At 38.3% G+C, this 144,179-nt stretch overlaps 2 protein-coding genes across 3 annotated transcripts; both read left to right on the top strand.

Moving 5' to 3' along the window:
* Positions 1 to 8,561: 8,561 nt before the first annotated feature.
* On the top strand, positions 8,562 to 9,625 carry LOC117242689. The gene is made up of 3 exons (XM_033509583.1): positions 8,562 to 8,880; positions 9,474 to 9,518; positions 9,585 to 9,625. Exons 1-3 carry the CDS (start codon positions 8,664 to 8,666, stop codon positions 9,623 to 9,625), a joined length of 303 nt encoding a protein of 100 aa, XP_033365474.1. The 5' UTR covers positions 8,562 to 8,663.
* A 15,226-nt stretch (positions 9,626 to 24,851) lies between these two features.
* Positions 24,852 to 124,322, top strand: LOC117242660 (brain tumor protein). 2 transcript variants are annotated; one of them, XM_033509523.1, is made up of 2 exons: positions 24,852 to 25,120; positions 120,782 to 124,322. In XM_033509523.1, the coding sequence occupies exon 2, from the start codon at positions 120,801 to 120,803 to the stop codon at positions 123,195 to 123,197; it is 2,397 nt and encodes a 798-aa protein (XP_033365414.1). In that variant the 5' UTR covers positions 24,852 to 25,120; positions 120,782 to 120,800; the 3' UTR covers positions 123,198 to 124,322. The 2 variants fall into 2 exon arrangements, with proteins under 2 accessions (XP_033365414.1, XP_033365413.1); XM_033509522.1 differs by lacking the exon at positions 24,852 to 25,120 and adding an exon at positions 40,438 to 41,707.
* Positions 124,323 to 144,179: the final 19,857 nt, after the last annotated feature.

Genomic DNA, 144,179 nt, shown 5'->3' with positions numbered 1-144,179 from the left:
TAAATATTATACAATGCACATTTGAATAGTTAACTGTGCCTTGCTATGATACTTTATATAAATTATTATAACCATCGTTATCGAATAAATTTTCATTGAAATAATTCTTTGAATAGAGAATCATTTATTATTGCGAGTTCAAATAAAAAACAGAAATAAATTACGTTATTTACGAGTAAAGAATTATTTTGTATTTACTATTTTTATTTATTTTTATTTGTCATTTGTCGAGCGTTGAGCAAATTTATTTTTTCCAACTTTTAGTAATATCTGTCAGCCACGAAGAATACGCGAAAGTCAAATAGACTTTCGGACAAGTTGTCCGAGAAACGAATAGTTTTAAAATTAAAAATGTGATTTGTCTATTGGAAAATAAACGTATTAAGTTAACGATCTTTTCATTGTACAAAATAAAATTTGCTTGCCAACTAAATCCAAATAAAAGAATAAAATTTCATTTGCAAATATGAAATAACAAATAAGTTATCGTTAACATCGTTTAGGCGACTTTTATTCAAGAAATTTCATTCTTACTCGCAACTAGGATATTATCTTAATTTCTTATCAATTATTTAACAGGTAAAGAAAATGTTATCCAATGCTCGTTGACGTAGCCAACACAGACAAGAACAGCATACGAAAGCAAGGTAGATAAACGCCGTTTAGAATGGAATGTATATGTCGTAGACGGCGTGCAAACATGCCGCCAAGTGTGACGCAGGTGTGTGCCATAGTTGTTACACGTGCATCAAGATGATGTCATTACTAGTACTTATTTTTCCACTAATATTTCCATGTTTGGCATTCTGTAACGACGTATGTACGATTGAAATTCATTCCTCTGCTCTCGCAATCTCTATACATATTTTCAACAGTCGTTGAAAGAGAGATAAAACTAACTTGATATATATGTCCGGGTCTTTGAAATCTTATACTTTCGTCAAAGGATGCTTTTTGTTCTAGTCTAGATACCGTTGATAAAAAATTTAGTCTAATCTTGTTTAAATGGAGGAGACAGATGCGTTACGTCAAAAATATACTGTCAAAAATAAAGCTAGCATTATAACGTAAATTTCATATTTCGCATAATTTTTAACGCGATATTTCAGTTCGCTTGTTCAGGACAGATCTGAAACTGAAGCGAAAACCGAAGAAAAAATTACTGAAAATTCTCAATGCGAGAATTGATTGTAAATTTTAGTAAATAAAAAAACAATATAGTATGCAGTATGCGTATAGAACTTAGTTTGGACTTTTGGGAAAAGTTTGATTTATTATCTTGCTTCCACGTGGCTTAAACCGGAGGTACCGAACCGGAGGTATCCTTGAAAACTCGACACCCAACGTTGTCCCTTGCACGTCCGAATTATACACCCAAGCCAACAGCCAGAATACCTTCCACGCCTCTTCAGATTCCAACCTAAACAATCGGCCACCCTCGTTGAGGACGGAATGGTTCGTACCGTTTGGGACTTGGACCGGAGGATTTTGTCCGGATAAGAATTTCCTTCCAAGAACCATTTCTCGGAAGATCTCTTGAAAAGGGATTTCCTCGTAACGGCTGTCAGAGATACCGCGTTAAGGGCACATCGTGCTACTAGTGGTAGCAATCGTTTCGAACTTCACTCGCACGCATTTCTCTCCGATGTATCCAGATTCTGGACTACAATTAGTAGCACAAGACGCTTTAGTAAGAAATCTTTCTCCATCTTTTACAGTTAATAACGTACACGGTCAATGTCGCATAGGATATTGGCGAGGGACAAAGGAGTTTCTGCGAGAATGAGAATAACCACCTCGCGCAACTGCCAATGTTTTAAACATTAAAAGATACAAACACACGTAGATACCGGCCGTATGCATATCTATACGTTTAAAATTCATTTTTTACCAGTTACAATAATACGATGATAAAATTTAACGACGATAAATATTCCACCTTTATTGAAAAATCGTCGACAACCTTGAAACAAGTCGAAAATCCAAATTAAGCATAGAAAATAAATTAGGAATATACAAAACGATCAGAAAACCAATCTGGACCAATATGAGTCATATAAAATAGAAAATAGAGACAATAGAGACGATACAAGCTGAAATTTTTAGAGCAATAGTAAACGCCCCATGGTACGTTAGAAACGAGGATATATGGAAGGATCTGGCAATACCAACGGTCAAAGAGAGAATTAGCAGACTCGCAGGAAAATATAAAGAAAGAATAGGAACACACCCAAACCGACTAGCTGCGGAAACGATCAAAACCTCAAACATGGATAGAAGACTGAAAAGGAAACACCCAGCAAACCTCGCAAAGGACACAGCCTAACAAACACGAAGATGGTATCCCACTGGGGGTAACCACCCACATGAGAATCTAACAGTTAAAAAATTCTACCAAATGTCCAAACTGGACAAATTGCGAATGTAATCGATAAAATAAAAACCTTGAAACGCTCGAAAAAATGACCTTGAAGGGAAAGCACGAACCGCGATATTCGCAGTTGTAAACAAAACGACCTTTTCCTCCTACCTTCTTTTGTATCTGCGAAAATAACGGAAATTTTCGAGTGGACAAGATAGACGAAACACCAGGGTGTATACAGATATGATTGTTCCTCGGTATCCGGAAGTACGCTTCGAATTTACAGCGATACCATCTTTAGTGGTTGAAAAGTTACGACGAAAAGAAAATGCTATTCGTTACGTTACATTTACTCCGACATAAGAAGTTAAAAATGAAACTGCGTGTATATTTGTATAGGATTGCGACCCTAACGAAGATAGGGCATAGTTAAGTTAGGTTGGGTTAGATCTTTTTCCATGGAATTTTGAACTACGATCCTCCCACGCCTCGGACAAAGTCCACGTTACTCGGGGTGCTCGCCTCTACGATGTATCTCAAGATCAAGAACACTGGAGACGAGGTCCTCTTTTGTGCACAATTAACAGATTTCTCTTTTACAACCTCTGACAATCTACAATTTATTTGATATACGAACATTTTTTTTTCTTTTTTTAATATTTATTAAAATTACGCGTTTATTAAAATTCTCGCGTTGAGAATAATACGAACATTTGACAAGCGTTTTTAACACTTTGGTAAGTTACGTTCTACTGGACAAATTGTAAAATTTAAATAATAATAAAAAAAAATCTTTGGTAAGTTAATAGGATGATACTCCTTGCATCGGAGAGTATCTGAGATTAATAACGTTAACGCGGACGTTTAAAACTCAATTTATACCGCGCGTCCCCCGGTAACAGTTCTCATCAAAGTTATAGCACCAGAAACAATGGCTGACTGAAATTGTGGAAAGGTAGACAATAACTTTTACTGCGTACGAAATCTTACATGGGGCGCCCTTGAATACAAACCGTTTTTACTTGAATGGAACCATGCTGATAGGGGAAGCACACATAAATCGTTCGTTGATCAGTGGCAAGAGTAGTTGGCATTCCGTTGCGTAACTTTTGGATCATTCGCAATTCCGAAGCTTTCACTTGTTAGAGAAAGCAAATAAATTAAGGCAACGGCAGTAGTAAAACTTTCTGAAAGGCACAGTTACGAACGAAGGAAAGTAGGTGCGCGAGATCCCGAAAATGTCGAGGGAAGCCGATGTTTGGATCGGGTCGGGTCGGGTCGGGTCCCGAAAGTATTTCCAGACTCGAGAATATCGGGCTTCCCGACAATGTCGAGAACGCCAGGTCGCATGAAATAACAAAAAATATGTACATTTGAGGATAACACGACAGCCAAATTTTGTTTCCTTTTTTTTATTTACAAGTACTTTACAATCAATTCTCGCATTGAGAATTTTGAGAATGACATGGCTAATTATTTATAATAAGTTAATACACTTATTAACTCATTATAAGTAAGCATATTTTATAAATAAGTATGAGACAGCCAAATAGCAAATGGAGCGTTACAAAACCGCGTTTCAAAGACATAAACGCGGCTTGCAAATAAGACGATAAAGACAAACGCAATTTCATAATTCTTACACTACGAAAACACGACATTGCGCGTATAAAGCTAAACGATACGAAAAATCGACATATCGTATGGAAAATATGAAAAAGTAGCAAAATGTAACGGCTAACCACACAAGTCCAAAGTGAGTCTAGAAAATAAAGAGCGAATGAACCGAGTAATAACGAAATCTATTTGGACCTACGAAGTACAATTACGGAGCACGCCAGCAAAAACCTATACAGCCAAGATGGAAACATTCCGAGTAAAATTCACGATAGGATGCACCATGGTATCTCGGAAATGAGGATATACGAAAAGCTTTAAAAATATCATGCGTGTCCGAAGGAATAGTAAAGTACACTAAAAGATACCGAAAAAGACCCTTTTTTAAAAATAGAGAAACACCCCAAACGGCTAACGGCAAAAGTTGATGACAAATTAAACAGAAGACGGCTAAAGAAACAACATCCTTTGGGCGTAACCGCGTCATAAAACATTTGCAGGAAAGAAAAATCTCAAATGTCATTCGAGCGAGGATCGGGAAAAAAATTTCATTTCGAAACTGGCTTTATTGATACGACGATGTTATGAAATGGATAGACATTGCAGAACAAGCAGAGGTAGGTAAAGACAGGAATTTTTCATTTTATACACGCCACATGTGCCTTAAATGTAGTTCGTGTCGTAAATCGTAAATGTCATAAATAATAACGTGCTTCTATCCTATAAAACGGGCTTTAAATTTAATTTATTAACGTCGGTTTATCAATATTGTAATTCTGATCGAAAAAGGATTAAATTAAATCAAGCTACGTGGATGAAAAATTTAAAGAAATATGGAATAATAGGAATACAGTTTGACACATATAACGTGATCTCGAAAACAACATGTAATACATACTTTTACGACCTATCGTAAGTGTATTTACGATATCGTGTAAAATACGTTCTCACGTCTGACAGCTAACTCTGATAGAAAGAAGACTAAAAACAAAACAGCCCACTGACCTCACTAAAGAAATAAAATAGTCAAACTCGAAGATGGTATCCCGCTGGGGGTAGCCATCGACACGTTATTTGGCAATTAAGTTAGAAAAATTTACCAAATGTCCAGCTGGATAAATTGTAAAGTACAAGTTAAATGATAAAAAAAGAAAGACTTGTGACAGCTAACCCCGAAATGCGATTCAGTTTCCCGAAGTTTTCGAGAATCCGGATACCGTCGAGTCCCGAAATACTTTTGGGAATCGATCGGATGTGAAAAAAAATTCTCCACCAGACTCGATATTTTCGGCTTCTCGGGCGCCTCTAGAAGAAAATATAAGATTGCAACTTACGAGTATTAGTGACTTTGTATTACATACTTCGTTATTATCGTATTATTCGTAGCTGTATAACGATCATGTATTTGTGGATATACGCGACGTACGAAAGTGGTCACCTCCGTTTCGTGACATTTTTGAAATTTGAAAATACGACGAGTATATTTGATAGCTTATGTATCACGTCTATTAATTGGTCTTGTTAAATAGAATTGCGTTTTCTAAAAATACGGTAAAATTATACTAGAATGGAATCTTTCAAACTCTCTTTCGTCCGTCACCGTGTATTTTAGAAAGAAAATTGGTTCGTCAACCCACTTTTCGACTATAACGATCGATTTTTATGGCCGTCTCGATAAAGGCGGGCAAGAGAAAAGAAGAGAAAAGGGTATGAAAGACACTTGGTATGAAATGGAAACGCGAGCGGTACTCGAGTAAAAAGCAGTAATGGAACGGTTCTAATTGTTCGGTTAGTTTCACAGTTTGTAGAGCAGCGTCCGTGGCGCGTACACCTGTTCAAAACGGAAACGAAGGGAAGAATCTCGAAAAAGCCTTCGGGACATGGTTTACTGTTGGCGCGGACCTCGACAGTCGGCTGGCAGACTGTCGCGGCCAGGGTCAACCACTTGTAGGATCCTGGCAACTGCAGCAGACTACAACCGCAAAACGCCTAGCTTGGAATACCAGCCGCGCGTGCACACTACTGCACACGCAAGAAGATGCGGAGACGCGGCCACATGCATCTCGCGCTGACACACGCGGATACAGCGGAGATGATCTCGAATCGAAATTCCTTGAGCGTCGTGCCAAAATTCCGGACGAACGTTGTCCTTTGTTTCACCGTCGATGATCGCGTGACCTCTCGTCTCGTTCATCTACTACGACGCTTACACGCCTCTTAACTACGCTTCGATCGCGAATGAAAAACGCTTTCGTTCGTCTAACTCTGCTAGGGTCCTCGATCCAACTACGCGCTTCAGGTTTTTCGGACGGAAGCGACCCTTGTTTCCTGAAATTCACGTTTTAATCTTATTTTCTAACTGAAGGATCGAGGAAATGTAACGATACGTTGCTATATCTTTCGCGATGCCTTTCGTGCCAAAGACGCTGATACGTCCTATCAAAATTATTTATTTATAGCAAGTTGTACATACGTGGTAATAGCTTTCGACACACAGATTCTTGCCACTCGTGTCTTTTTCCCAATCTCTTAGTTTAATACATATGCGCATCTGTCCCTTTTTTGCGAACTGTTGCATCTTCAACCGACGCACGTTGAAGGTTTTGACGTATTTATAACACTCCACCATACTCTTGCAGCTTTCATCCGCGCTCGATATTCTTCGTCGTGTAATATAATTTTGTATCAACGCGTTCCCTAAATTTTCTACGAACGCGCGTCTATTCCTCGAAGATGCCCGTTTCCTCGTGACTTTCGCTTTAGAACGTACAATGTACGCATCCGATGCTGGTACCTGCAGCACGTTGGAAAAACTATTACCTGCCAAGTATTATGATTTCAGACAAGAACGAAGCTATCGTAGTGTCGTTTCAATATAATATATATCGATATAACGATCAGCCAACATTTCGAAACGTTTCACTCTCATAATTGATTTCCACCGTTAACTTGTGTTTTGATACTTATCTACCGCTCCAAACGAATCTACCATTTTTATACGATTAAACGTTATTATTAGGAAGAAATTGTTTACATATTTTCAGGCTACGATAACCGTTTTTTATCCCTCTTATTAAATGTTGCCAATTGTCGAGTACGATCAATTATATGTCGGAGTAAGGTTGGCATTTTGGGGCGTCCGATGAACTTTTACTTACTTTACCGTTGCGGATGTGGCTAATATTTATCGGTACAAATGTGAGCATTACAAGAGGCTATGAGTAATGGCGAGAGGATGGTCGAGATGATGGTGACAACGAATTCAGGTTCGATAACGAATCCACGGTCCACGGGAGGACAAGTATCAACGTAATACTCGATTCGGGCAACTTCTCGATAACTCGATCAGCAATTCGTCCAACCACTAACTAACTAATAAATCAACTGACCCGTAATTCAAAAGAAGCTGACCGTGGCTACGTCTAGTGACCCGCTATGTCACTTCGAGCCCGAACCCATCGTCATGAAGTCAGATGGGAACATTAAAACTATTTCTTATTTTTATTACTTAAACGTAAAAGTCTTGACTATGGTATTGGGGGTTTTCCCAGCATTCTCGACGGAAAATTCCGCTGTCCTTCCATCTCCGACATATATTTCTTTAAAGGGATTAAAAGGAATCGCGTGCAATCCGATTCAGTTATCGGCAATCGCTGGAATCTTCTATGTGTTCTATGCGCCGTTGTATGTGTACATGTGTAATGTGTCAGCGTGTGAGCACGAGTAAACAAAAGGAGCGGTAAGAAGCCTCTTACCAAGATGCCTCTTGGTAAGTTTGTGTAACAGTTTTTAGCAAGTACGTCTGTTTATTCTACCTAGGTATGCTCTGGCGTATCTTGTAATTTTTTCTTCAACTGTGGCAACTTTTAACGTTTTCTTTAAACCACGACGCGTTTAGGATCGTAAGACGAGCCTTTCGATGTTTTCTATTTCCTTTTTCCTGCGTCTGATTTGGCCGCGGTGCCTCGAATTCCCAATACATTCATTTAAGTTAATAAACTTTAATAGCGGTTTAATAATAATTTAACTATGGTTTAATAACGTACAGATGTAGATTTAATAATGATTTTATACGTATATTAATAATTTGATGTTTCTGCGCCATTTCGAACGTCTCGTTTCAAACCGGTACATTGAGTTTATAGTAATTTCTGTTTGTTTCGTTCTCTCTGGGACGTTTTCGTCCCAGTTTAATTCGTTATCTGAACAAAGATCCGAGATATCTAACAGGATTTGTTTATGCGACTGGAAATTTGTAAAGTCCGACTTTAGACCGACTTTTGCTTTTAGCTACTATAGTTGGTTTATATTTTTACAGAAGAAACAACGCGATATGTAGAATCACTTCGAAATCAGACGACGATAGATTTTGGCTCCATCCCGTCTCGTGCAGACTGACAAGTACGCGCATAGTACTATGTTTGAAGACCGATGTGAATGACTGTGTGTACATTTGTATTCGACTTAGGCGCGATTAGCGGCTGTAAATGAGCATCGTATTTCAAGGTCATTGGGTATTTCCAGTCCGGAGAAATAAATATGTCCTCGACTAGATAACCTTTAGAAACACGTGAGACATCGCCGTGCGTGTAATCGGCGTACAAGAGAAAGCTGTTTTCGAGGCCGTACAAGACAAGAGTTAGGTCGTCGCATTGCGGAAATTTCAGGAGCGCATAAATTACTAATGTTAATCCAATTTCCACGCGTGTACACCGTATCATGTAAGAAATCGCAATCCATCGTAATTTGTACAGGCACGTACTCACGGAAGCATACTCTTTTGCCACGGAAATACGTACGTAAAGGTTACGTGATCGCAATATCGCAACGCCTTCGCAACGATTGTTCCCGCGAGTACTTTACCAGCAATTATGAAACGATGATTCCTGAGCGTGAGCGAAGTAAGTAAATGTACAAAGTGCTGCACGTAACGCGACTCCGCTATTTTTCTGTCATTTGCAGCCATTCGGCGAAATATCTTGTTGGAAATTGTGGATCTTTGAAGCCGAAATAATGTTATAGGAACGCTAAATTTATACTGAGGATTAATATTAAAATAATGAAATATTTATTTCATGAACGATTCCTTATATATTCATCGATACACGCTTGCACGCGTCTCAGCACTTTCTTCCATACCCGATTGTTAACCGACTGAACAGTTTACATTCCTTTGTTTTCGAGACGCTGCACACACACATACTTCCACACACTGATATTGACATACAAGTATCTCTACTACGCATTTAACCCAGTCCAGCACAGAAAATTATACATATCTCAACATATCTTTTGAACGGTACTTTAAATGTGTTAACGAGAAGACAATTACGAACTAACCATAAACTTCGATATATATTTGAAATTTCATCGATACGATGAATTTCATACCAACGCTGTTATTCTTTGCTAGGGCTAAATAAAGTCTAAGATATCAAAAGTTACGACTTTGTAATTATTTCAAATTATTTCTTTTCGTTTCTTAACTAATCAGGAGACCGAAATTCTACCTATTTGTTATTATACGTCGCGTTTGACGGTAAGCGTATTTTAATGAGATATCGAACTGCGTTGCAAAAATGTACTTTTTATTTATCGTTGATAGAAATAGAGAGAACAAGTTCCGCCGACCTAAGTAAGGGATAGAAATATCATAAAAAGAAAAGCGGGTTGGGAGGAGGAAAAGGAGGATATCTTCCTAATGGATAATCCTGAGTTAACGACGAGCCCTCGATAAGAAAGGATAAACTCAATGGGATTTTTCCTCAAAGAAACAAAGTGGACATAAAATTTTACGATAATAGTTAAAACAAATTTTACGCGTTAATATTGCTAACCTTATATCGATTCAGCTAGCGTATCAATGAAACTATTTTTATCGATAAATATCATCGAGTTTCCATTGATCCATTCCTTTAACCAGTTGTTATATTTATCTTTCTTAGTATTACATGCGCAATTTTTATGCAAATTTTATAATTAAGAAATACGTGTTATAAAAACTGATGACTGTGTATCTACAAGAATTCTATCTCTTAAACAAATGCGTAAAATCAAGGACGCATTAAAGTTCCATCACCATCTGCTAATGTTAAAATACGAATATCAAATGATTCATAAATTGTTGCTTTGAAAGCTAATATTTTTTATTTTCCCATATTATACGATTTCTTGAACTTTGTTTTCATTTCGTTCCGGTAAGAAATTCTCTACGACGCAATTCCTAACTACGATCGATAACGATATTCTTATTGTTATCATTTATCAACTTCCAATACTCGTTTTTTAAACGTTATTACTAGTCCGATAAGGCAAGATATCCGTAGTTACAAAGTAAGCTATAAAAATCATACGAATAAAAGCACAGATTCGAATAGCAACGCGATAAATACATACATAAATATGAGATGCATTCATTGACCGAGAACATGACCAAATACAGTAGCCATGATTGTCTAATACATGTACCACGTACATATATTTGTAAATTGTGCGGGTAATTAACTGCATTACAAACTTGCAATCCTAAATGAATTCTGTCAATATTCCTTTGTGGTTATCGAATGTGTTTATCTCGATAATTAACGCAACGACGAAGCGCTAAATAGCCATCGGATCACGAAAACAAAAATCTACTTAAAAATTACATTTTTAATATACGAAAGACGAATAATAACTAAAATGTCACACAGTGGGATTCCGTTTATCCGAACTACATTTATTGGAACGAAATTTTAATCGATTAAATGATTCGCTCGATTAACTGAATTTTTGCTGGTTGAATTCTCTTGTCCAAACGCGCGCACCTATTACGTGAGCGAAAAACAATAAGTAACGAGTAAAATCGTCGAGTTGCTATTATACGAATTTCGATTATAAACTGTTCGCATCTGGACAAATTCGCGTAAATACAATTCCACCGCAAAGGTAAATGTTAAAACATGAAAATGGAATACGTAACTTTTTATGAGTTTACGTTCCACTCTAATCTGAATGAAGAATTAGTCTTCGTGAAAATATGTATTTACCTTCTACGCGAGAGATTACTGCGTTCCCTCGTTACTCCAAGTTATTCGTTTCATTCGTCCGTGTAATTTATTTCGACGATATCGAGAGGCTTTGAAGATTTCGTAAAGCAACGAAAATCAAAAGTAATCAGAAAAATTCGCATTATACGCATGGAATGTATATAGCGGTGGAAAATCATATTATTATTATTATTATTATTATTGTTTAGTCCGCGCCGTTCGGCTTTCGGTTTTACATCTCCTACGTCTATTTCTCTTCTTACATGTCTACCTCCCCTCTTTTCCACTCTATTCCATTGCACTACCTTGCTTATTCTACCTCTAAAATCTAAAAAATAGGAACTATAAATTATCAACTAATGACTAAAAAACTATTGCCACTCTTTGTTGTGCCTCCTCCTTGTCGTTTGCCCTTCTCTTCTCTATTATTGCTTTCGGTTCTGCTAAACCTTCTCCAGTCTCGTTCAGCGTTTTTCCTATATCCTTTGATCCTCCCGTTATTTCACATTCTTCTATTACACGTCTTCCTCTTTCCTTCTGCATAGTCTGCATCTTTTTCCCCCTCTTCTTTCCAGTATTCCCTTGCTTTGGTCTCGTTTCCGCATCTGAATCTTGCCAGTATTCTTCTGTCCTTCCACTTCATCCTCCCTTCTAGGTACTTGGGTAATTTCTCTTTGGCTATGTTTCTGTAGCGTATGTTGTACTTGGATTCCCTTGTCCTTTCCCCCTTCTCTTCTGCTTCTCTCTTTCTCCTTTCTTCTATAAGTTGGTCCGCTGTCATCCTTTCTTGCTCCTCTTCTGTTTCTATCTGCGTCCCTCCTTTTCTCACCTCTTCTAGTCCCTTCTTTCTCTTTCTTGCTCTTTTCCCTTCCTGACCATTCCCCTGTTCTCTCTCTCTCTTTCCTTTATGCGCTCCTTTACTAATTTCTTTTGTGATTCTACGGCTTTCTCTTCGTACCTTGCTGCACTTTTTAATTCTTTTTCTTTCATTTCTATTAATTTGCATTCCTCTATCGGTATATAATTTGGTATTGTCATATCTAAGCCCAATATCCATTTCACATATCTCCTTTGAACTCTGCCCAGTCCTTCTTCCATGTTCCAGCCCCATACCTCTGCTCCAAACAGAGCCACGCTCTCTACCAGTGCTCCGAACATCTTCATTCTCCTTTTGTAGTCCTGTTTGAATATTCTTTCTCCCACGCTCCATGTTTTCTTCGTTTCAATTGATGCTCTCTTTTCCCTATCTTGTATGTGCTTCTCGTCACTTCCGTTTTTCTGTAGTATATACCCTAGGTATCTTATCTCGTCCACCTCTTCTAATTCTTGTTCTCCCCACTTCCATTTTCTTTACCTCCTTTGGTTCCTTCTTTTTTCAAAGACTACTATTTTGGTCTTTTCCGTGCTCGGCTCTAATTCGGCTTCCCTCAAAAATTGTTTGAGTCTCTTCGACATTTCCTTTAGTTCCTCTTCTCTATCCGCCATCAGCACGATATCGTCTGCTTATGTCAATAACCATACCTTTCTTTTTACCTACCACTATGCCCCCGGCTTGTCCTTTCCTTAATTCTTCTTCCAGTTCTGCCACGTAGATGTTGAATAACGTCGGGCTCGATGGGTATCCTTGTCCGTCTCCCCTCACAGTCCAAAATTCTCTTGTGTCGTGTTTCTTGACTCTCACTATATTCCTTGTTTCTTCGTATATTTCTCTAATCCTTCGGATTAGTTTTTCGCTAACCCCCATTTTCCTCATTTTCTCCTCCGGTTTCTTTCTATTTAGCCCGTCGAACGCCGCCCTTAAGTTCGACGCATAAGCAGGCATATGATTTTCTTCTTTCTTTGCCTAGCTGATTGTCTATGATGTGGTTTATCACGTAAACCGCATCGATCACTTCTTTTCCTTTTCTGAATCCAAATTGGCTCTCTTCCAATTTGTCTTCAATTTCTGCCTTCAGACGTTCATTCAATATCCCTGCGTAGATCTTATGGAAAATTATACTATTTGCTCTAATTAATGTAGAATAATAAATATATCATTCGTTGCGAGTCTGGCTGTTTCATGCGCCAAGCGAAGCTCGTATTACACGGAAATCCGAAACCAAGAACTTTCAACCTGACGCTGGACGTCTGTTCCATTGACGAAGCTATGGCTCGCTCAGAGGTGGACAAACGAAGAAAAGAGAAAGATAGAACCGGAAAATGCGTGTACGCGTGGTTAAACGCGGTCTACAGCTGACGTTCTCGATATCTTCCAAATTCGAAAATCCTCCATTTATATTTTCATCACGCAGTCTCTGTTCTTTTTACATCCTTCGTTTAAATGTTCCAATTTGCAGAGTGGAAGTAGAGTGTGAAAACCAAAGTTTTATGGATAACGATGCAAACGAAACTAATTCATTGTACTATACTAATACAGTAAAGTAAAGTACTAGTACTAGTACAATATTTTTATTTTAATATTCCAACCTGTTAATTAACGGTAAAAAGAATTTTACACTTTGAAGAAGAACGTAACGCGGACGATGATAATGTAGTTCGTTAATCTATTACGTAGTTTCCTTGAAAGGCTGTAAATGCCAGGACAGATTTTCTTACTTGGTGGAATAATTAAAGCAGATTTATCCACGCACATGTTCAAACACGGGGATGGAGGCTCCGCTGACATACGATCAGTACAACATAGATCCTACATCGAATGTACGAATTGTTGAAAACTGAATGAATTGAACCGTTTATTTTAAAAGTCCGTTTTTAAAAACCGTTTATTTTTCAAGGTAAAGTGCGTAGAGGTATGAAACATGTAACACGCAGTCTAGCACATGGAGTAACCACAAGTATAAACAACCAAAATAAATTACACGTCTTGAGTTTATAAAAAATTTCGTTTTACGTAATTCTGATAAGCAATAAAGCATTCGGTTTGACCGATAAAGTCTATAAATTTAGTTACGACGTGACGCGCGATCAATCTTTATCGAGGTAGACATTCGAGCTGGAAAATAAACGGTTATAAAATCGCTTGTCCCATTACACGCTTACGTATCACCTGATTAACATGTGATTACAGAATTACACGTGAACAGCCGCGATAAGACACGGGTAATGTCAGTTGCGGGTACGTGTGAATCTTAATTACGGCGTATGTGGAATGAGAAAATAAAATGAAACGCGTGTTGCCTCCGACTACGATCGATTAAATACATCTATAAAATCGAAAACAGATAATGATGTTTTTCAAACGTTTCGATTTTTGCTTCGACGTATATGCAACACGAAACTAAAATAAAGTACGTATATCTCTACTTATCTGATTGATTCATTAAATAAAACACTCGAAAACACACATGTAGTTGTATCTTTCAAATTGTATCTACGGTAATATTCTATGCATTTTATCTTATAAGCAATTTTATATATTTATATAATTTATCGTATATTACATTCTTATATATTTATATCTACGTGTCGTTCGCTTGGTGGAACAACGATATAACTGAAAATTTGTATTTTTTGTGTTATTGGTATGAAAGAAACGGTTGCTTTTTGTATCTTTTATGGGCAAAGTCCCATAAGCGAACTTTGAAAATTCATCACACGGGAGCAGTTGTGCTACTGCATCGTCACGAAACTATAGCAGTTCGAAGCATCGAAGCTCGTTTTCCTTAAAATCGAGATTTTTTACTTGTGTCATCGTTGCGACAAATGTACGATATACAGGTAGTTTGGTTTTAATCGACCCGCGCAAACACCTCTAAACTATACATCACTCGAAAAATTGTTTCAAATAGAACCTACTTTGTTTCGAGGGGAACGTCCAGATGGGCGAGACTTCGAGATTTCAGGGTGACCTGGTTTTTTTAATGGAAACATACATCTTTCATAGCGTTTTTAAAATACCATTCGATACATTTTCTAATTCTCTACAAAAGAGTATTAAAGTGCTCGAGTCGAAGAACGACGAGTCGAAGAAAGTATTTTAACTTTAATCTCGTGAAACTTATCGTGTGAAAAACAAGGAAAGATAAGCTTTTATATTTACGTTTCCCTTGTCTTTCATATACTCGTTACGATTTGATAAAATTAACATTGAAATATCTTTGGAACCGAGCATTTTCGTATACAAATACCTCGATACTGTTTCGTAGAGAACTTTCGTAGAAAACGATGCATGCTTCCATTTAAAGAAACGAAGGTCACCTTGGTATCTCGAGAACGCCCGCGCCTAGACAAATCTGATGGTCATCGTAAGACGTCGCCCTTGAGACAGAACAAGTTTTATTTGACATACTTCTTCCAACAGTGTATTTGGGAAATATTTACGTGGATCGATGAAAATCGGGCACCCTGTATATATGTGTATATGTATATATAGTCCATTTCCATTATCACGTGTTTTTATATCGAACATACTCTACGAACGAATATGAAATGCGAGCATATCCGGACGATTATTGTCCTCCGAACCTCTTTCGCCGCTCTATTTTTTCCTCTCTCGTATTCTGTTTCTTTCTTTCTCTTTACCTTCGGTCTTGTCTCTCTCTCTCTCTCTCGCTCGTAAGAAGCAAGGCCCTGCACCTCGGTCTTCGCATTCTTCACCAAACCACAGGTACATAATGATATAGAATGAATAAGAGTTAATTTTGAAATTATTTCGAAATTATACTTCTGCCAGTCAATTTTTGTCTTTCTATTTTTATCTAATTGTCTACTTTTCACTGTGAAATTGTCTCAGGAAACTGAATAAGATATTTTGACACGTTTCGTGTAAATATCCTTATTGTCAGCTTGTAACACGCACCGCGTATCTTAACCCATCCGCATATTGGGTCGTTTTCGACCAATAATTGTAAGCAATTTATCGTCGTTTCCGTATTTTTGTTTAAATTTTACTTTGCTTGAAAAGATTAAAGCAACTTGTAACTAACGAACGATATTCTGGAAACCTTGAGAAATACTCGAGAATTTTGTGGAATTTTTTGAAACACAAAAGCCTAAAAAGGTCTGTACGGATTTAAGCGATTCGTTACGCAAACGTTACGCACCTAACATCGAACAGTATGCAATTTGTAATGGTAGAGCAAAATTTAGTTGTCATTGTACAGGTTGTATTTCCATTCTACGATTACTATTTTTTTTTTTTAATATTTATTAAAATTACAATCAATTCTCGCGTTGAGAATTTTCAGTCGTTCTTCTGGCGTGGCGCAGTAACATGGCTAATTATTTATAATAAGTTATTACTTATTATAGACGATTACTATTAAAAACGAATTTGTTGCTTGCAATGGGAGAGAAAGTTTGTTGATTCGTCGACTGAATATCATATACTATGTTACATACAAACTTTTATTATACGTGCACTTTACTAAAATAGCAAATAATACGACGATACAATAAATAATAGCAAATAGTAAATGATCATTTACTAAAATACAATTAAATGCAATTTTGCTGGCTGCTCGATGCGACACGACTGTGTAGCAATTTCAAAGTTCGTCTTTGAGCTGCGGTACGGCTCTTTGCCTTTTAAACACGCCTCCGCGAAAAGTAAATGTAATCTTGCTTCTTTTCAAAATTAATTCTCTTCGACAAATTAATTCCCTGGTGAAGTATATAAATCAGCGCATTACGCTCGAACGTACAAGAATAAAAATTAAAAGATAACGCTTATTGGTGAAAAGATATTTCTTCGGTGATGCACGGTGGATGATCGAAGCAGAGGCGAAAAGAGCAAAGAAGAAAGGATGAGGCAGGTAAACCAGTTTCTTCTTGCTCACGGGTCCATCGGCTTAGATCCTGCTGCTTCGCGTCTACCCTCGATTCAGGGCTTCCCATGGTTGGTTCGAGTCTCTATCCTTAACCCATAGCACGTTTAACGGTCTTCTATTGTCCCCGGCAAAACCCCAATGGCGACCAGGAGGGGTCCCAAGGCCCAGCGACGGTTCTGGTACTCTGCCAATCAGAAAACCAAAGTTCCACCGTCTCGAAAATTTTCCACAACATTTTCTCAAGTCATTCCACTCCCTCTCTTTTGTGACAAACTACGACCGTGCTATACGTCGAAAAAAAGAGAAACGAAATCTCACGATCTCGCCGTCGGTTGTTGCAGCCAGTCGACGAGATTCTTCCGATTCGATGGGAAAACTAAACTTAATGGCTGCCATTGTGGTAGCTTCGTAGTAAAGCTGCTGACGACAGAACCGAATATTTTGGAGCGTCGCAAGAGGGTGAAAGTTCCCGAGCAATTTAGTCGAGGCTGCTCTGAAGGAAAAGATACTAATTGAGGTTTCTCTGGAGTTTGAAAAATAGGTGTCCTTGTAATTTCGTTGTACCGTGTTGGTCGAGGGTTACATTTGACAAAGCTGGTATGGGAGAAAACAAGTTTTCTTCCTATGCAGGAAAAATATCCATAGATACGGCGCTGTTGAAGGGACAAGATAAATCGACTAAATATTTTCGATCTTTTCAATTTTGCTAAAAAGAGCATATAGCTTTATTTTTTATTTTTTAACGAAAGAAATATTTGTAAATGAGAAAATTGTAGAACATGTATCGTATCGATCGATTTAAAATGTTTGTAGTTTATAGGGGAAAAATCACACTTTTCATCGAAGTAATTAAAAAGGGTCTTTGGAAATTGCTGTTTATTCATTTTTTGTCTTTATAGTATCGTCAAACACAGGTAAGCCCAGACTTCGCAATGAACGCGAGAACTTGATATTTGCAACATTTGAAGGATCTTTAAACTTAAAGTTAGTCGTGCCTACGATTAATTATACGCTCAACCTCTCTTTTCACATTCATATACCACTGACTGCGCTTCGCTGCACTTTAAAAGGCAAATCGCACTTGGATATATTCAAAGCGAATATTTATTTTTTAACGACGTTTAAATTGCCAGCCATAAGTATTAGGACTTGCACATTCACTAAGAAGCTGTAATAAATTTTACTTCGTATAACGTTTTGGATTAAAAGCTACATATACTGTATGTATAATAACACTTATAATAAAATACATAACTAGAAAATAAGAGCGACGAAAAGCATTTAATTTGCGCTATGCGTACATTAGCTGATCTGTTAATAGTTATGCTCTTCGGTATTTGGCAAATCGATAAAATGGGAGTTTGACGATACAGAATTTTACAAATATTTTAAACGTAACGCTATCGATAAGGAGACGTTCAACGATGGATATAGCAATGTGTGACCAGGCAGACTGCAACCGACAAAGATGCACTATGGAGAAAGCGTGGAGTCGATGTATATGCGTATACCCCTATCCATAAGTGTTTGGCTATCGATAGATAATGATAAATCCGAGGAATGATTATAAACTTGTTAAGAATTATTATCTAGCTTGAATTTTGTCTGCATAAAAATAACTGTGGATTATGAAAGATCATAAATTTGGTATTCTAATAAAGTTTTCGACGAGTTCCGAATTGAGAGATTAAAACGTTCACTGCAGATTCGATTTTGATTTCCTACAAAGCTACGCTAACAAAATAATATGCATACAATACTTTACTCTATGTTTACTTTATGTACGTACGAAACTCGAACACGTGTCATACACAATGAACATACACAGTTAATTCATCATACTGCTCCCCAATCCAACTATGGGGAACAGCAAGTAATTCCAACATTGAAATACATCAACGCTTCCAATCGAAAACGCTAAGATCCATTATAAATGCACCCTGGTATGTCACCAACGAACTAGTATATCGCGACCTCAAGATACCCACAGTCGAAGAGGAAATAGCAAAATACAGCGACAGGTATAGCAAAAGAGTCAACAAACATCGAAACTCCCTAATTACTGGATTACTTGATACGTCGGACCAGATCCGCAGGCTGAAGAGACACTACCCGTTAGACCTAAACGCTAGATTTAATTAGATATTTATATTAAGTAATATTTACTTATTTATAATACTTACTTATAAATTATACTTATCTATAATAAGTATTAACTTATTGTAAATAATTAGCCATGTCACTGCGCCACGCCAGAAAAAATTACTGAAAATTCTCAATGCGAGAATTGATTGTAAATTTTAATAAATAAAAAAAAAATACCGCTCTCCTATCTTTCGCAAGAGTTTTTACGAATCCTTGTGTCATTATCCCACGTAAATACATACAAAGTCACGATTCGCTAAATTCTTGAGTATCTGCATATCGAATTTACTGGGCGATCTTCCTTGATAACGTCAACCAATTAGCATCTGTTACACGAAGTGAACTTATGAACGGGAGTGTACGTGCAATGCAGAAGAAGTACGAAAGAGAAACTAGGAAGAAAGAAAGGCAAGAAGGGTGAATCCACGGACGAGAGAAGAGAAACGAGAAAGAGCATAGAGGGACTGATGACCGAGGATCAGCGACGCGAGGAATATCCAAAAAGGGATAAGGTATGAGAGAAACGAGATGGAAGGGGGCGAGAAAAGGGATCGGCGAGTAGTAGAGAGAAAGAAAGGAAGAGAGAAAGACGAATGACTTACTTGTCGGTGCGATAAGGATAAAAATAAAGAAACTATTCGCGAGAGGAAACAGAAGAGAACGATGGGAAGAAAGAAGGGAGACGAGAATGAGGAGAAGGAGGATGCCGTCCGGGTGACGAGAAAAGAGAGGAAAGGAAGAAACGGACTGGTGCTCTTGTACTGCAGCCGTACGAGACTTCCACGAATCGGGACCTCCACAGTCTTCTTTACCAGTCTGTTGCTCAGAGTCGAGGAAGCCCGCAGTATAGGCCTGAACTCACAGACGATATTATGGTTTAACTTCAAATTATTGTTCTCCTTATATGGTGACCCATCGTATATCACGGCACAGGCTGTTTAATCTTGCCAAAGGAGTCGACCTCGACTCCTCCGGGATGTGTCAGTGCCCTAACGCATTTCCAGGACTTTCCATGCTACTATACGCGTATCTTTAATAACGGACTGGATGAAAGAAAGCTCGTCCTTCCACTTCCATAAGCGAAACCGATCTTGCAATTGTTTTTCGATTTCAACGCAACGTATCCGAGATATCTTCTTTTCCCTTTCAACTTTACGGTTGAGGTAAAAGGGAGTTGTAAATTTGTAAATTTTAACAACTTTCGTACTAAAAAATCTTCTATCATATTGCGGCATATTGGTAACAGTCATCTATCCTCTGTTATATATTACATTTATTCATTGTCCCTAATGAACGCATACCTGTTACGTAAAATTGTGACGTCTTTTTATAGTTCGTGCTTCAGTTATTGCTTTGCAATAGATATCGATATCGATATAGATTTGTAATAGTGTATGTTTCAATCAATTTTTCACGTCTTGGCACGCAACAAGATCGCAATTACGGTTTCTGAATTCGATTAAAGTCGTCGAGTCCTTCCATGGTTATTGATCGAAGCATCGTCGCGTTTTTTTTTTTTTTTTATATAAAGTTAATAGAATTAACGTAGGATCGCCGATCTGCATCAAGGATAAATCCCTGACAAGGTCAAAACCAGTTTTGGTCATCTTCCAAAAGAAAAGTAGTCGCGTCGTAGCAAGGCTTTTCCATAACCAGTTTTACTTGGCCCAGATACGCTGTTGATACATTAATCCTCCATTCAAAGTGCACAGAATCCTCGAACTTTTCGTATTTCTACACACCTCCGCCAGTGGGAAAATTTTGAACAGACATAGAGAGATAAATAGTATTTTTAGTATTGTTCTGGCTACATCTTCGTTGAAGCAGTTTTCGTTGATCCTGTTTTAGGATCTCGTTTTGTTTGGTTAGGAGTACTTCGATGCTTACATTTCCATATTACGTTCTTATAGCCTTGGCGAACGAGAGTTTTTCTCAGCCTTTGCTAGCAACGTCTCCGCCGAACTCTATTTAACGTTCTTTTTACTGTTTCGCTTTCGAAGTTACGCGTTCGCGATCTAATAATACATGTCATAAAAACGTTAATTGCAGTGTTAATTGGTACTATCCTTCTGAGTCTTATTCCTATCCTTATTACTAGCAATTAATATCACATTGTCCTAAGCGAATGTACGCTGCTATCAAGTACTCCATTGCACCGTGTATAAAGTAATGCTGTCTTTTTACACCCTCTTCGGTCTTCGCTTTCATAATTATAATTAATTAGCCTGCTGTTTTTATTTCTCTAGATTCCTGATCTAAGTTCACTAAACACTGATCAGTATTTTATGATGTGTCCATTTCGACTTAGCTCTTCTTCATTTACATATTGTGATACTTCATTTATTCCGCTGAGTGTCCATTGTTTTCTTCCTGCAAGCCTTGTTTACGTTTTGGTTTCTTTCGAATTTAATTGGAGAATTCATTTCTGTATACTGTTCTCTGTTTACTTCGCCTATAATACAGCGCTGTATAATACAAAGTCGTGTTTGTCTGATTTATTCCTCGTTTTAAAATTAAAACACATCTTGTTAAATTAAGTGGATCCTTTTCGACGATAAAGTTAATCTCGTGTTATAATATTCTCAAAAATTGGCTCAAATGCCCTTCAACGTTTCCTCTCTCCGGTAAAACAATCATTACATGTTATTACGTAATATTAGCAACATTAAATGTTAAAAACTCCGATCGAAAACACGAATGTAGAATAAAGAGTATTAATTGTACCAGCAGAGAAGAGAATTGATTACCATCTGCTCGTATAGAGACGCTGTAGTGCTTCCTTGATCATAGTCGTTTCACCTTTGTGGTTTCCGGGGATAGAAATTTTACGTACTGAATAACTTCCGGCCTCTTACGTAGTCAATCTGCACTATACGATACACGTACTCTCTTCGAGGAAATTATTAAATCGGATTGCAAGTTACACCGTTTCGATTTACAATCCAACGCAGCTATCGCATATGATTTCTTTCGCAACGTAGCAAGTTAGTAAATGACAGTGAAATATATATTATGATGATCATTTTTGCAATAATTTTTCGATATCCTAAATACACGATAATTATAAATATGTAAAATAATTGTAAAATTCTCTTGCTTTTACTATACAGACGCTTGTAAATATTTGATGTAAGCTTTCTTGGTATAAATTTTGCATCGTGGTAACATTTATTTGAAATTTTCACGCGGAGGTTGTTTATACAAAAAAGAACCGGGGTTGTGATTTGCCACACGTTCAATTCTTTTTATTTCCGGATGAAACGATATAAATGTATATAATGAAGGATAATAATCTTTTTCCTAAACCGTAAGACGCAATTAACACCAATATTGGACATAAATATAGAAAAGAGTGTATCAGCAAAACCGTAATAAATTTTTTCGCAACTCAGATTACCGTGCATTTAAAGATTAAAATTTCCCCTTTACAATGATTCCTTAAAAGTTGTTGTATGATTTTTTTGTCGCTGTTTTATTGCCCTTAAAAAGAGCGCTGCTAGCATTAGAATAACAACAAAGTATGTACTCGCACCACGAGAAGGTTATACGGTCGGACTTGTACCTCGTGTCTTTAAAATACAATGGCTACAAAAAGTAACTGTACGTAATCTTATTTTCCAAAGAAGCGTTTTTCTATCAGGTTGCATATTTCATTTTCATAGTATCACGTTCTTGAACTCGTATGAAAATACGTACTAATAATATGAAACTTGATATTAACTTGTACTTAATTGATCAAGATATAAATGCTATAATAGATATCTACGATAGCTTATCCGCAATATGTGAGCCTATACTGTACATACATATATAAGCACGTAAACGTACCGTACCAAATACACATACCAAACACACGCATTCAACATGCATGCTGAATACACACGCATAAAGAAGACGTCAAGCATACACGCTGAAGGTACTCGCTAAACACATTCACCGAGGGTACACATTAAACATATGCGCGTAAGGCACAAGTCTGGTTGTGCAATTTCTTCGGGGTGTACTTTGAGTTATTTTACCGCTGCACGCATATTTTTTTATGATAAATGCAATAAAACTGCAAGAAAAAATAAAGCACCACTTTTAAGCGATCGTTGTAAGGAAAAAGTTTTATCCTTAAAATACATGGTAATTTGAGCCGGGAACAAAAGTTAACGATGTGCTGGATATAAGTAATTGATTTTGTAAAATTTCCAACAAAACGTTCAGTTCATCTAATTTTCTCGTATGACAGTATCTTTGAGAAATATGAACTTAACGAAGTGAAGAGGCTCTGTTTTTCAAACTGAATTTAGATTGATTATTGCGCGATTAATTTATAGGCAACTGTAACAGGTCAAGGATCGACAATTCCCCATAAAAATAGCGATCCTTGAATTTTTAATTTAAATATACGCATACATACGTAATTACAGAGAATATATGGCAGTACTCTATTTTGCCGTAAAGATGCACTTATTTCCTTCTTACATACTAATTTTACATCGTAACTTTTGTCGTATTTAAAAATGGCAAGGAAATTAATATAATATGATAAAACGAAAATACTTATATAACAAACATTCACCGGCATCTATTCACGAAACAATCCCACGCACGTAGAACGTCATATTCTACGAATACTAAGAATACAAATTTTTATTGTAATGCTATATTTATGTAATTTCAATTAGTCGATTGTGCTTCGCTTTTATACCCCACGATACTAACCTCTTTTCTCGATCAGAACCTTTCACCACGAGAACACGGATTCGGATTACGATACAGAGTTATATTTATGACATCACGAGGCCGAACGAGTGCTGCAAATGAAAGTTGCAGGATTACTCTTACTCTCGCCTGGCGCGAAAGGAAAACCCGTTTATTATGTGTCGTACCAACACCGACCAACGATTCTTGTATTCTGAAATCTTGTTTCACTCTCTAATGTCTTTATTCTGTTTGTATTTGTTATTTCTTTCAGTCTTCAGCCGGAATACAAACTGAACAATTATTACTTTCTATCGATTATATAAATTTAATTATTATTAACTTTATTTATTCCTCTTCCTAAAAAAAAAAATATATATATATATATAAATGTAAATGTAAAAGTATAACATAAACGAAACCAATTTGTTACTACAGACTTTTAGAAAAATAAGATAGCAGTTGACTAGTAATATATTAATTGTAGGTGGAGTAAGATTAAAATGTAGATTAGAGGTAAAATGTAGGTTAAATTAATGAATTTAGAGCTAAGGTAGAGATAAGGTTTATATTATGAAGTTCATAAAGTAGATAATATTATACGTGTAATGTGTGTATATATATGGATATATATGGATTTTACTATATTTTTTAGTATGGTGTATGGCAATATTGTATGGCCAATATCTGCCCATACATATTCGTACAAACTGATTCCCGCTATAATGGATATATGTTAGAACACTTTTAAACGCAGTATGGTGTATTTCATCGATACTATATAGCATTTGTATCGTAACATAAATTCGGAAATATTTGACGTAAGCAAAATTGTCGATTTTGGATTTAGATTGATTGACTGCATATAACTTGATTTTCAAAATTATTTTGGTATCGTGTTCTTCGGTAACATCGTTGTATATGTATAGTCTTTATTTAACCTATTTTCAAATATTTCTACTATATAAATACTTGTTTTATTTCAATATCTGTAGTTACAACCGGCGTATTTTCGTAATTATTATTGCTAAAAGAACAGTTTTACTATTTGAATAGTAGGTTTGTATACTAAATAAGGAAATATAAGAATAATAATCTGTAGTAGATTAAAAATATAATTATATTTAAACGATCGAATCGTTTCTTAAAGTCTCGTATCTATATATCTTTTCGCACCGTAGTTCCCTATTTATCGAGATACGTACCTGGTCGAACAACGACGAAGTTACACGAGTCCGACACGAGAGTTTGCGAGTAACATCGAGTCGCACGTAGTGTGAAACGAAGTCTGATATGTAATTTTACGACTAAAATGTATATTATACGCGTACAATATCGTTCATCGGTTTGTTAGGCGATACAAGATAATAGTTTGTAGCGATCTAAAGTTGGAAAACGCGAATTAAAAGAAATATACATTTGTGTGTTTGAGCCGGCAAAAACCTAACCTACAAGCATATCACATTCAAAGTACCGGTTCGTTTGACAACTGTTGTAACACAATACATAAGGTAAGACTCGGATCGTTGATTTTAACGTCTTAATAGCATATCAACGCATATCTAAATGTATCTTATGTTCGAACAGTATGTGATTTACTAACGCTTATTAGTATTACACGTTAAACGTCAAAAATGAACGTGCAGTTGTATTCTGCGGAATTTGATTTTATGAAATATAATAGAAACGTACGTTCAAATATGTTCATTTCGTTCGATGTAAATTTCACCGTTCCCAAAACAATCTGGTGTTCGCATCTCTTGTTAAAGCCCAGTGATCGAGTAATTGAACAGCGGAAGTGCATCGACGGTTAAGGCGTGATTGGGCGATTGTTTTCGCTCCGGAAATACGTCAATTGCAATTCCACGGTAAAACCGCGGTTTATTGTTTCACGCTTCATGTTCGTAAAATGTGCAATACGTATGTGTCACACTGATTGAGAGTATTTAAATGTAAAACGAAAATATGGAATCAATTTGATCACAATAATTACGAATCTATGAACGTAATGTGAAACTTATGATCCTTTTTACGAGCGTATTTTTGCTGGAGCAACGTACACCATAGCTAATGCTAAGGATGAATGTAATCTGGAAAAAATGAAACTATTTCGAACTGAAAATCTACGACAGACGAGATTTATCGATTTCACTAATGGTTTATCCGTATATTACGAGCCTATAATACGAAATGTACATTAAATCGGTACGAAAGCTACGAAAATTTTAGTCAATATTCGATCATATCGTTTTACTTTGGACAATTGTAGAAACTTTAACGCATTTTCCACTGATTTTCTATTTCTTTTTATTTGCAGGTACGTATCATATTTTCTGTAATTTCGAAAGTTTTACCGTCTATTGCCGGAAGAGAGCGAGATAGAAGTAGTGATCGAAGACAACGATGCCGGTGAGTAGAATTTCCATTAATGAATTCTGGAAGCATCGCGCGGCGATGGCGTCAGACGCCTCTTCGTTTTCTCGTTTTTATTTTCTTTTTGTTGGAATCCCACGACGGTCTGCCGTGGATGGTGACTGGTCGTTCGTTCGAGGAAATGGACAAAAAATTTTAATTTCTTCAGCATGTGCGCCGGAGGTGACGGATCAGGGCGATAAACGTTCCTCTCGTTATTCTCGTCAGCTTTTAGCCTCGTGTACATGTCCAGAAGCAAAAAACGTTCGATTCTCTGAAGCTCTATCTCTCGGTTCTCCCTTACACAGTTGTTGTGCTTTTATGTAGTCTACTGTAGCCGTGAAATTTGTTTCGATAAAAAATAACCACATGCTGGCTTTTTCCACCGGAATGTTCACGAGGATAGTCATATTTAAAAGAATCCATTATACATGTACAATGTATATACTTCATCTTAATGATAACTCAATATAATAAGCATTATATCAGTCTAGTGAAAATCAAGTATAAACAAATTAAAATTATCACACAAAGGGGAAACATGAAAATTAATTAAAGATGCGAATTTAATTAAACAGCCCTGTGAATAAACAAAAAGTAGAATATAATATAACATAATATTGGGCGTTAGTCGAGGATATTTAAAGTATATGGATACACGTAAAATAATTGAGAAATTGGTTTTAAATTCTCAATAATGCTAGTCAAAATAATCACATATTTCCCTACTATTGGTTCATTACTTCAAAGAAATATCCATGTATAAAATACGTGATAAGATGTCGATAAATATTTCTATTATCATATCGTTTTATAATTCGTTCAGCAATTTTTAGTCATTGTTACAAATTTGTTGCACGGTTGATTAGTAAAATTTTTTAAAACGGACTATAGCTTTTGTCAAAAATATTTAAATTTGTAAATTTTAACTTATCCTGTCATCGAAGAGAAAACGACGAAGCTAGTCAAAGTAACGATTACAAAAATAAGGACAAAAATTTTGATTAGTTTTCGAAAAAGTCGAATACGTCTGTGTAGTGACGACTAAGTAAGATACAGTTTGCCGTGCGATATATATACATAATAACGGCTATCGCGTTTATATACAATGTCTCCGGTAACAGTTACGAGTTAACAAGTTCAAGGACGCATAAAGAAGATATTTTACTAGATAAATTTTATTACAGAATGATTGAAATTATTATCCTCGCTGCTATATGTAAAGCTATGCTCATCTAATTATGCATGTATTCTCGTTAGTACGTTTTAACTCTGTAAACCTTCGAGTGCGCAATTAATATTTTGTACTAGTTGAGCAGTTGTTTGGAATATTGACGTATTTGCCAAAATCGTGTTTCGAGACGTTCAAAGTTAAAATTTTCTTTCATTTGTAGAAATTTTTGACAACACAAACGTCATTATAAACGTCTGATCTAACTGATTTGAGTTATTAAACTGATATTAAAATTTTTGAAACGAAGATCATAGTATGAGGTCGTTGAACTCATCCTTACATCAGTTATAATTCTATGTAATCAAAAATACATCATGCCATCTAAAACAAGGTCAAGTTGATCTTGATTTTTTTTATAGAAAGAAGTATTTTTCTGGCGATTTTAAATATTTCAATTTGTAGTTGGTTCAAAACGCATCAACTTTTGTTTGGAACACTTTTTGGCTATACTATCGGAAATACTTGAAAAATGTACATCCATTTCGCTGAACAACCTGTAGAATGGTGACATCGAAAAAAAGAACGATTATTTTGCTTCCAATGAAAAATGACAAAGCTTTCAAAAGAGGATTATGGACTCTCTTCTTCCGAATATCGAGTTTTCTCATTATGTCGCTACATTGAAAGTAATTACGCGTATACAATATCTCATTAAACGCATATTTATGTAAATATAAAGAAAAGATTTTGAGAGAAAGATCATATTTTTAGCTTAATTAATTTGACGTCAAATTATGCCAATAATGGAAGAAACATTTGTAAAAACCACTTGTGTATTAAAATTTAATTGTCGATAATTTCTTGTAATTAATTACGCATTAATTTTGAACGCGAATTCACAATGCAATGCATTACGCATCGGAATTATCGATACTATTAAAGCTACAAAAGATAGATTTAAAGAAATACACGATTACTTCAAAGCATCAAGATGGAAATCGGTAAAAATTCTCTGTCGACATTTCGTAAAAGTTAAAATGTCTTCAAGGAGAAATGTTCTTTTTCCGTTTAACTCTTTTGTATCTGAGAGAATTATTGCAGCAGAACATTGGCAATTTAGAGACACGTATAGTAAAGTTCGTAAATTATGAAAATGCGGTAATCAGAGAAAGGGAATATCTTGAAGATGTCCGTAATCCGAAGAACTGCTCAACTTTATCCGTTCAAACTTTCAACGCCTTTATTATAAACTGTAGTTTTAATATTACTATCTTGCAAATAGAATTTACATATCGTAGACGGTGTGCTGTGAAACAAATTGTATCAAATATGCCGCACATTTTTGGGAAATACGTCAATGTTTACGAAATGAAAAACGTCGATCCTCGTCGTTTCAATCAAAGTTTACTGTAAATTACAATTTGTAATTTCTAATAGTTTCTTAGCTATGGCGAATACGCCAAATTGTGGATAGGTAGTTCATTTTGGTGCATTCGTCTGCATGTATTGAGATACTGCCTGTTCGCGTGTACATCGCTGTCGTGGTTTATCTTATTTACATGAGCTAAACTAAACTAGCGAGACTAAACATGTAAATAAGACACTAAACAAAGTCGTGTAATATTGTGTATAAACACGATGGCCATTGTATGTCCCTTAATAAACGGTATCTTGCTATATTTTAGTCGTATATGCATATTGCATATGCATGCAGCGGACTTTTAAACTCAATTTTCTCGAAAACTGAATTTTCCATAAGAAAATCTTATTCCATGTTTTTTTCATCTTGTCTCGCAAGAAACTGTTTCGCCCCCGTTTCTATATAACTTCCAGCATCCTGTATAAAGAATTATGCTCAATATTGTTTATGCACCTCAAATCGTGTATATGCACTGGCTCAGGAAAGTACTCGAATTAAATATCATAAGCGTAAAACAAGGTGATAAGACAAATTTTAAATTATAATAAATTTTAGTTACGGTATAAGAGTTAATATCTTTGGTTAACTTCTTAAAGAACAGGAAATGGTTTCTTATAACGTTATAATACATCAATTTTTGTTACGTTTCATAAAATCGTAAAATGCAGTTGGAGGAAACAGCGACCAGAAAAATATGGAGGAAATCTTTGGAATTCTCTTTCGTAGCCACAAAATTTCGAAAAAAAAATATAATAATTTATATTTATATATAATTTATAATATTGCTATATTAATAGCAATATTAATAAATCGAAGTTATTACTGACAGCAATAATGAAATTAAATGTGCTTTCATTAAAGATCTATGGATCGCAAATCTTTCTAGCTGCTAAATCGTACAACTTGTTTAACAGTTTTAATTCGGTATGATTTAATTACATTTCTTTCGTTTCTTCTACCATCTTAACTCTATTTCTGAAGCCTCGAATACTTCAAAATGTCGAGGAATATCATCATTGCCATTATATCGATGTTCCAGTTCGTTATTCGAAGCACACAAGAACATTAGTACCATGGTCAATCGACGAAGTTTCATCACATTGAAACCATTCTATCATGCCGGCGTTATCACAATCACCGTTCTTGGTATTGCGTGCGATGCAGAAAGATCTGCATCTGTCGTCGTATTATCTTCCACTTCTTTCTATATCGTGTCTTCGGTGTAACTCGCTAGTTTTTACCAAGCCCTTTTTAGTACTACACATTCAGTACCAGCCAAGCATATGGCACCACGTAACAGCAATCTTTTAATTATCATTGCTTGTAAAGTTGCGTCGTCTTTTCGCCAGTAGTATCGTTGATCGTCGATAAAAATTATCATGGAGGATTGCATCTTTCACGTGCGAAAACCAATCGCATAATGGAGAATTTGGACAACAGAAGTTGAGATAATCGTGGTTCGATTATACTTTGTTAATCTGTGCAAAGTATATGTATCCAACAAGTGTGTTCTAGCTCCTTTATATATATTTTCAGATGCGTTTTCAATTGTACCAATATAATCAGGATAGTAGTGTCCCGTTACAGTACTAATGAGATTTTTAAATATTCTGTATGATAGGTGCATAAAAAATTTGTAGCAGTGTTGGAATACTTTCGCGAGCCACTGCACAGACCAACGAAAAAAGACTGACGAAAATAAAAAGAAGGTTAAAGAGAAAACGCAAAATTCAGGGTCATTCGATGATCGTTGAAATTACGCAAAGCTTGTCTATAATGGTTATTCGGCAGAACGAATTACACAAGAAATTGGAGCTCACGGACAACGCAACAAAGCGTTGTAACCTTGGTTTGTTTTCACCGCAAGAAAAATCGTCAAAGCAACGCGAATACTCTCACTCTCACCATGCGATAGACCTGTCTCTTTTCGTGGATAATTATAATTTGACTCTTTTATGACTCCTTTTATATAGTATATGATCTGATATATATTATATATACTATACCATATTATGTTATATTATATTATACTCTACTATGTATTTTATATATATAATAATAATATAGTATAATATATATATAGCAAAATGTACCCAATGCAAAGAATATATACGCTATATATATATTTCTTTGCATTGGGTATATTTTATTTCTGCTTCTTGTTTCAGAATGTTACGTCTTATGAGATATTGCGTAATTAATGTTATAGTGGTATAATTAATACTATTTGAAATATTCCTTAGTCTTCGTAGGTTGGTATTATTCAGCAAATTCGGTTTCGATACCATTCACGTCAAAAGATTTCTACATTGAAATGTTTTATATCTTCGACGATCCTATCGTCGCTGTTTAGACGATCGTAAAAATGTAAACAATCTACTATTTTTATTAGTGATTCTATATTTATAGACATATCTTCGTCCTGAATATTCTTTAAGATTATTTTGTTGTTTAGAATCTATTTATATTACATAAAATATTATTACATAAAATAATATCGTGAAACTATTTTTTTCTGTTGTTTATTATTACTGTTCTTGTGTTGGGTTTTTGCCTGTTACGAGCGTAGGTAATAAGCAAGTATTACACATATAAGTATCAATTAAAGTAACGATATTACAAAAATGTGTGAGTACATATATAATTAACAGTTTTTCCTTGATATAGTGTTGATTGGTGCTATCCCTCTGAGTCTCATTTCTAGTCTCATTACTAGCAATTAATATCACATTGTGCCAAGCGAAGGTACGCTATCATAGTGCACCAGGCAAATTGCTCTAATTCTCATTGCACCGTGTACGAAGTAGTGCTGTCTTTTTACAACCTCTTCGGTGTTCGCTTTCATAATTATAATTAATTAGCCTGCTGTTTTTATTTGTCTAGATTTCTCATTTAAGTTCATTATACACTGGTCACTCTCTTAGGGTGTGCTCCATTGATTCTAGCTTTTCTTCTTACATTTTGACCTAGTTCTTTTTCATTTACATACTGTGATACTTCATTTATTCCACTGATTTGCCATTGTTTCCTTCCTGCCAGCCTCGTTTGTGCTTTGGCTTCTCTTTTGAATTTAATTGGAAGGTTCATTTCTATATACTGTTCTCTATTTACTCTCTGCTTAGCTGTTTCGTAATGGGTGTTGTTGCGTGAGGAATTTACTGCTTTGCTTGTGCGATCCTTTTTAAATATTACTTTTTATAATATTTTTCAATGTTTATATTGTCTATATTTTTATATTTTAGTTTATAATTTTAATGTAGTTTATATTTTTCAGGTTTCAGTTTTCACGATATTTATCAATTTTACATTTTTCACGATATCTTTTAACTTTTGTCAAGAGGTCTAAAAATGAATAGGAGATCGCGTTAATAAATGTTTAAAAACAAGACTTACAAAATTAACATTTCACGCATATTACCGAAGCATGCAATACCGTGAACGTTGAAAAATATAATTGTGCGGTTAACAGTACGGTTGCTATGTTATACGAAGATTATTAGCAGTGGATTTACAAGTATAGCGGATTGCATAGGGAGGATGCGTTTAATCGCCTCAAGAATTTAACGAGCCGATCTTCTACCTGAGTAAATCATAACGATTCGTTCACTGATTACCTACAAAATTTGTTTTAGAGATTATATACATAGAATATAGGATATAAAAAGACAAATTGAATTAATTGATTTTCCGATGATGATAGATAATGACTAACGAGTCTTATTGAGATACAGTAACTAGCTTAAGAGAAAATAGAGGATCGTTCGCCAGTTTGTTGGTAATATCTTACTGTGAGTTTTACATCCACATCTACCATTTATGTATATCTTTCTGTTTTAAAGAATTATAAACAAAAGTATATTTCATTAATAAATTAAATATAATGCTATCGGTAAAGTATTAAATACAAGTTTCGTTAAAACTGCTTCGCTCTTTCGGTGGAATAAAACGTGGAGTGTGCAATCCGAAACTTTCTCGTGAAGATCGAACTGAGCCGTGCGTTCTTTAATATTTAAACATCTGCGATATTTAAATTTCTCATATTTAACTCCTGTTTTACCTTTTGTAAACTTTACCTTTTGTGATTGTATAAAACGTTGCATACCATGTAACCATTATAGTACTCTATATAATTTAAAAAATGTAGCGGCGGTGAAATTTACCCACGCGTTCCAGTTGATCTTCGTTCGTCCTTTATTCATTCATTCTTTCGACTGTATCGACGTACTATTGTAATTTTTCAGATTCTGTTGATAAATCGATCGAAGTTTGAAATCCAGCAGATCTGACCTACAACCAGATTATCACTAGGTGAGAATGATGGCCAACGTATTGTTGGCCGAGTTCCTATGCATATGTGTGTGCCGTGTGTCATAACGAACAAACTGCACTAAGTCTAGAAACAGAATTAACGTAAGATAGTCGCGTTTGAAGTAATTATGAAGTGCGAAGAGGATCAGAGTAATCAGAGATATTATTAGCTCGAAGACGTAAGCAGATAAGACTTTTTCTTCGTTGCAACCGTCGACTGCGATGTTTGAAAGGGACGACTTTGAATCTCAAATTGCAATAGCGTCCGATTCCACTGAGCAGCAAAAATATCAAGTCGAAATACAATCTGATAACGGTTCTTTATTAAAACGGAATTGTATTCTAGGCACTCGAATAATTTCAAATATTTTGTTAACGTATTAATCGACAAGAGCAAAACCGAATTGGAAGCCATTGTAACATTTGCATAGGGTTGTAAGCTGGTGAACGTGTCGTTGGTCGCTGTTCGCATATAGCGACAATTATTGTTTCGATTATTGACTATTTACTGAACAATTATTTCGTCGATGGATCAGCATTTGAAGAACACGATCAAGCGTAACGCATGGGCAGATCGAGGCGCTATCATTTTTTCAGCTTTGCGCTCATTCTTTTCAACTTTCTTGAGACGCTCTTAAATGTCCTTCAAGAATTTTTCGATGGCAAGCAGGCCTTTAAAAGTGGCCATTTTTTAACGTTCTCCTTTCCTATATTTTTGCCTCAATCTCGATAGGAATAAATTTAAAGTACCGATGGAATTCCTCGACTTCTTTTCTCGGTATTTAAATAAATGCAAAGTATAGAATAAATGAGAGGGAAGTGGAAGGCGTAGAAGTAACGATTGAAAGTGAAAGTTACGTAATTATCGGCTAGCTGAATGGCATTTCTATTGCTTCTTTCTCTCGTTTCTATGCGTGCAACGTTCTGAACTTCTCGCTATGGGAATAATATGTAACCTGGATGTTAAAATTAGACGGCAAGCTTATAACGGTGCGTGCACCCTCGTTACAGCGCTTCACATTGTGCGACTAGAAACTCAGGATTAGCTTTATTAACGGATTCGTTTACCGATATTATCGTTTGCGTAGCCTAATTCCTACGCTGGGTGATCGTGACTTCCATCGATTTTCACTGATTAAAATTATCAAATAGACGTTGCATTCAAATCATATAAATAAAACGAAGTTCTATTTTCCTCAGCTGTACGTAAATAAGCTTTAAATTGCATAATTGTCGTATAAATAAAGTGAAATTTCTTCTTCTTCTTCTATTTTCTGCAGCTGCGTGTAAGGATATCGGTTCTTGAAATAAACATTCTTATCATTTAATTCTCTCTTTGAGGCGCATAACTGATTACACAATTGTCATATAAATAAAGTGAAGTTTGCTCTTCTTCTATTTCTTTCCTGACTGTGTCGCAAAGATATCAATTCGTATAACAAACATTCGTACTATTTAATTCTATTTGTTCTAGTTTGCATAATCGTTTGTTACGAGATCATTTCAAATTTAACTCGTACGTGAAATGTGTGCTTGGAATCGTTAATCGAAAGAACACCCAGTATAAGGAACGCAGACGACTCTTGGCCCATGGGCTGGGAGGCCAGCTGCTTCCCTAACGAAAAAATACAAGTCAGCTGTTTTCCGGTGTGGCACACGCCAACATGATTACACTCGATTCCAACCAGACGCCTCGATCGACGAGAAAACCTATCGACGGGAGGATTATCATCGATAAAGGAACTAAGCGAAGGATCAGTGAGTCGTCTTTTCGATTATCGAGTACCTATCTTCCACAGATTAAGTACGTACTCGATACTTTACGTTATCTTTCAAAGAGTAGCCCGAGATTGAGAGGATTTCTCGCTCGTTTTTGGTCCCACGATTTTGAAACTGACTTATTTTAATGATATATATACTAATGCGGTAATTAACCAAGTTCAAATATACCTGTCGAAGACAGAGCGCCGTACGAAAAACGTGTGTCCTATATCTTCCTCGTATGGTTTCACGGGGAATCGTCTCATGCCCGCTTGCACATGTTATACGGGGCTGTATAACGGGCTCTGTATTAACGTAAAATTATAGTCAGTATCTTGTAAAAAAAAGACAGAGTTGACTTTGCTCGGCAAACATGCGTATGCGACTGCAGCTGCTGCTTTTCCGAAGAATCAGCTGTTTCCTGACACGTATGTTTCGAGTCGTCGTATAATTATGGGAAACCAAGTATTTTCACCGATACAAATAGGCGAAAAATGAATTTTGATAGGAAAACGTCGACCAAATTGCATATCACCAAATTGCTATAAATTAGGGATAGAAAAGTTGGTTTCTAATTGGAAAAGGGCGGTAGAAAACGTGGAAGAATATTTATATTAATCGAATCATTTTTTTGTGTAATTTCATGAGACCTTTGATTTAAAAAAGTGAGGAAATATGTAGAACAACCTAATACAATATCGGTAGTAACGAAATGATAATAAGTCAAAAGCGATTATTGGTTACGAGACATTCGCTAATAATTCTACTGTTTAATTTAATTGAGAGGTGAATGAATAAATGGATATTAATATTTATTGGCTATTTAACCATAACAATAAGGAAAAGATGCGTTTAATTTAATAGAAATTTCTGGGTATAATAATAGTAAATGGAAACAAAAGTTAACTTATCGTCAGTAAAATCTGACTAATGACTTTAAAGCTACTTGCATAATTTATAAAATACACAGTAAGGTACGAATTATTCTATCTCAAAAACATTCGAATTATATATTCCGTTTCTAATTAGAATTTGCAATTTCACTAACATGCTGTGATTTATATTATCTATTATATTTTCATCAATGTTTCATGCTCCACCTTTACGATATAATAAACAGCAGTATATCTTAATAAAATTCAATTAATACAATATTTTATCGTTTTGGTAATTTGGGAAAGTTCCTACAGCTTCGATAAAAGTACCTTATTATACGGAAATTCTACTCGTAATGGAAAAGTTTGAATTATTTATTGTTTAAATAATAAAGAACAGAAATTTTTTAGCAATAATATACGTATAGGTACCTTGTACCTGTGTACAGCTGAAGTAAATCCCGCGCGATACACGAAATTCTTAAGGAACAAGAGATCTTCGAACGTATCGTTACAGACTAGATTGACTTTGCGCAGATACAGTTATTTAAATTGCAGAATGAATGTAACAAGTTTTGAGAATATGTCCTTACTCGCTTCTAACTATCTGATAACGAATATTTACGTCATTCAGTTTTCTTATCAGGCCACTCCAGTAGAGGAAACATGTGGTCGCGTCGAAAAAACGCAGTTACATTATAATATTTTCCACAAACGGTTTCAAATTTTGCATCGATGTAAATCGTGTGATTAGTGAAAAATTATTTGCACGTACATACATGTAGATATATTACATGTATGTAAATATAAATATAAAATAAATATAGAATATTTTGAAATACTAACATCGTAACGAGACATTCTGATCGTACGTGTAAAATTTGAAACAGATCTGAAAATTTTTTTTTTTATTATTATTATTATTTTTTTTTTTACTTAAAATTTCACATTCACAATTTGTCCAATTTGGACATTTGGTAGAATTTTTTATCTATTTGATTATCATGTGGGTGGCTACCCCCAATGGGGTACCATCTTCGTGTTTGTTAAGATATATCCTTTGTGGGATCTGAAAATGTGCATAAAAGTACAAGATATTTGTTAGAAGCACATACTTCGCGAAAGTTCATCAGAGTATTTGAACAATCAATTATTCGCTGTATTAGTAACCCACAATACGTAGCGAGGTCATTTTTAGCACCAATTGTATATTCAAGATCACTATTTACGCTGTATACTAATTTTTCGCTAAGTATATGTTTGTTGTACATGTATAAATTTTCAAATTTTACTATCATAATCGCTATAATTACTAAACCGCGCGTATGTATGCTAAATGATATTTCTATAAATTGAAACAATTAAAGAAACAGAAAGTAAACAGAGAAGTATCTGAGCAACTAAATGTTACAATAGATACTCTATTTTGAATATCTTCGAATACTTTGGTGAATGAATGATCACTGTGTAGATCTTTACGCAGACGTATAACGGGTACGTCACATACTTTTACCACGAAATTAATCCAGTTAATCTGATACACTTTTTTTAGTAGAGATTCAACTCGTTACTTGTTGGAATTTCTCATCTTTTTCCATGTACAAACTGAGAACCTCTGGTCTTTGTATTCATTTGCTGGGAACGGAATGGAACGAAACGGAACATAACCATAAAGCAGAGAAAATACATAGGTTATGGTCGTTGCACGTAACGTCTCTCGCTTCCAAAGCAGGCGCGCCTTGTTGCTCCCTTGTGGTTAAATGCTATCGTATTTCTTTCGTCAGCTTTAAAAATTTGGTTGATTTTTCGCCGTTTCGCAGCCGACGAGTTAAGGGAGAAACTTCGACAATGGGTTATAGCTTTAATTGGTTTGAAGAAACTTGGGAATACGCCATTGTCGAGTAAGAAACTATAAAAGTTTGAAATATTGAAAATCCGCGTGAGGCGAAAGTGGTGCAAACTGGAATAAACGTACGACGACGATTCGTATGGAGAAATAAAACTGTTGGTCGTGGTAACTACTTTTCGTTTAGCTACGTCACAGTTGTAAAACTAGAGTAAAATGAAGAAGGTAGACAGTACGTACAGATATCGCGAGAAAATACGCGATAATGAAGGATGCGAAACACTGATCGATAGGAATAATACGACGATAAATGAGGTTTTCGTCGCTCGAGTCTCGTATAAATCTTATGTGTTGGGAAGTAAAGTTAGGGATTGTTATATATTTATCGATATGTTGTTATATCGATTGTTATGTTATTTATTAGGAATAACGTAATATCGTATATTTAGGAATAAAATAATATCAATAGGAATATGTTGGGATACTAAATAAAAATAATTTAACAAAGTTAAATTAAATTAAATTAAATAATCGTGTACATAGTAATATAAAGGAGATTTTTATTACAGCAGAGCTTTTTAGATTAATCGTACAAATATTTCGTACACATGCGCAATTTTATTATCTATAACTGAAAAACATTTGATAATCATATAAAATATATTGCGTTTTGTTACGCAAACAAGCGTCAGCGAAGCGAAGGAAATCTTAACAAACAAATAACGCATCTCATTGTCAGATTATCGCAACCGATAGATTGCGAGACAACAGCAAGTTATCGATCCGTGAAAGACTGCATATGTCGCATCATAGGTTATGGTATAGATAAGCTCTGTTCTGATAATTGGATACTATTTCACGATATCGTTTCTATACTTCACCTTTAAACTTCCACATGATCTATAGGTGCCGGCAGCACCTACTTGTATTTATTACTTGAAAATGCATTGAATTGTATCGTACTATCTTTGTTAGATTATTTACGATGTTAAAAACCATACTAATATCGTAGTACTTATTTTTCTCATTGAAATGTTTTCATATTTTAATAGCTTTTTGATAAATAGTCACCTTGTTCCTGCTTTATTCTGTACATATTAGGTGTTGCTTTTAAAAAACACGAACAATCGTCTCATAAAATTATTGTTAAAAAAATCGATAGCGTCTTTCGCGATTTTGGCATATTCTCCAAATGAAAGCAAACACGTAATACGTTTAGCAAATAAAAAGTTGTGAATTGACTAATTCCATACTCGCTAAGTAAACTCAGCTTGTCATAAGCTCGTACATTCTCAATTACATATTTGCGAGTATCAGTAAAATAACGAAGAAACTGTTCCCTTGGCAGAAATCTGATATTAGATTTTATTAATTGCTAAAGACCAATTTTTAAATATTATCAGTGTTTGCTATATTTAAAAATATTTATAAAAGTTTGAAAAATATTTATAATTCCATTGCTGTTTAGCTATCTCACGCGTGTCAATGAATTCTGAAGATTTTTTGGACAATAAATTCGATCCCACCACTCCTTTAAAGCAAAGATATAAAAACTGTTGATCTGCTTTTATATTCTTCCGCATATTTATTAGAGCACAATCTCTATGTACATAATTACTGTCCGAAATTCATGAGATTTTACGCAACTCATTTTGATTAATTCTACGATATTTGTATTACGCTGATTCAATATAACTCAAGTAGTAGACACGGAGGCTTCGAAATTACGATGTACCCGCTAATTTCACAAGTACACAATCCCAAGTATGTATGATTATGAATAGCTATAAATGAAATGACAGGCATTCCTTAAATCCTATGGAAGTTAATGACACTTAAACTAAGTACGCGACGAATATCTTTCAACTGATATTCCATCGGATTCGCGCACCCGCCTTGATGACCGCGAGTGAAACGCGCGAGGAGAATATCGATGTACAGTTAGGTATGTTCGATTCTGACTCGATTCTTCAAAAAATCAATTCTTTACTGTCGGTTTTTCAGCGAATCGACTTTTTTTTATTACGAAAGAAGATTTTCCACCGTAGCAATGCGGTAATTCTTCTAGTGCCAAAACGCACGAACATGCAAATTTCCAGTTTGCGATTAAGAATCGATACGAATATCTTTTTCTATTCCCAATTATATTCCGAAACGATTGAATCTGCATTTAACAGATAATAGCAATAATGATAATACTCCAAGCTTGTCTGGAGTTTAGCATTTATAAAATCTAAAAGGATAGGGATTTAAATCTGTAAAGTTACACATCTATGACTTTGGCGTAAGATGCAAGATAACGATATATATCCATGAAAGATTGAGAAGCTTGAAATATTGGCGGTATTATCGATTGTCTGAGCCTAGGAATCAATCTCTAACAGTCATATAAAATTATACATATATACATATTTATGATTTTTAACAATATCGATTCTTAACGATATTATTGATTATCTGAGGGCACCCTAGAAATCAATCTAGAAATCATAAAAAATTATACATATATACATATGTATTTACGATTTTTAAATCTATTCGTCGTTCTTCGGTTCTCACGGTGAAGCTCAGAATCGATCGAGAATCGACTTTTTTTAAGCGAATCGAACATCCCCAGTCTGTGCAAACTGTGCAAAATGCCGCTCGGCATCCCGAAAGGTAATACAAGGGGGGTAGGAACGAGTGGTAGTAGTGGTTGTATTTGTCACCCCCTCCGCCTCCAAGTCTGCTTTGTCGAAGAGAGACGCCGCCGACGCCGCCGACGCCACCGCCACCACTACCACCACGACCTCCACCACCACCACCACCACCACACCACCACCACCACCTCCCACCACCATCAACCTCCGCCAACCTCCACCACCACCATCACCATCAACCCCACCACTCCACTACCACCACCAACACTATCGTCATCACCACCACCACCGTCGCTACCACCACCGACGCTACCTCCACCGACGCTACCACCACCGACGCTACCACCACCGACGCCATCACCTCCGCCTCCGCCATCGCCATCGTTACCAACGTCGGGACGCCGTGTGTGACCGTCGCTGTCGTTTCAGTTACTAACAGACCGTGTGATCGTTCGCATTGCAGGCTGTGAAGCGCGAGAATTGTGCGAGAGAGAGAGAGAGAGGGAGGGAGAGAGAGTGAGAGAGAAAGAGAAAGAAAAAAGAAAAATAAAGAGGTGAGATAGGAATCGTAGCGAGCGGGGAACATAAGAAAGAACCGTGGTGCATAGAAGGAAGAGAAAGAAATAAAAGTGGAAAAGGAAGGTGAAAAATAGAGAGGAAGAGTCGAGCGAGAGGGAAAGGGGAAGGGAAAAAAGGGAGAGAAAGAGAGAAAGTACGTTGCGAGCCATGCTGCATGGTCTCGCCTGAACAAAGGAAGGCTCCCTCAACCCGAGGGTCGTTTCCGATCGACGAACCGTCGGTCCCCCTTCGTTTGCCTTCGGCGCGCCTCGTGCGGTGTGTCTAGTAAAGGCAGCAAACGGTCAGTCACGCAGCAGCGGCCGAGCCGTGAGGAACGAAGAACGGAAGAACCAGAGTTCTACGAACATCGAAAGAAAAAGCGTGCATCGGTGCACCGGCTTGCCGGTGAAAACAAAGGAAACAGGCAAACAGCGAAATAATATCGTGCTCGCCCTACCGGAAGTTAGTTGGCGACGATTTCGCTTTTAAGTGGAGAAAGTGGAGGAAATTTCCTGTTCCTATCAAAATCTTTTTTACCGAAATCGGCTCGGTTTTGTGTACGTTGCAAAGTCGTTCTCGCGTATCGTTTCGCTCGAAATCAACGCCGAAACTCGACCCAAGTGCTAAACAAATACGGCGTTCTTCGCGCGTGTGTATTTTTCAAGGTGCTTTCGTTCTCGCGTTCCGAAGCCTGTGGGTCGAACGACAATCTCGAACAGCGACGGACAGAAATTGGATTTTCCGTTGGCAGTTTTGTGCGTGCGTAGTTAACCTAACCGGCAACCTAACCTAACGACCGTTGTGTAAGGGTAGGCGCGCAATTATCCGCGATTAATCGTTACGCGTACGTGTCGAGAAATCGATCTTGATGCGCGTGCTAAATGGTGGAACAGAATAGCTGAATAAAGACGAAAGTGACTGCGAGATCCACATCTTTCCTCGATTATAGTACGCCGGCTCTTCGTTCGCCTTTATTTTTCCTCCTTGATACGTTTTTGTGTGACATGTGCCACGAGTACACGGTGCATGCTTGAGTCGAAGGATTCTTTGATCGCAAAACAGCATTCTTCCGTTCGACTACGTACGGATTATCCTCGTATTTACGGTGAGTACGTATCTTTTATTGGACTAGTAAAATGTAAACATTTGCGAAAGTATTCGAACGCTCGACACAGAGTCTTTTTTCTGAATATATTTTTCAAATCTCCTTGCTATTATGATAGAACACGACCATCGTGATTATCGTAGCAACGTTCCAATGCAATCCAAAGGTGTACATAGACTTTACGAGACGTTTATGGAACCATATTCTTAGTGGAAAAATTAGTATACAGCATGAATAGTAATTTGAAAAATACAATTAACGATACAGCGAATAAATCTTACGGAATAAATCAAATGCTTCGGTGATCTTTTGTAAAGCGTATTCTTTAAATAAATGTCTCGTAATTTTTATATATAGTTTGAAATTGCTTCAAATTTAACCTGCTTTCAAAATTGAATAATATCATCAAGATAGTCGTGTCTTGTTAGGTTTTAAAATTTTGTACGATATTTATATAAATAAGTTTCTAGAGGACTGTTCGAATATTTTCCCAAGCTACTGTGTATACAATAGTACGACGACCGTAACTGTGTCAAACGAAAAACCCGGAAAATATTTTGAGCGGATTACCTTGTAAACCGTTATTTCTTTTCTGCGCACTTTGATATCCTGTGGCGTTCTCGTTAAGTGTTTGTTGATTTGTTTCCATTAAAGCGAGAGAGAAGCAAAGATTAGGAATATTCGAGAATAACCTTGCTACGGTAGGATCATCGAGACAAATCGTAATTTACGTTATTTACTATTCGGCAGAAAAAATTCTGTTTATTATTTTTTCCGTTATCTTATGTGCCAATTACGAAATCACATGTATTTCAAACATTTCACGTATTTTTAGTTACGACATAAATACTTGGGAAGATCGTAGCACTCTGAATTCTTTCGTTATTGCAAATGGTACCTCCTACTGAATCTAAGAAATATAATTTGATAAAACCGAGTGGTTCAAGAATGGCCGAATTTATTCATAAATTATTCTTTTATTTTTCGTAAAATCTGACGGAAAAATAATAGCGATTAATGTACACCAGTATCAAATATTCCGTGAATGTTAAGAAAGTTGAAACATCACGAATTTAGATATTAAAAATAGCGAAGATTCTGGTATTTCTAAAATAAGAGACAAGTAATTGCAAATCGGAGCAAATTGGTAGAGATAGAAAATATCGATTGTTTTGGAATATTCTTTATGACAATGTAGTTGGTAATTTAAGAACTCTGTTCGTGTGTAACGTTATCGTTTCATTTATGAAATCGCTTTCACCATATTACCTCCATATAGAATTACGATCATTGTTTTGTAAAACGATCTGCTATTGTCGAATGTCACGTTCGTGTACGAGACAAAATAAAACTCTTGTCGTTTCTATGTCATTTTGAAAATTGACCACGTCGCAAAGTTATGCATACTAGTGGATACGTTATCACGTAGCAAGCAGAGCTTAATTAGACGTTGCAGCGATTGAAAAATACGCGATGTTTATCGTGTGCCGGTGACAGGGGATAATTACTCAAAAGTATAATCATTAATTATATACTTTGACGCGATAATGTGAAATTTCGGTAATCTTATGATCCGATCGATTTAATCGTTCAAAACCTTGTTAAGGAAATTGATTTTAAATCAATCGGTAAATTATTACTCTCTTTATAATGGATTACTTTGTGTACAAAAGTATATTACAATGTTTGATACGTACGAAATTACGTAAATTTAGCGATACATGCATCGATACGTATAACGCTCGTTACGCTATTTTACATGCTCTTATTTGTTAAGTATTATTTTACATCGATGGTAACAAAATTATATCGTTAATGTATAACATACGTGGGTTGATCATTAAATTCATTTATAATTAAACACTATGATGTTTGATATTCAGCAATTACATCTATATAAACGGAAAATGACTATCGTTACTTCGATGTGCAAGATACAAATACGAAACCAAAACGAACATTAATTATTCCTTTCGTGCTTAAATTAATTTGCTCATTTTTAAGAAGTACAATATGTTTACGATATTCTTACTTATTATCTGCCCTGTAACAAGTCGTTTAGATTTCTACGTTTGTTCTCGGGTAATAATCATTATTTATAATTCTTGAAGCTAATTCTATATCGTTTTTTCGTGCGCTGATTCGTTACTTTTTTCTATTGGTCTGATGGATATTTACGCGTAAATATCTGAAAACGATGTAATTTTCAACAACTGTTCTCCTCTTTAAGTATAATAATAATGACAGCGATTAAAAAGTATTAAGTGAATTGCAGTTGGCGCGATTACCTTCGCGTAGTACGTACGCAATTGGATTTCATTAAAAACGCGGAAAGCAGCAATAAATGTTCTTAGAGTTAAAGAGGTTTTCGTGAAACTCTGGTTTTATACTTATGCCCTCGAGTGTCTCGCTCGAATCGATGATTCATTCGCGAATGAAATAACGCACGTTCGCCGACGGAGGCCGCCTGTATTTATTTCTTTCGTTTTCGACACAACGAGGTTTCTGTCAGTGAACAACTGAACAGCGCCTACTGTTGAGAAATATTAGATGCAGCTATAATATTAGGATGATCAAAATCGAACGGCGGCAAAAACAAACACCTCGAACAGTCAATTTGTTTATAATGAGAATATTATTTAAATTCTAATATCTCTGTTATCGTTTTTGTTCTGTAAATTTCATTCCCTCTGCTGATGTGATAAACCGCAACTGCTTCATTTTGTTTAAAAAGCTGCCACGATGCTCATTAACGACGTTGCTATATTTTTTCGCGTGAATTTTATGGACCAAAAAATTCCAACGATATAAATGATTTGGATAACATTACCCATTGCCCACCAGCGGTTGCTCGGGGGTAGAAATGACCGTTAAACGTGAGAAAAATCCGCTTTTCCCATTTTCTACCTGCTTGAGCGATAACCCTGAGGAATTTCTCGACCTGAAACATATTTTGTAACAAAGAAGGGCCTTGACGGCAAAGTAAAAATGCTTTGTTTAATGACAGTTTTTCGAGATTATTGCCATCCGAATTATATTTTTACAGTTGATGGCCGTCTTCACCGAGGGATAGATTTTGCTATATGCCAAGGTTACGGAACGTAACCGAATTTATTTTTCGAAAATAAAATATTTCTTACGTATAGTATGTTTCGGTCTATCGCTACTAGCACGTCGAATCTTAAACTCTGAACAATTTAAACGAAATAATTTACTGCTACAAGTAGGTAGCATATATTGTACGATGCTGGAATATGGGAAAACGGTAATGGAAGTGGATCGTTTGCATCTGTAAATGATCGTGATTCTTGTAAAATAAAAGGGAATTCTTGATAAGCCCGTCGAGCCTATAGAATCGTTTCATTCATAACACGGGGATATACGCTACATAACATTGCAGTGAGTCATTTTTACGTGATTCCGCGTAAATATACTTTATACGAGATAACTGTATGTCACGTCGCGTTCAACGTACATACGTACTGTTATAATTTATCCTCATAGATAATCATAAGTCATGGCACGATGCAAAGAACAAATTAGAATTTAATTAATAATCAATTTTTACGATATTCTATTTTAATTAACATTACATTTATACGCTTATTAATATCGGAGTAATATATGACGTTATATAACAGTAATAAAAGCAAGTGAGTTTTCTAAATTTTTCTTAGATTAGCTTGTTGCCCATACGGGACTGGATCTTTTTGGGATACAAATAGTTTTGAAACACAAATGAAATTTTTATTTTTTTTTTTTTTCAGTTCTTCCAATAAGCTTTGTAAAATTTAAAACTATATTCCGTAATAAAATTTAAATTGAATATAAATATAATCTCCGATCGATCGAATCTTCGGTATATCGTCGTATTAATTCAATCGGTTGTAAACGCATACTACATATAATATAGTATATAGAGTTCGGGATCAATAAGTACCTACTGTATTGTTTTTCTCAACGTGTCGTTGCGATTAATGTATTGTCGCTAATGTGTTACGTAAGCGCGTTTAATCAGTTTCCATTTCATTAGAGATTCGTTGAACTGGCCGAGGAAATGTTTAATCCATCAATGAATGTGCTACAACCGGAATATCGGTATTTCGTTTTTAAAGAATTACTCTTGCGGGTAATTTTCTCTCTTAGTTTGTTCGCTCGTTTACAACTAATGTTTACCCACGGGAAATTGTTTATCGTTGTATGGAGTCTTCTGAGTGTTCGTTTAATTGTATTAAACTTTGAAAATTGCTAAACTTGTATATAAATAAATTTGATAAGTAAGCCCATATTGAAAGAAGCAAATAATCCTCTAAGCTGGAAAGGATTCTGGTAAATGATGGAGCTAATCGTTCAATTTAATATCGTCGTGAAGAAGTTTTATTCCATGCTAAAGACAGTAGCTACAAAGAGTTTCGTGCATACTCTTATCTTCCTATGAAACGTTCCTTTTTATCAGCTTTTACATTACATTTTCATAATATTAATATAATATTTGTATCATTATATTAATATTTATATACGGAAAAGATACTTTCATATGGAGATATAGATGTAAATTCAATATACATATAGATGTAGATACAAATAGATATGATTATCCTTCCTAGTGCATGTATTCTATGCACTAGGATAAAAAAAAGTAATGTGCCATAAGGCAACAAAATACCAATATAGGGTAGAAAAAAAGATTCAATGTAACAATATGATGTAGTGTAAAAAACCGGGAATAAATGTAACAACCTCCTCGTAATGGGCTATGGTCCTAAAGCACAAATAAATTAATATTATTATCGTTATTATCATGTATTAGTATTTGTATATTACGTTTATATCAATAATAACAGAGAAAGAATACTAGCAGAGAAGGTGAAATTTAATATACGTGGCCTTAAGGTGTACAAATATTTTTTATAGCCACTGTACATATTCGATACTCATCATAGTATTTGTATATTATGTTCGTACTAATAATAGCGGAGAAAGTGAAACTTAATATACGTGGCTTTAAGTAATTATTATATAAATGCTATGATAAATACAAAGGTGTTGTACAAATACTTTTTATAGCCACTGTATATATTCGATACTCATCAACCGGCCAAGACCATTTTTCACGATAAAGAGAACTCTCGTCTATTATTGAACAATCAATTTCACGTTGTGAAAATTTAATATAAAGTCTTATCAACTCGTAAATTTTATTTTTCGATACGCTCTAGAAATTCATAGTACGCGTAAGGTGTCTGAATTATCACGCACAGTTTGTTTGTCAGGAAGTGTTTAATATGTATTCGTGAATACGAAATAGGTATGTAGTTGCGAATAATTAGCGCATCCATTATATACGCTTGTTTCTAATCATCGATTGTCTTATTTTAGCACAAGATTGAATCGTTAAGATATTATATAACGTACACGGAATCGGTATCTATACTAACATTGACGCGAAACGTATCTCTGCGAATAGTACGAAATAATTTCGCACGTCGTAAGTGCCATGACCTTTACGATAGTTATACGATTGTCATTCAAATTTTGAATCGCAAAACTGGATGAAAGTTTGTGTTTATAAAAATATGAATTTGCATAAAGGTCTGTTTACAGTTGGAGTAAAATACCGGAGGATTTAATCATAGAAAACAGAAGACAATTTATAACAATCATCGATAATATTCTATAGATATATAGATTAATAAATTTGTAATGTTGGCGCGTAACGTTATTGAATTTTTCTAATTAGATATTTATAAAAGTACAACACCGAAACACGGTTTCGGTAAAAAAACACAGGAAATACAGTCGCATTTTAAATGTTGGAAATTTTCGTTTCTTTTCACAGCTTTTTTGACAATTCCAAGAAATCTCTTGCGTAACGATCTTTTCAGTTTCTTCTAGACCTTTACCTTCAGAAAGTGAGTTGCATTCCTGAATGACGCGTGAAATATTTGGGCCCGAGTTTCCAGGCCTCCTCTGTTACGAGACAAACCGGTTTTCCTCAGAGCCGAACGATCATTTTCCCAAAGCGTACGACGTACGTTAGAAATGTATGATTTGAAAGCTGCATTCTTCCTCGTAGCACGTATTTCCTTCTTGTACGGTCGAACATTTATAAACATTTATTTGTATCGTTTTTTACCATCTTCTTGCTATCGTTGAAAGCTTTAGCGCAGCAGTTCATCTTCTCGAAGTCACGTAATATTTTCGAGATTACAAGGAAAATTTTCGAAATATCGAAATCACCAAGGTTATAACCATAAAAGTATGCATGAACGTATCTTTTAATAAAACTGATACATCACAGATTTACGTAAGAACAAAGAAAGGATACCTTAATCGAAAAGAGCTATTATTTTCGTGAAAACTAACCGTAAAGCTTCTTTTTTAAAAATCAGGGACGGAATGAAATTTATTATTTAGTTTACTCATAGTTTATTACTTTGTTTAATCGTAGTTTTGAACAGCAATTTCTTTCGCTATTTTCTCTGTTTCTACAAAACATTTACAAAATGAAGTTATCTACTGAGAAATTTATTTCGTAAATTTTTGCACAGATAGGAAATTTCTTTTTTTTATATGTCTCTAATTCCTTAAATAGTGCTGTTAAAAAAATATAATTTCATCTCTTATTTTACCCTAAAGGTCTGTTAAAAAGTATGATCCTTTAGAACTTTTACTGATGGAATACAAAATTACAAGATAAATTTTACTACAGAGTTAAAGTGTCGACGCACAAAGTTCATTTAAAATAGAGAAGAAAAGATCTAGAGAAGTTAAAAGCTGAATAAAGAACTTGTAAAATGTAACACAATGTAAATATTTATAAAAGTTTTACTCGACTCTTGATAAAACTGGAATGTTTAATTCCGGAGGTGCATCGGTTGAGACCCACTGCTTTTAACGTGTTGGATAAATAATGTAAAACATCGGAAATACTTCAACTGTGCTAATTAGTTTCCGGTTTTCGACGATTAAAGGACGAAACAGAAAGTGTAATTAAAAGTTGAAGTTATATTCGCGCTCCGGTAAACGATCTTACGTGTAATGTAAGCCTTCAAAGAAGTGAAATCAAAGTTCCGGATTTATGTAAGTGGCTGAAATTTATTATCGACCATGGCAGAGCAAGCAGCGTGTAGTTACAGCCAAAGTAAAAATTATTCGTACGGTAATTGATCTGAACAAAATTACGATGGAACGTCGTTTGTTGATATAATTTGAAAAAATAAAAAACATGCGCATATTCTTACAAGTCTGGAGAATAATTTTCTTAACAAAGATGTGTTTACGAAAATATTAGCAAATATCTAAAAGAGGACAAAAATCTAACGAGGTTTATCTAATATCTAGGAGAGAGTCACTTTTCAAATTAATTATTTCGATATTTCAACTATCTTAATTCCCAGTGGAGTTTCCTTTTGATTTTATTATGACTCGAAGCCGTCGCCTCGTTGAATTTATCAGATCGATGAATACCTTAATGAAATATTTTTCCACTCTTCGAAAAGAACTCTTTCTAAATCATTCTTCGATGAAATATTCCGGTTCCGTAATTTTCGTTACAGGTCGTCGCGTGTATTTTCAACAACATTTATATCCGCGGATCGTACATTTTTAGGTGTTTCAGAACATTATACACGTTCCACGCTCGCGTATTAGTGACATCGTGCTTTGGATAGTCATCTTGCGTCAGGACGAAATAATTATCTTTTAAGTCCAGTTTCTTTGTACTTTGAAGCAGACTATTTTCGAAAGTATCTATGTACAATGTCCAGTTTATGTTACGAAGCTGTTGTAAAGCGTTTTCCCGGAACGACTGAAAACTTTTCTTTGCATTTACGATAAAAAAACAAACGAACCTAATCAATGTGAAAATAAAAGTTATTAGGTCGTGAATACGCGGTATGTCATCGAATCTCGACGTCGAATGACCGAAATTTCAAGAAGAGAAACACGCAAAAGGCAATGGTACTTATTTCAAGAATGAGAAAATTGTACAACATGCATATAATAGGTCTAAACGTTATTTATACTTATAATTGAGCGAGACTTGATTGAAAATACCGATGACATACGCGTGTCGTCATCGGCCATGCGGCGAGATACCCGATGATACTGCATGGCATTATGCGATTACATCGGTTACGAATGCATTAATAGAACAAGTGGCTGTCTATAATATACAGTTCGATATATTCGAATATATTCGATAATATAAACGATATTTGTCTTTCTATTTCTATGTTCCAAGTGTAAAAATCGTGTTGTCCTCTCGCTGTATGTACGCGTTTGTCGTATTTTATTGGCTGCACATTTTACAAGCTTAATCAGAGTGCTTACTCCTTAATGGCAAAGTTACGCAATCGGATACAAATGCACGACCTTTCGAATCTCAGGATTTCAATCTGCCGTTCCACGAATTTTAGGAAACGGTTTTTACGCACGTTGACCGAAACAAAAATTCGGAGTAAGAGAAACCGGCACAGTTTCGCATAACACGGTTTCGCAGGATAGATACGCTCACCATGGCGTATCTAATTAACGAGATTACCTCGCACGGAACCCGTTTCTGTACCGATCGATCCTTATTTAGGAGCGACACGGTGTGGACGGGCCTTAGGCAGCGAAAGTAAACGGTTGTCACTGCACTGCTGCTACACTGCACTGTTGCACTGCACTGCTGCACCGGTGAACAGTTGCCTCGGCTTATCTGCTCGCTCACAGAGACGAAAGTGTCTCGCTATCGTGCTCGAAAGCTCGCGTATAGACTTCTACCGGCGAGCTGTTGTTGTGTTGTATCTTACGTAACCTCGTACAAACAGTAAGAAAGCCAATTACGTTTCGTTGTACTCGTGCGAGATCATTGGGCTAGCGTGCGTATTAGCGCGGGTTATATTAATCGCGATTCGATCCCACTAGACTGTGGGAAAGTTACCACGGTTACGTGCTCTAACTACTTACATATCTCTGACGTTGATCGCGTCTACTTGGAAACGCATTCTCGCTGAAGCCTCTTGGCTTTCAATTCGTTCGTTTATTTCTCCAACATTATATACATACGAGCCACTTGGAACCAGACATCCAAAGTAACGGTTATTTTGAACACTTTACGTAAAAAAGTCATCGAGTAGACATTTTTACTCGAATGGAAATTGTCGGTTCATCGATAAGTGAGAAGGAAACTTTTCAAAAAACGAAACCATCAGAAAATATTAATTTATAATTGTTCTGATTTCCGAGCTAATGATAATCGTCGATCATGCAAATTTAGTCTTAGCTAGTAACTTGATATAAATAATTGGAATTTTTGTTTATCGGTAACCCCGGTTTTGTTGGTAATCGGTGACTCGAATTTTTTTTCGACTACCGCTACGATTTCCTTCGATCAGCGTCGATTGTTACTAATCATTACGTGTTACTAATAATTAATATTCATCGACAACGTAAAAAACTTGTCTGTTCGAGTAGATTAATTATTACGAGGAGTTCTAGCTTTTTCATCTCATTTATCTTGTGTTGTTTTGCCGTACTGCCAATTACGTATGTAAATATATTTTCATAAAAGATGTGGTAAAAAAATTAATATTGGGTTTTAATATAAATTTGTCCTGTTTTTGCATTTGTCACAAGAATACGTAATACGATGTGTAGAGAAACAGCGTGAATTTGTTACAATCTAAACTTCAAACTCAAATTTAACAAACTTGAAGTAGCAAACATTACAAATTTGCTATTTTCTTCTAATTTTTAATAGTTTTGGAATGGATTTCAATTGTTACAAATCTGTAGGTATTTATTTTGATAGAAAATTTAGAAAAACATAAAAAATTGGAAAGAGACTTACGCTTATTACATTTAAAAAGTAAGTAGTTTTGGAAGTGTGACAGAGATTTGGAACTCGATGACAATTTGCTTACCGTAATTATTTTTTACGCTTTCGCTGATCGTCAGTTCGTATCATCGGAATAGAGGTTCTCTGCTCCCGTGAGAGTGAAATGCCAAAGTGAAAGGGTATGTCTTCCCATGCGTGTTGTTACCTCATAACTCGTTCTGTCGCTCGTAACGTGACTTCGAACCGAAGCAAGGCTGTTCCCACATCGAATCACGTATAATATTCCTATAATATTTGAGTTCATTTGCGGCTTTTACGTTGCCAAACGAAATGCTTTAATGCTTTAATAAAATTTATTACGACGTATCGCATTTCCATAAAATTCCAATTGAATGATCGATTCCTTCGGTTTTCCATAAGAAACAGAAATACAATTGACGTTGTAAAATATGTAGAAGTATACGAGTATTCTATGCATTTCTGCACTTTCAGCTTTCCCACGAGTACGCACAAATCTGCGCACTATCGATAATTAGGATTGATTTATAATTTTGAATTATTCCGTTGTAAGTGTTTAGTAATTGTTAAAAATGATAATGACGTATAATGAATAAACATAACGAAATACCCGAAACCTTCTTATTTATAACGTATGTATATATATTGCAACAACATAACAATATATACGTGCACATTCTAAATAACAATAGATTTTTTGTTGTCATTATTATCTTAACAAATCAACGAATATTGAGCGCGGAGTAATCCGCAACTGTGAATTAATCTTATTGATCGATCGATCTTATTAATAGATCTCCATTTATTTACGGGAAAGTTTGAAAAACCCAGAACGCGCGTAATACGCAATGGAATATAAAATATCGCAAATATAATACTTCTCGTAATATTTAATGCATGGAATAAATATCTGCTCGAGTTTAATTTTTTGAGTCGCGTCCGTAAAAATACGAGTTTGCGTAAAAATCTGCGATCCGACTGTTAAATTTACGCGAGCGGTAAATCTGGCGCAGAAATATGAAAAATCGCACGTATCGCCTATACGTACGTAACTTTTTTCCGTTGTCCTAGATAAGTACGTGTAGAGTCTAGCTGCGTGTAAAGTCAGTTTACTTTTTACTTGCCATTTAGAACTATTGCGATCATTTTACTTTTACCAGTCGTGCAAAAGTATTACGTGCGAAAGCGTCGCGGTACGTCATATGCGACGATGCGATTCGAACTTCCGCGTAACTACTGCACCATAAACCGACTAGCTCGTCGATTTCCGCGTGTTGCAACTGTTACTCGGAAGAACTGTGTCTGTACGATCGTACGTTCGTTTAAAAGTCTTGCGTAGCCTTAGATTTGCGAATACAGCGTATCGATAATACATTCCATACGGGTGGATCGATATTCTGTGGAACTTCTGTTTGTGAAACAGCATTTGCTCCGTTATATAAGTCGACTACTTATGTGTGTTATCAACAACGAGTATTATAATGGCTTACAACGATTAGGTACAGGCTGGCCAATATATAGCTGACTGATTTTCATTGTCAATAACATTTAGAGTGCCCCCAGACGATCAATAATATTATCAATACTTCAAGGTCCTCGATGGAAATCTATAGCGTGAGAACAGCCTCAGAGAAAATGAAAAGCAACAGTCTTTTTAATACGAGTTATTTATCAACAGAGGAAAGTAGCCAAGTACGAAGTACCTACTATGGTGCCCAACTATGGAATATCCACGTTAGGTGTTATATTTTTATAGGAGACGAACAAAAAATAGTTTTATTCTTATTTTATTCTTCTTTGGTAATAAAATCAGATTTTAGAAGAATTACGTAAAAAAATAACTATTTACGCCAGTCGCAAATCCAAGTATCCAACTTTGCTACAGCACATTTGTGACTACTCGAAAGTGGTTTGCCGCTTTGATGTACTCCACTTTCTTCTCTCCAATCCTTTTTATGGCTCGAACCATCTCTTTTTCTTTATACTGCAGCAGGATATCCGGGTATCCGATAAAACATATAGAAAAAAAAGTAATTCAAATATAAAGTATCGGAGAATTCGGCCACTACTCAGTGTCTATATTTGGAATTTTACAAAGTCACAAGTACGATATTTGGCTCGTAAATACTCACGGGTATCAGAGACAAGTATATCAGCAACAAGAAAAACCACAAATAATTGTAATAATAATACGAATAAGAAGTACGAGCGTGAAATTAACACACCGTTGAAAATTTTCAAACAGCAACAAAGTAATAGGATTCTGCCACGACATTAATGTTCGCTCGGCCGATGAATCACAACGTCAGCGGTACCAAATTCAGTAAGTGTCTACAGTCTACAGTCGTTTGTGAGATATTCATCTATCAGATTTTTAGAAACACCACTGTTCCATGCTTGATATACTGTTTCATGTTTAACTATTTTCTTCTATTCGAAGGTTATGCATGGAATATATTGTGAGAAATATCTCAATTGCATTCGTTATATTTTTTCAATTTTTTCGTTTCAAAATTTTCAATTTTCATTATATTCTCACGCGTTTCGAAAGGTATGTTCGCTGTCGCTTCTCGAGCAGCATTTTTTTAGCCGCTCGATTACGTTCGATCTATTGACAGACACTTTGTTTTTAAAGAAAAGCCATCTAATTGCCCAGATAATATGGGATCAAGTGTTTTAACAATTTTCACTCTCAAACCGTGTAAAGCTCCACGATTATTTTGCCACGCATTCGTAAAACAATTGCCAAAGAGGAACACAAGATAACGCATTGTTCCAGAATGACAGGTACTTTTAAGAATAGAATATTTGTTTGACTTCGTTACGTATCGTTTTGTAGCTTCCGAAGGCAGGCAGAGAAGTGGTTTGTTTTCTTATTTCATAAATAGATGTTGTTAGATGCGATGTATTTATTTATTTCAGCCTGATGGCCAAGAGATTGGACTTGGTTTCGCGTAAAGCAAATGTTGTTGGATAAGAAGGTTCCACAGTATTTTTATAACGATAAATATGGCATAAAAGTATGCAATAGCATAATTTGACGATAATAAAGATGTAGATGGAAGAGCATTTATTTGAAACACTTTTGACAACGATACTTATGCGTAGGTTAAAAGATACGATACAGGCTTAATATTTCGTAATGCAATTTCATTTCTGCTTGGAGGGGAATGCTGCTTTCGTCATCACGTTCACTGGCCATTGCCTATTCTTTCTGAAATTATTATCTCGAGATAACACTTATCTGAAGACGTTGTAGTAATTGGCAATTAATTAGTAAGGATGGAATTCGACGAATTCGTACTGTTACGTAATACACGACATTCGTTTTATTCGTTTTGGACATTTATCAAGGTACATAATCTTGCTTCTCTCAGAATGCAACGTAAAAGCTTTATTCTATTTGTAGCTTTCCAAGTCTCTTAATAATAAACTTGTAATTTAGTTTATTTCGTACAATATAAAATCTTCGATTATATAGATACAAGAACATGAAAATGAACTCGTATCTTACCAGAATTATTGTACAATGTTGGTATAAGCAAGTAACCGAACGATAATTAGTCGGTAAGAATTAACGATCGATACAGCAATCATCGTGTTATTTGCGATAACGTATACGTTAACTTATCGCTAAGAAACATGGAAAACATCTAGAAATCATTTTCAAACACGTACCTCGAACATTTCCAAGATAAAATATCTGGTACGAGCAGTGACAGACGGTTTGCGGACAATTTTGTACGTGTCCGACGATTCGAATGCCTTTCCTTCCTTCAAATTTCTACGTCGTACGATCTACGACATTTGCCTTAACTTTCATTTCCTCGTAACGTAATCTCGGAATTCGGCATTAACCACGCGCGTCTTGGTTAAAAAGTGAAAGTAACCATGCTCGGATTAACAGTCTCTCCCTGCTATCCGTCCTTCGTGTCCCGTCTAATTTCACTGTTCACGCGAATGGGATCGGTTCGTACGAAAGCCAGAGGAACGTAATTTTACGGCTAACGGCGACGAGAACTGGGTTAAGGACGGCACACCGAACTCAGACTGTGAGTCGATCGATTAATTACGAACCGGTCCTTTTTAATCGAACAACCTGTATCGGCGAGCTGCCTATAAAAGAATGCCAACTCAGTGTGCGTATTATGCGCGTATTTGCGCAAATATTTATTTACATCTCAGTTCCTGCCGTGTATAGCGGGTATTTAGCATGGTCGAAAGAAAATCAATCAAAACCTAGTTTCTAAAAACGCGTGTTATCTGAAATCAATATTCGCATACGTACACAGTCGTGGATAGAAGTAACTAGACGCTTTTTGAAACAAAACATCATGAAAAAATTGAATCGAACGATTCGATATTTTCTTGAGCGGTTGGCGTCGCATGCGAAACGCTTAAGATTTTTTTGTATTAATGTTTTAATTCTTCGCAGATTTTTATATAAAGAAGACAATATTCGTCTGTTTGCATTTGTCCAACCAAAGCTTTCGTTTGTCCACCTTACAAAAGAAAAGTAACGACCGAATTAAAAAATTTCGCGTCAACGTCCAATGAACTTTTTCTCCTTGATTTTAACATAGCACGCGATCGTCCGCGTTAGTCCAACCTAAATTTTCAAAATGAAGTTGTCGTCGAATCAAAACTTCCAAAAATTTGTTTATACTGAAGGGCGGACTACCGGCTGACTATCGTCTGATCTTTGTAAGATTTTACAGTTGGTATAGCAACATTGCAAACCTCCTTAATTCATTTACTCGTGACGTACATGCGTATGTCTTACCGACAAATATGTCAGAGTGTGTACTCGTTGCAGTCACAAGCATAGCTCGCCACTCGACTTGTTTGCTTTCTTTAGCCTTTGCTATCTACGATTTCAAAATACTATATTTTATATTAAGAAATATACATAGGTACATTGTTGTAACGTAACATTGTCTCAACATTGTCTACCTAACAGCGTTCGTTGTGTATTTAGTAAATAAACGATTGTAATTCTTGTTGCCACTTCTCATCTATTCCTTCAATCTTCGAGCAAACATTTAGTAATCGTCTTTTGTAAATTTTTCTTCGTTTCAATAGCATTCAGTTTTGTATCGTCGTTTCTATCGCTTGTTGTATTGCTATGGTGTAGGAATATGTACAACGAAAGGAAAACTTCACTTTTTACGCGTATATCCAGCTAAATAATTTTAGATACGAAACAAAGAATAGGCGAGACTAATGTGTCTCAAACTACGCTTTTGAATTCTGTGCTTCTGTTTTCATTGATTTTAAGCAGAGCTCTTGCTACCCGAGTATCCGAGTACCCATTGTTACTCGAACTGCCGTTCAAGAAGTCGAGTACTCGAGCATTCGAGTTCGACTTTTCTTCCACGATTACTCAAATACATACAAAGCTTTTCTCGCGTGTTTGAATTTAGATCAAAGAGATCGACTTTAATCGAGTTTATCAACACGGTAGAACCTCGTTGATCAAGCTCCGATCAACCGCAAGATTGTAACATCTGGAAGAAAAACGCTTATCCGGAGATCCGCTAGATCTTTACATGTTTGATACATATTTTGATGCGAATGGACATTGTGCGAGATGTTTCTTCTTCGTCTTTCGTTCTTTAACGTCGCATCGACAACACGCACGTTAAGCCAGGGTTTTGTTTATGTCCGTATCTCGTCCCATGTGTCTTGTCGATTCGATAAATTTCAGGAGGTTGTCCCTACTTTGTTTCGAATTGAATATTCCCTGTAGTTTCTTGGCGATTTTGAATCTGTTACGCGGTTCGTATAATTTTCTGCATTTTGGACTCGTGTGGCTTTCTTAACAGCTTCCTCGTTCTCTGATATGCTCGGTGACAGGAATCCAAGTGATAGCGATTGTACATCCTAGATTGGATATTGCCGTATGTAGTTCTTGTATACTCGAGATTACTTCGTTTTCATTTTGCAGATTTTATGTCGCTGTAATTACACTCAAGGAGTCGTTCAAGATACGGTGCAATTTTTCATTTGCTGGTCGTTGAAGAGTTCGAGTGCTTCGAGGATTGTTGTTGCTTCTGCATTGAAAATGCTTGACAGGTGGTCTATGCCGAGTTGAATTTTTGCCTGAGATTTATTAAGCTTTCCCCTGAATTTAACACGCTATTCATATCGTTTGGCGGATTACTATTGTTCTCGCAGCGCCATAGTTTCTACGTTCCATTATGACACGGTTCATAGTGGTTGATACGTCACGTTATTCGCATATTGCTGGCTCTTATTTATTACAAATAAGTATCCTTGAATATTTTAGTTGGCTATAGAGGATGTTCTCGTGGTTATTCGAGGCGACGACCAAACGTTTGAGAATTAACAGTCGAGAATTTTTTATTGCAGTTGTTTATACGTTCCTTTCGTTTCTAATGGCGTTTACGTAATTTCATTTTATCGATTGCTCGGCTCGCTGATACATACCCATTCATTATACATCCTCGTAACGTTTTGTCAATCCTCGTGTCCAAATTTACCACCTTGACATACTTTCTCTTCATTATGTTTCTTCTCTTTGTTCTTGTCACATTAAGCCGAACTTATTGTTCATTTCTAACGCATCATCCTCGTTTAAAATCCTGACTTGAAATAAATTCACCGGTGTCGAGCTAATTAAATCAATTACATAAACGCGTGGTATACTAATTTAAAAGAACCTGTTTTCCAGGCAATAATCTTGCAACTCTCTATAGCCAACATTATCGAATACAATAAGATAATGTAACTGGAATAATGATTACTTTCCGCTATCGTTACTATTAATGAGACTGTCTTCAGTCTGTAGTATTTGTCCGTAACATTGCAATAACTTTGACGACGTAAGAATTCCATTTTCTCACGATTGTTTTTACATAGATTTTTTTAAATTTAGATATCTCTGTTCCAACTTGGAAAATCGTCGCGCGTTTTAACGTCGACCGTACTCGGGAATAACAACGAAGACATAATTTAATAACCTTCTAAGGCTGATATAATAAATTGATAGGCTACGATAAAATATCTCAGGAAATTGTTCGATTACTCGTGCGAGAAAGGAGATGTGCATCGCTATGATTTTGCAGTAACAAGATAAATATTATCCAGGACGTTACTACGTTGATTATTCTTACGATTGTCGATCAATCATACTTTATAGTCAGTATATGTATAGCAGTCGTGATAGTACAGCAGTGTGCGGGATATATGACCAAAACTTTGTCCGGATATATGGTCAGCAGTTTCGGGGTTGAGGTTGGAGATCCTCAGCAATTCCTGGAACTACTAGCTCTAGGCAAGCCTCGGCGTTATTTATGATCGACGTAATTCAATCCGATATTGAATTAGGGAATTGCCAGGAAAAAGAAAAATATTTGTTTTTATTTTTTATTATATCGTTAGGAGATGACGGCTTAGTCGGATTATTGAGACTCGTGCAACCAGGGCGATACCAAACCTGATCGTATTTGACGAACAATTTTTAATTAAACCAAAGAAATATGTGATACGCGATTGGGAGTAAAAAACGACTCAGGCTCGACGATACCGTGTTAAGCTCGCCTATTCTGTCTCACTCGCACTGGCTGCTTCTCACTTCTATCTCCGATGTACACACGGTAGAGTGAGCACGAGTTAGATAATTTGGCCCGATTCTTGGAAACTTACCATTCCCGATATAGCGAGACTAACGGAAAGAGAAAAAATAAAATAAACTACATATGCGACACAAGCTGTTCCATAGAGGATCACAAAAACTTACCGAGACGTATGCGTCTGAACAGGATCAAAAGATCAGATAAGGAAAAGTCAGATAAAGCTGGCAAAGGTGCTTGGAAATGTGCGAGTCCGATCTTTACCGATGTTATTTACCGTTCGTATATTTCGCGTGCCATATATCTATATGGATCAATTTACTCTTCGTCATCGATTCTGAAAAGGTGACGGGACACGACCGAATCGCTGCTTGGTTGCGTGGTGTGCGTTCGTTCGCGTCTGATTACTTGCGTCACTCCTATCCGCGTATTTGCAATTGTATTATAGTATCAAGATTGGGATATTTATTCGCAGAAAAGTCACACGTCACGAGTTTGATTCGGATCGCAATGATTCGAGGCTGGTTCGCAAACAACTGTAGCTTGATGATCGCACCTACCATAAAAACCACTTTCTATGGATACAAACGAGCCTAGTTAGTCTTTCGCGTTTGTAAAGTTCCAGTACCACTTTTTCTCGCAGCTTTTGTCACTCGTATGCCTGCCTACTTGCTATTCGCGTTTCCACTTTTCAATCCACAGCTTGCACTCGAGCGTTGGTTAATCCTCGTTTCTCTTCCTCGTTTCTCTTAACGAACGATCACTTTGCAATTTCCAGCGACCTTTTATAAAACTCTTTCAGCTTATTTCTTCTATGATAAACAATTTCTCTATCGGGAATTTTAACAATATTTCGTCAAGTCGAGCTGTATAATCAAGATGCAAATATCATGCGATGCCAATTTCTATTCAAATTGAAGGTTCATTATCGCTCGAAAGTACAGCTTCGTTCAGAGATATTACAACACCGTGGGAACATAAGCAAACACGAACGAACGTGAAAAATGACCGAAACCTTTCAGAACGATTGTTTTACTTGAAAGAATAAGTCATAGCAGATCTACAAAACATCAAATACGAAGGGACAAAGTTTATTATTTAAGGACATTATTTGATGACTCAGCTTGTTTGTTTGTCCAGCTGCAAGTTCTTTCATCGTCGTAAAGGAATTACCATGATTCATTTTGCTAATAATGACTACAACCAGTCTATACTTTGACGAACGGTGCGATGAGATTTTAAACAAACAATTTACATTTCATATTATACCGTTGATTTTACAAAAAGGTGGTAGGAATTGCTTGGGATTATTAATTTGTCATTAATTCGTATATTTAGACCAGCGTTCGGAAAATTAGGCTGTAATGAACTCATACGTATGCATTGAACGTTGTGATAATAACCTCATCGATTTTATGTAATAGAATTGATTTTCTTCTCCTCTGTGTATACTTGTCACGTCTTTGATCACCGTTTTGATCAATTTTTCACATTCGTATTATTGCTAATTTGCTGTTTGGCCGAAGAGACTCGGTTCTGGATGTAAAATAGATATTCGAAAAGAGAATATCGCTACTGTATATTTTGCTATCTGGTTCCATGTATGCTACAGAGAATTTTGTACTACAGATTCGGATTTTGAGTAGACTTCAGTAGGATTAAAAAACTGTCAAGTTATAATTATTATAATTTACTGCATTGCTCTAACAAATTTTTGATTCTCCCATATATTCTAAAATTCTAATCGATTAATTATTTTGATATTTTATACTTTTTAACACTATTGCTTACAAACGAGAGCGAATATCTATATTTATAGAACTGCTCGGGTAATCCTTGAAAATACAAAATTCAAAAGGACGAAATAGCGTTATTTGTTTATTGACGATAACGAAAAGCATAATAATTAAGTAAAAAGCACGTTCGTCAAACGGAAAGCTACGGCGCAAAGTTGTCGATAAACGACAATTGTCTTTCTTGCTGATTAGAGTAGATGATATATTCGGCTGTTTAAATAGGACGTATACCAAAGATTATTATTTATCGTAAGCTGTATAAATATAATAAAAATCCCTCGTTTGCTCCAACAACGACGTAACTCAAAATTTCTAACTTTTCAGTTGTTGGCACAGAAAGAACAAATTGTTCTTTGTGCTTTCTACTGGTAGGGTTCTATAAGTAAACTTGCAAGGTTCACCATGCGAGAACGGTTGTGTCGCTAATGCATTATCGCGCAGCCATAACAGTTGAGAACGTTCAAGCTCGTTTTTCCTAAGACCGTGATTTTTGAGTTGTGACGCTGTCGGAGCGAATGGGCAAAATGTGCTATTTAACCGACGTTTCGTAGAAACGAACAAATCCTATAAAAGTTTCTTATAAAACAGTGAATGCAGAGGGGCACATATTTCAATACGATACAAACATTTACCAAAGAAACTAAAAACCCACTTTGTCACCAAATTATTTATACTTGCATATCGATACAATTATTATTGACGTATTTTGTAAAAGAAATTGAAAGTTTAATCAAGATGAAAGTGGATAAATCGTATTACATTTCGTAATCGTATTACAGCATGTGTCTTGATATGTCAACAAATTAATACAGCTAACGTTTTTACCATAATATTTTACATTTAGGAGAATTGTCTGTAGATTTTTCCCACTGACTGTATTCATAAATTGTACATATAGCTACATATGTATACATATGCGTTTCTATAAAATCAACGCTGTTTGTCTAATATAAGATGCAAACATAATGAATATGTTATTCTACAGATTACACGAAACTGAGCAATTAGCGTTTCATAATGCTGTTTTAATTATCGCGTTCATTGGTATTCGAGTATTACAAAGTATATATACGTAACGTCATGTCGTCCAACCATACGTATACATATACAGGGTGGCTCATTTTGATCGTCTCGCGCAAATACCTCCTAAAATATATATATAGCATTTGAAAAGATCTTTCAAATGGAAAATTTGTCTAAGCGGAGGCGTCTTCGAGATCTCGGGGAGACCTCAGTTCCTTTTTCTCTGGAATTGTACATTTTTTTACACGCCGTTTGCGTTACCTTTCCTTGGACTTTCATGGGACAAGCTTTACAAGATTACAGTTAAAATATCTTTTAAGCTACTCATTTTTCGATCCAAATACCTTTCCGTAGAGAATTAAAAATTGCATCGAATGTTGTATAAAAAGGTTACCTGAAATTTCGAAGACACGTCCATCTACGTGAGATTTGTGACAATCGAGGTACTTCTACCTCCAAACAGCGTAACTTTCATTCGAAATTTTTCCTTTTGAATAACGAATCGGACAATAATTGCTTTCTCGAACGACGAATAGTTTAGGAGATAATTGCGCGAATTAACACGAGACACCCTGTATATACGTCTATCCGCGTGATGAATGTTTTGGGAAAATGAAACACTGGAAATCATCGGTCGGTCATTCGACGAAGTCATAAAGCGCGATCTTGTGTGTCGCTGCGTATCGATGAATCGTAAATCAAATTGCATTAGAAGCGGAAAATCTGTGTCGAGGAGAAGTGTCATTGTTTCTGACTACGTTATGGCTACCAAATCCTTTCCAGCTAAATTGACCATTGACATGGTTTTTATATCGTTTTTATTATTTTCCCGGAGGTAATTTACAATTTGTACAGAGATAGTCACGCGTAACTTTGTCAATTGCTGCTAATCGCGAGTTGTAAACATAATCTCGCAGTTTTACGACTGTTCAAATCACCAAGGATTTTTATGGTCTCGGTGTTTAGTTTACGATTGAAATACAATATGTATTATTTTCGTGACATTACACGTTCGAGTATTTTGTTTTGTTTCGTCGCTACAAATAGACGTGTACGTGATTGTTAATTGAAACAACGTTTGCCGCGGCGAGAAGGAAATACATGTATAATATATTAAACTATTAATAGAATATAACATTTATATTGGAATTCTGTTTACTCCACGTTCGTAGCCAGAATCGCTGACGAGAAAAGTATTTGAATTTTTCTTTTTTCGAAACTATACGTCGTGCGTTGTATTTTAATATCTTTTTAAATGTTTAAAAGCTTATACTTTTTTAGAAATATATTAATGCGTTTTAAACCTATGGTTTAAGTTTGTTTTATAGCGTATAAAGCGATATAAAAATGTGTGACGCTCTGTTCGACAAAAATTCAGTTGACCTCCGAAATCTCTCGCAATTCTGGTTGCCAAAAGTTATTTGAGTTACACGATATCTTCTTCGAACATATACCAAGTGACTACTGTATTAACGATTTTTTTTTATTTCACTTCTTGCCACGATATTCCATTGTCTTTTGCCACGATCTGATTTACACGAGAACCAAAGTATATCAAATTTGTTATATTTTTCTTACCGCATACGGTATGACATAAGAGTAATATCGTAATACGATAAATTTGTAATATCGAACGACTTGATTAATTACATGGTAAATATAAAAACGCGAACAGCGAATTACAATTTAAGAAAAACAATTCTATGATGTATTTGTATAAATCGATATGATTATTTTATTCTTGTGTTTGTTATTTTCACTATATGTAGTTTGTACGTATTAAGAAGTTCATTTCGTCTCGCGCTTTTTACAATTATTTTTCTTCGACTCATTCGCTGAAGTTGCATCGAAAACAACGTTTGCGTAATTTAATAACAATGCATAATTAAATCCTATTGACTTGTTAAATAATACATTGAATATGTCGCGTGTATGAAATAAGCCGCGCAAAAAGGAGCAACGTTTATGCGAACAGGATGACGAAGATATTTCTAATTTAATACCACGTACAGTATATTCAATGCGAAAGTAAAAACGATAGATGATAGATAAGTGGAATGTTGCTGACGATGTAACTTACTTTCGCCGTATGAAATGTCACTGTTCTATGCATTCTTCGCTATCGTTAATCATCGTTTAATCGATAAAAGGATACTCGCGTTTTGCTTTATCGCCGATCTGAATTCCTGTAGCAAATCGTGAAGGTACAATACTATATTACGAATCGAAATTATTACGGATGTTTCGTGTTATCGATATATCGCGTTTTTATGTCGATTAGCTTCGTTATCGTTAGCGGAGTTGTCGCTGTGCAATATTTCAAAAGAGCAGAAATATTTTATCGAGCAATGCGTTGATTTTTAATATCGAGATAGAAAGACCGATAAGTAATTAGCCGTAAATGCAACATTTCGTTTGCCATTTTTTCCAATCAACGTTTATCGTCCAATTCTATTTTCTAGCAGCGAGCGTCCTTGCGAAAGAGAATTCTAAAGATTCGCTCGATATTATCGTGGCTATTTATCTGTCGGAACTGTGCGGTTGCACGAAGCATAAGGAAATCGACGTACTTGTAATATTATGATAAACCATTGGTTGGCTTTTAACGAGTTAAGTAGGATAATACGTCGACATCTTGCGAATGGAATATTTTTGTCGGAAATTTTCTTGTCCGAAGCATGATACACGTATCTGTAGCAAAGGTAGTTGCGCAATACCTAAGAACTAGAGAGAAATGTAGCGTTAAAATTTTAAAAAACTTGAGCAGAAATTGGTTTTATCTGCCAAACGATACAATTGGTGCTATATCGTTGCATATTTTATATACTTTTGCACATTACGCGCGTTCTGTTTATTTTCGCGCTCTACGATTTTCCATAAATACCCGCGGCCTATTTATAACATTCTGATAAAAACATTTACGACAGTAGGAAAAATCCACTAGACACGAATTTCGAAAGAGTCAAATCACGCAATAAAGTTAGCTGGTTTGTTCAGCACGGTTCACTACTCGTATAGCATTATCACCGGACGTGGCATTCATGTTTCCGAAGTCCTTGTTTCGTTATTATCAATTGGGCCATAGGCACAGCTACGATGCGTCGTAGCATCTTTAAATCGCCAACAACCTCGTTGTGTTACGTGACTTGTTCAAATATATTACGCTGTACTAAAATATTAAAATATACGACTAGCTGTCGCATTAACGATCGCGGAAATACCACGGCGAACGTTTCATTGGTTATAAGCAAGTTGTACAAGTTGCTTAACATTCGTGCGATATTTTGTTTCTAACAAAAGTAAACTCGCCTCGATGACGCGATATTATTGCTATAGTGGAGGGATGTTATAAAAAATAGATTAGACAGATCAATTAAATGTCAAAGGTGGTTCGAGTAGACTCGGTGTTTGCTTTTCCTCTTTGCTCTTTGTTCATGTATTTTGGAAAGATTTTTTCCGAATACGATGCCACCTCGTCTGTTTACATTTTTTTATCGAAACATCTACGATGTTCAAAGTGTATCAGCAAATCTTTTCGATTCGATATCGCTGCTATTTTTCCAACAGCCGCTACTCGACGATTAAACCGGGTCTGGATGACCCAGCGTGACTACCGAGATTCGTGAAAGAGATGTAGCGACACGTAAGACTTTAAGATTTACGTGTATGTTAGGCCAACTTTTATCTCCAAATTGTTACTACGTTGTTAATGAGATCAATCGCGAAGATATGTCGATAACGTAACGTTGTACAAGTTTTTAAGTCTAATCGATTGAATGTTCCTTTAACTACTTTCACGATACATTTTCGCAGAGTTACGATAAAGCTCGTAGCACCTCGGATAATACGGAATTTCGGTTGAACGACACTCTGATCATCGAGGCTCCGTTGTATCGTAGAAAACGTTTAAAAAAGCTATTGCCAGTCGCAGAGCGCCAATTTTAAACTTTCTACCGCTCGTCGCAATATACAGGGTGGTCGGTAACTGACGGTACAAGCGGAAAGGGGACGATTCTACACGAAAAAAGAGGTCGAAAATATAAAATAAAAATTTTTCGTTCGAGGCTTTGTTTTCGAGAAAATCGACTTTGAATTTTGGCTCGGTACGCGTGCACTTTATCGCGTCTCGTTATAACGGATCTCGCTGTAGATCGTTGTCTCGATTGACGTTTTTTTTTTTAATTTTTTAATTTTTATTCCATATTTTCGACTTCTTTTTTCGCATGGAATCACCCCGTTTCCGCTTGTACCACCAGTTACCAACCACCCTGTATATCAATGGCTGATAATGTTCGGCTAGTCTCGCGAGAATCGGTCGAAGCGCTTCCATCTGGTTTTTGTTAGAGAAAATAATTTATACAGTCGATCGCGTGATCGAGGTTCCTAACGAGAGATGTATCGTTAAAACGAGAAACCAGGCGGTACATCTCGTATCTTGTATGGTGTCGCGTCATGCATGGTCGTTTGCGGATCAGCACTACGATGGAATTCGACGATTCCGCCGGCGTGATGTCATTTTCTTCTTGGAAGTTACAATCATTTCTGGTCCGAATGACCTAGCCGTGAAGTACAAGCTCCTGGCTACTCGGAATTATTTTCTCAAAGTCAGCGATTGTTCTTTTTCGCTCGACTTAAGCATTGAATTTTCCAAGGAGAGAGAAAATTGATACAACGATCGGTCACTGTCTGTTGAAGTAGATGCAACGCGTTTTTGTAATAAAATTCTTCTCGGCGTCTAATAAAATAAAACGTAATCTGTTGATCTTCTAATATATTGTTTTATAAGAGCGATAGGACTTGTTTTTCCTGTTTGAATTTTTCTACTTTTATCTTGCTCTAATTTTACCAGTCGACAAAAATTTGTTCCGTCTGGTTTGGTTTCAGAAAATATTTTACGCGAAATTGCAACGAGAAATCATGCATATATCAATGACAATATTTTGCGCATTTTGTTCAAGCTCGAGGTATCTTTTAGCGATCAAAAATATAATTAGGTCGAAAATGGCTGAAAAACGCAGCCGGATTGTCAAATCAGACGAACGTGTTTAGAACGTAATCCGAAGTTTTTACAAAACTCTGCATCGCGGTGTTTCCATTTTTATTTCAAGGAAAACGCCGACTACAATCTAATTTTAAACGTTGTTTCAGTCGTCGTTACGAGGCGATTAATTGTATGGTGAAGTTTTATCAAGTTCCATTCTCCTTGTTAAACAATCTTTAAACCGCGCATTCCCGACAGTGGATAAGAGAAGGCGAGAGTCAGTCGCTCGTCGTTCAATTCGAATCTTTCAGACCAGAGCGTAGACTTTTTTGTTATTAAGTTTCATTACGCTCTTAGCATGTCCTGCGTCAGTGAACAATGCCAAGAAATTGGAGAAACAAATACGTAGTATATGTTCGCCATCCAATCTTTTTTCTTTTTACTTATTCAGTGTATTACGATCAATTTTCGTTTGCGCGGATGTTTGAGCAATTTTATATTCTCACGAACGTAATCAAGCAAGTGGAATCTAAATAGATATTCGTCCAATCCAGCAAACATCGCGGTGAATGCTTTGCTTCAAATATTTTATATGTATTTTTGCATATTATGTGCGTCCTGTAGATTTTCGAAGTGTAAAAGTTCCCAAAAATGTATCAACGTTGTGATGTAATTAGAAGTAAATTAGGCTGGCGTGTTGCAATAGCGCAGAGAGCGATTTCAAGTTACTTAACAGTTGGCTTTCGTGTGACCGAATGTTCTATTTGAACCGAATCTATTGTGTAGCAGCATTTTAAGAGCAGCATTTTTTTAGCCCGCGGGTGTGATTTGTATCGTCCAACAATCGGGAGTTCATAGGTCCTATAAACATATAATTGATAGGGAATTGCATTTGCAAATAAAAATGAATATATATGAAATTTTATCCTGCATATATGTAAATATTAACCTTACGGAACACACATTGGACCTAAGATAGTATGTATGTTAATAATGTATTATGTTCTTTAACTATATTTCCTTGCTGAAATACTTTAACCCGCTAATATCGATAAAAAATATTCCTTGGGGTCTCGACGACTAGTTTGCACGTGAAAACTGATAAAATGCTAATCGAACCGAGGAGATGGGGATAATAGACCTATCGGGTTAGATACAGTTTTAATGGAAAACTGAACTCGTTGTTAGTAAATCGCAAAGGAATTTAGTTCTATCGCCGCGGGTCACGACAAAGGCAATCTTTTAAAAAATAACGGTCATAATTGGGATTTTATAGCGAGTTCTCTCTATTTCGATTATTGCAATATTTTTTAACTGATAAAAGCTTGAACGATATGGTGTATATACAAAGGCAGAATAGAATGAATTGATCGATCCAAATCCTTACAAAAGGAAAAAAAGGAATTGGAAATGGGATTAAAATGGTAGTTTAGAGAGGTGAGAAAATGTCATGGAAAACGACAGTCGACTCATTGATTTAAAATAAACGTAGATATTAATTTTCGAGAATCTACGAGTTGCATACGTGATCCAAATTTGTTCCAAGATTTCATAATCTTCCCGCCCTTTTCTCGCTATGTATCGTCGACATGTTGCTATTGGAAAACTTTTTGCTTGGTGCAGTTCCAACGTAAACCCAAAAAACCAATCTACAAGTGTCGGTAATGGCAATGGATAAAGTCCGCATTCGTCACCGTGTTTTTCGCGAATCCCAACAAGAAAAACGTACGCGAATCGATCGATCGCTCTCTCGGTCAGGATATTTTATCGTACGATGTGCGAGAGCAACGCCCTGGACGCCTACGAAGGTGCAATAACGATGATTCGGGACAACTACCGGTCGAGAATTCAGCACGGACGCAAAAACAAGTTGCGAAGCAGTTAGGAGTAACGCAACAGGACCATCTCAAATCGCCTACGCGAGATGGGAACGATTCGGGAAGAAGGAAGGTGGGTGTTCCGTGAAATTGCTGCACGATACCGCCAGATCACACGTTGCTTCCGATAAAAAGACATCGCACTGAGACTCGGACGAGGAACCGCGTAACATACGGCATGTTCGCCTGACGTTTCTTCGTCAGACTGTCACGACCTGTTTCTGTCGATGCAACACGGTTTGTCGGATATGCACCTTCGTTGGACCGATGAAGTACAGAAGAAATGGCTGGACAACTCGATCGTGGCGAAAGACACGGCATTCCTTCGAAGTGCGATTGATCGACTGGCTGATAAATGACTTCGTAGAATTGCCTTATTTCACAGATGTTGGAATACAACGATATTAATCGCATACAGATGAGGTGATTGATCGAACGGAACTAGCGCCCGTTCGTGAGATGTACCGCGGCGGCTAACGCGTGCATGCTCCTTTGAGAATTCGGCGGAAGAAGCGTAAGGATATGGATGGAACATTGGGCACGTCGAGAAGCTGCTGGAAGGTTCCGTGGCACATGTGACGCCACGCAGACATCTACTCAGGTCACACTCTTTACTGCATAGAGAGTGGGGTTCAAAACCTTTTCAAGGACATGGGTCACTAAGTCAGTCAGTCTGAGAATAACTAGCCAACTGTCTACATTCCACGACACTCGCTTATATTCTCTGCAATAATTGTTTAATAAATATCACATAATATTATTTCAACACAAACATTGTGTCTTCCATAGATTATTAATCTTAATTCCGAGATTAAATTCTAAGAATAGAAGATAACAGCTATTATTTTGAACAAAATATCCGCCTCGTCTTTTTTTAAAACAAACCTGGAATTTCCGCGAGGAACTTGGGTTATTCGTTTGTATGTCTAATACATTGTACGAACAAGATTTCAAATTACAGATCATTTTAGCGAGCGAAGGGTGACCCTTAAGTGGGCTAATTGCCTAATAGCACGAAAAACACACAGTCTCCTCGTGTCATGGTCGTATCGCGACAGGAAGCGGAAGGGATTGCTGTTGGCCTGTGTCTACATACTGACACGTGTATACATGTCTATGTATTGTGTGCTAGGTACCTGAATCACAAAATTATCGTTATCGTTATCAGTTGGTTCATTCGGAAAGTCCCAGCGGACGATAAAGGAAAGTGTCTGGAGTGATAAGAAGGTCCTTATGCTCAATTGCCATTGGAAAAGATGAAGCGATAGGAAAGTCGTGTTGACGAAGTGGATTAAGAACCTACTATGTATAGGTGCAAATTTATCTGGAAGAAATCAACTGATCAACGTATCGGACCGTTTATTTATTTATATGTGTATGTATAATATATGTATTCCGCAAAATGCAAAATTTCGAAGAAAGGAAATTCGATAAAGTTCCTTTTGACTTTTCTTTCGAATACTTCAACGTATGTTGCAGATTGTCATTTAACATCTGAGATACGTATGAGACGTTATATACCAAAATGAACTCTAGTGGTCTCCTTTTCGCGCTCCTCCAAGCATCGATCTTACCATGTCTTTGGAAGTCTCAATTTTCTAGCGTAGTGATTTTTTTGGAAAGATTTGTTCCCTTACGACAAAAAAAAAAAAAAATTGTTTTGCAAGTAAAGCGATGCATCTACGTAGTACGTGTTAAACGCACCTGCAATGCCTACTACCACTTGAACGTTCTCGTAGTAGATATACGTATACAGTACAAATACTTTGTGCATCTTTCCTTCGTCGTTCGCAGAAGAATGTTGCAAGTTTATATCGATCCTTTACGTAGTAAAAATACTTCATCGGCTAGTGATAATTTATTTTCATCGGAAAACTACATGAACCACGCAAAATGTAAGACACGACATTTCACGAGCAGTTGAACGTGTATCGCCGCATTCATAAAATATTTTTAAAATATTTTTTCAAACCATTTACTATTCAATCTTCCGCTATATTTTTTTTTTTTTAATTACGATCACGAAGGAAGACCTGAATCGTTACAATTTTGTAATCCGTGTTGCACACGTTCGCATTACATAAGCACGACGTTGCATATTGACAAATCAGGCCAGTTATGGCTCGGCTTAATTAAGTTAATTTATTGTAGATTGCATTTCATCCCGGAGTAGGCGGCCGTATTTTTATAGAGACCAGATTGAACTTTAGTTTATCAGTGTGATAATCCTTTTTAACACTGTACAAATAATTTAAAAAGAAATCGGTGGGTTATAGGTTGACCTGGAGTAATTTAGTTTGACGCTGGTATAAAATGTCGATAAATCGATTAATGTACGAAACGTTGCATTTTATTCTCGTGTTCGATCGATGAAAAATGCAATAAATGCAGTCGCTGTTATTGAAAAATTGTTCACAGAAGAAAAACGTGAAAATTGTATTGTTATATAATATCGAACGTAAATTGTTATATACCTTGAAAAGTATAGCTGAGCGGCACTTGTATGTGTAGGATAAGAATGTTCAGAATGTTAACCTTGACGGCATGTTTCAAAGTCATCGGGATCGGCGAGGCGTCCCCTATTCTGCATAATTACCAATATTTTACGATAATAATGAATAATACATATATTCATGAGACAGGATATGGTTGATTGCAACTAACGCAACACTTTAAGGATCTATTATCACGATCTTCTTATTGAAATGTAATTTCGGCCTGTCGGCGCTCGTAAATTAAGTACTCCGTGCCTATACGTATAAGTCATCGGTATTTTATGTATTTATAGGAAATTTAAGGTTGCAAACACGCGCATGATTTGTAAAATTACACGAAACATTTCAAGCAGAATACTTACTTGGTTATAATATTTACTAAATGTAGATTCTCCATCTTTTCGCTTGAATTCATAACAATTCGCAGTCTAGTCGTCATTGGCATTTTTACCAAAACGTTTGTCAAGTTTCTAATAGCATTTCACACAATTGAATTTGTACATAGAGATGTTGCCTCAAAATTCAAAACTATTACGATTGGTAACGTTACGCCGATTACGTAATAAAATTGAAGCATGGCGTTATGGTTAAAATATTCTTTTATATATCTACGTATCTACATCGAAACTCGCAATCCTGTTCGGTTATCATGATCCTCCTGAAAACGATGGCAGTTGCGATATGAATAAAGAGGAAACGACTGCTACAGATGCAAGAGAATAAATGGCACTTGCGCTTTAAAAAAAAACCTTTCCTGTGGTTGTAAACTTTGCATCGTCCTGTTGGCTTCGAATAAACTGCGGACTTTTTATGCAAATTTATATCTTTATGGATATAATTCTTAAAGAAACGAAATTTACCTAATAAGCAGTATTCCTTTAACATTTTATACTTGTATACTTTTTTGTTTATTTATGCACTCTGCGGAACTTGTGGCGAGTTCGGTTCTCTCGGAGATTCCCAACTACCTCGTGTATCTCACGAGATATCCGTGTAATCTTTGTCTATTTTGTTGTCACACGAGTAACCCGGGTATCTCGTCGATCGGAGGTCCGAGTTAGGCTATCCGAATGTACGTACACGTCGACTTGGTCGAACCCGACTCAGCCGCATATCCCATACTTTTTAACGTAATACAGAGACTACAGAGCCAAGACCAGGCAGGATTAAAGTATAGCGAAAACGTTCCCTGCTGGTAGGACTTTGTAGCAAAGAACTGCGTGGCAGGTGTCGAGGGTAGTAAGAACGTGGTAGAATTTCCTCCAAGAAACGAACGGTTCGAAAATAATCCAAGTTTTCCTTTCAAATTATTTTTGTAAAGTGACAACCGGAATTGCCGTAGGTCGGGTGGATCTGTATACTACCATATGTATACCACTACGCCTTGTGCACAGCGTGTCTTATCTATATAAGGAAGTGACGTCATATACGACCAATGCGACGCTACGACAGATGAGTATCGTCTATCCACCAGATGTTTAAGTAACTATCGCAGCGACCAAAATTAGTGCCGCTTCTGGTTAAATAAATCTCAGATTGTCATTTTTATTTAACGATAGTCACTGGTGCGATTATTTTTGGACCGTTCATCTCTTCAGAGAGATTCTTTCAGATTCGTATTCCTTTCGATCTCCACTCATCTCCACACACACAGCTATACGTATAAGTGATACGCATAAAAAGCTACTGAAAACATGTACCGATTACGTCTGTGTATGTTTGTATTTGTATTAATCTCAGGCTCGACCTGGGATTAAATCTTCGAAGTAATCAACGTAATTACTCTTATTTTATATTAAAAAAAAAAAAAAAAAAAACGAGCGAATCGTTAGCAAGATCACATTGTCGCTGTCTTTTTTCACTTGTTCTTCTCGCGTTTCAGTTCCTTTTTTATCACTTTCTTTTCTAACGTTTTATATTTTTGTCGCTGTTATCCATCAGATCCTGCACCGAGCAGTCTTCTCTCGTTACTTGACATGTTATTCTCAACGCGAGAATTGATTGTAATTTTAATAAATAAATAAAAAAAAAACTTGACATGTTGTCATCGCCCGTCATGCAGATTCTCCTTATGTATATCCTGCAAGTCCTTCGCTCTTGATTCATCCAACGTCTACTGGTCTTCCATTCGTTTTCTAATTGATGCCTTGCCAACATATTTAGTTGCTCTGCTTTACTTTCCTCTCGTAGGTGCTTTAGCGTTCGAATCGTATATTTTGCTCCAATTTCTTTCCTACTTCCTTTACAGAAAAACTTTTTCCTGATTTCCTTTCACGATTTTGTTCGCTCGTAAAAGTTGGCGGCGTGTTAAAGCGTTTAGGATTTCGCTGCTTCTTTCTTTCTCTTTTTTCACGCGCTAGGAACGCTTATCTCCCGCCAATTGGCGTCATATTTCAAGGATTAAATTTCATACTCGCAGTTCTCTCGCATCATCTGTTTCATTGCATCACTCGAGTGAAGCGAATTCGCAAATTTAGAACTCGTTGCACGCGTGTTTCTCTCGCTATCGGCTTTTTAACTTACAAAACGTGGGATACTCTACAAACGTAGAATCTTTTTACTCGAGATTGGCGTTACTTTATCTTTGTTTTTTTATTGCTGATTCTTATCTTTGCTTTATTTCCAGTGCGATGTTACACTTATACACTTAAAAACACTTATTATATTCTCATCGAACCATGTCAAATGTCGCATCAATCGTTACCGTTATTTTTACCTCTTTGTTTTATTTTTAGTAGAATTTTCTGAATTGAAGTTACGCGATAAACACGTTAATTACGTAATATTAATTCCTACGTTCGTTTCGTTTCAGTTGTCTGTTTCTTTTAACACGCGATACTTTTTCTTATCCTCGTTGATCGGTTGATTGTATTTTCGGATTTATCGCATTATGCATTGTCGAGATGCAGTAACTTCGACTCAATAACATCGATTTGCGTGACGACGAAATTAGTTTGACGGTTCGTGCAATCTGGTGATCCGCGTCGACGCTGCTTAACGAATTACAAACACGTAATCTGCGTAAACGTTTAATCTTGCGTTTCCTCTCCAATCTTTCACTACGTCATTGACTTGACAGTTCTATGGCCTGATGCAATTTATAACGAACACTTTTCTTTTTCAATTTTTCCCATCAGCCACTTTGCGCTATTCTTGCCCGCGCACCTGCAGGTTTTACGAGCTCGCGTCACTCGCTCACGTCATTAGCTCGTTCTCAGGCCTCCGTTTTCTTTTCTCATTTTTATTCTCACTTTCGCATAGCAAACAGGCTATGTATGGATTTATTGCTCTCGTGATATCGCTATCGCGAATTTGTAAATTCCTTTTCACGACGCAATATTCGGTCAGGTATTCTTCGTTTCATTTCAAAAATAGTTTTATTTCACTTCTACCTCATCGAATATGCGTGCCACGTGTTCGGTTTAAATATACGTCCATCTACACGATATCAACTAATTACGAAGCCGATGTTATATTTCAATAGATAACGTTGATTCGGAAGGTACATTGACCTGTAGATCTACCAGCCTTTTCTAGGTAAATCCGTCCCAGCTAATCGAAAATCGTACCGCGAAAGGAATATGCAAAGAATCACCATTTTTTGGATCTCGAACGAAAAATTCTTGCAAGACATTTAAGAGCATCTCTCAAGCAACAAAATAATATTAGAACTTGTCGCAAATGTGATGGGAAGTCAAGTTTGACCGTACGTTACGTTTGATCTTTGTTCTTCCCAAATTCCGACTCGGCTACTACGGAATAATTATTCATCGACGTATATCGACGTACCAATTCCACAGAAATTCTGCCGATAAGTCGATGGACGTTTGAAATCGAGCAAATCCGACCACCGGATTATCGCGAGGTGAGAACAATAGCCAACAACGCGCTCGCCAAGTTATATCCGTATATGTGTATACTCAGTGTTTCGAACGAACTGCACTCGATCTAGAAACAGAATTAACGTAAAATACCCGAGTTGGAAGTAATTACGAAGCGCGAGGAGCAGATCGAAGATAATCAGAGGTATCGTCGTTAGTTGGAGAACGTAAATAGACGAGACTTTCTTCTGTCGCACCTGTTAGCTTGGAAATTTGGAATGGCAACTTGGAATGTTAAATTACGGTATCGTCCGATTTCGTTGGCCAGAGAAAATATCAAATCGAAATACAACCGAACAATGGTTCTCTGATTAAAATAAAATCGCGCATTCTAGGCACTCGAATAATTTCAAATATTTTGTTCGCGTATTAATCGACAAGAGCAAAACCTGATTGAAAGCCATTATAGCGTATGCATGACGTGTAAAGTTGGTGAATGCGTCGTTAGTCGCTGTTCGCGTGATATTTGGCATTTGCTCGATTCCAAATTTCAATGGAATTGCGAGCACAATTTCTGAAAAATTATTTCGTTGATGGATCGGTATGCGAAAAAGACGCGGGTCAAGTGTAACGCATGGCTAACACGAATCTCTGATAAACGGTATCAAAGAGAATAAGCGAAGGAGGTGGAAAAGTGGCCACTTTTTAAACATTCTCCTTTCGTTTCGATATTTCATCGATCGAGGTCAAGGCAGTACTTGTTGAATCACTGTACGGTTGACCTGTAGGTTAGTCACTGCGTTGCAGCAGATTGAGTTGTACGTTATTGATTTTCTTTTAGTTTCATCAAATGGTGTAATATGTAATTTAAATACGCGGCTCTGTTCAGCGAATTATACACCAGAAAGGTAAAAGAAAGGTACGTTCTCTATTCATACAAATATTTGAATGATAAAATTTGCAAACGATCGAATGCAATGTTCGAGGAAAATCCTTAGAATTTGCGAATTATTCATACTGCCTCCCTACGGCGAATAAATTTATGAAAATAATATTTCTTTTTGAAATACCGAATCACAATTATGTAGCTGGTAAAAATGTCAACTGGATGAAAAATGGCGTTGACGAGTTTGCCTGCCGAAAGGCTGGTGTATGCTCTTACATAAAAATTAAAATAATTTAAGGCTGCCGTAATTAGAGTTGAAACATGACGTGTATTTTCCTGTTTCATTTTTTCAATTGCTCCTTTAAAGAAGTTACTCTATGTACGTAGAAAGAAGCCGTATAAATATTATCGTGTCACCCTAGAATTGCAATATTGTCAAATGACTGTACAACGAATTGAAACGTCGATCACGCCTCGTTGAAGTCGTCTCTCCTTGTCATCAACAGGTTTCCTTGACGCGTCGCTTATTCTATTTTATCTTATCGTGCCGGTGACAAATATTTTCTTGCTTTGTACACTCTTTATTGCAGGTATTTGTATGGAACGATCGCCCAGAAATAATTTTCTGTTATTTTTTTAAACCATCTGCTTACCTCAATGACCATGTACAATTATGTGAAATCCAAAGATACATAAATACATAGAATACACACGATAAGCAGAAACATACGAAATATACAAAGTATAGCTCCCTTTATGATATTTAATAGGTAAAACGTTCTTGCCTGGGTCCTATTCTTTTCATCGGAGTGGCATAGTTTATTTTTTAGCTTCCCAGCCACAAAAGGAATTCGGTTTGCAATTATTTTTCTCGCTGCCTCGCGTTCTCACCTAATCGTCTTACGCGCACAAACTTATTTCGTTCTAATTTTGCTATTACGTGTCATACCATTTGTCGTCTATTGAACTATTAGCTTATTGGTATAATATTAAGTATAATATTACCAGTGATAGTAGTAGGAGAAGAAAATAACCAAATATGGTATGCCATGCCATTTTTCGAATGAAAAGAAGACGAAGAAAGATTTCTGTAGCTAACTACATCGTATACTTACGTTCAACTTGGGATCTTTTAGTAGCCTTACTAAAGAGTAGCCTTACTAAGTAAAGCTTTTGTAGCTTTAACGCTATGAACGATTTCCAATAGCCAAGTAATATTAGAAAGACAAAAATTGTACCTAATATGGAACGAGTACAAAAATATGGAATAATAACGTTAGGTGCTATTTATTTATATATATTTTTGTAGAAAATAAACAAAAGCTAGTTCTAGTCTTTTTATTTTATTCTTCCGTGGCAATAAAGTCACATTTTAAAAGAACTGTATCATAAAATAGTTATTTCCAGTAGTCGCAAATCCGGATATCGAATTCAGTAGCCACACACTCGTGGCCACTCGAAAGTGCCTTGCTGTTTCGAGGCAGCCCATTTTCTTTTCTCGAATCATTTTTATGATTCCAACCATCGTTTCACCGTCCCACAGTTTTCCTTTCGGCGATTTCGCTTCCTGCTGAAAGGGGGTATCCTGGTGTCTTATAAATAAAACAACCTATAAAAAGAAAGTAACGCAATCACGGAATACAGGATATGCATATTTGAGATTTTAAATAGTTGAAAACGCGATATTCGGCTCGTAAATACTCAGGAGTATCACAGACAAGTACGTCAGCAACGAAAAAAGATACAAACAAGTACGGTAAAATAATAAAAAAAAAAGAAAGAACACGTCAAACTGACACACCGTCAAGTAAAACGATCCTGCTACGACATGGACGTGCGCTCGGTCGATTTATTTCGCAAATTCGTTGAGAATCTTTCTGTAACAGTCGTCTAATGCATTTACTAAAACGTAGACGAGCATTATCGCATAATAGAGAAACTAAACACTCGTCTTTTTGGTTTATATGTAGATATATATGTATAGCTCGGAACGAGAGAAAAACATTTAACCCATTTCTTTAATAAAAAACTAAAAATTTACATATTCATGATTTTGGTATAAAAGAGACGATATGTTGACGTTATTTAGAAAACGTTGAATACGTATCCGCGGTATATTTGTATAATATCGTAGATACAGTGATGGACAAAAGAAAGTCTATGAAATATAAGCGCGGCCTCAGACCATCCATATAAATTGTCGATATTTCAAGGTTCCCGACTAAAAGGATCAACGTGCATCGTCAATATTTATTGAAAAACCGCATTTTCGTTGAGAACCTTGAAACGTTGATAATGGAACGAGAATCCGTTTAAATTGCGATAACAATCGTGGCCATGAATGCCAAAACGGCGCAACAAGTCCATCGATCAGTATTTCCAGAAAATCAATCTCTCTTGTTCACCTTCTTTCGTTCGTTGTTGATTTCGTTGATTTATGCTTTGAGCCTCGATTTTACGTATACTTTTCAATTACATTCTTCGTAAGAAGCTGCGTAAAACCGTAAATTTATTTCGTTATTTTCGAAATCATTGAGTAATCTATTGCCGCATTTTTAGCCAATTTATTTAAGGAACTAATGTTGAACCAAAAGAAATGTCCCAAATTTCACTGTACGAGTAGTTATCATTCGCAGATTTTCCAATAGATCCATATTTCTGTAGTAAGTTTTCATGAACCATGATTTAGATTCACCGATGACAATTACAACTTCTTTGCACCGAACAGATCTCATCATTGTGATCCCGTTTTATGCACCGAAGGTCGAAATCGACGTTCCCTTCGAATTGGAACGACTGCGTGATTAGTCGATGCTTGGACGTGCTTGCAGTTATAATACCTTTTCTGTATTCAAAAACCGCACCTTTCAAGGATTTTGATAGTTTATATATCACTACCGTTGGAAAACACACGAAGGATGAAATTTTGCATTGTTTAAAATGTTAATAGCTAGAGCCCAGCTAGATCCGAGCAAACTGAAAACAGCTATGTCGATAGCTCGTATAGCGTCAGCTGATATAGCATGCTAGCAAGACACCATAGTTTTCCGAAACAGATTTACATTCAATAAGAGCGACGAGTAAATGTATCACAGAACGAACGACTGCTGCAAATATCAGAAGTTGCTAAAGTTCGTATGATATCATTTCAAACCTTCTATCCGCCACTGTACTCGGAGTGCCTCGGTATCTTTGATGAAAAGCGCTAATTGTGAAATATTAAACAGTAATTTAACAATGAGGCAGAGTAATGGAAACGGCTCGTTAATTTGGTAAATTCTTCGTTGATATACATTTTGCATAAAATGCAATACAGTTTGCTGTAAATAGGATTATACAGATCTCGAAGGATATTTAATTCGTATCGTATGGTTGTTCGTGTTTTTCAAGTTGCTGTAGCGAAGCCGGAAGAGAAAATTTGCTGCTAACTTTGTTCTGCAAAATAAACCGTAATGCTATGTATGCTTGGATACGAAAATTCCAGATTTTTGTTACCGATGTACCAGCTGGATGGGCACTCGTAATTCGACCTCTTTCAAAGCCTGTAAAGCTCGGTTTACACTAGTTGATTATAAAAACGCTGTTTGCATTATTCCAGTTGCAATCCACTGCTGGATAGGATCAGTGGTCTGGAATGCTTTTGGAGTAGCGTAGACCCATTTTAAGATCCGACATATAGTACAATGAATGCAACAGTACGCTGCTAATAAACAAACTAAAGTCCGTAAACGATCGCGTGGCGTATATTAATCGGAATTTGAACAACTTGCCGACCAAACGTTTTCAGCTACGCGCTAAGCAGAAAATGCATGACACGTAAGACTCGTTTTCCTTATTTTGTTCAACGAATATACGTATCAAATTGTAATCAGAGAAACTAACTAAATTATTACGTCTTTTACGCGGTAAACATTTTCACGCTATTTCGATTGAGCGCGTGTGTGTGTATTCGACGCATAGATGTCCACTTCGCCGGAAGTTTCGCTTCGTTGCACCGTTTCCGGTTATCCGTAGGTATCTGAAAATAAATTTATGCTACACGGAGCGTCGTTTCTTAGCTTTTCCAACTGCATATTTATGCTATTGTACCATTCTTGTTCAAGAGACAGGATCGGAGTTTGTTACTTGGTTGAATTCCAAGCAGATACGACTTTAATTTTTTTCTACGCCTATGAGCATTTTCTTTCCCAACTCTAGGCACCTTACCATACATTCTCACGATTGTCGTAGAAGTGGAAAATTTCGAACATTTAGATTAAATAAACGAACGCGTAGAACTCTTGCAATTATTACAACTATTTCTACGACTTCCTTCGCGGTTTTTCTTCATATTTTTACAGCGATGCATCGTACTTGATATTTCTTTGTTATACAGGCTGTCTCAGCTAAACGAGATAGTCGAAGTATCTGTCTCATCTACAATTGTATGAAAAACATACTAACGGGGAGAGGAGATGAGTATCACTGACTATAATTACATGTATTCTATAGATAAATACACATTTAAATGGTACTCGCGTGCTCAACACGTTCAACGCGGAAGGATCTCTACGATCCCTACGTTCCATATTGAAAAAGATTGAAAACAAGTTTCTTCGCTTGGTTGCCTTTGAAAAATGGCAAAAACATAGGTGCAATTGTTGAAAAATATATAAATATCGATGCACGCGTCGTCGATTTCCCATCGAACGTATCAACTGGGTACAGTTAGTTTAGTCAGTGCTGTTAATTAGTAGATAATTATCATTACTCGGTTAAGGAGTTGGTCCAGTTTCGTAGAAATCTGTAGGCGTTGCAAACGATCTACTTCTTTTGGGAAGCTTAAACTGTTTTTATATGACGTTCTGCTAGTTGGAAATGACATTTTTATTATGACGCACAATGGAGGCGTTTGTAGTTGTTCGGTCGGCCGTGGAAAGTATCTTTGTCACCGGTCGTCGTCTTTACCGAGAAATTATATTCGCAGAAGTACAAGTTGGGCTATACGTTGCGACTTGCTGCAAGATAAATCTTCCAAGACTAGCGCGATACGTAACTTCGCTTTAATTGGTCGTTGATCCGCGTTGAAATACTTTGTTAGACGTAGCGAATGAGTGAAATACGTTCTACTATCTTCGAAGATTATTTATCTGCACTTAGAATGTGATTTACTGCTACAAATTGTATTTGCTTTCTGGTTTTCCTATCTCTCTTACGTTTAGGAAAACACAGTGCATGCGATTCAACGGAACTCTTATCGATATTTGTAGTAGATTTTACTGTTGTACTATGCTTCTCCATTTATATATTTATACGTTTTGATATACTATCGTCTACGAGGATAAAGAACATTTTTTAACTACGTACAATGACCGACGAAAGTGTTCGAACGTTTTCACGAATATACAAAAGTCTTTGAAATTTCTGGAGCCCTGCAACGAGACACGGCTATCGTAATTATAATAGCAAGATATAAAATCGATCCGAAATTGTATACAGAGATACAAAAAATCGATTGCTAGCATACGCTTGGTGAAAAATCGACGTACAGCGTGAATAGTAGTCTGAAACACGCAATTAGCGTTAAAAATGGTCCGGCTAAGTGCAGCGAATAATCAGTGACCAAATACTTTGCTAATCTCTGTGAGATATGCGCTTGTAATAAATCTCTCGTAACTTGAAAACTATGTTTTCAGACGCGTACCAAATTTTAGAAATATAGTCAAAATATTCGTGTCAATGCTAATGAAGTTTCAAAATGTTTTCTATAACATGTTAAATTTTAATCGGTCGCTTTTATTTTCAACTCGAAATAACACGGACTTTATTTTTTATTTACAGGTGAGTCCTGCACTGAGGTTGAGAGGTGCCGCTTCGAAACGATAAGTTTGTGAGAACCTATATGCGAGGCTTACGCATTGAGAGTAAAGTATTCCGTTTGTATGTTTACATACGTATATTAAAAACGTGCCGTGTTACGAATCGATAAATGTCTGTTTTACGTCTGTCAGTGTAAACAACACGAATGCCATTTTTACGCGAAACAGCATGGCAGAGAACACGAAAATCTGCGTTGAGAACAGCATTACGGCAGAACTCTGTTTACGCGAACCTGTTGCGAAACAAGTAGATTCGTACGATCGGATCGTTTATACACTAACAATCCGCTTATTTTTCCCTGCCATCTATAATTTTTCGTCCAGTCAGTGGGAATTCGTGTCGCTTCGCATTCGCGTAAGAAGATTCCACGAAACGTTACCTCAACGATGTTGCAAACTCGTATCGGCTGCGAAGCACGACAGTCTCACGTAAGGCGTTTACACGTTACCTATTGTTGGCAAACAATTGTTGCTAAAAATACTAAACACTAATTTATCTGATTTCAAGTATAGTAAGGAGAATGCGGTGGTATTCGGTGCTATAACCTCGCCATTTTTTAGAATTTCAAAGCAACGAAATAAGTCGAAGAACGGAAAATGTGGTTGAGAAAATTAGCTACGTCTAAGGAAGAGAAAATATATTATATATACTGTGACGATACGATGATCCACGTACAACTGACAACGATACGAGTAATAGTCTATCCAGTCGCCTTCTAGCAACGACGATTCGCGCTTCTTCTCAAACTCTTTTCGTTAACCATCCGATTTGTTAGAAAGTCGCAGTTTACTACACTCGCACTACATAAGCAAACAGGTACACCTCTTTGATGAAATTCTTACGATATCGACCGAGAAAAGTATCCGAGTTGTTATTTGGCCATTTTCGTATAATTACCTTACGTTTCAGTATCTTGTAATTTGGGTAATTCGCTGGCGAGTTATTCGACGTTGTTAACGAACGGTGGAAACGAGCGAGCGATTAATCCTGTTACGGCGTGCTGATAACGAAGCGTGCATTCGTACTGATAAGTATCGGGAGACAATAACGTTGCGTTTCGGTTGGTCATTGGCGAATGAGAGTTCCGCGAGAGAGGATATTTCGTCGAGTAAAAAGTAATAGCCTCGGCGTGCATACGCGGACGTTTTATTACGTCAAGCATACGTGCATAGCATATCGCGCAAAGGCGGCTCACTCTCTCGAGCCAGCCATCAATTATTCGATATGCGCTGCCTTGTCCGGCTGCGTCACTCGCCATGAACGCTTCTTACTCTTCTTAATCACCGTAGGGTAGGTCAGTGCACCTGGCGAAGATTTTACGGCCTTGCTCGACATGCCGTTTAATCGCCGCCGCTTTACGCGCACCCCAGACACTGCAACTCGGACGATCGATTAATCTCGTAACTAACGCCATCCAGCATCCTCTGCCTGGCCAACGATCCGATGCAAAACGAACTAAGCCTAGCCGAGCCAAACAAATCCACCGTTTTCGATACCACGGCGAAATTAATCGACCTGTGAGTCTTTCGCTTTGTGTCGTTTAATCTTTAATCCAACGCACGATACCCCGTAAATCACCCTATAAATCGTTAACAAGCGTGTTCGTAGTTTCGAGCAGAAAAATCCGAGAACAAATTTAGCGATGTAGTTGATGCATAAATGGTGCAATCTGGGAAACTGATTTGAGTCACGGATAAGTAGAACTTTTACTCAAAGATATACCTATATTTTACGAAAATCTAATCTGTCTTGCGTCGTATTTTGTAATTTTTGTTTCTTTTTTTCTAATAAAGACAAACGCTAATCGCGGTACGTTTCAAGAATACGTTAATGTGACAAAAGAATTTGTAAAGCTGCTTTTACCGACAAATTCGCATGTAAGACACGTATGTGTACAGTTTCATGATTTCCTCGTTTTCAGTGATGGAATTCTGGAGCGCGTTTCGCAACCGTTTAATTCGATCGACCAATTGATTCGCTCGCTGTCGATACATTCATCGTAGAACGGTAACGTGTCTTGTCCGGATCAAACCACATTTTCTTAGTTGGAGAGCTGCGCAAACAGGTTGAACGTTGATCGGAAATTAAATAGAATGGAGATTCTGCTCATCCGTGGTATAGACGTCTAGGTGAAACACAGCTACGCTCATCGGTAAGGATAGGTCGTTAAAAAAAAAGAATAGCCTGGTATAGTTCGACGTTTAATTGGGGGCTTCGCCGGCGCTTATTTATGGCGATGCAACTGCAGCGCCTAGAATGCGAACCATCGATGCTACAGGGCTTGCATGGAGCAAGTAGAGTGGAAGAAATTTCTCTGTGGAACTGAACGATCTGTGGTGCACTCACGCGAACGATATTCCACCGAAATGGCATGTAACCTTCCACATTTGAATGCCGAATTTTGATATCGCTTTGATTGCATCGGCGAACGAGCGAATCTTCGTCCATCTATGAAAAAATTTATAGATAAGGTAAAAGAAATTTGATCGCGAATAAAAATTGTAAATTTCTACGATCGGCGACTCACGTTCGATCACACGTACGTCGTATCGCAGCCTCGCGAGAAAGTGTCTCGACTGGAAAATGTAAGTTGTCCGAAAGAAGCGAAAAGCTGTTTTCGAACGTAATTAAATTAGATTCGCGAACGAGAAGAATAATGCTCGTAAAACAGGTTCAAACACTTTGCCTTTTTCATTTTCAGTTCTTCGGTCTGAAAAACCACGTTTGTAAGATACAGTACAGTGCCACGTAAATCGGGAAAAGCGACGTAACTGTTCTCTGGCATCCGAGTTACGAAGATGAATGAAAGAGATTTTCATAATTGGCGAAGGAGTGACAACTGGAGTCTTTCACTTTCCTCGCAAGGCTGCGATGTGTCCAGATAGATCGGTTTTACAGCCTCTTGAATCAACGTAAAGTCGTAGCGAAGTCGTAACGTAACGTAAATGAAAATATTTGTAATAGCTTACTATGCAATGTGTGCCACGCGACTAGGACAATTTATAGCTCTCAAACGGTAGGAAATGGAAACAGAATTTCACGAAGGAAAACTAAATAGTCTTGAACGAACCCACTGCTGGTGGTACTTAGCAAACGTCGAGTGCTTCTCGTTGCTTTTATTTCCTAACTATTTTATCGTAGATAGGTTCATTTATTCGCATCGTACAAACCTCCTATCGTGAAGTAATTATCCAGGACAAATTCGTTAGGCTTTTTCCACGAATGTGACGGATAGGTGTCGTAATATTTATGGCCTGCAGCGTGGATTTATTTTTATTGGGAAAATTATTAGCGGAATATTTTTACGCGCTGGTATACAGTGGCGGACAGAAAGAAGTTTGTGAAATAAGAAGAGTAAACGGACAAGAGTAATTTTAGAAAATAATTTATATTTAATAAGAGCTCTAGATATACGGCGTATCGCAAAGTAGGTTACCGTTAACCATATGCCAAACAATTTTTAGTACAACAATTACCAAGATTCATAGTGTACCAATTTTTAACTTTCTTTTATTCGCTACTGTATATGTAATGGAAAAATGCAGAAGCTTTTAGCTTCGTTACGGTGATATTTAAAGTAGAAAACTAGAAAATGTGTGTTTGCGCGCGGTAGTTGGAAAGTAATTTCATAATTTTTACAATTCTAATGGAAAAAAATAATTTCTACAACTTTAATAGGAGGAATTCGTTTCTACGAAATACTTCTAGCAACGTATATTTTATAAGATGATTAGTAGAAAAAATAGTATTTTCACTCTTAGATGTTGTTTAAAGAAGATCGTCCTTCTGTGCGCTATTTAATATATAAACGTCGAAAGATTAATTACAAATTCTTGTATAAATAATTACTCGTTCCTCTTCGTGCTTCTTTAAAATAGAACAACAATCGATGCATTTATCCCTGTAGAGGCGGAAAACGAGTCTCTGGAGAGCGTAGGCAATATATGTCAAGTGTGACTTTAAAATGCGTTTTTAAAGAATTGCAACGAGCGTACAAAGTACGTGCACTAATGGCTATGATGAATTTTAAACAAATGAACGTTAATAGAAAAAGCGAATTCGCAATTTCTTTACTTTCTAATCTTACTTAATAATCTTCTAATCTTTACTTAGTAATACTATATAACATTGCCATAATTACAATCGATAGAACTTAGATTTTTATAGATTTTTATAGAGGAAATTTGAAACAGTTGAAATATTGTTTGAAATATTCCAAATATTCCATTTTCTAAAGTTCTTGGTGGTGAAACAACTTTTTACCGATCTTCGCTTTATTAATCGTTCTGAAAAACTGAATTTGCCAGTCCGATTTTTCCAGTCTGATAGACAATATCGATCTCCTTAAAGAAAATCCAATTTTAATTCAATGGAAACATCGAAGCCTCTAAGGATGTTGCTGTCTCCTACATCACCGGCGGAGCTCTTTTTCTTTGCTCGTCTATGGTCGTTTTCTTCGCTCGTCTATGGTCGTTTTCTTCGCTTTCTCCCTCTTCTGCCTCTCCTTCTCTTCCACTTCCTTCTTCTTCTTTTCCCCTGCCTCGCGGCAACTTGGTTGTTGCCCTGCGAACGAACCCTCGGTCATCTTCTTTTTCACCGTTTTGCATTCCCCGAGCCCTGAGAACGCAAAGTCAGCGCACCTACACGATCCTTTTTCCACGTTAAACTTTTGACATACGATTTCCACCCTCTTATCTTAAGGTACACGGTCGTTCAAAAGTATTCCGACACTTGTTTATTTCCGACAAGATATATTCTAATTACAATGCTCTACGATCCAGTCGAACTGCTACATTTGTTTCTTAGGAATCAACGTAGGTGCGCATAGCAGTAAAGGAAAGTAGCCAAATGTGGAGTACCATGTCGTTTCTCGGATGTTATTCTTACAAAATCAATCGCGATAAAAAAAGATTTAGCGTATGCTTTGCACGCTATGAATTTTCAATATTGAAGTAATGTTAGAAAGACGGAAACCGTATCCACCAATATGGGGTATTGGCGTTGGGTACTATATGTTCATAGAAGACAAAAACAAAAGTTCTATTCGTCTTGTTTCATTTCTCTTTGGTAATGAAATCAAATTTTAAAAGAATTACATGAAAACGTAGCTATTTAGAACAGCCGCAAATTCAGGTATGCACCAGTCTGCATCAGCACATTGCTAAATATTTGAAAGTGGTTTGCTGCTTCGAGGTAGCCCATTTTCTTCGTCCTATAGTTTTCTTTCTCGTGGATTTTTCCTCGTGCTGCGAGAGCAGCTAACCAGGCAACCTAATTCTTGTCTTTGGTTTATGGTTTGTATAAATTTCAGTTAGGCGTCGGTTTATCCGACCAACAGCGAACGCTAACACGTACGAAAATAAGCAAAAGTTGTTCGGAATCGTTCCCCCGGCAATATATTCAAAATCATCGAGACCCAGGGTTGCAGCAGCTTTCTAAATAATTACCCTATCTTTTTCTTGAATGTTCAACGAATTTTTGTTACGACGTTTAAATTCATCGTTGACAACTTCGAAGCACACGACGTGAGTTCGATTCGACACATGCTTTTAAGGTCCCTATACACGTTGCAACTTGAACCACGATGCACCGCATGCATCAACACTTGGGTGCGATGCAGACGAGCGACTTTTGTCCGCGCGATATCGTATGTCTTTCCTTGTTTTCCCGGTTAAGAACGACGAAGACAGACGTACGATTAAGTTTCACGATACATGCTACAATGTGCATAGTTCGGTATCGGGGAATCGGCATCGCAAGCAACTTGTATCGGTGCACCGATCAGAATGATCGTGTCTTAGCGGACGAGGCACGATTCGGTCTCAGATTTCAAGTGTAAACACGTAGAAAGTAGCACCGATACAGAATATAATTTACGGCAGAGTCTCGTCGTTGTATTTTGTTTTTTAATCTTTCGACGAACTTTATCCAACAGACGTTGAAACGCTGGGTTCCTTCGTTTTTAGTTCTTTCAGTAACGTGGAATGGAAGGATCCGTTCGTCTCGATCAGCCATCTGGCTGCGGCTTTTTTAAAATCTTTCATTTTATCTCGTTTATAATCGACGTTCCTATTATCGATAATAACAATACCGGAGTTGGGAAATGACCAGACATTTTGACACACGCTTTTCAGCGTTGGTATCGCGCCACGAGCTAGGGGGAATCGGTAATGAGGAGGTAAATCGAAACTGATGCAGATTTCACGAAACATAGGTGTCGATGCACCCGTCGCAACATGTTTCGTGTATAGGGGTCTTTAGATTATGCGCGATATCGACTCGAGTATGGCGTGTAGAAACTAGAAATTCCAAAATTATGGAAAAGTATTTGACAGTAATTCGTATTGAACGTACGCACTCGCTCAAAAATTTTAGAACAGTTACCATAGTCGTTTCGAAAATGGACAAATTTAATGGACAAAATTGGACGAACAATACGATATGATGGAGTGAAACTTAATATTTTATATAATAAAAATGTAACTGACGTATAAAACGTTAATACGATCTATTGTATAATGTAACGAGTAATTCGATCTTATCAAATATTAAGGTTTTTGAACGAGAATGAGTATATTAAGCTTGACGAATTAAAGACGGTTATTGCGTGAAAATTCCTTGCTAGGATTAGGTTTAGTGTTAGGCGTTGAATCTTCTTTTCTTGCAGCGACTTAAATTGATATCGACGAAAGCATTAAAGAGAACTTGAGTTTTGTTATCAATTAAGTCATTATCGATGACTAATTGCTGCTGAAAAACGTTCAGATACGAACTTTTTTGGAGAGATAAGATTGAAGAATCATTTAACCCTCGGTTGATATCGTTATAGGTCATAGGTGGCTACAACACTTTAGATTAGATCGCGCAATTTGCTATATTCACGCGGCAGTACTTCCTTATGCCGAAACATCCACTACTTGCTGTAAATAAACTAAATGAAACGTTTTACGAATCGTTTTGATTGTTAGGAAATAAACGAGAAGTGGAAGATGAAATTTAGCCCTTTCGCGCGTAACATTTTCTGCAGCTTCTGAGATTCTGCATTCTCAGCCTCGTAAGAATCACCTGATCTCTTCCGGACTCTTATTTGAGTAGCTTTTTCGTATACTTAAAAACATACCTTTTCAAAGATCATCTTTTACGACTTTTAATCAGCGTTTGACGTAAATATGGAATTGTTCATGAATAACTGGTTCTTGTTGGCAATTTTCCTGGATCCTTGTTGGCTCGTTTGGTCAAAGAAATGTTATACACGTAGATTTTATTTATTGTTTAGTCCGTGCCTTTCCACTCTATTCTGTTGCACTAGCTTTCTTATTCTACCTCTAAAGTCTAAAAAATAGAAACTATAAATTATGAAGTAATGACTAAAAACTATTGCCACTTTGGTCCTTAGCCTCCTTGTTGTGCCTCCTCCTTGTCGTTTGCACTTCTCTTCTCTATTATTGCTTTCGGTTCTGCTAAACCTTCTCCAGTCTCGTTCAGCGCTTTTCCTATGTCTTTTGGTCCTCCCGTTGTTTCACATTCTTCTATTACATGTCTTAGGTCTTCTCCTTCCCTTCTGCATAGTCTGCATCTTTTTCCCCCCTCTTCTTTCCAGTATTTCCTTGCTTTGGTCTCGTTTCCGCATCTGAATCTTGCCAGTATTCTTCTGTCCTTCCACTTCTTCCTCCCTTCTAGGTACTTTGGTAATTTGGTAGATTTTATTCAATTTATACATGTAAATTGCAGAAAGGATCGTAATAGCCACGAGCCTGGATACGGCAAAGAAATACAACTGTATTTATCGTTGCGTGATCTCGCTTCGACGTGTAAAGAACCCAGCACGTTGAATCAATCATTTCATCGCTCTCTATTCTTCCAATAAATTTATTGTTCCGATGCAGCCGCTCTTGCCACTGCAATTATCTTGCGTATCACGCGTACTATTGCCATCGGTGAATCGCATGCCAACGTGCAGTTACAGATGCTTAAGATCGCGTCACGTGACATAAATGCAACGTGCTTAATACGGTCCACATGCACGCAGACACTGCAGGCGGTTTAATCGAACGCCTTGAACATCTCGCGTTGACAGTGTTGAACGCGTACGAACTTACGGGACTGAGCAATCGAATCACACGCCTGTGCAAAACTGACCTACGCTCTATTTGCTTTTCCCCACTTTTCTTTCTCGCTTGTTCGCTGCAAGCCGCTTCCAAGCGAACCCTATTGCGTTTCGTTTCATTTCAACACTTGCCCGTGTAACGTTACAATCCACGGAACACGAAACCACTTACTTTTGCAAATTGTACTCCGATAGGTCCAATCGCGTAAAAGTGGATATACAGTGACTACAATAGGCATTTGTACCGAATCGTATTTATTTTCCAGCGAAGCGTTCCATTATCGGATTCCGCGGTCCATTTTCATTATTATAAGTATCAAATTTTTGTAATCGCGACGTACTAGAGGCAGGCAGATATTTCGACTTAACCAATTAGTATACATGAAAATAGATAGATATTCAGTTGCACGATAAATCAAAGAACGTTACAAAATTAAAGGAATATTTAAATGTTTTCGTACAAGGTATGAATTCATGGAGAAATAGGATAATTAAAACGCTTGTTAATGGCAAATAGACGTTGATGCGGTTTTTTAAGATAACGCGAACAAAGGTATCTAAACTGGAGAAACTGTTCAACGCTATCGAGTCGAAAATGATCCGAGGAATGCAGCGGACTTAAGACGCGTATGCGCCTCCTAGAAAGAGGAAGAAAGATGAACGAATGGTCGGTGAATTTTACAAAAAAAAGTTGATTTGTATTTGAACACTGTTTGAAAAGTATTTGAACACTCGACTGTCTTAGGATCTTTTAACCGCTATGATTACAACAAACAGTCAAGTGGAAGAAACGAAGAACAGCGTTTCTGTCGTTTCACTTTTCACCAAAGAAAATTTGTTTTCGATCGTTTGATCAACGGATAACGATAATTAAGAGTGGCTGGATAGAGAGGCGTAAACACAGGATTCAGAGTTGAGGAACCGCGGAATGGTATTCATAGATGGAGAAAATAAGGAAGATCGAAGGTCGCAAGGAGGTGAATAGACCTCCAGACGCGTCGCGTGCAGAGAGATAAAACAGCACCTACGCTATACATGCGAGTATTCTAAAAATACAGGTTTATTTTAACCGCCAGAGATGCGCCATGGTCTATCACGAAAACGAGATACACTCACCAACGTTCTAACGGCGTTTGCCATGTGATCGAAACAGCTGGTCGGTTATTTAAAGTTTGATCGTCCGAGTTGGATCGAATGTCTAGACACTTTGCAGATGGAACCCTGTAAAATTCCCTATAAACGTGTAACTAGCAATGGGATCTGATACACTTGGACTTGCTCCGATTCTGTGCATACACGGTGTCCCGCGATGTAACGCGACTCGCTTTTTTTCTCCCATTTGCGATCGTGTGACGAGAGCTTCGAATCGCATTCGCGTCGAGCGTACTAGAAACGAGGATAAAGAGAATTCCAAAAATATTCTGCTTTCATAGCGAAACCAGGGTCACCTCGGGTAACACAAACGGGACCGTTTGTTGTTTATCTCGCGAGACTGTGAGGGACTTTACGACAAAATCAAAAAGCATATTAGCCGATAGTTCTACTAGCTGAATGCCAAGTTTGCGGTACGGTTCGCGTGCTTTTTATTTTAGCGCTCGTTCAAATCGCGTACCGCTTTTCTCGATACGACATTCCGCTCTCCTGCAAAAGTTGGAACGACCTTCTACTGGATTGGAGTGCCTACGGCTCTACGGGCAGTTCTGAAATGCATCAGCGAGCGAGATATTGTCGTTTGTTATTGTTTTAAGCCGCTTCGACTGGAAAGATATTACTGACTGAGCTACGGAATTGCGAGGATAATAATTGTGAGAACTGTGAGAAAATGGCGTAGGTTGACTTACAGTTTCAGATGGACTCCGAATCACAAGAATACCTAATATCGAGTATTCGTTTTGCGTGTCTTGCTAATCTCGGTGATCTTCGGAGGTCTCGAAGGCCTTCGGTGTTTGTGTAGGTCTTAAAACCTCCGTGAGTATTCGATGCTTTACGAGCATTTACTTTGTTGTTCAAGCAGTGTCACTGACGCAGAGTATTGGAAAAAGCCTGGAAAATTCGAGTTATGATAAATACGAGACTCCGGATTTGCCAAGTTGCATCGCTTTTGTGTCTGCTGTATACTCGTGAAGTGGCTGCCACTTGTTACGATACACTCTGTATGTGTATGTTACAGCTTCGACGCGATTCGAAGTGTTTGAGATATCGTCGCTAAATGTTTAACTCGCCATTGTTTCATTGATTTTTACTCATTTCTAACGGCAGATGGTTTCAGCAACGTGCAGGGCGGATATTGAGCCTAGACGCACCTGTAGCGAAACGTTGCTTTTAACGTTTTTCCAAACGTGGAATATACATTGGAATCTGGTTGTATTTACAAAAATATATGTTTTTCCACTTGGAGCGATTGCGACTTGGATGCAACGTGCGTCCTGGTCCGAATGGACCCGACATTCAATGAAACCAACTGCGCCAAAAAGGCTCCCTAATTGAGTAATACGTCGAAAAGTGGTCACACAGATCTCCGCTTTTATTCGACTCAAACTTTTAAAGTAACTATGGTCCTCTCATTTTCCTTTTGTCGCTTAATTATACGACCTTGAATTCCGAACAGTAACGACGTAGAAACTCATAAACGACGACACGTGCAGTATTCCCGGACTCGGCTACGTGCACGTACACGTATGTACGTTGAATCGCTTCACTTTTTCGTAGGAGGAAGATTTCTACGGAAGCGCGATTCGATTTTTCGTTACTCGATAAATATAAATATAAAGTCGAATAAAAGAATTTGAAATCTCCTCGTGTATCCATATTTCGGTGTATTTGATTTCGTTTTCGTGCAACCGCAGTTAACAATTTGAATTTCAGTGTTTCGCCAGTCTGAATTATTTACATCACGTTCCGTGAAAATCGCAATTAATCGGCATTAAAAAAGCGAGGAAGAGAAGCATATTAATACGCGTAATAGCGTTTCAACGCAAAATAATCCGTTTAAACTGCTCAGATATTGCAACGCGATTCTAATCGCTGTTCAATGGCAACGCGTTTAATCGTTTCACGAGCATAACGATTAATAAAGTCATACGATATTCCACGACTGCCAGATTTTTTAACATCATTTTCTAGGTTAGTAAAGATCCCGATTAAATGTTATTTTATTTCGCGGAACGCTATTGTACGAAACGAAATGTGTCATTTTCCATCGAACCTTCTATTCCTGCATAGCCGAACAGTGGCAATCGACTGCGCAATTTAAATTAAACTATTTATCGTTTATTTATCATTTATCGACGAACAATTTGACCGACATAGTTGGCTAGCAACTGCCTTAAACATCGCCGATCCCACAGCCCGGCCCACGCACTCGGTAGTTTCATTTTCTGCCGCTATTTGGTCTATCGAAATTCTCCGTTTGCCGATAGAAAGAATAAAGGTTTCTACGTAATATAGAGTAGATTGTCCGATGGACGCGCGAATAAAGTCATTGGTTGTCAGTCAAGGACTCTATGATATCGTGGTATTTCAGATTAGAAATAAAATTACCCCCTTGCACGAGAAGCGTGCATTCACGCCCGGTGTTTTACATGGGAATGGTTCGAACGTGTCCGAGCTGGTCCGGAAACGCGTGACGTATCGTACAGCCTACCGGTTTACAATGAAGGCAGGGGATTGTGGGTGCTGGTGGTAAGCGTTGCCGAGTGCTTACAGCACGCTGTATAAAAGTACGCTGCTCGTCAGCAAGGATACGTGTATCGAACGGCCAAGGATGTCTATTGTTTCTGTCTCTATGTTTCTATAATAGAAACTATGCTTCTTTGAGAAAAAGTTATTAATTTCGTGCTGTCTTTTCAACCGTGTATTTCTTGCGCGATATATAGAACGTTGATGAAATTTTTTTTTTATTTATTAATATTTACAATCAATTCTCGCATTGAGAATTTTCAGTAATTTTTTCTGGCGTGGCACAGTGACATGGCTAATTATTTATAATAAGTTGATGCTTATTATAGATAAGTATAATTTATAAGTAAGTGTTATGTTGATGAAAATGATAAGAAAAATCTCATTTTCTTAATATTATCCTCTTCGCTTTCCATGTCTTATATTTCGTTCGTATTAAACGCATTCCGCAAATTTTTGCACCATTCGTTCTTTTTACAAACGCATTAACACGCGCGTTCTAGTGGTGAACGATGTCAACTCTTTAATAACTTGTATCTTTATACACTTGTAAGGAGAGGATCGATACGTTTATTTAGGACATCGTAAACGTTTACACGCGCATTCTACTCGATCTTATTTCTTAAATTACTTCTTTTTTTTTTTAGCGTGTACCTGTATTAATCATAGCATTAGAAGTAGCGTCCTGCTTGAATTTCTAATAATAACATTTTAACACCTTGAAACACTTTTGAATGTGAGATGAAATTCGGTGGAAAAAATATCTTTGTTAAATATACCACGCACGAACCAATTGCTCTGATTTAATATTTGAATTTTTATCTTAAGATTATTCGAACCTACATATGGCGAATACACGATAGCGCTACGTTGCTAGCCTTGTTATCAAAAACGGTTAACACATCGAGTACGACTCGCAATCGGTGACTCGCGTTCGCCTTTTTTCAAATTTTTTTAAAACGATTAAAATGAGAAGTTCCATGGACTGGACAATTTTCAACAATGCGAATGACGTAGATATCGTTGTCAGAAAAAGCGCGTAAATACGTGGAATATTTTGCAGAAATGAAATGTCAGGGTGTAGCGTGTTTCAATCTGATGACTATGAAAGAAAAGCAGAAATCTATTTTCAATAGCTTTCACGTTTCTTGCCTTCCACATACCTCTCGATCTATTTTGCCAGGTACTTGCTACCTATTAACCATGGTAACTATTTTCCTAGCTAGTTTTTACCTTCGTTGAGACACTCGTGATAACGGGACGTCGGTTCTTGTATGCCCGCTTCGTAGAATGGTGGCGCCTAAGGTGGCACCCAGCTGATCGTAACTTGCTGAATTCCAGACTGCTTCAGACGCAATTTGTGGGAAATGAATTGGAAGCGAGGAAATTGTGCGATACAGCATCGTTTGGAATTTCGCGAGTTATGCTCACGCTGGGTCCCACCTAGTGATGAGATCTAAAACAGTTCGAGTCGCTGCGAATCTGTTTCGCATATGCGACGACAATTTCGAATCTCTTGGAACAGTATTCGAAGCTTAGAGCCGTTGGTTCTTGCATCCTAACAGGTCTCGAGTCTTCAAAGTGTCTCGAGTCTTGCTCATGTTGGAAGTCTTGAAAGTCTTGATCATGTTGGAAGTCTTGGAGGTCTTGATCGTGTTCTGTCGTCAAATTCTTTGGGCCACTTCGTGCTTGTTTATGTTTCAATAAGATAAGCCGCGTACAGCCTCCATTACGGCTTAAACGTCATTTCCACTCCGAAACTCTCGAGCCAAGAATATCGAATATCCCGCGTAACGACTTCGAAGACGATCGAGACTCGAGAGACTTCAAAGTTCAAAGACTCGAGACCTATCAAGATTCGAGACCGATCGACGCTTTTATCTCCAGTTTTAATATACGAGAGTCGGTTCGAAGCGATTCAAATTTGCCGCCACCGTTCCAAGTGTCTCGTATCCCATTGCTATTAATAGGTAGCATCGTTGCATGCAGCGGGAATAGAGAAACCGATGGCCTGTTGCGACAAGTATCTCAAAAAGTCTAAAACCTACGTGGCAAAGTAGTTCAAGATGCGTAGAATGCGACGAACAAGAAAGGACTTGGAAATAAATTTCATTTTTTCTTTAACGGCCACTCGAAATTCGTTCGCTGGATACGCCTCGTAAAACGTTCGCCCGGCAGCCAACATGTATAGAATTTGCAACGAATTTTAATGCAGCAGCTTGAAATAACAAAAACATCTTTTCCAAAAGCATCATAAATACCATACACTGTGCTCCGTTTAGAATTCTCCGTACTTGGCGCGGCACGGACGACTGATTTAGCCTACGACTTGATAAAATTCATGTCCTTTGAGCTTCCAGTTAACAGAACCGTATTATATGTGAACTTTTTGTTTCAATTAGCCGGTTTGTCAATTAGCTAGTTCCGCGAAACACTAGGTGGGCGGGTGTCTGGAGTTTTCTTATCTCGTCTCTTTTTTACGTAGCATTGTTCACGTGCTCCGCGTTGAACGTCGGCGTGTGTGGCGCCAAGCATCGAGACACCCTTTCAAAGAAAGAAGAGAACAAATATACAGCGACGTCCCCCATTTGTCCCTTTGTCCCTGAGGAAAGACGCCAGGCATTGCTTCTGTATTTGTTATACTTGTCTTTCGTACGATAGGTTTTACAAAACGGAAGTCAAGGCGTCTGTAAAATGTAAAATATTCGTAAACTACGAACGCCTAAAGTATTGAAAATCGAGCAACAAACGATCGATACGGATTTTCTAAGCGCTCGTAACGTCGTGTCACTTTGTGGTAAAATTTCGAAAAAGGCTGAAGGCTATCTTCGATACATTTCCATTCCTCATTTTTTATGCTTTTCGAATAAGAAATCACTCAAGATAGGAAATTTAACGGGAATTTTTATGCATTTGCGGGGAACTAAAAAATACTAAAATGCACATAATATACAAAAACATATAGAGTATTCGAATTACGATATTCGTTGTAATATTTAATATTATTGTCGTATCGGTATTATTGGTAAAAATATGAATTTGCAAAAATATCTACAGTTCACTGACAACAGTAGATTGGTTGATAGTACACGTGGAAGTTATTACACGTTGTTCATAATATACGTTCAAAAAGAGCTACGATAAATAACGCGCATGTAGATTTTACGAGTTTTGCCTTCGAAACAGACGAGGCAAATGTCCAAAAGTCACAAACGTACAGTGGATACAACAAGTATCGGAACAGCGTTCTATCTATTACACCATTAACGCACTAATTAATTAGGTCGAAGGAAATTAAATTTCGCATCGTTTGTTAGTAGCCTCGTGTCGCTACGAACGTTCCATGTTACGAAAGTGAAATTAAAAATCTGATGGGGAGAAAACGATTCGTTGAAAAGCAAAGGCGCGTGCCAATACTTTTTGCAGCTATTGTACCAATTTATTTTCATGCTGTATAAATTTTTCTTTTATATACATATATATAGATTTAACGTCACGCTAAGCGCAAGGTTAGCAGCGAAGGAGTCGCACGTGCTTAAAATATCATGCCAATTGTCTTGTTTTCCTTAATGAATTTTTGTCCTTTTTTTCTTTAATGAATTTTTGTCCTTATCGACACTGTTGTTAATACACGGCTGCAATTCGTGCCTGATGCGACGTTATACCTCGGCCAGGATGTAATAAGGTGGACCGTTGTGAATGATATGGCATTAGGCCTCCAACTTTTAAGATACTCGAATACTCGTTCTACCGTTGGGACACGTCAGTGGACGAAAATGACTCAGAAAATGGACGAGACGGATATCTCGTGAGTCAGTGAAATAGCTGAGAAGCAGGATGCGGGAATGGAACTCGCTAAAAGTCCTAAAGAAGAAACCGCTGATCGGACATGACTACGGCGTCAAGATGATAGCGCCTGCATTATGTATGTCGAAACGAGACTTCTTTGTTTTAAATTCTCACATATACACACGTACAATATAAATCGAACACCGGCTTCCGCTCTGGAGTATCCGAAGGGATAAAACCGACTACCAACGACGTGTACGTTTTATTATACAGCGTAGTAGCCTAACCTCGAAGGGTATAAAGCTTCTGACTATCTCGTGCATTCGAGTGCCTCGCCAGATACCCGAGTAACCGGGTAACTTTTGTACACTCGGCTGTCTCGGATGCTCGATCGCTACTCCCAGTGTCATTTTCCATACAATCGTAAGATAAAGATAAGCTCGCCGAGTAGTACTGACCGAAAAGTCGCATATACGGATAAGACCGTGTTGCTATATGACAGTGACAGTGGCGATGGGAGTACGATCGAGGGAATCTTTGGCAGCCCGGAAGGTCCTTCATCGATATCCATCGATTGGGAGATTTTTGTCTGGCCTATTCGGACGCGAGTGACAGCGACTTGATCTTTTCAGGGTCGTTACACCACGGGAGTTATATCGTATTTTTGGGAAGAAGGAGTCACTGATGTTTTTAAGGTGGAAGGGTGCTGTTGGTCTCCACTCTCTTTCGCTGCTGCATTAATCGGCCTTTTGAGTCTATAATTAAGTTTTGCATAAAAGAGATCGTAAAATATTCGTTCGAGTCGTAGAACATGGTGGCCTGTTCAACGGTTTGGTCAAGCTTTTCGTTACCTGGGTCGTCTCTGACGCGGCTTCGAATCCACGTTGGTTTGGTTTTGTTGCGTCTATCGACGATTTTCTGACGGGTTCCGTAAATTCGGAGAATATTTATTATTATTTGTTATTCGTAATCGCGTTGCTCTGCGGCACAAGGATGACTTTCGGTTGCTTCTCACGATCGCTACACTTAATCTACTTATCATCTAGGATATTTTTCATGCTATATCTTTATTATCTCGATTATCGAAGAGCTTAAATTTGTCTTGAGCGTTCCTCTCTCGTGGGACGAACGCTTTTGTTGGCGATGCATGAGAGCGCTGGTTAAAAATACATTGACGTTGCTCGAAAAAAAATTGCATGACACGGAAAAGGGCGGCGATACAAGGGTCATCCATAGAAGGGGCCTCCTGGTAAGAGGAGAAAACGTTCAGGCCTCCTCCACGTTGAAAGGAAGAGAGTGGTCTTTAACATGGACGAGGGGGCACATACGGTCGAAAAAATCTATGAAAATTTATGAGCTGTCTGGAATATCTTATTTCAAAGAATCTTCTGCCTTTCGTTGCATTATATTTATGCATTTAGAGGGAAGATTATAAAAATGTGCAAGATACCTTATCTCGGAAATATGAAAAACTCGTTAATTTAAGATCGTTCTTCCACCCTTTTTCTTTCATTTTGAAATTAACTCGTTTCCTTGACGAATAGCCTTAAATTACGTCGTCTCTCGGCATCTATTACGTTAATGTTTCAAGAATAAATTTTTACCTCGTTCAAACGCAAACCGGACGTTTCATTGAACAACAAATTCAAGGAACATCGCAATGGAAATTTGCAAAATAATATTCGATGGATAAGCTGGATCTAGTCGGACGAGGTAATCAATTTCGTATACAAATGTTTGTCGATTTGCTTTTCCCCGAACTTTTGCGTATCGAGCAAACAAACCATATGTTACATCTATGTCTATCGATATACATCGACCGTATCTATCCACTTGCACTATTTCAAGGAACATTATACAGTATATCGTTTAATATATTTTATACGCGCTTTTTTATAGCTGAAGCTCTATCGCTATCGACGAAAAACGATTTTATTGTATTATTTTTCTTTTCTTTCTTTAAATTGAGTTATTGTGCGTTTAACTGTATTGTATAATCTTCCATTGGAATCTGAATATAACAAACCAACGCGAGACTTCTGGCGAATACCACTGTTTTATTTTTTCGTCCACTTTCCTAATTTTAATTTCCACGTAACTTTCTTTCTTTTTTTTTCTCTCTTTTTTCTTTAAGCGCGTGAATGAAAATTTTGTTTCGGCTAATCAGGAGAAATCGTGGACGAACGAACGCTGTCTGTTTTTTATCGAGATTTATCGCGCCTGTTTCGACGTTTAGAGTCGAAGGGAAAAAGTGACAAAGAAATATGTTGCACGACAGAACGAGCGATGTGCATTCAAAAGCCTTTCTCGATTCTATTACAACAAACGTAATAAACATGAATATGTCGATTCCGGGTCTATTAGTTCCCCCTGTCAATCAATCTGCTCTAAACTAAATTTAGCTATTGATTTATCCGCAGAACTCGCGAGTCGGCTATTCGTTCGAGTACGAACAAGCTAAAAGTGTGTGTGAATACATATTCGAAAGCAAATAATCTAGTTACTTCTGGATGATAAGTAACGAACAGTCAAATTGAATTATCGGAAACGTGTTAAAATTATGGATCGAAGTGATATTTTCGTATACCACCAATCTGGAGTCGCACTTGATATTTTACACAGGGTGTTGCGCGTTAACTGGAGCCACTTCGATCGCCGCGTAAACGTAACGATTTTAATGAAAAATGTTTCAAATCCCGTTTTCTTCTCTTCCGTTTCGGGCTTTTCACGTTTCATTATAAATTCAGATTTGCGATGACTTGCACTTGAGAGTTTACGTATTCCAGGTCGTTATCAGTCTCTGCTTTTAAATCTCTTGCCGTGACATTTTTAAATACTTTGATAACATTTTGGAAGTAATTTTTAGTTTGCGATTTGCTTTTGAAAAAGTAAACGTTTCTACCTGACTCGAGTAATCATCTTTGACAGGTATTTGCAGTTTCTCGTTAAAACTACTCTCCTACCTACGTTCTCCGCGTAACTTTTGCTTTTCTTAAAAGCTCGTCGATGTACTTTTTCCTTTAAACGCGCTACGCTTTACTTTCCAGTCTTGCAGGTGAATCTGTTCCTTGTTCGGTACATCCTTCGCTTTATTAAAGTCTAAAGCCTGGTTCGTACCAGCGGTCAAAGATGTGGCCAGATCAGGATCAATAAAATTCGAGGATTTTACCGAGATATTCCCACTAAACGATCAGAAACAATCGAATCGCGTCAGAGTTGTTCGTTCGAAGAAGGAACAATGTGGTTTTCCAGGTATACTTTAATAAAAAGAAACACGTTAATTTATTATGAGAACGATATTGTATTTTGCGAGATGCGTCACACTATCTTTCGTAACCGAGATCATGCGATACTCTGCAATTTCGTAGGAATTCGATCGAACGCTCGTGCTCCGTGTTTGTTTCCAACTGTTGATCGCTAAGAAACCGACGCCGCGATTTAATAAATTTTTATTCGACTCGAAAGATCCGCTTACTGTGAATGCTTTCGTTGGATTATGCAAAGGATTTTCAGTGTCTGACTCGACGTGATCTGACCGTACCGTGATCGCCGGTGTGGATCAAGCTTAAGTATGCAAGTCTTTGGTGTGCTATTCTTGAAGATTTCCATCTGCCTGCTGTGTCGCTAGGCACTTCCCTGAATTAATTGGCTTTATTCTTAGTTTGCATATTTTTTCTTTCCGTTCTCCGATGACAGCTACTTCCCTTTCTCTATATATTTTCCAGTCTTTTTCATCTTGCAGCATTTTAAAACTTTTCTTCGATGCCCAGCCACTTGAAAATAGGTTTTACTCCAGGGAATATATTATGTATATTACGCTGGCGAGAATCTGTCCGTAGTAGAAAATGTACAGGCGCTTAAAGGACAGAATCTGCACTTTCTTTTATGCGGAACTTTCGCTGTCTTTTTTTCTTTCTTTCTTTAACGAACGACGATTTGCCGATTCTTCCGTAAAAAAAATTAATCATCTGGAATTCTGTGCTCCTTAAAATCATTACTCGTGCAGTAACCGGGCAAATGCTTAAGAACGCTGAAACTGTGAAATTTTATTAAAAAGTTTGTCCGTGAGCGAACGAGTGAAACACAATTTCAGAGTCGCGAGAAAACGATGGAAGAGGAAAAGAGGAGAAGCAGGTGTCATCAAAGTAAATAAATGGAAACGAACAAATTTAGAGAAATTTTCTCAAGAGCAAAATTTGTTGGAATCAAATAAATTCGACTCGGCTCTTCCATCCCGTCTCTTCAACTTCTCTTAATTAACGCGTGAAATTAGCGCGCGCAGTTCGTCGATACTTGCAACGTCCAGGAAATTTCGTTCGCGAAGCGAAATTCGCGTGAAATTATATCTGAAAAAGTTTAAAAAGAAGCAAAAGTTTATTCTACGTCATCGTCGCGCATATTTTTATTACATTCACTTGCTAACGTTTTTACATATTGTATAACATATTATATTAACAAATACGTTATTATACAGGGTGGTTGGTAACTGGTGGTACAAGCGGAAAGGGGGTGATTCTACGCGAAAAAAGAAGTCGAAAATATAGAATAAAAATTTTTCGTTCGAGGCTTTGTTTTTGAGAAAATCGACTTTGAATTTTGGCTCGGTACGCGTGCGGTACGTTATAACGGATCTCACTGTAGATCGTTGTCTCGATGGAAAAATTAAAAAAAATTTTTGTTCTATATTTTCGACTTTTTTTCGCGTAGAATCACCCCCTTTCCGCTTGTACCACCGGTTACCAACCACCCTGTATATTTTATAACGTTTTTATCACTTGCTAACGTTTTTACATATTTGGCCACTTCACTGTGGAGTTTATACGTTGTACGAGCACACCAAAAACTACAATTTATCGCAACTTGTGACTACTATTGTAACTTGTAACGACGATTATAAACGTTTACAACCTATCAGTTTAGTTATACAGGAGACATATTACACGAGATCGCTTAAAAATATGTACTCCATTTACCACAGGCTGAACAATGTACAGCTGGCTAATTTTATCGTCGATAATTTGTAAACAAAATAACAACAGTGTGTTAACACGAGTCGTTTATTAATACGTAGTGCCCGGATATATACGTATAGCCGTGAGTTTGTTCATTCATATGGCCACAGGTTATTCCCATCAAATTCCTGGAACTGCTGACTCGAGGCGAGCCTCGACGTTATCTATGATCCGCATCGACGTAATTCAATCCGATATCGAATTACGGAATTACCCGGAACAAGAAAAATATTTGTTCCCCCCCCCCTTTTTTTTTTAAGTATGTTGTTTCGAGATGATGGCCACCTTAATCGGGTTGTTGAGACTCGTACAACCAAGGTGATACCAAACGTGGCTACACTTGACGGGCATTTTTTTAACCAAACTAAAGAAATACGTAATATGTAACGGGGTGTAAGAGAAACGATCTGACTTTTACGGTATTTTGTTACTCTGTTACTCTCTACTTATTTTATCTCGCTTCTGCCAACCTGCTTCTCGCGCTTATCTTCGATGCACGCACGATACAGCACGGTAGAGTGAACAGGAGTCGGATAATTTGGCCCAATTCTTAGAAAGATCTTAACAATTTTTAACTTAACTAAGCTAAAGAAATATCTAACGTGCGATTAGGAGCAAGAAACGACCTAACTCTACACACTCTACCTATTCTGCTTTATTCGCACTGCCTATTTTTCACTCTTACCCTTGATGCCTGCGCGTCAGAATGGACAAGAGTGGAGTAACGTGGGTCGATTCTTGGAAAATCTTTGGAACAACGCATTTTCCGACGTAAGCATTTTTGTACAGAGAATAACAATTCCATTGGTATACAAGAAATATATGGAGTTTTATTTAAAAAAAAATATCGATGACTTTAAAATATCCTAGAAAAGCGAACTTGAGAAAAAATTCTTTACGCAGCTACGCGTGCTCCTAGAAATAGTTTAACTTTGTTCTGGGAAGATTTCTCATACAATTATAAATAAGGTAGATATTTAGGTGATCTCGTTTACCTAAAACATCCTCTGTAGATATATAAAACATTTGGAAATTTAACTACATATTACGAGCCGTATTATTAACGATACATCCTCAAAGACTATCCTTACGACTAATCACATGACGATCAACAATTAGTTTCGGTAGCCTGTGCACAATTTAATTAATGATCGTAATGAGTGGAGAAGTCGGAAAGTCGAGGTCAGCAACGAATCGCGAATATTTAAAGGCACGGGTAATCTTCAAAAACAGATCGTTATCCGTGACTGGGATATAAAAAATATAAAATAGCTGTTAAAAAACGTTCGCACATTGATAAATATTAATGTTCATGAGAACAGTATCATCGTCGATGTACAATGATTGCGTTTGACGACGGCATGCGTTTAGAACAGTGTTGGAAAAGTATCGCCATCGTTTTCCCCGTGGATAAAATAAATATACAGGGTGGTTGGTAACTGGTGGTAAAATTAAAAAATTTTTTTTTATCTTTTTTTTAATTTTTCCATCGAGACAACGATCTACAGTGAGATCCGTTATAACAAGACGCGATAAAGTGCACGCGTACCGAGCGAAAATTCAAAGTCGATTTTCTCGAAAACGAAGCCTCCAACGAAAAATTGTTATTCTACATTTTCGACTTCTTTTTTCGCGTAGATCACCCCCTTTCCACTTGTACCACCAGTTACCAACCACCCTGTACAATGGCTAAATTTAAAATAACCGTTTACGTATCTGACAAAGTAAATACGCGGAGATAATTTCATCAATTTGGACAAAATGATATTTAAGCTAAAGTAGCTAGTGACGAGTGTATGAATTTATTTAAATCGAAGTGATTCAATTTTAGGATTACTGCTATATGGAAAAATCTCGCGCACTTCACACCCCCACGTATATTGTATAAATCGATGTATACACGCATTCGGTAATACGTAAATAACAGCGAAAAGAAAAAGCTTAAAAAGTGATAACGCATATACGATATTGCCTTTCGTGGAACGAGAGAAGTAAATCGATGGCAATAGTATGAGAGTTGGAAGGAAGACAGCAAGGAGAGCTGTATCGTTGTAATTACTTGTAAGTTAGTTAGTTAATCGTAGCGATAAAGTTATTGATTCGTCTAGGATTCGAGTATTAGGTGTGAGGTTCGCCATATACTCGTCGCTCTCGCTTTCTCGTATCTTCTTATACCATGGAACCTTCAGTATCCCAATTAACAGGGAGACGTAACTATTGCCGGGATAAGGGAATTTCCGGAGAATCCGCGTCTCATTTTATAACTGTTATTCTACGTATACTTGAAAATCAACAATACAAGAATAATCGCAAGGAACACGATATAATGTCGATGTTACGTAATTTAATTAAATTACTTATGAGTTCTACGTCCATTTTACTGTCAAATTTTGTCGGTACATCGAACTATGTTGCATTACATTCTGTTTGTGCGTCAAAGCGTTTAATTGTAAGTCCTCTATCCAGGTACCCGGGTATCATCGTGAGGTGGATGAGATAGTTGAGAACCTCGCTGCGAGAAATCGCTGATCGGACGTCATTACGACATCAAGGTGATAACCGCCTGCATTGTGCGTCTCGATTCGTTTGAAACGAGATTTTTTTATTTAGATTCTCACATGCACAGACATAAAATGACGGCTTCTCCATCGGAGTATTTAAAAGCGACTGCCAACAACGCGTGCTTTGTATCGCGTAAGTAGCCTAACCAACCACGGATGGTATCGAACGACTCGACCATCTTGTGTCTCCGGATGACTCGCGAGATACCCGGGTATCCGGCTAATTCTGTGCATTCGCGAATCTTCGGATTCTCCATAAACGTATAAAAGTTCTCGGTGTGGTTATTGGTTTCTAATCAGCAGGTTGCTCTAGCATCGAATGGAAAACGGAAGGCGTGAACTTGTAAACTGTAAGGAAATCTTGTTCCCTTGGACCTTTAAAGTTTGTTCGCATCTGTTCCCCTTGCGCGACTCCTTTTTTCCGCATCTCTTTGTTCCGTTACCTTCACGCTTCGCGTGTATAGACCAACGTTAAAAAGCGCGTACGCGTGAACAAGCGCGAACATAGGAACTCGCGCGTAAGCAGGACATGCATGCGGGTGAACCAACAACAATGTTCCCTCATGTTTCCGTATTATGTTTCTGCCGTCATTAAGAAAGCCTATGCTCCGCATACTCTTTTCCCTTCTTTCGTTTCACCAAGCAGTATCGCAGAAACGAGCATCACCGCTCAACGTCGCTTCTTCTTTCTGTTTGTTAAACGCTTATGTCCAATCTATCGAACGGTGATATTTAGCAACGATATTCTTAAAAACTAAGAGAGGATATAGCTCCTGCTTTTCTTCTGTGCTTTTTGTCGATTTAGATTCAGATTCTTCTGTCCTGTTTGATTTTGACTAACTTTTATTTTAATTTTATTTGACTTTCTCTAGGTCTCGGTACACGAATACCGATAACTTGGTACAGCATGAAATAAGTTTCGATAATTTCGTCAAGTATCAAACGGATTTTCGGTGAATATAGCATTGGTTCGTAACGTGGCAATTCATTTACTTCTAGTAGTTTATTTACCGCGAGAAAGTGGCATAAAGAAACGTGAATTTCAAGGAAATTCTTCGAAAATTGTAGCATTCGATATATTTTTCCTTGTCCTTCCACTTATCAATGTGTACTCTGATCAACGCAAACAGAACTTCGAATTTGAAGTTAGAGAAGCTTAAAATTTAACGATCCACAGATAATATTAATTCCATAACACAATAATCGTGTTTGGTAACAGGTCTGACTTAATAACGCATTTAAATGGATACTAAGTGCATGTTAAATACATCGTAGAAATGAGAATTTACGCCAACTTATCTAAAACTTTCAAGTATTTGCCTCGCAAGCGTTTCCAAACTATCCTGTGGCAAACAGCTCATTAACGGGTTATCAGATTACAAAATTTGGCGCTTACAGTATCGAAGTACGTGGAACGTTCGAATTAATAAATTGCACGCGGATTTATCTGAGACGACAGAGTGTTATAATTCGTTTTCTTCGCGCTTCGTTAGCGTCGTCTCGATGTTATTTGGATATTTCTCGATCATTTCAAAAGGACGATATCGGTAGAGCAATGACGAACCTTGCAATTAAATTCGAAAGAACCCTGACACGAGCAAGATTGGCAGGAAGAAAGCTATGTAAATGAAGAAGAGCCACGCGAAATATGTGGTAGGAAAAAACCAGAATTAATCGAACATATCCTGACCAATGTATAACGAACCTGGAGCGAAAATATGCAAAAATAAAAACAGCAGACAAATTACGAAAGCGAACGTCGGACAAGATGTTAAAAGCGAATTAGAACAACTTGCCTAGAGTACTAAACCTAATGCGATGATAATAATCATAATAAATGGAGTAAAAATATCCTTTGAATAGTTAAATGGATATTATAGGATATCTTCTGGTTGAGATACCTTTTATTCTTACGGACAAATACTGTTCTTTCCTCGACGTGATTCCATTGCGGAAAATCCACAGTTCCGTGCACGATATCGCATTTTCATCCAGCCACAAACCGTACAACTTTCTTGCGAAACTTCCTTTGTCGGTGTATAATCGCTAGGCGCGCCACAGGTGTGCGCTTTTCGTCGATGCCTCTTGTAAAGCTTCTTGTCCCTTCGTTTGCTTCGCTTTAATCCTCCTATTGCTCCTTTGTAGCCACGCTCGAAAACACACGATGGTAGCTCAGCGTTGAAATAAAATAATCATTCTTGGATCCTTTGCAGATACAATCGAACCTCTGTAAGGCTACGACTTTGTTCGTTCCCTTCCGCTCCGCTGCGAAAACTTCCTGCAGGTCTACGTAAAACTTGCTTTAACTCGAATTATTTGCCGAATGCATTATTTCGCCTGTGTAACTCGAGTTTAGGATAGCCAGACCTCTGCATATCGAAGCGCGCCTCCGTAAAGTCGAAGCTCCGTGCAACCGCCGCCTTTGCAACTCCAAGCGTACAACTATGTCACAGCGATGCGATGTAAAATCGTTGCGATTCTGTATCGTGTATTTTGCAAGAATTTTCAATCGCTTCTAACAGGATTCCAAGCTCAAAGGATTCTCGAAAGCCTCGATTCAGCCTCGATTCAGCCTCGAATCTTGATACGTCTGGAAAATCTTGGAAGTCGGTTCTGCCGTTCAGACGACGATGATTTCTCGGGCCGCTTCGTCTTTACCTGTCTTTTTACCCGTAGCTGTGAAGTTTGCGCTGTGTTTGCGCCTAAACGTCATTCCCGCTCTCAAACTACCGAGCCAAGAATGTGGAATATCTCGTATCAAAACTTTCAACAAGGCCTATTAATCCAAGACTGACCAGGACTTGCAAGAATTTGGAGGTTCGAGTCAGGTTTTACAATTCGTCACCGTGTACGTATACAGGTTCGAAGTGATTCAGATCTCGTTATTAGCCATGTGTCGCAAGATGTTGTCTTCTTTCTTCGACAACCGCTAGAATCGTCTCAAATAGCATTAGACGACACAAGGCTGAGTATCCATGGAAGGATAAAAGAGGAGGATGAACGAAAGATGAGCGAATACTAAAAAAAATGGAAGAAGTAAAAAAGTAATAACGTATGGGTCGTGAACCTTTGCATATTTTGCAGCAACGTGCCATTTTTAACAAGATCTGCAAGACGAAACGAGCGAAGAACAGCTCGTTTCGAAGGGATACTAATTAATTGATAGGCTTAATTGAAATTCTACTTGAGTAAGCAATTCCAGGCTTGTTTCTAAAATTAGACGTTTCCGTTCGGCTCCCTACTTCATTCTTATGCGTCCCACTGATACGCATCTGCATACACCGCAATCTATACGACGAAAAGTTACAAGATGCAACAGTTTCTACCTGTTTCGATTCGATTAAAAATTATGTTCGCGCTAGTTTCACGATCTCGATGATTTTGGCGCTCCGTATATTTCCCTCGTGGCATAGGGTTTAGCAAAATTGTATGGATCAAGAATCGTGGCGAAAGATGTTTGTTGTTTCGCAACGAATGCCGAAAACGGTAAAAGAACGGTGTATTGCCGATTTAACGCGAAAAGAGAGCTATAAATACTATAGTCTGGCAAAAATTTCAAATCTTTTTATCTGCTCCGTCGAAAGAAGACTCGCGAAACTTATTTTCCTAGGAAACTTTTCAAAAACTTGGGTAATTTATTTTCGTTGGAAACTTTTCTAACACATCGCGGTGAGAGGAACGCGGTGTTCGCTTGGTTGGAATTATATCGAGCTATGCTAAATTACCATCGCAACCGGAATTCTTACAATTGTATGGACGTGTTGTTTGAACCGTGCGAATCATCTGACCCACCCACATTACGATACGATTTAACGAGCCGTCGTGTAACGGTTGGCTTAACGATGATTCAGAGACCGGTCAAATGGTGCTTGAACCTTTTCCCTCTTTTTCTTTTCCTCTCTTCTCCTCTACTGCTCCTCGCGGTAATCCTTTCCTCGATCCTTACCTCTCTCTTCGCTGACCCTCTCTCTCTCTCTCTCTCTCTCTCTCTGTCTGCCTCTTTCGGTACGTTCGTGTGTCGTATTTTCTCCCTGTCCCTATCTCTTTAAAGTGTCAAGCTCATGAACAAAGCGAGATCCGACGTTATAAACGGAGATGTCCACTATATTACGTCTGTTTTATATAGTTGATCAAAAAATTAACTATTTGCTTCCTCCTCTTATTGCTTTGAACTTTGACCACTCGAAGGGTATTGGATACCGTTCGACCAATAAGATTATTCCGCCTATAAACAGCACGAGCAAAATAGTAGGAGAATCGAATGGAAATCTCGAATGAGCGTTTGTAGCATATCTAGGACATTTTGGGAAAAAGCAGTTCTTAAGTTAAACTATAGTCGATAAGTAAGTCCCGACAAAGTTATTCCGTATGTTAGATGATACGCTGGATAAACTAAATTTAGGCGAACGGTAAGCGCTGAGTGTTGGTAACATTTAAACTGTGATTTGAACTTTGATAAACTTCTAAACCGTGATTTGAACCTCTCTTTCACGAGTTTCGAACGCTTTACGCGCTTCCTGTGTTGCGAATATTACGTCGGCCTTTGGCGAAATATCTGCAATCTGTGTGTACTGAAACGATCGGCAGAGACCGTAGAACCATATGGCAGGGGGCTACAAATGGGTCGACCAAGTGGTCGACTGGTGAGAAAATTTAGGAAATTGCTTTGTGTAAATGCTAAAGGTGTGCCAGAACTGGAAAATGTCGGAAACCCCATGCTCGCGGCGGATCCCCAGTCGAGTCCCGAAAGTATCTCGCAATTCCAGGTTCTTGGCATTCCCGACAATTTCCGGGTTCTCGAGAATTGCAAAATTATAATAAATCGTTTTACTTTATGATAAAATATTATATCTATCGCATTTTGTTATTTTTATATATATATATATATATATATCGTAGCTTGTATAATTTTAAAATTCTCGAGAATCCTGAAACTCGGTGGGGAATCTCGAATTACGAGATACTTCCGGGAACCCGACCGACCCTGAGAAAAATATTCTTAACTCGACTGGTATTTTCCGTTCCTCGCACACCGTTTTGCATTTTCATTCGGCAGATGTAAATTTGGTCGACTAAGTGGCCAAGAAAAGTTTGCGCCTGCGAATACAAAAATTTAGTAGCAAATTCTACAAAAATTGCGTTCTGTCCATCACTTTTTCAATTTTCTCAACTTGGATCGATCTCGCGCTACCTGCGCACCGGTCGACTAAGCCGGTCGATCAAATCTGCATTTACAGAAAACGATCTGCTACAGTGTCTTGCAATTTGATGGAATTTCTTGCAAGACCAATTACAATTAGTCCGTGGTCGGCCTTCCTGCTAATTCATCTTTAATCTCATATTCGAGATTTCCATTAAATTGATTCGTTCAAACGTAAGATAGGAAGTACGCGATGCTTTCTCTTTTGTTCAAAAAAACTTGTTATTCTATTTATGTCCATGGGATTGAAACGCGGAGGAATAAAATTTACACTGCCTTTCACAAGCGTTAGGAGACCTGCTGGTTTCGTATCAAGTTTGTCAGTTGGGCCACGCTGTGCTGGAAGCTACCTACCAACCTTTGATGATTTGAAATTGTGTTCTAGTTCGAAGATTTTCATTTCAAAAGAGGCAGCTAAATTTCTAATATTCCTCTGTGTTTTCCAATGATTCCTAATGGCTCGTTTAATGGCGAATAGCAAACCAATTAACGCGCGATTTAAAATTATCCTGCACTACGATCGAGTGGTGCGGAATAATAATTTCCATTGTTGGATTTTCGGGGAAAATAAGCTTTTGTGAAATGTTGAATATTGGTGGATATTCAAGAATTAAATAATAGACACGTACCTATGCGGTGTAGTTTTGATTTTAATGGGATGGATGACGACACGCCGCTGTTATTCCCAGCGAGGCAATTAGAAGCCCGAAATGGAAGTTGGTGATTTTAATAATTGTATAATACGAGAGTCGTTCCGTGAGTTGGCAATTTTTTGCCAAACGAAAATCCTAAATTATGACGTCCGCGCTGTGTTTTATCGAGTTTTCGTCATTTTGAGGATTGGTTTTCGCAGAAGTCGGCGCAGTTAGCCTAAAGTATCGGTAAAGGAAACGACCAACCGATCAAAGTTTTATATTCTGCGAGACTACGATCCAATGTATTTAACAAAGATAGAAGAAAAAGATGGATAGTATTTGGAAGAATTGCCACAATAGCAATATAGTAAATTAGGATGATACGTTGACAAGTGAATTGGATAGGATACTGAAAAAAATAATTAGACGAATGTCAGAATTGAACAAATGACGTAGATACACGACGAGTCGTACGCAGACAAGAAGAGAATTAATTTCGTTGCGTAAAATTGACGAGGTTATTATCATTATTACGATCAGACCCCGGGTTCTTACACGTTTATGAAAACTTTAAAAGCACGGCAATGCCGGGAATGCACGTAATACACGGGAATATAAAAAACATCTGAAGCGAAGTAGTCACTGTAAAATTTATGGGATGATACAAATCTTCGTGAAGCTTTTATTTCTCGTAAAGCTTCTATCTCTAATAATCTGTAATATATACAGGGTGGTTGGTAACTGGCGGTACAAGCGGAAAGGGGGTGTTCTACGCGAAAAAAGAAGTCGAAAATATAAAATAAAAATTTTTCGTTCGAGGCTTTGTTTTCGAGAAAATCGACTTTGAATTTTGGCTCGGTACGCGTGCACTTTGTCGCGTCTCGTTATAACGGATCTCACTGTAGATCGTTGTCTCGATGGAAAAATTAAAAAAAAAATTGTACCACCAGTTACCAACCACCCTGTATTTCCACAAAATTTACAGTTCAATTATGATATTAGATATATGGGTCTCTTAAATTGAAGGTTTTGATCATTTCTTTATGAGTGCTCGCAAGCGTTCTGATACTTACGAGCAGAGATAACTGGCGAGCAGTCGCGTACTTGTAATTTGAATAGAAATTCGCATCGCATAACGTTTGCATCTCGATTCTACGGGTTGACCGATCGAAATGTTGTTAAGATTCCACGCAGAGAAATCGCTTATTATAGTAGGAACGGACTGACAGGATTTTATAGATGGTCGGTAGAAATTGGCAAACGATCGTTCGTTAAGAGAAATGGCGGAGATTAGCGAACGGTGGAACGTAGACCGTGGATTAAGAGCTGGAAACGCGAATAGCAAACAGGCTGGCATGTGTGTATGTGAAACAGCATCCAAGTTGCCCGGAGAAGGTTGCGCGCGAGTTATCAGCAGAGAATCCGAGGCAGAATCGATTTTCTGTATCGCGTGGCGTTACAGCGACCTTCCGGCATCGCGAAGATCGCCGGGTACAGTGACCCCTAGGTACGTTCAGTGCACAGGCGGTGCTCGGCGTCGTAACATTGCCGCTCGTAAAACCGTTCCACGGCGAAACGAGCGTCACTTCCGGAAAACCGTTCTCTCGCGAGCGTCATGCTCGCACGAGTTCGACGACGCGGAAAGCGTACGCCGGACTGTACGATCTTATCCTGGACGGTTCTCACGGCGAACAAATGTTTTCACCTAGCTAACGATTCGCTGCGAGACGCTTTGAAACGCCGTGAGTCAGAAGCTGCTTCGACTTTGAAGTTAATCATTAGCTGGACAAACGAATAATTCCAATTTCGAGGCTTCTGTAAAAAGCCTCTTGTTCGAAAATTACTTTCAAGCATTCGACGAATTCCACTCGGAACGAATGCCGTGTCTTTCTTGCCGTGCCATTTCTGTATTTAATCGTTGGATAAACCGCGTGCCGCATCGATAGAAACAGGCAATAGTTTTGACGGAGCATCGTCGACTGAATATGCCTGATGCAGACACTCGTCTTCCTTCTCTTTGAATCTTTCCCTTCTCCGCCGAGCGAGATTTCAAATTATCCGTTGTTACCCCTAGCTGCCCCGCAACCTGTTTTCCCGCTTTGCGCCGAATCCTCAGCCAGCAGTTTATCCCTCGTTGTTGCACTTTTGCGGGCCTCCAGAGCGTCGCTCGTCGATCGAACCGAAATTGCCGCTTTTAAGCCGTTCAAACCAAAACGCGCACACGTCGTGTACAAAGCGACCAACCGATCCGCGTGCTTTTTTTTAGCATCCTTCCCATGTTGGGATTCAGGCAGAATACAGCAACGGGTATGCACTTGTGTTCCGCGTGACGAAACTCGATATTTTCTGGTCATTTGCAGGACAAAAAATTCGGAAAATTGTTCCATGGCAAACCAAGGATCACCTTGGGTAACGCAAACTAGGACCATATGATGTTTCTTCCGTGAGATTGCAGGGGATTCTCTGACAGATTCGAAATGCGCGTTTCGCGATATTTTGTATCATCTGCACTCGGTACTAGATTTACAGCGTAGCGATATTTCCCTCGTCGACGTATTTCAGAAACAGAGAATTACTATATCACGTAGAGTCGTACGTTCAGCCACTTGAATAACAGCAGATCGTCCGAATTTCTGCAAAAGAGCAGAATAGACGCGCAATTTGAACGAACGTTGAAATAAAGCGTGCCATAAGCCTGGTATCGAGTTAGTCAAAATATCATGTAATATGCTTTGTGAATTCTTGATAAAGTCCGCTACGATCTCGTTAAAGAAGCAACGTATTGTTCTATTTGCGTCAGCCAAGCTGACCTCGCTTTCCATATGAGAACATGGTATTTTCGGAATATTTTTATCGTCGTTCGTAGTACATCGTCGTACGACGGTTGGGAATATTTTTCGTCGCATGACCGCGAATGGCAGAAAAATAGCGAAAAATGGCGTTACGCGGGATGCCCTATATGTCTAGTATATGGTATAAATTACCAGCCGTGTAGTATTTTTGTGTTGCAACGAGCGCACATAAAACCAAGATTAAACGAAAGATTTATACGTTGTTTGTTTCGCGATAACTTTTCATCGCCCTGTAAACGAGAAATACGCATTGCCGTGTTGCGTCGAAGGGCGATGCACCGGCAGTTAGCGTTCTCCAGGGGCGGTTAACCCCACCTTCGTCAATCCCACCACCATCGGTGACGGACCCGATCCTCGTCGGAACCCCCTGTCGAAGGGTTGGGGAGGTCGATGCAGTGTTTCCATAGAAACCAGACGCGCCGTCCGCCACCCCTTCCTACAGTGCATTCAACCGAGGGGCTGCAGTCTTGCCTCGAAAACGTATCGTTACTTGCCCAGCAACTCCAATCATCTTCCCGATAATCCGATTTTCCTTCCTTCAAATTTCTTCTCTCGCGCACTTCAAAGCGCTTGTATCTCCATCGAAATGTTTACGACGAAAATTTGAAAATACGTCGTTAAGCTTCTTATAATCGCTGAACGTCGATGCTGTATATATTATAATATTTTTCATGCAAATATATCTCACGATAACATTTTCTCGATAGATAGGTTTCACGGTTCTCGAGATTTCGTAAATTTCAATGATAGCAGCGTTATTTCACCTAAGTAGAACGAGGGTGCGGGAAATGTTCAGGATAGAAATCGTCTTTGTCCGTATAGAGCAATAATCCAATTTTCCTTCTTTCGTACTTATTTTTCCGCGCGCTTCAAAGCGCTCACCTCGATCGAAATATTTACGACGAAAGTTCGAAAATATATCGTTCGATGACGTTCAAGTGCTTTGTACTTTTATACTGATGATATTTTTCACGTCATATATTTCACGACGATTTTATAAATTTGAATAATAGAGGAGCGACATGCAGCGCATAAAGTGTTGTTTCGCATAAGTAGGATAAGTAGCGTGGAGAATATTCACGACAGAACTTTTCTTCCTCTACGCGCGAACGATAGAATTCTTTGTTTTCTTTCAGACACTTTCAAGTATTCATTTCGACCAAAATATTTAGTTGATGCTAAATACGCGATAGTATTTTTGGCAGATACTCGACGTTTGTTTCACGATCCTTTAGAATTTCGCGAATGTTAATAATCGAGGAACGATGTGTAGTCTATGCAGTGTGTTATTTCTAGACTGCGGATTTCTGTGCGTTTATAGGAAATGCAAGACGACGAAAATGCGCGTAGTACGTAAAAACGTACTAAATGTGCAAACTATATTGCGAGTACAATGTTGGATGGATAAAGTAAATTTTCGAAGAAATGATACGCATAAAACTGCAGTTGTTTCGCACAAGTGGAATAAAGAGTGCAGGAAATGTTCGCGACAGAAGTTTTCTTTATCGATGCGTCGCTAATCGAGCGAGAAAACGTAGTTACCAAGATTCCTCTCGATAAAAGCGCGCCAGCCATCTTTCTTCCCTCTTTCTTTTTTACTTTAACGTAATAGCAATATCGTTCTATATATAAAGCTGAATATAAAGATGTTAAAGATGGATACAAAGTAGCCAAAATCTGCAACATTTTCACGTTACGCTTCTACGTTTTGCGCGAGCCTTACGGACGCTTGGTGTCGTTCTTCTCCTAATTTGTCTGTGTTCGATTCCTGGACGTATAAACTAAAACATCGCGAAAGTCGTGTTTCCTCGTGTAATTTCACTTTGTCGAGCTCCTTCGAGTCTCGTCAGCTTCTAACTCGCTCGAAAACGACCGAAAAGATCCGCCTAGGAGGTTGCTTTTGGCAGATGGACACGGTGCTCTTGGTAAAATGTAAAATAATTGTTGGAAAGCGATTGGACGATAACCGCGCGGTTACGCGGCTAACCGCAGAAATAAAGCTACTTCCGATACTATATGGCGTGCGTTACGTAGACGCAATTACGTGTAAAAGGATACGGGAAGAACTGTGCAAACCACCTTGTCGCCTCTCGCGATTTCCTCCATGCACTTAGGCGTGATTGCTAGGTACTGGCTTACAAATGTGGCCCGGCGAGGAGCGATAAGATTTATGGTTCGCCCTTGAGAGCGTTCTTCCTGAAGAGATCCAATCGCCTAGACAGCCGGTAGAATTAATGCCGTTGTCGTGTACACGGACGCTGGTTTACACTGTTGCGGAGCGTACAGAGACCATGGTACGCCACAATCTTCCTCCTCGGAAGCGAAAGAAAATAAGAAAGAAGAAAGCCGAATTACCATTTTACATTATCCGTATTGCCGGTAACTCTGCTTATTTTGTTAACTAGTAGGAGTAAATGCATTTCACGTTTGAAAGATATAAATCTGTTTCTTCTTCGAGGAACCGCGGATTCTTCTCCTTCTTGCACACAGCGGAAAAGATTCTCGTAGTATTTTTATCGTTGCATCGGTTTAAACAACGCATTTCCATTTCTAAGGGAAACGAGAAAAGACGTTGTTTTCATAAAACAAATATCCAAGTTACAAACACTTTTTAAAGTAGCATTGGTGGTCGATCGAGGTAAAATTTAACCGATATCGTGGAGAAAGAAGACAAATTCGAAATGCGAAATGTCAGCTTTGGTGCTAATTCACGCGTCGGGCAGTTGATCCTCGTGACAGATTTTCCAGCTATTACCAATAGCCTGTTAGTCAGCAAGTTGGGTAATTAGAACTAACCGAAGTCTAATTCGGCTCTGATCCAATCTAATCGGATCTAATCGGAATATCTGTCGTGTTAGCGAGCAGGAGCGCGAACAAAACGTAAAACGATTACAACCACCGAGCTACGTTTGATTGCTCGCATGTATCCTTGAACCGTAACTGGTAATTGCATCAAGCGATAAAACGCGTCAGTCGCTGAATGTCCAATATCGTGGAAAATCTGTTACGCGTGTATATGCGAAGAGACTGGTAGCTTTCGAACGTGCACGGTTTGTCGAAATAAAAATTTCACAGTTTCAGTTCGCTATCTACCTCTTACCATAGCACCCACCAAACTTTATCTCGATCGGTTTGTTAATCGTAAGTTTTGAGAATGTAATTTAAAAAATAGAACCTCGGCAGAAAATTGTTTCACTTGCCAAGTATCGCATTGGATATTTTATCTATTTTCTCGCGTTACGTGCGTTCTTCGCACGTTCGCATGAAAATCCGTAATCTAGTTACCAAATGGTATTATTCGAGTATCTGGTTAAAGCTGTCGAGAATAATCGTAGCCAGAGATAACGTTCAACGGTAAGTGGAAAATGGTGGCGAATAAAGTAGGAAGAGAGAGTATCGACATGGTGGACGGCTAAGAGATTTTCCCCGTGACTCGCCAGGCTGATTCGAGAGACCTTTCTCGTCCAAGGTCGTAGATCGCAGCGGTCACAGCTATAGGTATTCTTTTCGTCTCTTCTCCCTCTCTCCTTTTCGAGTGACAGCGGCTGTACGAGGAACATGGCGGGGAGTAGGGAGTCAATACACTTGTGGGGTCTATGAGTTGGCAAGCACTGGGAGGGGAAACGCGGCGTGGCACGGCTCGGCTCGGCTCAGCTCGGCGTGACCCCTGAACGACGTTCATCGATCGGGGTGCACGCACTCTACCTCCGGCACCGCGCTCTTCCATGCTGCCTCTTCCCTCGTCTCCTTCCTTTTCCCTTCCCTTTCAAGTTCCCCTTCCCATTTACCTTCCCCTTATCCTTCCCCTTATTCTTCCCCTTATTCTTCCCCTTTCCTAGCCTCTCTGCTTCATTTTCGATTTACAATTTCCCATTGTTACTTCCTGCTAGAAATCCTCGCTCTAGTAACGCTGGAACTACCAAACCAGTCTAAATGACTAGCGCCAAAGAAGGATCTTAAAAAATGGCCATCTTTGGACTTGTTTGCGAACGAGAAATTCTTGCAGGATATCCAACAAGGAGGATGGCAAGAATCGCGAGATCTCGATTGTGCGTGCATTCGATGCTTTGGGTCGACGCTGAAACACCCCAAAAGGACCTTAACTTTCGAGAAAACGATACAAATATTAAGCATCGAAAACATCTTTCAAGGAAAACGTATTACTATCATCAACATTTATCCAAGATGCGAAGATGCGAAGAAAAGATGGGTATTCGTCGGATATCGTCGTCGGCTATCGTTCTCGCGCAGGAGCAGTTCGCTGATACTTAGGATTTTGTCGAATTTTTAAACAACGCACAACGTGGTCTTATCCGAGGTGACATTAGCTTCGCTATGGAGACAAAGTATTCCTTTGTCGTCATTCGACATCGTCGAGGTACAATTCGAAACTTTCGATACCCGCGCTTTGCTGTGTTTGCTCATTATACGCGGTAAATTATGCGCGAGCGAACCAGTTGTTTAAACTTAATTATAATTACATATACAGGTTTAATGAATTGAAGTAGAACGTTCCTCTTTTTAAATATTACTCGTCCCCGAGACACTCTCGTGACATAATCCATTGAAATAAATTTGCTGGATTATTCGCGATTAAAAGCGAAATAACCATGTTCCATTGTTCTCGAAATACGCCTCTTTTGATATTCGCTATGTTAAATGTAGCCTCTAGCGACCTCGAGTCCGCAAGTGCTTCCCTTAGGAGCATTCACCTTTTATCTTGGGACTCGATCAAAATTCCTGCACGAAGGTACCGCGTACCAGAGAGAAGAGTAGCTAGCCCGACTTCAGAAGCGTTTCCTGGAGCGGCCAGACGCTCTTTGTTCCATCCATTCGGTTATTCGCGCATTTTCCTTTCCACCTTCCTTCCTTGCTTTTGCCTCTTTACCCATCTCGCTTTTCTCCACGCTGTCGTCGTCGTCATTCTCTTCTCGTCTATTCGCTCTATGTACAGAGCGTAGAAAAATGCTTTACGCTGGCCGTAGTAGATGGATCTTACATCTTCAGCTCGATGGATCGATCTGCTGAAAAGCTTGCCGCGAAATTGAAGTTCAAGGTTAAGGCCAATTTTGCCGAAAGATTTTATAATAAACTTTCTGCGTTCTTTTCGATCGAATCGTATTCTTCTGTCGTTGGAAGACTTCTTAGACGGTAGTAGACGCGTTAATTCCTTCCTTTGTCGAGTATGCTTATCCCTATCTGCTTCGTAAATATACTAACCTCTTATCACGCATTACGATAAAATACGATACAAAAGTACGTAAATATTGTACAACATTTACCATACCGTACAATGCGAGTACTCCATAATGAGCGACGATGTAATCATGCAGTACTAAATTTTGCGAGAAATACGAAGAAATTTCGTGCTGGAAATTAAAAAGCCGGGTCAACACACGAAGAATTCGAAGCTCGACGAGATAACGAGATCTCCGACGACCCGAAGACGTAGAAATCCACGAAACGTCTTTTTCCGTCAAATATCCAAGTTTTGTTACAAGAAGTTTCTCCTACGATTTTTAAGGAGAACGCAGGCGTTCGATCCGTGGAAAAGCGAATGCGTGGAACTCAGTCGTGCCAACTAGAAGAGACGCGACAACCTTCGCATTCGTGACCTTGGACTCGCAGGCTACTGCCTTTTTCCTCCTATTGCTCTCTCGTCTGTCCATCTACCTACCAGCAATCGAGTAAAACAGGACCATCCAGTCGACCGATTTAATTAGAGAGGCGACATTTTTCCGTGATGAATCGTTGGCGAGTGATCTGCAAAGAGTAGAGAGACAAGTTCGCGTCGGAGTTGACTCGCGAAGACGATTCAACGATTACGCAGAAACAACTTCCGGCATGTGCCATTGTGGGCGAGATGCCGATAAATGACAAACGGGTCACGCCGGTGATCGCTATGTTTTTACGTTCGCATTGCGACTGTAGGCCGTTGCGACTGTCGGACAATCGCTGCTTCAGCATCGTTACGGTAAACGGTTTCGTGCGCAAATTGATCTCGGACGACGAACACCAAGATTCCGTTACCTGGTGACTCTCGAGTTTTTGCACGACCATATATGATTTTTTAAATGTTCCCACCGGAAATCATTAAATACCGTGTAAATACTAGGAACTAACGCGTAGTTTGGTAATCGTGAGAAAACATTTTTGGCAGTTCGACGCAGATTTTCGTGCCTTTATCGTCGTTGCGATATCTTTACTTAACGCGTTCCATGCCGATAAGATTATGATCATTATCATAATAAATTGCACTTGTCCCCAAGATTCTCGATATTCGTAGCATGATATAAGTATTTCAACCGGTTAAACGATCGGTCGCGATGGATGAAGATAGGCTATGTATGTTTATATTTCTCAGAAGAAACGGAATAGAAAGAGGAATAGATATTGAAAAATTAATTTCTCGTATATCGTAGGAAAAGTCGGCAAGTTTAAAAACGTTAATTCTTATGGCAATAGTAGTGTTTTAGCGTCGAGTAAGATCGACTCTTCAGGATACATATAGATGTGATCAACGCGAACAAATTTATTCGCTTATTTAGTTTAGCGTACAATGCGCGTTTAACGGATCACAGATTCAACGACGTAAATATTAAAGTTACATAAAAGATGAAGACAAAAGTACAGAGTATGTTTTACCTAACTCTGCCCCCTTTAATTGTTCTCTCGTTTGTCACGATATGAAAATATGTTTCGAGAGAAAGTCAACGTGGTTGGACGCGTTTTAATTTCACCTCTGTAACGGCGAGGAGAAAAACACAGGTCATTCCGTTAAAAAAAAAAAAGACTATTAGTAAAGTGTCGGAAGATACGATCTCGATGCCGTAGCCTAATTTTCCCGCTAAAATGCAACTCGCAGTCGGAACGATCGTTTGCGCCATGACAAATAAGAGAGCAATTAAAAGCGGTAATGGCGATCTGTACGCAGAACCGAAAGAAAAAGTGGAGATCGTGATCTAGTTGTTTGTAAGAAAACGAAAGTAACGACGATAGGTTAAGGAAAGTAAGGCGTAGCCGAGAAAGATTTCTAAAATAAATCATCGATTTCTGTTAACAGGGATGCCGGTTGACTGAAGATGGCCTCGCCGACACTCTCGCTGGAATCGCGCGCGAATTCCATCGGATCCCTAGCCTCGCTGTCCCCGCTTACAGTGAGCGGCAGTTCCCCGCCTGCGAGCGACTCTGCGATCTGTGACGTCGACAGCTGCGACCTTTGCCTCGACTCGCAGAAACCTGGAGAGGCACCCTGTCCGCGGTGCCGATTAGGAGGCGCCGGTGGAGTTCGTTGTACCGGTTGCAAGTCCACGGAATCCGACGCTGTAGCTCGTTGCTTCGACTGTGCGAATTTTCTCTGCCCAAATTGCGTGATGGCGCACCAATTTATGCATTGCTTCGAGGGCCATCGCGTGCTCAATCTAGGCGACTCGAAGCTCGAAACGGTGACCACCAGCTCCGCTACCACCGAACTCCCGAAGAACAATCTGGTGATCAATCTTCACGCTAGCGGAAACAGCGAGAAAGTACCTTACTGTCCCCGGCACAAGCAGGAGCAAAAATACTTCTGCCGTACTTGCACAGCGTTAGTCTGCAAGGAGTGCGCCATCGCCGATCATCCTGGCCCGTTGCATGACTGCGCGCACATCTCCGAGGTAGGGTCGCAGCAGCTGGAAGCGATGGCACGAGTGGTTCAGGAGTGCAAAGCGAAAGCCGCGGACGTGAGAGCTGCCGTGAAGGCAGCCGATCACGGCGCAGCGCGACTACAAGTGCAGTATCACAAGGCGCAGAACGAGATCAACGACACTTTCCAGTTCTATCGATCGATGCTGGAGGAACGTAAGCAAGAACTGCTGAAGGAGCTGGAATCGGTCTTCTCCACCAAACAAATATCTCTCGGCGTTCTGACGCAGAAAGCCAACGACATGGCCGACAAGATGCTGCAGACCTGCGAGTTCGTCGAACGATTGACCAAGTACGCCACCGTTACCGAAGTGCTGATGGTGAAGAAGCTTCTCGACTCGAAGCTACAACTGTTGCTCAGTTACACGCCGGACGTCACTGGTCAGACTGCCGACCTCGAGTTCGTCAGCAACTACCAGGCCATTCAGGTAGGCGTGCGAAACACGTTCGGCTACGTTCGTAGCAACAACGAGAGCAACGCCGGCCCGATCGGCAAACAGCCACCCATCGCTCGACCAACAGCGATGTCGAACAACGGGAACGGCGGAAGCAACGCCAACAGTGGATCTAGTAGCATCGGTACTTTGGGTGGTTTGCTCCTGGATCGATCTTACAGCAACGGCCTGATATCATCCGGCTCTACCTGCGCTTCGTCCACGTCGCCATCGTCCTTCGAGTCCAATAGCACGGTGATCACGAAGCGTTTCAGCTCGGCCAACAGCCTGGGCCCGTTCCCCGCCACAATCAGCGACCTCACTTTGAACAGTATAAACGCGAATCCTTACGAGAAATGGAGCAACGGAGGCAGCGACGCCTTTCCGGTCGTATCCACGAACGACCACTTTCCAATGGCGACGTCCGTCGTTGTGGCAGCGAACGCCGCGTCCTCCGACCCCGTTTTAGACCTGACGTCGAAACTGATGTCCGCCGCCGTGATATTCCCACCGAAGTCGCAGATCAAGCGACAGAAGATGATCTATCATTGCAAGTTTGGCGAGTTCGGGGTAATGGAGGGACAGTTCACCGAGCCGTCCGGGGTCGCGGTGAACGCGCAGAACGACATTATCGTGGCCGACACGAACAATCATCGAATCCAAATATTCGACAAAGAAGGCAGATTTAAATTCCAATTCGGCGAGTGTGGAAAACGCGACGGCCAGTTGCTGTACCCGAACCGAGTGGCCGTGGTGAAAACGTCCGGCGACATAATCGTTACCGAACGCTCGCCGACCCATCAGATACAAATATACAACCAGTACGGTCAGTTCGTGCGTAAATTTGGGGCGAACATCTTGCAGCATCCGCGCGGTGTAACGGTCGACTCGAAGGGACGCATAGTCGTCGTGGAATGCAAAGTGATGCGCGTGATAATTTTCGACCAGACCGGCAACGTGCTTCAGAAGTTCGGTTGCTCGAAGCACCTGGAGTTTCCAAACGGAGTTGTGGTAAACGACAAACAGGAGATATTCATCAGCGACAATCGCGCGCATTGCGTGAAGGTGTTCAATTACGAGGGCGCCTATCTGCGACAGATCGGCGGAGAAGGGATCACCAACTACCCGATCGGGGTAGGGATCAACGCCGTCGGCGAGATACTGATAGCAGACAATCATAATAACTTCAATCTGACCATCTTCACTCAAGACGGTCAACTGGTTTCCGCTCTGGAGAGCAAGGTCAAGCATGCCCAATGTTTCGATGTGGCTTTAATGGACGACGGATCGGTCGTGCTAGCCAGCAAGGATTATCGACTCTACATTTATCGTTACGTACAAGTACCGCCGATCGGCATGTAGACCAGCGACAAATCACGACGCCGACAACGATCGTCTGTCGTCGTTTTCATTGTTGTCGTTGTCGTAGTCGTAGTCGTTGTCGTTTTTATCGCCATCGTTTCGACGGCCACACAGCCACGATCTCATGGATCTTTTTTTACTTACACTTGCCTATCTTCTTCTTCACCCACCTACCATCACCGCTCGCGCTCACTTTACCTATCCATCTTCGCCCGCTCGAACCACCACCACCTCACTTCCGTTTACGAAACTCCGATTACGAGACGAAACAACAAGATGCAAGCGTACGCGAGCGAACACGCGTTGACCCGACAGCTGTCGAAATTTCAGACGATGACAGGCCTTATTTACACGGACATGGGCGCGTACGCGCGTGCGACCAAGCTGCGCGCCGACTAGACGATAACCGGCGAACGAGTTACGTTCTCTGTCGCTTTCACGGACAGGCGTGACGTCTTTCACGCGGGTACGCGCTTCGGACGATTAACCGCGACGATTAAACGCGACGATTCTTCGAACGAGGATTCGAGGATTTGACGAGAGAAAAAAGACGGGAAAGAAACCGATGGTGAATTTATGGAAACTCGTAGGGCACTCTCGACAGCGAATGGGCGCTTCGTGACACGCACGCGTGCAAACCTCTTGAAAACGCGTACGCGCAGCACGTATCAGATGCTCGTACGAAATGGAGAAACGCAGGCGAGTTTGGAACGCCGATTTTGTTGCGTGCGGAACGTAGCCGCGCGCGCATTAAAAATGAAAAGTCACACGAGACGTGTAGGCGCATACACGCAGAAAAATTACTTGTTAATGTTGTTATAACTGAAAATACTGTTGTTGTTGTTTAGTTGTAGAGCTCGCCGCCGCTAGTCACTCCATCCTCAACCTCACCAACCACCCTTACCCTCCAGCCTCTCCCATTTTACTCCCTATCTGTCAGTTCTTGTCGGTTACGTCTCCCTTTTTCCATGAAAATACAGGGTGTACCAGTTTCTGTGACATCGAAACTTTGTCGGTACGTTCCATGGATCTAAATAGGAAAACGATGTTACGCAAACATGGGTCGTTTAAAACTTTGCCGAAACGTTACCAGGAGAATACCAGATACTCACGGTTACTGGTTGCAACACGCGAACGAATCATCCACATCTCGCTCTGTTTACGACAATTACGTTTACCAAGTTTCTGTCCGAGATATGGTATAATCGCGCTTAAGTTTCTCCACAATGCAAAATCCAGAGCATTCGAAGATATGGAATCATCGATCTGCCGATTTTGTGTTTACCTTTATTTTCGTTTTCCTTCGTTTCGCTTCGATAGTAAAAGAAAGAAAAGAAAAAAAGTATGTTCTCGTAACTTTTCAACAAAATTGTTAAACCATCCATGGTTGTACCGCGTCTATTCCTTATTTAGACACCCAAACATATTGAATGTTCGAAAGTTTGGCCGCTAAAATCCGGAACACCGGATCCGTTCATACCCTTGTTCACACTTCCCGCTCCATTCTCCTTTCTGCGAATTTCCCGAAGAAAAACCGCGAGGTGCGTGTTTCCGAAAACCTCGGATGCGTTATGTTTCTGCATGTATCTTAGTCGAATCGTGCTAACGATTGATCCGGCGGAACTCGGGACTGAAACTCGGCTTAATCGCACTCCACGAACACCGCCGTTCAGTCTCGTTCGTTTTCTTCCAACCCAGAGCGATAGGATTTTTCCATCGACTTGGCCGATTTACGGACGAATCGACGCCTGCGAGAGCTTGTTTCGTCGCTCTCTCTCTCTCTCTCTTTTTTCTCCTCTCACATGCATACGTAATTGGAAAATAACGCGGAGTATTCGATCGATTCCTAGACCTTTGCACTGCCTCGGATTACTCGTTGATCCAAGAACGACGATAATCGACAGTGTCGATCGGCAACGCTGTCAAGGCTTGTCCGTTCTTGAAGCTTTCGCAAGCCTGTGAACTTCGAAGATTTTTCCTATTTAACGACGGACAATTCTGCATCGACTTCTCCAAATCCTCTTTATCCTTACGTGTCGTTCTCTATTCTCCCTCTTTTAAGGTGGTTATGCATATGTTCTTTTTATATATATATATATTATATTGTATACATATTTATATGTATGTGTTTCTCTTTTTTTTTTTTTCATAGCAATCAACGACAACTCCGACGAACATTCGTCTTAAGATACGGTATTTTAAGTACGACAGTGACGACAGTCGAAGTTTTGTTCGCTTAATCGACTCTTCTTACCTTTGTTTCTCGATCGTTTCCCTCGAGAACGTCCCCTTTTGTTTTCTTTTAACGCACCTTTTCCTTCGCGTATTACCTTATTTCGTTTCTCTTATTAACCCTGCTCGTTGCAAATAAGACTGTCTCGAAGAAACGTTCAACGTAAAATTCGTCGACGACGGACGATTCTTTCGTATTTTGCTCGGACTCGAGACTACTATCTTGGTGGAAAGTCGAGAAGAGCCGCGATAGGTGGAAAAGTGGAAGCGGCGAGAAGCAGAAAAGAGAAGCGCGGCAGGGTTAAACACACGCGATTAAGCAACGCGTACGATTTATGTTCGATTTTGACGATGGTGAGGTCGAGAGGCCGCCTGCCTGAAGGACGACGAGAGGTTGCGAAGAGAGAGAGCGCGCGCGCGCGCGCGCGCTAAAAAGACTGACAACTTGGTTCTTTTCGTTTCTCGGTTCAACCTTCGTGCAGCCAAATGATTCGCGTTTCCATGAAATCGACGAAAGCTGGACAGACGCGCCATCTCCTCGTTTAACTTGATCTCCCTCTTCGGGACAGTCTTCTAAGGATGTTCGATCGACGTCCTCGACGTCCTCAAGCACGTCCTTGAATATTACGATCGTTCGATGAAAAACGGTAAGAAATCTGTAGAAAACAGCTGTTTCTCAGTCGCTCTCCAACGTTTTTATTTGATTTTGCTGAATAGAACCGTAGTAGTGTTAAGCTGTAGTAGCGAGTAGCCGTAGTGAATCGTAGTGAAACGACGTAACGAATCATTTGCTCGGCCCTGTTCCTCTCTGTATCGTTTCATTCACGCCGTTTCCTTTTCCACGGCGTGTTTCGTGATTCAGAAACGATCCCTTCCTATCATAAATGCACCTGTACCATCACCATTGCGATCCATCACACCGTTACGATTTACCATCACCGTCGTGATCACCGCCACCACTATCACCGATACTATTCACCAATTACTTTCCTCTTTCGAGTACGTTGCTTTCTTTTTCTTCAGTATAATCGATAAAAACGTGTGTTACTCTGGTAACCTTTTTTTAATTTGAATGTATAGTATTAATATATTTTGTTGGATGAATCGACGATGTTGGAAACCTCGCGCGAGGTTTTGCCACGCGACTTCATGCATGTTTATTATTACAAATATTATTATTTTTATTATATTATTATTATTATTATTATTATTATTATTGTATGTATGTATGTATGTTTGTATGTATGTACGTACGTATTATTATTATTATTATTATTATTATTATTATTGTATCATTTCTATGTTTATCTATTCATTATTTAAGCACCGCACTGTCAGATGCCGTGAGAGCGTTATAATTCTTGAAGCATATCTTTGACAATGGAATATATACCTAAGCATTTTCTGATAACGTGTCATTGGATATGTAACGAGGTTAGCTGGCGTCCCTCGGTGTCGAAAAGTACAAAACTATGAATTACGAGGATCTTCCGAGACATCGTCAATTTTCTTTATTCGATAAGAGCTATTCGCGGCAGTCGTACGATCAGGTCGCCCGGAAGTTGTGGAAAGTCTGCAAGTCGGTCTGCAATTTTCGGCATATCGATCCAGGCGATACGACGTTCGATGAAAAATTTGTTAAATCGATAGTCTTGTTATGTTTCATTCAAACGGACGTATCTGGCGCGGTAAAATGACTTTTGGCGTCTACCGGGTGTTAATTTTACACGCGTCTCACATACAAACTGTCACGGCCCTGTCGTTTCGAAAGTTATCCGATCTTTGTCAAAATCTACCCGTTTTTTTTTTTTTTTTTTAATTTTTCGCTTTGCAGTGTGACACGTACGAAATAAGTCAATGTTCGAGACTCGAACTAAACTTGAAATTGAAATTAAAAGTTGGAAACATTTTCGCGTTAACTGGCAGACGGACGACTGGATTTAGGCGACAGTCGCAGATACGCCCTTTTGATACGACACGGCGGTGCTAGTTTCGTATAATTTCGGATTTCTCGTCCAGCTAAATCGACGTCACCTAATTGCTCGCTGGTGAAATTTTCGAAACGTTCGAGGGTCTCGAATGAAATTCGCAACATTGACAAATTAGATGGAAATCGTTAGATGGTACTTAGAATTCGTCGATAAACAAACAATACGCGAGTTCGTTCGTATTCTAGTTGATTAAGTTTGATCAGCGAATATCTTTTTCCTTGAATAGGAAATCGTTATCGTTAAAAATCATCGTATTTCCCTTAGTCTATCTATTTCGTAATTAATTCGTAACAGTACATATTAGCAAGTTGTTAATGAAATATTTTGCGCTGTGAAACAGGTTGTGCCGTCTTAAAACTTGTTAAACTTCTCTCGTGCGTGTTTTCATAGCGATCTACGGTGGAATCGTATTAAGGCAACGATCAGTGAGAGGAAGGAGGAAAGTTGTGGAAAGTTGATAGAAGATCCTTGATAATTCGTCGTCGTTATATCGTTCGCTATTCGAATCGAGGTCCTTACAGATTCACTCTTAACATCTTCACGCCAGACACGCGCTCGGTCATAACCGACCAACGTTCTTCCATTGAATCGTGCAATTCGGTTGACTCTGCCGCGATCCTCGCGCAGTTTGTCTGCTTCGATCTCGCTCTCGCCTCGGCGGACGAAAAGAAATTTCTTTAACGTTCTGGAAATTAAAACATACCGATAGGAGAGCCGCGTCGTATCTTGTCCGAGTGTTTGAACGTACTTTTCGTTAAAACGATAGAATCGGATCGCGAATGAACGAACGAAAGAGAACGCAGCAGGGTGAATTTGTCTCTCCTGTTGTTTCGAAATTACGAGACCGTAGAACCGACGGCGCTTTCTTTCTTAGTCTTTGTCGAGACTTTTTCGCCTCGACGAAAGGAGACGGCGTGACCGAGCTACGCGATCTGTCAGACGGAAGAGCAACGAAAGTGTCGATTCGATCGGCTATCGAAGCACAGTTACGATCGGACAATTAGACGGGCTATCGTTGCGTACATCTGCAGTATTCTAGCTAATTTTTCAGCGACGGTATGCTAGACACACGGATAGAAACGGAAGTAAAAAGGAAATTAGGAGGAGCATAGAGAGAATCGAGGAAAGGGATAACTGGTTGAGATACACGGAAATTTTCACGTTATTCCGTATTGAATACCTTACTGCCAAAAAATCCTAGAGATTTCCTTTTCGTACGGTTCTTTCATATTTCAATCTACTTCTCGCCTTTGCATTTCTCGTCTTTCCACCTTTCTCTTTCGGTGAAAACGACGAAGAGTCGAAATAATCGTATCGGACTTTCTTCTTTGCAAGAGACAAAGTACGTAACAGTTTATTCCATTCAGATCTGCATCACAAGGTATTTGTCCATTAGTATTTAAATCGCGTATTCTTGTTTTGATTCGTAGTTATTAATATTATTACTTGTATTACTATTATTTTTTTATTTTATTATTATTATTATTATTGCAATTATTATTATTATTATTATTATTATTATTACTATTATTATTACTATCACCGATTAGTTATTGTATCATTAATATTATTATTACCGCGTACATTATAATAATAGTATGGCTGTAGAAAAAAATGTAAACGGAACGAGACGATGCCACCTTGCCAGCTAGCCATCACTACCACTGTTTTCTCCCTTCCGTTACTCATAGCATCCTTCGAGAAATACGAACGAAAATGAAAAAAATGGTATACACTTCGATATGCGTTATTTCCAAAGTGAGGATCGAGACGTACATGTATGCGTGTGTGCCTGAGTGTTTTCTTGTATGCGCGCGCGCTCTTTGCATCCGAAAGAAGCGGTACCGAAGCACATAAAGAAAAACAAACATGCGACTCTCTCTCCTTTTTTTTTGTACTGGTTTGTTATGTTATTTTTTTTTTTTTTTTAAACGATACAACCCGATTGTTCTTAATTTAAATTGTAAATCGTATTTTTGTTTGTTTTTTTAGTTATTTTTTGTTGTAAAATGCTTTTTAATAATATTTTCAGTTCACATTACACCGACAACTGTCAGTTTTTTGTCTCACTTTATTTCTTCTTACTCTCGCTCGCTTCTCCGTACCTTCTTTCGTCCCCGAAAACACACCACTTGTGTACCCTTTTTTTTATTTACGCTTCATCGATCCAACCCCCGACTATACGTACACGCGCGATAGAATTTTAACCCTGTCCCATTATCGATCTATCTGTATTTTCCTAACGTTATTTGCTAATCTTATCAAGTAGCTCTCTAACTTTAACGGCAATATGAAGAAATTGTCGTCGGTATACGTCGTCAGCGTTTCTTTTCAACTTTTCCAACTTTCGCCGTTTCCTATCCTACTTATAATACATGGAAAAAATGTACAAGATAAGACAATTCTTTGTTATAGTTCTAATTTTGTTACTCGTAGTCGCGTGTTCGGACAGAGCTAAATTTATTACACACCGACGAGATAAACCTGCTCGTTCGTTTTTCCATCGAGAACTAAACATTGACCGAATACGACGTTCGATATAACGTTTCCCACGGTTAATCGATATTTTTGATTTTACGATCGACAATGATTATCGCTGATCTGCTACAACGACCTAACTGAAAACTCGTAGTTTTTGAGTTGCCGGGTATAAGAGAAACAATTGTTCCTTACGCTTTCTATCGGTAGAGTCGCTCTATTGTATCGTCACGAGACCATAACAGTTGAGAACGTTCAAACACGTTTCTCCCAAAGTGGTGAATTTTGCGTCATTGTTGCAGAAAACGAGCGATATACAGTAAGAAACGTTATAATCGTGTTTAAGGACATTTTAGAAAGTGATTCAAGCGATTTTTTAAAATACTAATATTCTATATCTGTATCGATCGATAACTCGATGAATCCATTAACGACAGATGGTTGAAATCTTCCATTTCATTGGTATGTCACGGGTGGACAGAATTTCACCACCCCGTAACTCGATTACGCGACCCATAAGAATATGTAAGAAGCCCTGGTATACTTGATCGTTTGTCACGTATTTTCTTAAGACGCGAACAATAAAATTAAAGTATAGAAATCGCACGATCGTAGCAGGGTTGATCAAAATTTCGTGAAACATTTACGATTTCATAGCTCTCGCTTTTACCGATACAACCGTCGGTCCATGATTTGTTACATATTTTGATTATACTTTTATAAAAATATAATAAATTTTCACAGAAGGAAACGCAAGATAATTTATTTTCATTGTCGGAAATCAACTAATACGAATTGTATCATTGTGAAAGAGAAAACATCTCAAGACCTTTCTGTTCCATTTTTCCATCGAACGAAATATCGCGCGTCACCGCTGCAACATCGGTGCAACGTTGTTTCCTGCTAGAAATTCGACTCGATCGTAAAACGATCATAATATTCTATCGTACGAAGACATTTGCTTCTTTTGCCTTCTGTACGATAAATCCTTGCCTATCCTATTTCCTTGTTTCTTTCGATATCTAAGTTTAGTTGAATCCCGTTGCGAAACACATTCCTCGAAAACTCCAGTAGAAACATTCCATTTTAGTAAGAGATTAGAGTTGATATATGTTTTACGATTGTAGCTTCTAATATCGTTTAAGGACACGTCTTCGTTACAAAATTCAATTCGCCAGCTGGATCGTGCTGTTTGCACGCTTGTTTCTCCTTTTACGAAAATTTGAACGATTCAAAAAAATCTGAAATTCTCAAGTACTGCGTATTTTTGTATAAATAAAAAGAGCGACCGAAAAACCAGGATTCTTTTCGTCTATTCTCGGTTCTATAATTTTCCTATTGATTTTTCTGCCAATTATTATTCAGTTGCCAACTTTTCACGTTGCGAACACCAGTCCTTGTGTCTTAAAAGATCAGAACATTTTTTGATATTAAACGTTATTCGATATGATATAGTTGAAAATTCAAAAGTTCAAAATTCGTTGTTGACGATAAAGTCGATGAATTTTCTACTTGAAAATTTGTTGCCATACGCGTCTCACCGCAGGCAGACATTTAGCGGAAAATTCAGTTCAAAAATCGTGGGATTAAAATTGAATGACTGACAAAATTTGCGATTTTTTGGCTCATTGGCTCTGCTTCGTTCGTCAACTACTTCGTTTTGAATATTTTACATATTTTTGCATATTATACATCGTGCGCGCTCTTGCGCCTTCGAATTTCTCGTAAATTTACAAAAATCCGCAGTCTCATCTTTCATCATTCAGATTTTTTTTTTTTTTGGTATTCGACAAACGAGTCGAAGGTAAACGATGGAAGAAAAAGAGGAACGAAAATGATACGATTACGACAGAAAGATCGAGCGAGAATTATTTGTAACGAGGACATTGCTTGTGGCATGTACTTAGTACCAGATGTGTGTTTTCTTATTATTTTTTCTTTTTTTTTTTTTTGCACGCGACCAATTTCTGCGCGGAATTCGATCTTAAGTTTTCGTTCGTCGTGCACGAAGAGAACGACTCGAGAGAACTGCAGGTCCAAATTCAAGAAACCAATAGATGCCAAACTTGTTTATCGTTAATATTCACGACACGACTTAAACGAACAAACTGGAGGCTAAAGCAGGTGAAAATTTTCAACTTATTCGATTGGAAAATTTACAGATACCGTTTATTCGTGTCTATAAAACTTCTAATCAGGGGAAGGTTACCTATATTGGACCGTTTAATAAGGTACAACGAAAGCGTGTTCGTAGCTTTGAGCAGGAAAATTTGAGAACAATTTTAGCATTGTAAGCGATACATACATCCGATAAAATAGGTTGAAACGCTATATGGCTAATTGGAAAAAGATATTTTCGATATAGCGTCAACGATCCGACCTTGGAAGCCGATATCCTAAATTGGACCATGCCTGTTTTCCTTTATTTTGGATAAGAACTTTATATCTAAAAAAGAATGCTTATATCCTAAGAAAGATAAAAAATAACTCTGAAAATTGATATGCGCTTGAAGAAACGATCAATCGTTGTCAGTACAAGTGGAGCCATTTCTTACAATGAATCCATTCTTCTGCCACAACCGATTCCAATGATGCAAACAACACAAATGCGATCTTCATCCTCTTCATCCTTCGATTCACTCGAACAATCCTGTACCATAATCTGTTTCCTTTTTGAAACGTAGCAGCTACGACAGTTTCAACGGAAGCCAGCTTTTTCTGTTTCTCGAATTCCATTTTAGCCATAACTCGAATATCCTTCTTATCGTCGGATCTACGTTTTCACGTAACTTTTGGTACATTATATCCCCCAGCTGTTTCGTTTAAACCTGCGATATCATTTTTATACGCCGTTATGGCCCCTTTCATAGTTCTTCGTCCCATTCCCCATATCTTTCGTCACAGTGATTTTTATCCTTAAAAAGAGAAAAACGTGCCATAATTTACTCCGGTCTAACTCGAGGACCATTAGATGTTTCAATTTTAACGTGTACGTGAGATAAAAAAAAACCAGTACAAGTATCTGATAAACGTTGTGATAATTTTAAAGATACGACTCTCCTTAAAAAATTACATTCCTAAGAATCCAAAATTTATCTACTAGGCAAAAGTTACAGTTTGTATGAACTAGGGACGGAATCGCATCAGCCTACGTGAAAATAAAGCATTCGTCACGCTGCAGCTATTATTCATTCCACGGTGTTTTGTTTCGATGCTATTACTAAGCAACGTGTAAACTATAATTTCATAAGACAACCTCTATGCGAATAAAGACTATGGTCCAATTTAAAAACTGTTGGATGGTTCGATTTGAGGAACTAACCCAGTCTTAACGTTTACATGTAACGAACAGAAACTAGTTCGCGTATCGGATAAACGTGGCGATAATATTTAAAGCAACGATGACATTAAATTAAAATGACGCTCCTATATAAAAAATTATATCCATAAGAATTCATAATTTGCCTCGCTCGGAAGTAACGGCTTGTATGAAGTAAAAGCAAAATTACATCGGCCAGAATCGAAACGAAGCAGTCACCACACTGCAGGCAGCATGAAAGCGGTAATTGCATGCGAAAAAATGTCACTTAAGAAAATTTATCTGTGCGAGTAAAGACTGTGGTTCAATTTAGGATCCGGTCCAAGTTAGGTCCAACTTTCCCCTATTTTTCGAATAGACCAATTCAGGATACAAGAAACTCTTTATTATATAAATCCTAGTTGGATAATTCGCCATGTAACTTGCTGTTGGCATCAAATGTCCACAAACTTCGACAATGTTGATGAATCCTTCGCTTCGCTCTAAAAGCTGCGTTTCTTTTTTGCCTATTCTCGCGTCAATTTTATATTGCAATTCCTAACACTGTAGCCTGACGCTACAAATATCGCACGTTTCAAAAACAAGTATCCAAATTTCCTTGATATCCTCTGGTCCCATATTTGTACTGTGCGAAAAAAGTGCATTTCTATCGTAAAGGAGCAGGAATAATTTCAAATCCATTGAACGATATCGATCCGTCGCGCTGCTACGATGCTTTTCGAATGCCATAAGTTGATCGATACGAGTATTTCTACCTTCCACTGGCTTTGCAAAGGATAAGGATCATCGAACGAGAAGCGAGTGAAACGGTTGCGTAAGAAATCGAACGAAGCAGCGAACGGAGATCTGGAAGTAAAAAGCAATTCGCCGGAAACTTCACGATGCTTGGCGGTATCGATTGCCGGAAGTTAATATTAATGAAAAAAAAACAAAAATAACGACTTTTTAGATACCTATAGCGGATTGTAGATGTCGCATAATATATATTTTTGTACGTTCGCAATGTGCGTATTTAAGGCAATCGCGTCGAATATCGTTGAAGACAGAGGCAATCACGAGAGGGCAGAGAGAAAGAGAGAGAGAGAGAGAGAGAGAAAAAGTTTTCTTTCGTGACAACAAGAAGAAAAGACCGCCACATTCGTGATCCTTGGCGATTGAATCGCGTCATCGGTAGCTTTGTTCCGACGCCTCGTGAACGTTGTGGTTGGGATCGTTCGGGACAGTCCTGACGACGATTCGGGAAGAATCACGAATACGTCGGGGCTGGTCGTCGGGAAAGTTAAAAATTTAAAAATCTATCGAGAAAACGCTACCGCGGTGATTCTAATTGATCGCTTGAACTGGAAGAGAGGAGGAGAAACAGAGAAGCGGCAGCAATGCAAAAAGATCCACTTCGACGAACGACGATTAATTTCCAAACGGTAGTAGCGGCGCGCGGCGACTCTGTACGTAATCAAGGCAAAAAACGAAAAAAGAAAAAAAAGAAAAGAAACAATGAAAGCAAAAAGTTATACTCTCCCCGGGCCCAAGTAACGTTACTTTGTGAGAGAAAAACGAAAAGATGAGAGACGACTAAAGTGAGATGATGTGAAAGTGACATGCAAAACTTGTCTACGAGTGTAAGAGAGAAAGAGAGAGAGAGAGAGAGAGAGAAAGAGAAGAACGAAAGAGACGAAAGAAGCGTATGTATGCACGCGTGAATGATGGAAAACGAGAAACAACATCGGGTGAGCCAGGTTGTACGATTGGAGAGAGAGAGAGGCACTATTTTTAACTTGAAAAAAAAAAGTAATTACTCCAAATATTGTTGCATGCTTAGTTATCGTATTATAGTCGGGAACGACGTTTTAACGCTAATGAGGTATAACTGAATTGTAAGAAACGACAAACTGGAAATCGGTCGGACAGCAGCGACGAGAACCTCCGTGTCGCGGCACGATCGATTTTTTTCTTAGACCGTAAGCGGTATACACGTATTAATTACTATTGTACACGTACGTCATTACGATTATTATTATTACTATTATTATTATTATTACCATCGTCATCGTTATCATTGTTATCGTCATTACCATTACGCTACCATCGTCATGGTCATTAATTAATCGCGTGATTACAATTACCATAACGGTATGCAGATACGCGCAGTGTACCTATGGACGATCGACGATCGACGAGCAACATTCTGAGATCGATCGAAGAACTTTCGGAAAGAAGAACGGTGTTCGAGATACGGTGCCACGAGACACCTCTGACGTTCATTATTCCATTAAATCTTCGACTATTTATTCGATGTTCTGCTCGGAGAAAGATTTCATCGTTTTCGACTTTAAAGCATAGCACGTAACGTTTTGTTCCGATCGAATCGAGATTCTTCGGTCGAGATTTCAAGGATTATCGAAACGTGGGGTACCCAGCTACGGTGTGATCGTCAGGCTCCAAGACCTGCGGATCACCCGTCGCGATCGGTTAGCAGGCGATTGCCAAATTGCCACATTGGCGACGATGTCTCAAACTTTCAAGTAGCAGTCGTTGAGAATAAGCAGGAACAAATGGAACGGAAGCTTTGGTATCGTAGCCTACGATGGTCATTATTAAATATCGGTAAATGTTGCCAAAATCTGCGAGAAAATTATATCTCTTCTGCGACGAATCGCTGCGATCGACTCGAAGAATCGAGTCGTTATCCAAGAAGAAAGGAATTTTCTCTTGATAATCGTCTTATTTAGTTACGTTGGTACGCGCTCTTTGGTAACGTTATATTCTTGTCGAGATGATCGTCCGTGTAAGTTTAGACCAACGTGGAGAAATTTTTGGAAAGACGTACGAGATAGATCCGAGCGCAAGATTCTACTCTCGCCTATTCTCAGCGATTCGTAACTTTCGTTTTACCAACGTGGAAAGAACTACGGAACTAAACTAGTCTTTCCGAGATACGATATAAACCTATCCATTGTAAATTGGGCACAATCCCCGATTCCAAAGGAACCGCTTACGATTTCGAAAGATCGGAGGGGATATTTTTGAACGTGCAGGTATCCGCCAGAGAGATACCAGGCGAAAAAGTTATTCTTGTATTTCGCGGCGATGCAAAGTGTATGAAATTCTTGTGCGTTCTTGGGAAAAGAGGAAAATCGGGAACTTACAAATCGTAGGGGCATTCCGTTGCAAAAGCCGTTCTCGCGTATTAAAGAGGTCGTGTTACGTTCGTTGAGTGATAAATAGGCTAACGAAGATTCACGAACGCGCACTATTTTTCAAAGATAGAGATATACCTTCGTGACCATAAACTTACTTATGGTGTATGCTGTTGGCACGCGGAATATGGGAAAAGTAAGAGAAGCGAAACGGGCGGATCGAGCGCAAGTACCGAGCAGCCATCGCCGATCCTTCGACGAAACTGACAAATCAAAATATCGTTTTCATTCGCTCGCGCTCTTTTCATCAAAGTTGCCCGACTAACGGGCAAACGATACGATTTTACTACTTTGTTGAACAAACGAGAACGCGGGTTCTCGCAGAGATTCGATAGTTGGCATCGCGTATGCATCCATCGAACGATTTTGGGCCTACTGTCCACGAAGCCTCGCTCCATAGAGGCCTAAGTCCAGTCTCGTCAGACGCGACGATACGTCTGCGCCTTGTTCGGTCTACGAAGCGTACGCCGTGACACGTTTCGTCTCGTCGTTGGAACGTCGAGCGACGAGGAAGACGCTTTCGTCGTGCATCGCTGCGTTACACCTACTCCCACTGTTTTGCCCGCACATTCTCGATACAGTCGTAGATCGAAGCTCGCGTATCGGCCGAAAAATCGCATATACGATTAAGATCAGGACAAAAAGGAGCAACGACGAGGACGGTTCGCTGCTGTTTGGTTGGACAGCTGCGCGTTACCTGGCAATGATCGTTGCATCGAATCGTCGAGGATCTGACACGCGTCTATGAGGCGACGCTGCGTGGACGGTGAGTCTCGTTGGTAGCCAAGCGGCTGTTGGTTGAACGCCACTCGCCAAACGGGTGGCACGATATTGTTTTCTGAGAATGGGGGAAAATCGGGCAACGAGCTCGTTCGTTCGCCTGGACGGTGGACTACCGAGCGTCGAGTCGTCGCAGACGAGGTTGCAAAGACGACGAAACCTCTTCTCGGTCGGTCTCTGCGCTCGGTCGTTCCTCGTTGGAAGAAAGTTGAAAGAGAGCGAAGATAGGCATAGAGGGATGGAGAAAAAGGGTCGAGTAGGATAACGTAGGATCCGTTGATTGTACAGCCATGTAGCGCAGTGTGTGTTGTAAGTTAAGGTATATTTTGTAGGATTAAATGTCGATCGTTTCTAACGTAAGTAATACGATAGCTTTGACAGGGGTGAGAATGAGCGCGCGCGTTATTATACGTGTTATACGCTAGTAGAGACAAAACGATCTCCAGTATTCCATGATGTGTGTAATTGTGATCGTTAATCACTCCCCGCCCCCCTCCCCCCTGACGATTTTTATTTTTATCAAACGAGACACGATAGAAGGAGGAGAGTCGAAAGGATTATCGAGCAACCGTTTGCCGGTATAATTAATCGCGCTGGTGTCGAACGTTATATAAGGGGTTTTAAAAAGTTTGTGATCGAGAAAGTAGGCTAGCGCAAGCGTAGTAGAGATAAAGGTGGAGAGTAGAAGGAACATTGACAAAACTATACGTATTTACGATACATCCGCAGAGAACCGACTGTTGTTTCATTGGCCAATTTTTCTCGTGCCGCCCACCATCTTGTTATTTACTGTGTCGTAAGTCGCGAATGATAAACAATACGTCTTGTACGATTAAAATATCTAGTCATGGCCTCTCGATAATTTATTAGTTGACGTTGCATGCAATGGATATTATAGGTCGGACGAAATCGAAGCAGCTCGGTTTCGTCGGAACATCTAAGTCATCGAACGAAGACGTTCACAGGGAGACACGCAATAATACACGTACGAAATAAAAAAAGATTACGTACGACGTGGCAGATGGAGTAGAAGAAAAGAGAAAGACTGGCAGCAATTTCGTTGATGGTTAGGAGACTGTTTTGCTGTTTCGTGTGTCGTTGTGACGTCATCGCCCTCGCTAATTCCCACATTCTAATCGCTATTTATTTATTTATTTTTTTATTTATTTATACGTTATTGGACATTTACAAGGATCATTGTATCGCTTCTATCTATTCTCGTATTATTGTCGTTTTTCTCGATCGAATAATTTATTATTATTATCGATACTATTATCGCCAAAGTTCTATCGCTAGTATTGCTACTCTTATCGCTCTATACACTGTTGCTAACGATACCTTGGTATCCAGTATCGGCGATACTTTTCAGACGTCGTTTCATCATTGACATTTTATTACTCTACTTTTAACTTCTTTGTCTCAAACGTCTTTATTATTGCCATTATCGATATTGCTATTATTTCATTATTATCGCCGTGAATATTTATTTATTTGTGTTTACTTGGTATCGGTCCGCGATACCTCTTTTTATCGATATCATTTTGTACTTATTACATATATATATATATACATAAATATATATGACGATGATTTACGCGTAACATTAACGATTCTCTCGACCATTATCGTTGTTATTAACGAAATCCATGTGGTCATTGTCATCATTATTGCCATTACTTTTCCTAGTCATCGCGGTCGACGTAATTGGATAACGATTATATACTAGCGTCTTCATTAAAATTTTCCATAAAGTCCTATTCATATCTATTTAACTAATGTCATACGAATGTCTAATGTACATATATATGTATATATATTTATATATATAATACATAATATCGTATACATATATATATAAATATTATATAAAATTATATATTTAATTAATATATATATATATATCAATATTATAGTATTGTATTACTATTATTACATTATTACTATTATTATTATTATTGCTACTATTATTGTCATTATCATTATCATTATCATTATTATTATTATTATCATTGATATTACCATTATTTTATTACTATTATTACTATTATTACGTCGCTATTATTATTATTATTATTATTATTATTACTATTATTATTATTATTATTATTATTATTATTACTATGACCATTGTCATTATCATCATCGTCGTCGTCGTCGTCGTCGTCGTCGTCGTCGTCGTCGTCGTCGTCATCACCGACATTACGATTATCATTACGATTATCATGATTAATGTATAGATGATGGATGTAGCGGACGTTTATCGTGCAAGTTAAATTTGACTAGGGTGATGTGCACAGACGGGATGCGTTGTTTGATAAGTTACACAAAAAAGAGAAAAAAAAAGAAAATACGAAAAAATAAGGAGGGAGGAGCGAAGCGAAGTAAAAATAGTTAGGAGGCCGCGATCTACGCGGTTATGGTTAACGCGGTTAACTCGGTTGAGGATATATATGTATTTTTTTAAATTTTAACGCTAATGAAAAAAAAATAAAAAAAATAAAGAAAACAAAGTAGAAGATAAAAGAAACGAGAGCTGTGCGCAAATCGAGTGCGAGGTTGAAAGCACGGGGAGAAGGGGGGGTTGGGGGCGCGACGATTTATGAAATATTTAAAACCTGGGAACACACAACACACCGATGTCTATTCGTAAGTTGTACTTACTATTTATTACCATTAATCGACATCGTTATTTTTTGTACGATCGCCATTATCGTTCTTATCGTCATTACTAAACGAAACTTATTACGATACGTATCGATGACGTTGCGTACGAGGCAAAATACGATCCACGATACTTTTTACCCTTCGACGAGAACGCGGCCGTACATTTTGACGTCCTCCTGCCGCCTTCCGGATGTCCACCGATGATGCGTCGTCGCATGATTCTTTCCGCGGTTTAATAACCGACGGTCTGCATACGTTCGCCAAACGAATCGACCAAAGATACTTCTGTTACCAAATACGTATTTGCGAACATTTGCTCGATCGATTCCACGATCGATTTACATATAATATATTCTCTCTTCGTCTCGAGTGTACCAAAGCACCTATTACGCGCACACTACGGAGGATTCCGTCTCAAAAATCGTCTTTGTCCGGTCGCGAGCAAAGTTTTTGCTCGTGCCAGCTAAAAACTTTTTCTAATCTTCGAAACATCGATCATTCAGTGGATATTTCAGAGGAAACGCGCGAAACAGTGGAAAGCGTAGTTTCGTAAACGCGTAGCTTTCGTCCCATCGATCAATCCGTGCGAGATGCGACAATTTTTGGGCCGGTATTCCTTCCTTATTTTTCTGTAAAGTTAACGATAATAAAAGCATTTATTTTCGAAAAATTATCTCTGTTGACTGTTCTTATTGAAATGATATATATCGATACGAGTGCGAACGATCTAATCATCAGGTTCATTTTTCTTCGTTGACACGTTTCATCCGAAAAGCTTGAAATTAGCTGGAGAAAAATTATTAAGATGGACCAAAACAATTATATCGTAAGATTATTTGTTCTTTCGTTGCTATTACTATTACCGCTACTGTTACTACATACCACTACCACTACTATTGCTACTGTCCTGTCATTATCGCCATTATTATGATTTCTAGCGTAAAGTATCCATTACGATACGTGACGACGAGTTTTACAATTACGAAAGATTAGTCGCAGGAAACGAAGACTGTTAAAATATAAGTGACAAACAAATGGTACAAGAAATAACGAGAAAGGAAAATACTTGTCTTATCGCACACCCTTCGTTTTCTCTTTACGCTGGATAAGTTAACGTCGGTAGGTTACGGGTTTTGTTACGAAAGTTAGGAAAATCCGAGACAAGAAAAGCAGCAGAAACTTCCAAAGAAGAAACGAATCGCTTAACGAGAAACAATTTTCTTTTACCAGAGCAATAACACCACGATAGCGTGTAATATACGTAGATGTAACAAATGGCAATGACAGCTCGTCGCAAACATTCCAAACAACGCAACATTTGTATTGGATTGGCCAAAAAGTCTCCTCGTTTTTCTCTAAAGCAAATTCAAATTTTTATTCTATTCGTTTTCCAACTGAAACTGTATTATACGATTCGCCCCTATTTTCTACCAACCTCGTTTCATTTTCGAAAACTTGACAATTTTCAAATGTTCCCCTCTGCGAACTAAAATTGGCACCTGCAACTATTCCTGGCATCTTCACCGCACACTGTATGTATCCGTGTTCATATTTGCACAGCGTATTTGCGCAATCTGCAGTCGGATCAACAGGATAGGAGCAAGATAAAATGCATTTTAACCCTTCGAAACTTGGTTCCGGAGTTTATTAACTTTAGTAATATTTTTCTTTCTCTCGCGTGTACATTTGCTAAAACAAAGAAAAGCGATTTCCGAGTTTGTTATCTCCCCTATCTTCGGATAAAGATACGAGCAAGAGGTGGCGTCTTTTAGGAGTTACCTTTCATATAGAAAATTCTTTTTCCTTTTTATCGTACAACAGCTTTAAGCCACGACGACACCTCGAAACTAGTTGATAATGCTTAGTCTTATAAACCTAACGTACAGCCATAGTCGCAAACCTTAGAAAAGAAAGCGTTCACGCCTAAAGAGACGTTAATGTCATCCACTGACAGAAACGAGAAAATTTTTTGGCCAAGCTAATAATCGACTAATACTGTTGGCAAGTGATTAGCAGACTGAATATTTCTGTTACGCGTTTGATTATTATCATTCGATCGTTATTCGAGTTGACTCTCCGATCTCGTCTATATTCAAGTTGTAAGACTGCGTTTAAAACTGAACACGCGTATTAACGTCCTGAATATCGTTGCTGTTAAATATATAATATATCATAGTGAACCTCTATTGCGCATGAAACACGCTAGATTCTGTTAACGATACTCGATCGAATTATTTGTAAAACGAACAATGGACACGATCGATCCTTGTGTTAACGAAATTTCGTACGGTTCACAAATGAAATTGTTCTTATGCTAGTCAAGGGAAAGCGACGTCGGGGAGAAGCAAGCTGAGTACGTTATATTTCAGGGTGTAGAAATACGCTTATTAATGTACGATGGACTATACCATTTGCTCTAGAATTCGGTGAAAGTTTGTTATAGAATTGGAGTGTATGGGTTTGCGAAATGTACAAGGCAGTTACAGTTAATTGCTATCAGTGTACTTCTTGTAATCGACACTATTCTCTTTCTCATAAAATACTGATATTTTTATAATCGCTTTTATTATAGCCTAAGTGTGCAGAAATTAAATAAATATTGAAAATCAGGATTTTGTTTATTCATTTCTATTATATACGTTCATTCATCTCTTTCGTTTCATTTACGCGGCGGTCTTTGTCTTCTTACGTTCGAACGTACGATCTAGTTTCCGACGAACGTTCGCGAAATATCTAAACGACACGTGGCAAAAAGTTTCTCATAAGACAGAGTACCGTGAAACTGGCTAAAAATATTTATTTCGTATACTATCGTTATTATACAGGGTGGTTGGTAACTGGTGGTTGGTACAAGCGGAAAGGGGGTGATTCTACGCGAAAGAAGAAGTCGAAAATATAGAATAACAATTTTTTTTTAATTTCTCCATCGAGACAACGATCTACAGTGAGATCCGTTATAACGAGACGCGATATAGTGCGCGCGTATCGAGCTAAAATTCAAAGCCGATTTTCTCGAAAACAAAGCCTCAAACGCAAAATGTTTATTTTATATTTTCGACTTCTTTTTTCGCGTAGAATCACCCCGTTTCCGCTTGTACCACCAGTTACCAACCACCCTGTATATGGTTGAAACTAATGGGATAATAGAAGAAAGAGGACTTGTATAAAGTAACAACGACGTGTCAGAAATTGTTATTCACGATCGGAAGGAAACAAGAGAACGACGAGCGTTACGTGGAAAAAGTATTTCCACGACCAAATTCGTTGATTTTAAATTTAGGAAGAAATAACGTTTTCTTAATACTCTGTCATGTTTTCTTGTGTGCGTACGATTGCTGTAATATGTTTTGTGACATTGAAGAAATCGTGGCTGATATTTCTTCGCACGAAAACCTTGTAGAGTTTCGCAGTTCGTGTAAACCAGCGCTTCCTAAACTTTTTTCCATTCGCGATTATCACGCGATCTTTACGGTAATATACGTAAAAGAAGTACATAAAATAAATGTACATACAAGTTGCACACAATTACATACGTACAAAGAATTCTTCGTTCTATTTATAATTTTTCTTACTTATTACCATTTATGAGGACAAACGAAAGCATAGCAATGGCTTTAAAGATGCCCAATGGTTTTTCGTAGTAAGATGGATCCGAGTTTTAACAACGTTTATCAACCTTCATTTAATTGGCCTAATCCCATATTGTCGTTTAGTCATCGCTCAGCCGTAGGGTGTAAAGCAAACTAAGCAAAATTTCTGCAAGTACGTGTTTCTCGCGTTAGCCTGGCGCGAGTTCGTACATGGTTCGCCGATATAATGTCAACCGTCACACGACAAAAATTGGTGCAACTTGGACGAAACGTTCTATCCCATCCACCATATTCTGCCGATCTTTCACGCTCAAACTGTCGCTTATTTCGCGCGTTAGAAAACTACCTCAACGATGAGAGCTTGCCTCGTTTGGAAGACTTGTAAAACGGATTCACACGTTTCTTTTACAACAGAATGGCATGAAAACGCTAAAACGGTCATCGATCAAGTCCCATTGAAGATTTATCGACAGAATCGAAGAAACTGCTTCACGACCACGAAAGCGAGAAAGATATTTTTAGCCAATTTCGCATTAGTCTGATCGAAAGCTTTTTGCACTTTGATATTACCATGGATATTCCGTTACTACGAAAATGCCGGATCATTCCACTAGTCCATACTGCCGTACGAGTTAACGTTGCTGCCATGTCGGGTAGTTTCGATTTGGAGAAGCGAATCTGTTCGCGATTTATAAGAGAATTTGGTATTGCCGGGCGAACATAGCTGGATG

Source organism: Bombus vosnesenskii, unplaced genomic scaffold (assembly GCF_011952255.1).
Source record: "Bombus vosnesenskii isolate JDL3184/JDL3185 unplaced genomic scaffold, Bvos_JDL3184-5_v1.1 scf7180000016275, whole genome shotgun sequence".
Lineage (NCBI taxonomy): Eukaryota > Metazoa > Arthropoda > Insecta > Hymenoptera > Apidae > Bombus > Bombus vosnesenskii.
Note: the sequence above shows the minus strand (reverse complement) of the source record. Positions and strands in the feature narration are given on the sequence as shown.

Bases quoted from the DNA above. Each gene is read 5' to 3' on its own strand.
- LOC117242660 (XM_033509523.1), top strand. From the start codon at position 120,801: ATGGCCTCGCCGACACTCTCGCTGGAATCGCGCGCGAATTCCATCGGA.
- LOC117242689 (XM_033509583.1), top strand. From the start codon at position 8,664: ATGTTAATCCAATTTCCACGCGTGTACACCGTATCATGTAAGAAATCG. The intron at 8,881-9,473 runs GTAAGTAAATGT...TTAACTAATCAG, and splicing joins GATTCCTGAGCGTGAGCGAA to GAGACCGAAATTCTACCTAT. The intron at 9,519-9,584 runs GTAAGCGTATTT...TATCGTTGATAG, and splicing joins ATTATACGTCGCGTTTGACG to AAATAGAGAGAACAAGTTCC.